A 144,179-nucleotide genomic window follows, 5' to 3' on the forward strand; every position below is an offset into this window, starting at 1 on the left:
TGTCCTTCTCTGTGCTGGCTGGAGGAACTGACCTCTCCTCCCATAGCTCTATCATGTTCATGCTGGAATGAACTGGCTGAAAACTTCTCGGCTGGGTGGGCCATGCCTATTGCTTGCCTCACTGCTATGTCATCCTCTTGAGAGTCATTTAGTCTTTGTCTTTTTTCTCTCCCCGATTGATGGATGAATTCAGGGGAGTCCTCTCTAATCCCTTTTCCTGGTTAAGTCCTCCTTTTGTGGGGTTTGGAGGACTAAGGTATCAAAAGTAGTTTCTCTCCCTAGGAGGCACTATTGTCTGAGCCTGTTGCTCAGTGAGCTTGGAGCATTAATCACTTTTTCTTGCTGCAAGGGCTGCTGTTCACTATATTGTACCTCTTCTTGTTGCTGCCCTTGTTCCTGCTGCTCCATTTCTTCTTGCTGCTGCACCAATGTCTCTACTTGCTCTTCTGTTAATGGAGGTGGCTGCTCCACCTGCTTCCCTTTATCTTTGCTTGCTGTTTGTGATGTTTTCCTGGCAGCTTGCTGCTGTGTTGTTGATGTTGTAGTAGTTGCTCCAGGCCGCTTTTTTGTATGAGAGGGGAACCTGTCCACAAGTTTCTAAGTCAGCTTCCTTTTGAATGTTTCTAGCTTTCTCTTTCTAGAAGCTCTTCAAACAGTTATTTCTTCTTCTAAGGTACCCTCTTCCCCAGCTTAATGCATTGGCATACTGTTCAATCTCAGGTTGTCTCTTGTGTGCATAACTACCCAATTTATTTTTATCCTCCTGAGGGAGACAAAATGATTGGGATCATAGGGTATCCATTCAAAACTATTTTGCAGTCAGAGGCCTTCCAGGATAGTGTTTGCCTCTTTCCATCCCTCCTCTTTTCTATTGTATAGGAAAGGGACCCAGCTGGCTCCTCACCTTTAGCTGGACTTCTTGTTCTTGCTCTGAAAATGGAGGTAGTCCTGAGATCCCAAACTGTCTAAAATATTCCAAGGCAAAAAGCCTCATGGGACATACCTTGGCAACCTAAAAGGGGTCAACTCACAGCCATATATTATGATGACTGTGTGGTTCTGGTAGAGGTACCAGTTACCAATGCTGTAGGAATTTATTCAAATGGAGAATTCTTCTCATATCATCAGTTAGTCTAGGAGGAGGAGTACCATGCAATACTGTCATGACTGGATAAATGAATAAGTCAATAAACTCAGTGTATGTGTAAGGTGATACAGAGGTACGATGAAAAACAGAGGTCCAGAACACAACTGACCTTGGATTTCCCTGGGCATTGAGTTGCTTCAAAGAAAAGAGAATGTGGCTGGCTGATAAAACAAGAAGAGGTGGTATATGTATGAGGTTACCTGAATAGTCTTTCCCTCTTCAAGTTCATAAACTGCTCATGGATTTATCTGCAATGTATTAGCATAATCATAATGCACAGCTGGGGGCTTACCAGGAGAGAATAGACAGCATTGCTACTATGGTTTCATCCACATCCTCCATCCCCCTGAATCCTAGGACAAACTGATCAAATCCACTAACATCCTGCCCAATTCATTTAAATATTGATACCCAATAGGAAGAGTTCTGACAGATTCAAGCCTGGTCTTACAAACAGCTGATTGATTTTAATGAGTTGGTCACTTGACAGCTTGCTCCCTTCTTTATCATCAAATTCTGAATATGGAGTGGGGTCAATTGCTTAGCAGTATGGAAGTGCAGCATTTTCATTTATACTCTCTGGGGTGATGTGGAACAAAACTAAGCCTGAGGGCTAATGACAGCTCTTTGGTTTGGGTCATAGCATTCCTGGCAGCTGTGTATCAACTCTGGCATAGAATTTACCTGGGGGAGGTTGTAGATTGGCAGGTTTGAGTCCCAAATCCCAAGATGTCTGCTCCACTCAGGTGCTGGGCCTTCAACTCATTCATCATCTGGATATTGTATTTGGAGCCCATAGGGAACCAGTCCAGCATTTGATAATCCATATCTCCCAGGGCTTTCCACTCCAATTCTGGTGAGGGGCATTGAGGGGCTTGATGTTGAGAGCAATGGGAGTGTCTCCATGATCTTCTTCGAAGTTCAACAATTGCAGGTGGTTGGTTTAATGGAAGCAACACAGAATAGAAGTGATTTTCTGTAAAAACAGTTTGTATCTCAGGTACCAGAGGAGGAATTTACACAACACAGTTGAAATACTGTTTGTTTTGGGAGCAGGGCTTCTCTATGGTCTCACTGTGTCCTCTTTTATCGGGAGAATTGAGTTTGACAAGAAATTTGCCGGGAATACACAGTGAATGATGCTTTTGAGCGAAATTACAGGTATTATGGCTGGCTGGTGTTTTTAGACTTCACAGTTGCAAATGTGGATGTGCAGAGGGAAATGGCCGGTGAAAATATAGTTTGTAAGGTGTCCTTAGCCTTCTGAGCAACTTAAATTTCAACAACAGTCGTATGGAGGGCAGAACAACGGTAAATACCTGTTAATTGACGAACAGAGGTTGCGCAGGCGTGCACGGTTGCTGCTGAGGAGGTCACTCGGGTTAACTCAGCAGGTTGGCGGAAATTCGAACGTAAACGGTCATGCAGAGAGCACAGTGGCGACAGGAGTGAAAAGTGAGAAAAACACGGCTTTTTTGGGTTAATATGGACTTTTTTACCATTTTGGCGCTTTAGTGATGACGTCAGCATGACGTCATTGGCGGGTCAAGGTGAGGTGACGTCAGCTGACGTCATCGGGTGACGTGGCGATGCGTTGGCGGAAAAAGTTGGCGGTTAGGACCGTAGCGATTATGGTTAAGGCTAACCGCTACGGTCTCTCGGGGCGGCTTGGGTATGGCGCTGAAAGTGTCAGGCCCGGCTCCGAGAGTCCTTGCCGTTCGACGCGTGGCATGCCCGTGACGTGACGCAACGTCACCTTCTCGGGCGGTAAAGGACGGCTACAGGGGCAGCTCCGATATCGCTGTGGATCGTCGGATCTCAGAGGCTTGATCCGACGGTGGGCGGAGCGGCAACTTGCTTAGGTTATATGCGCGGCGGAAACTTTGGGTTTGTGGGTTTTTCATTGGTTTTTTGAATGTTTTCCATTTAACAAATAATGCGCTAACCTTTGGAAATGCGCCAGAGGCGGGTTTTGACATTGGTAATTTTTGCAAAGGATTTAAAGGCAAAAGAGGTTTTATAAGGGTTTATTCAATGCAAATGGTGGTTTGAAGAGCAAGTTGGCTTGTAGCAAGGGGGAATGGGATGTGATAGGTTCACCAAGGTGACCAGAGGTCACTTTGGTCCCTTTGGAGAACATATGGCTATAATGCCAAGGGGAGGGAGTATTTATAAGATTATGGGGCTTTATACACCATAGTGTTAGTATTATTAGGGGAGGGTAAGATAAGGGAACTATATAGTAGAATTAGAGGTTAATATGAATGAGGGAAGCAAATGAAGGGGATTTTACTGAGTTTATCTGAAATTGATTTAGTTTTGAGAGTAGATCAAAATGAAAAGATCTTAGACCAGAAATGTGGCTTCTGAATGAACTAGAACCATCATAAAACCATGATCTTTCTCCATAAATCTCAGCTAACAGAAAGGAGTGTTAGTAATGGAATGAAGGGGAGAGGGAGGTTAGTCATGCTCCTTGCTGCAATTCGATGGAATTAACCACTTTGTGAATTGATAGATTTTTGCCTTGGCAAAACACCTCTTGACATGGGTAAAATGGTGAAAATACCCTTTCTGCAACCACAACTACTTACCCAGCTATTTTCCTAGCATTTTTTGTTTCTCCTTGGAGGGTGCACTTGGACTTGCAAACCCTTACTTGCCTTTTCTTTTCTTTGGCTTTTCTTTTTTCTTTTCTATCTACTTCTAGCCTTATCTCTTCCAAGGTCCCAGATTAAACTGTTGGGAACCTTTACTTTTCTACCTAAACTACTTGTCTGCCAAGATTAAGCAGTTTGGACAGACTTCTTTCTCTATTCTATAACATCAAAATTGAAACATGGCATGATCCAGGTTAAACTGTTGAATCATCCATCCAAATTGGAATAAGGTCATCAATATTTGAAACACTTTACACACCTCTTGTTCTCTAGGAAATATGGGATCTTTGTAATACCAAAGCAGAGCATATTTGGACTTTCTCTTGCCAATCATGAAATATGAAACCTATTGGTATAGGTATCCAACACCAACAACCAGGGCTGGTTCAATCTCAACAACCGCCATTCCAGCAATCATATCAAGGACTTGGCAACAAGTCTTTGTAAGTAATGGGCAACCACATTTCCAAAGCGATTATCAACAACCATATTATAGTGGTTATGCCCATCAACCTTGTCAAAGTTGCCAACATCAAATACATTATGCTGGTATGCAAAGACCCATTGCTCAGGCGATTCCACCTTATCCTAGGTACGCTTCGCCTAACCTGAATCAACAGTTTCCCTTTGTAGAAACTCTAGAATTACCAGATCTAAACCGGCTCACGAATGATCCAATTGCTTATGCGCCTTGGTGGCCAGCGATTCCACATAAACTTCCGTCAGATATTCCTAAATTTAATGGAAATCCGGGTGAAGATCCGTAATCATGTGATGACCTTTCATCTGTGGTGTTCATCAAACACCCTAAACGATGATTTGATTAGGCTTCGCCTTTTTCAGAGGACGTTAACTGGTCTGGCAGCAAAATGGTATATCGAATTGCCTAGAGCTTCATTCGACAACTTCAGTACCCTAGCCACAACCTTTTTAACCCATTTTCAGTTACCGATAAGGTACGAAATGAGAACCGAACTTCTTACCAACTTCAAACAAACGACGACCACTCACATATCTAATCATATACATGAATGGCGATGTCGTCGTAGAATGGTGAAAACGTATGTTCTCGATCAGCTTTTAGCTGAATGGTTTATTAAGTCATTACTGCCTTCCATCACAGAAGATGTGGCAAAAGGGGAGTTTTCACAGAAGAGCAAGTTATCGGTCGTGCGCAATATTTGGACTTGATTTACACTTAGTCCAGCACGCTCTACGATAAAATACCTGACGCCCCTAGACCGGAATTCTCAGTTCCTCCTCCTCCTAAATCAAACAATGAATCTCATGCCATCGATGGCGTGATTGGCGCGACAGACACGAAATCGACAAAGGCTACATCTAAAAAGGCCTGTAAGATTTCTAGTCAAAATGCAAATGAGGAACTTCTTGCCTCGAAAGTAAATGTCGTGTTGACTGACAAGGGCAAACAACTGAAGCAACCAGGGGGCAAGAAGAAAAAGAAAGGGAGAAAAAGGAAGCAGGATGAGTCATCTCCTAAAAAGCCTTCTACAAACCCTTCTGGGCAAAGGAAACCCCCTGCGGGGTGTCATATATGCGATGAGGATCATCGGACGAGAGATTGTCCACATAAAGCTGAAGTTAAGAAACTCTTTAAGAGTTCAAAAACCTCAGCAGTATTGACTGATCCATTTCCAAGCCGGGGAACCAAACTGGTTGCTAATCAAAATGCTTCCCGATCCCAAGTGCTTATGTTGTCTATCTCAAAGCAGCAAAATGATGCTTTGGCAAGGAATAAAGATTACGGGAATCCACAGGTGTTGTTGGGAAAAGTATCCAATTCGGAATGCCCCTATCCCACTCTAAGAGGTGATAGTGCCTTAGCAACAAACAGGTAAACTTATTTGAGTATTCTTCTTTATGAGATGTAAGTGAGGAAGAAGGATCTAACTAACCTGTATCTTCCGCTAGTTTGTCGATCCAAATCACTCCTCTCTTCAGTAGCTCCCAGCTTCTTGCTCCTTCACCGGCCCAGCTTCATCGAATTCCTGCAAGATCACAAGAGAGAGAAACTACACAAAGATACAGATATACATTCATAAAAAGCTCAAGATCAGATTAAGCTAAACATGTAAGCATAACAAAACATCATTGGTATACAACATGTAGGAGAAACTCAAATAGTTTATTGATAAGATAATAAAGTCTGAGAGGAGATACAACCAAGTGAGTTCTGATCCAGCATCTACCTCCCAGCAAAGGAATCCCTTCCTCTCCTCCAACAAAGCATAAATCACCCAATGTGCTAATATCAATCTCAAACCAACAGCAATTCTCTGCAAAGTACAAAATTCCAGCCTCCTGAACCTCTGGGTGAGAGATCCATATATAGATGTGAGCAGAGAGGATGAGTCAGCTCATGTTTTGACTTGTGGCTTCCCTCTCTCAGTTCTTGCTTCCACTTGGAGGTTGAGAACCTCTTACTCATCACTAGTCGAATTCATTGAGGCAAGTGTCATTGAGGAAGATTCTGGAAGCTTCCATGGTCTTTCCACCTCGTTGAATGAACTTTCCATTTGTCATTTCCCGCTCAGCGCACCCTGGTAGTGCTTCTACCTGCGTTGCAGTGCACCTAGCCAGTGCAATCTCTGCATTTCAGCGCAGACAGCTAGTGGAGCCTCTGAATTGATCCTGAATTGACTGTTTTTGAGTGGTTTTTGGTGGAGAACTTCTGGGAGAAGCTGTCATTGGTTGACCTTGTTCCTCTAGGGGTAGGAACAACTCATTTAAGGACTTTGGATCCCTTGGATTATGGACATTTCATGCTTATAGCTGTAAGGCACAAAAATGTCTATAACAGTTGCCCCCTAAAGTATGAGGCCGTTTATCGGGTGAAATGCTTTATTAGGAGGATCCGAAGTTCTTCTAATGCTGGGAGGAGACCTGTAATAAGATACAATACAATACATTATTTTTCATACTGTTTTCATCATCTAGTTGAGGGGGGCATTCCCATGCTCAACTTTATAAATTCATTTTCATGTACATAGGACAGACAATTGTCTGATGATAGACTGATGATCCTGCTGAAATCATCATCCCTTGGTAGGATGATTGTCTGTGCTGCAATGCCGTACATGTCAATGTCTTTATTTTTGCTGAATATATATCGCAGCCCGGATGGATGAAACTAGATCCGGGGTCTTCAAACTCGTTCGATCTTCACTCTAAGTACAAGTCGATCCATGTGAGAAATGTTCTGAAGTCGAACATGGAAAGACATCGCTTGATTACCAGTCAATGAGGTAAACCGTTAACAAGCGCGAGAGGAATCACCGATAATGATAATGACCCTCAAGGTACTGCAGTACAATTCACATGGTGTGAATAAAGGACTTGGCGTCGAACACCACGCAAAATCTTTCGGTCGAAGGTCATTGATGTATACCTGTCACCGGAAGTGAGAAACTTGCCATTGAGGCATGCAAGCTTCAAAGTACTGAAGGGGTTGTTCCTAGATCAACTTCTTGGATAATGAGCTGATGTCGACAAGAAGCGATCCGTCAAAGGAGGGCCTTAATGTATCCCACATCAGTGACACAGAACGGAGCAAATGATTTTGATGGAGGTGAAAACGATCTGATGATATATGGTTCAGGGTGGCGGTCATGAAAGAATGAAGGATAATGTATGGTAGTGGATGGGACACGGTTGACTTCTCTGGATGACTTCTCTTGAACATATCGGCGACAATTGTGTGATGGATTGGTAGCATTTACCCCAAAGGTGGATGGTATTGGCGAGACCATGGTGATGTGACCGGTGAATGAAACAACCCAACCCGACTCAGGCACGGAGTGGAAGTGTCATGTTCAAGAGCGACTTGCTACCAATAAAGTTATTTGAGTTTCTTCCCAATTTTTCCCCAGTCATTGCTGACCAGTACCTCTTTATTTTTGTCAAGCTTGAGGAGGATAACATATGCTTGTTCTATAATTTTCCCTTCGAGCAAACCCATCGCTATGTTTTAACGAGCCTAGCGATAGTGAAACTCGTTCTCGTCTAAAGACAAGTTTGTCGCTATTTAATGTTTTTAACGAGTCTAACGACAAAGATAACTCAGTCCTTTTCATTTTTAGAGAGTCTAAAAAGGTACGTAAAGTCAACTCCGAAAGTCCTTTTTCGTCATCTAATCCCTTAAGTCCAAAAAGTATAAAACAATACAGAAGGGATGAGTTTTCGATAGTTTTAACGAGCCGAACAAAACAAGCGCTCGATCTTTTTGTGCAATAATCCCTCAGGTCCAAAAAGATTAAAATCTAGAGGAGGGATAGCACTTCCGGTCGCTTTAACGAGCTGGAAGGCCAAAACTCGGCAATCTTTTCATATTTTACGAGTCAGATGAAAAGAGCTTAAAGAAGACTCGTCTTTTGAGGAACGAGTGATAAAACGGGTTAGCAGTTGATTCCAGGTAAGAGTTGGAATTTTCCAATCACGGCAGTGTCACAAGGATGGCTAGTGAAATCACTCTTCGCAGCTGTTCCTCAAAATGGGTAAACAATCATATGGAGGTGAACGATCGGCCAATGAAAAGTGGAGGTGACGGTGCAAACACGACCAAGGCTTTAATGGCTGATAATGTTACATTCACGGTGGTTATTTACCAGAGGGTAGTTCATTTTTTTAACGAGCTTAAACGCGGAAAAACACTGCTCAATCTTATGTTTATTTTTTAACGAGCATGAACTATGTGCTAAAACTGCTCGATGATAAGTTTGCATGCCCCCAGCATAATAACGCAAATCGAGGTGCATGCCCCCCAAGCTTCATTGCATTCAACTTGATGGTTGGAATGAAGGTTTACCTTTGAGAAAGGGGATTTGTTTCATTTTTAATGAGGTTGACACAGTAAAAGAACCATCCTCAAGACTCCTTGTTTCATTTTTTAACGAGGTTGATACGAGATAAGAACCGTCCTCGGAGTCCAAATCCATTAGATATAGAAGGTTTCATATTCCACTGTGGCCACTTCCGCCAGATTACTCGGAGGCGGTAGGGCAAAAGTACCCATTAAGGCAGGGTCTTTTAGGAGACCTACTCCGATATTTTGGAGCGAACGATTGCTTCCATGGATCATTGGAATGCTTCCTGTAACTTGAGAACCATTAGGGAGGAAGTTTTGTTGATCGACGATTGTAATCCCTCCTTGGAAAGGGAATGCAATCTTTCTAAAATAGGTCGACACAACAGCTGCCATGGCATATATCCATGGTCTTCCTAGTAGGATGTTGTAATCAAGATTCCCATCGATGACTTCAACATCTATTTCTATTGTTTTTCCCCCTAGTTCAACCTTCAAGTTATTTAGGATACCATATGGGGTATATGACCTTCCGTCGAATGCTTTTAATGTCGTCAAAGATCGCGACAAGGTTGGAGATCCTAAAGTTTTCCAGCAACTCATCGACATAATACATGTAGATGCCCCCTCATCAATAATTGTTCAATGGACAGTTTTGTTGAGGGCTTTCACTTGAATAAGGAAAGCTAGTTGAGCTGGTAACTGAGGGTCATATCCTTTATGATCAAAGGCCACAAGATTGGAGTCCATTGGGTCAATCCCACCTATTGCTAATAATAAAGCTTGCTCTTGGGAGAGGCAATTTTGCGGTACCTCAAGTGTCGACATAGCGGACGGCGATTGGGCCAGGTCCTCTATTATATTATAATTCTGTGCTATTTTTGCATGAGGATTAAATGTCGACTTGCGCACTACTCCCTTTGGCGACTTTATCATTTGTTCAGGAATGATGGGTGGCACAACTTTGGTCAAAGTTGTTGTCGAACTACTAGGTTGTTCATTAGCCTTGTTATTCGACACCTGTGGATTCCCGTAATCTTTATTCCTTGTCAAAGCATCATTTTGCTGCTTTGAGATAGACAACATAAGCACTTGGGATCGGGAAGCATTTTGATTAGCAACCAGTTTGGTACCCAGGCTTGGAAACGGATCAGTCAATGCTGCTGAGGTTTTTGAACTCTTAAAGAGTTTCTTAACTTCAGCTATATGTGGACAATCTCTCGTCCAATGATCCTCATCGCATATATGACACCCTGCAGGGGGTTTCCTTTTTCTCCCTTTCTTTTTCTTCTTGCCCCCTGGTTGCTTCAGTTGTTTGCCCTTGTCGGTTGACACGGCATTTACTTCCGAGGCAAGAAGTTCCTCATTTGCATTTTGATCTGAAATCTTACGGGCTTTCTTGGATGTAGCCTTTGTCGATTTCGTGTCTGTCGCGCCAATCACACCATCAATGGCATGAGAGTCATTGTTTGATTTAGGAGGAGGAGGAACTAAGAATTCCGGTCTAGGGGCGTCAGGTATTTTATCGTAGAGCGTGCCGGACTGAGTGTAAATCAAGTCCAAATATTGCGCACGAGCGATAACTTGCTCTTCTGTGACGACTCCCCCTTTTGCCACATCTTCCGTGATGGAAGGTAGTAATGACTTGATAAACCATTCAGCTAAAAGCTGATCAGGAACATACGTTTTTACCATTCTACGACGACGTCGCCACTCATGTATATGATCAGATATGTGAGTGGCCGTCGTTTGTTTGAAGTTGGTAAGGAGTTCCGTTCCCGTTTCATACCTTATCGGTAATTGAAAATGGGTTAAAAAGGTTGTGGCTAGGGTACTGAAGTTGTCGAATGAAGCTCTAGGAAATTCGATATACCATTTTGCTGCCGGACCAGTTAACGTCCTCTGAAAAAGGCGAAGCCTAATCGAATCATCGTTTAGGGTGTTTGATGAACACCACAGATGAAAGGTCATCACATGATTCGACGGATCTTCACCCGGATTTCCATTAAATTTAGGAATATCTGACGGAAGTTTATGCGGAATCGCTGGCCACCAAGGGGCATAAGCAATTGGATCATTCGTCAGCCGGTTTAGATCTGGTAATTCTAGAGTTGCTACAAAGGGCAACTGTTGATTCAGGTTAGGCGAAGCATACCCAGGATAAGATGGAATCGCCTGAGCAGTGGGTCTTTGCATACCAGCATAATGTATTTGATGCTAGCAACTTTGACAAGGTTGATGGGCATAACCATTATAGTATGGTTGTTGATAACCGCTTTGGAAATGCAGTTGCCCATTACTTACAAAGACTTGTTTCTCAGGTCCTTGATATGATTGCTGGAATTGCGGTTGTTGAGATTGAACCAGCCCTGGTTATTGGACCATTTGTTGTTGTCCAATACTGGATGATTGACCAAGATGAGGAGTCATAGTACTTGTTTGAGCCTGAGTCGCTCCAGATAAGGAGGCACTAACCTGAGGTTGTGATTGAGTTGTCGAGACAAGAGGTTGTTGTATTGCAAACTGAGAAACTTGGGGTTGACATACAACAGGTAGCGCTTGTACTTGCGACGCAATCACCATACCAGGTATAGTGGGAATATTCGACACAGGGTGGACTGGTTGCATTGAATATGCAACCCTTGGTTGCTGAGGCAGTATTGGTACCCAACCGCTGGATGTAATTCCAGTTTGACCTGAACTTTGTTGTAAACTCCCATATGGTTGTTCTCCGGGAGGGAACAATGAAAAGGCATACTGCCCTCCATATGGTGGCAATCCAGTACTTAAAGGGCAGATTGGCCTTTGAAGACACATTGGATCAATTTGTTGAGTTTCAACATAAGAAATACCAGATGATAATCCGGATGAAGAAATAGGAACTAACCATGTCGTCGAAGCAATCCCTGATGGGACTCCAGCTTGTTGTTGATAACTTGCTGGGACAGATGGTATACCATCGAACATCGTTGGGGTAGCAGCAGGAGGCTCTGCCGCTGCTGTGTCGGATGACACAGTCCTGGATGTCGACGGTTGTTCAGACATATCTAGTCTATCCAAAAGATTTTCTAGCGATTCTACAAGAACTTACGATGAAAAGAGACTAACTTCGAGGGAATGGTGATGATTATTCCGTTTAAAATAAATTTTAACGACGCTTAGACACAACCTGCTTTTTCAATTTTAAAGAGTCGAGAAAAAGCAAAAGATGACTCTAGTCTCCTTCGATGTTTTAACGAGCCCGAAGTGACAAATGCTCGGATGGACTTTTTCCGTTATAGAGTCTGAAAAAGGCCAAAAGGAACTGCTCTGGAGTTCTAGGTAGAGGGTGTGCCAAACTTTTCGCAAAACCGCAGAATACTTTTTAAGGTACGGGTGGTCAATCTTCCCGAATGCTGTGTTCAGTGCATTGCGATCAGTAGGGCGGTCGACACGGCTTCCTAAGGATAAAGGTTTTATGCCTATAGGGGTCTCCCAATATATACTCGACAGTACGTGGGAGCACAATCCGTACTGGCGCTATCGTCCCTCAGGAGGAATCACCCAACCATCAGCGAGATCGACAGTCACCAGGTTTTACGACGCCGGAACACGTCTCTAGCCTAGACCTCTATGTTGTGCGTTAAGTTACAAAGCGTTGTTAAGTTCATTCAATTTATTTTAGGTTGATCTTTCTTAGAAGTTTGCCTTTTTGGATCACCACGAGATGTATGATACAATTCCTAAATGCAGTCTAAAGATGATAAGCAAGCTTTTATATCTTTTCAACAATGAAAATCCTAGCTACAAGGGGAAAAGGAAGATACAAACTTTTCTCAAAGAGCATAGAGCACACTGTAATGCACTTTTCCCTAAATCAAAGCATGCAAACTATCAAAATGCAAATGCACAAATGCATGTATTTGTTTTCACTTTCTTAATATTGATGCCTAAAAAGAAAGCTGTTGTACAAATTTGAATTCGATTTCAAGTGAAAACATAAACAAGTTCTTTTTTCAAAATCAAAAAGACGATTACGACACTTTATGATTTACTTGTTTCGACACTAGAAATGCATAAATTCAAACCAAACGACAAAAGTAAAAGCTCAATCAACTGTGAACAGCAAACAAACTCACTTTTAAGATCAAAACGACACTTATGACAGGTCTAGATCTAAGGGTGACAGTATGACTAGTTTACTTTTGTAATGGGAAACTGCAAATGATGTAACAAATACACAAAGAACAAATACAGTTTCTTTATACAACTGAGGCGGAATTGAGGCAAAGAAAAGGGGTTTCAGATAGGTACACTGACTGATAACAGGCTGCAAAAAACAGAGATAAAACTGAGCAAAAGGAAGCAGGGAACCACATCTGCACAAGGCAAAGACTGATCAGCGCACTCCCAACACAGAGGTTTTGACATTCAGCGCAGGTAGCCTTCACGGGACCTGCGTTGAAATGCAGAACCTCTTCACAGAGTCTGCGTTGAAGCAGAAACGAGAGTTGTTTCTGGGTTCTGGTTACGGTTTGCAGTTAAATCAACAGTTTTTGGCCGGATCAAAGCTATCAATTAGGTACAATTAGGAGGATGATTTAAAGGAGGACTAAGATCTATCACAAAGGGTTGTTAGAGCACTTGTGGATCAGTTTGTTCAGATCATAAAAACAGGCCCAGTGAGTGGACTAGAGTGGCAGATCTCTACTTTGCATTTGAAAATGGCAAATGCATTTCGATTCAGCACTCCTGAGTTTATGAGAAGAACAACAATAGAAACACAAATAAACTAACAAGATACTCTCCCCAGCGGAGTCGCCAATTTGTTGTTGGGAAAAGTATCCAATTCGGAATGCCCCTATCCCACTCTAAGAGGTGATAGTGCCTTAGCAACAAACAGGTAAACTTATTTGAGTATTCTTCTTTATGAGATGTAAGTGAGGAAGAAGGATCTAACTAACCTGTATCTTCCGCTAGTTTGTCGATCCAAATCACTCCTCTCTTCAGTAGCTCCCAGCTTCTTGCTCCTTCACCGGCCCAGCTTCACCGAATTCCTGCAAGATCACAAGAGAGAGAAACTACACAAAGATACAGATATACATTCATAAAAAGCTCAAGATCAGATTAAGCTAAACATGTAAGCATAACAAAACATCATTGGTATACAACATGTAGGAGAAACTCAAATAATTTATTGATAAGATAATAAAGTCTGAGAGGAGATACAACCAAGTGAGTTCCGATCCAGCATCTACCTCCCAGCAAAGGAATCCCTTCCTCTCCTCCAACAAAGCATAAATCACCCAATGTGCTAATATCAATCTCAAACCAACAACAATTCTCTGCAAAGTACAAAATTCCAGCCTCCTGAACCTCTGGGTGAGAGATCCATATATAGATGTGAGCAGAGAGGATGAGTCAGCTCATGTTTTGACTTGTGGCTTCCCTCTTTCAGTTCTTGCTTCCACTTGGAGGTTGAGAACCTCTTACTCATCACTAGTCGAATTCATTGAGGCAAGTGTCATTGAGGAAGATTCAGGAAGCTTCCATGGTCTTTCCACCTCGTTGAATGAACTTGCCATTTGTCATTTCCCGCTCAGCGCACCCTGGTAGTGCTTCTACCTGCGTTGCAGTGCACCTAGCCAGTGCAATCTCTGCATTTCAGCGCAGACAGCTAGTGGAGCCTCTGAATTGATCCTGAATTGACTGTTTCTGAGTGGTTTTTGGTGGAGAACTTCTGGGAGAAGCTGTCATTGGTTGACCTTGTTCCTCTCGGGGTAGGAACAAATCATTTAGGGACTTTGGATCCCTTGTATTATGGACATTTTATGCTTATAGCTGTAAGGCACAAAAATGTCTATAACAACAGGTTCGAATAACAAGGCTAATGAACAACCTAGTAGTTCGACAACAACTTTGACTAAAGTTGTGCCACCCATCATTCCTGAACAAATAATAAAGTCGCCAAAGGGAGTAGTGCACAAATCGACATTTAATCCTCGTGCAAAAATAGCACAGAATTATAATATAATAGAGGACCTGGCCCAATCGCCGTCCGCTATGTCGACACTTGAGGTACCACAAAATTGCCTCTCCCAAGAGAAAGCTTTATTATCAGCAATAGGTGGGATTGACCCAATGGATTCCAATCTTGTGGCCTTTAATCATAAAGGATATGACCCTCAGTTACCAGCTCAACTAGCTTTCCTTATTCAAGTGAAAGCCCTCAACAAAACTGTTCATCGAACAATTATTGATGAGGGGGCATCTACATGTATTATGTCGATGAGTTGCTGGAAAACTTTAGGATCTCCAACCTTGTCGCGGTCTGCGACGAAGAATTCGACGGAAGGACATATACCCCATATGGTATCCTAAATAACTTGAAAGTTGAACTAGGAGGGAAAACAATAGAAATAGATGTTGAAGTCATAGATGGGAATCTTGATTACAACATCCTACTAGGAAGACCATGGATATATGCCATGGCAGCTGTTGTGTCGACCTATTTCAGAAAGATTGCATTTCCCTTTCAAGGAGGGATTACAATCATCGATCAACAAAACTTCCTCCCAATGGTTCTCAAGTTACTGGAAGCATTCCAATGATCCATGGAAGCAATCATTCGCTGAAAAATATCGGAGTAGGTCTCCTAAAAGACCCTGCCTTAATGGGTACTTTTTCCCTACCGCCTCTGAGTAAACTGGCGGAAGTGGCCACAGTGGAATATGAAACCTTCTATATCTAATGGATTTGGACTTCGAGGATGTTTCTTATCTTGTGTCGACCTCGTTAAAAAATGAAACAAGGAGTCATGAGGATAGTTCTTTTACTATGTCAACCTCATTAAAAAATGAAACAAATCCCCTTTCCAAATCTCAAAGGTAAACCTTCATTCCAACCACCAAGTTGAATGCAATGAAGCTTGGGGGGCATGCACCTCGATTTGCGTTATTATTCTGGGGGCATGCAAACTTATCGAGCAGTTTTAGTGCATAATTCAAGCTCGTTAAAAAATAAACATAAGATATGAGCAAATGTTTCCACCTGCGTTTAAGCTCGTTAAAAAATGAACTATTCCCCGGTAAATAACCACCGTGAATGAAGCATTTCAGCCATTAAAGCCTTGGTCGTGTTTGCACCGTCACCTCCACTTTTCATTGGCCGATCATTCACATCCATTTGATTGTTTACCCATTTTGAGGAATAGCTGCGAAGAGTGATTTCACTAGCCATCCTTGTGACACTGCCGTGATTGGAAAATTCCAACCCTTACCTGGAATCAGCTGCTACCCATTTTATCACTCGTTCCTCAAAAGACGAGTCTTCTTTAAGCTCTTTTCAACTGACTCGTAAAATATGAAAAGATTGCCGAGTTTTGGCCTTCCAGCTCGTTAAAGCGACCGGAAGTGCTATCCCTACTCTAGATTTTAATCTTTTTGGACCTGAAGGATTATTGCACAAAAAGATCGAGCGCTTGTTTTGTTCGGCTCGTTAAAAGCTAATCGAAAATTCATCCCTTTTGTATTGTTTTATACTTTTTCGGACTTAAGGGATTAGATGACGAAAAAGGAATTTCGGAGTTACCTTTACGTACCTTTTTAGACTATCTAAAAATGAAAAGGACCGAGTTACCTTTGTCGTTAAACTCGTTAAAAATATTAATAGCGACAAATTTGTCTTTAGACGAGAACGAGTTTCACTATCTCTAGGCTCGTTAAAACATAGCGATGGGTTTGCCCGAAGGGAAAATTATAGAACAAGCATATGTTATCCTCCTCAAGCTTGACAAAAATAAAGAGGTACTGGTCAGCAATGACTGGGGAAAAATTGGGAAGAAACTCAAAGAATCTTTATTGGTAGCATGTCGCTCTTGAACATGACACTTCCACTTCGTGCCTAAGTCGGGTTGGGTTGTCTCATTCACCGGTCACATCACCATGGTCACGCCATACCATCCACATCTGGGGTAAATGCTACCAATCCATCACATAAGTGTCGCCGACATGTTCAAGAGAAGTCATCCATGTCTCATCCACTACCGTACATTATACTTCATTCTTTCATGACCGCCATCCTAAACCATATATCATCAGATCGTTTTCACCTCCATCAAAATCATTTGCTCCGTTCCATGTCATTGATGTGGGATTCATCAAGGCCCTCCTTTGACGGATCGCTTCTTGTCGACATCAGCTCATTATCCAAGAAGTTGATCTAGGAACACCCCATTCAGTACTTTGAAGCTTGCATGCCTCAATGGCAAGTTTCTCACTTCCGGCGACAGGTATACATCAATGACCTTCGACCGAAAGATTTTGTGTGGTGTTCGACGCCAAGTCCTTTATTCACACCACGTGAATTGTACTGCAGTACCTTGAGGGTCATCATCATTATCGGTGATTCCTCTCGCGCTTGTTAACAGTTTACATCATTGACTGGTAATCAAGCGATGTCTTTCCATGTTCGACTTCAAAACATTTCTCACATGGATTGACTTGTACTTCGAGTGAAGATCGGACGAGATTGAAGACCCCGGATCTAGTTTCATCCATCCGGGCTGCGATATATATTCAGGAGAATAAAGACATTGAAATGTACAGCGTTGCAGCACAGATAATCATCCTACCAAAAGGATGATGGCTCTATCAGAATCATCAGTCTACCATCAGACGATTGTCTGTCCTATGTACATGAAAATGAATTTATAAAGCTGAGCATGGGAATGCCCGCCTCAGCTAGATCATGAAAACAGTATGAAGATAATGTATTGTATTGTATCTTATTACAGGTCTCCTCCCAGCATTGAAAGAACTTCGGATCCTCCTAATAAATCATTTCACCCGATAAACAGCCTCATACTTTAGGGGGCAACTGTTATAGACATTTTTGTGCCTTACAGCTCTAAGCAGGAAATGTCCATAAACCAAGGGATCCTAAGTCCCTAAAAGTGTTTTTCCGGCCCCTAAAGGAACAAGGTCAACAAATTACAGCTTCTCCCAGAAGTTCTCCACCAGAAACTGCTCAGAATCAGTCAAATCAGGATCATTTCAGCTGCTCCAGTAGCTAGCTGCGTTGCATAGCACCCAATTACACTAGCTAGGTGTGTTGCAACGCACCTAAATGCACTACCAGGGTTCGCTGAGCGGGAAATGACAAATGGCAGTGTCATTCCGCAAGGTGGACAGACAATGGAAGCTTCCAGAATCTTCCCCAATGACACTTGCCTCACTGAGTTCGACCAAGGATGAGTAAGAGGCTCTCAGTCTCCAAGTGGAAGCAAGAGCTGACAGAGAGAAGCCACAAGTCAAATCATAAGCTGACTCATCCTCTTTGCATACATCTATATATGGATCCCTCATCCTAGAGATCCAGAGGCTGGAATTTTGTACATTGCAGAGAATTGTTGTTGGTTTTGAGATAGAGATCATAGTATTGGGTGATTTATGCTTTGTTGGAGGTGAAGAGGGGATTCCTTTGCTGGGGGGTTGATGCTGGATCAGGAATCATCGGTTGTAACTCCTTCTGGACCTTCTTGTTATATCAGTAAAACTATTTGATTTTCTCCTACATGCTTGTGTATCAATGATGTTTTGTTATATTTGCATGTTTAGCTTAAATCTGATCCTAAGATATTTATGAATGTAAATCCATGTTTTTGTGTATTTTTCTCCTTCTGTGATCTTGCAGGAACTTGGTGAAGCTGGGCAAGTAAGGGAGCAGGTAGGTGGAAGCTGTCAAAGAGGAGAGAGATTGGATCAAAGGACTAGCGCAAGACACAGGTTGATTCATCCTATTCCTCTTCGTTTATAATTCATAAAGAAGAATACAAAAGTAGTTTTCTCTGTTTGTTTCTAAGGTACTGTCACACCTTAGTGGGATAGGGTCGTTCTGAGCAGAAACTTTTCCTGTTAACAGATATGCATGATGATGTATAAAGCCATGAAGTTCATCTATAAGATCCAATTGCTTCATCAAGTTGTGCAAGAAAAATAGCAAAGACCCAAGCCAATTATAAGTGGAGGAATGACAAGCACCAAGTTACTATCATTTCCAAGTTGGTTATCAATCTTGGTTATATATCAACAATCAATGTTATAAAGGTGAAGGTAAAAATGTCAAACCAATTAGGTATGGTCCATTTATAGTTTTGGAAAATATTGGTGAGAATACTTTTAGTTAGATTTACCTCCACATATGAAAATGTATTTGGTGGTGAATCTTGAGATCTTGAAACTATATGAGCCTCCTATGATTATGGATCGATGTGAGAATGTTTAAGTTACTTGTATTGTTTATTTTTCTCTTGAGCATATCAGTGATTTGTGGGAAGACATTATTCCCAGAAAAAGGTGAGGATTTTGCAAAAAGGTTATGTGGAATATTTTCATGTGTGTCTAAAAGGAGTGCATCCAAGTAAATCAAAATTTATGGAAATTAGAAAAGTGAGGGATTGGTAACCTTGGTTACTTGCTAAAGAAAATAAAGCTTTTGGTTGTCCAAAATCTTCTACATGGGGAGGATTGATCTAGGACAATTCCCACAATTTATCCCATTTTATGGTATCATATGATGACAAAAATGTCTTCCTATCCAAGATATTAGTAATATATTTCCAGTCTAATTTGAATTGGCTCAAACAAATGCCATATGAAAAAGCTATAGTGATTGGAAGTTAAAAGAAAGGTAAGGGTGAGACAAAAAAAGGTATGACACATTGCACACCCAATGATGACACGTGGCAGGCTAAAGTTGACATGTCATAGTCCACGATGACATGGAAGGATGGTAGGATAACAAGTGGCATGGAAATAGCTTGTCACATAGTTTAACATAAGCTTCAATGTGGACCAACCAAAGGCTACCACATGGACTACTAAGAGGAAGCCTTGTGAACCACTCATAAGTAGCCATGTGGGCAAACAAAAGTGTGCAATGTTGGCCTTCTATAAATAATATAGACATTGTTGCTTACCACTATACGAGAACTTGAACTTGTGATGAATTATGAACAAAATTTCATTCAAAATGTATTTTTTAGTAGAGTTTTTGAGATAAATGCCATACAACCCTGTTTTTGTGGGAAGTTGATAGGAAGATTTTTCCAATGATACTACATGATCATCCTCAAAGGGTATTAAAAGCATTTTTATAGCATGTTGGAGATTAATGTTGAGATAATAATGAATTTGAAGTGTTTTGCATCATTTTAATGGATCAATTACTAATGAGAAGTGAAGTTGGGGATATAGCCCAAGAAGGGTGAACTTCACTACATACTTTCTCTTATTAATATTTATTATTTCTATTTATTATCAAAAAACATATTTTTAATTTGTCAATTAAACTTTATTAATAAATTTAAGAGAAGTTTTAGTTACCATACAAAAAATTCAAACTATAATTTCACATTAACCATCAAAATGAGCTCGTTACTTCTACTATATTTAAATTCATGTATAATGTATGGGCCTCATTGCTAGAAAATTATCTCAAGTATGAATCACTATAGGGGTCAATCTGCAAGCTTCTAGTTACTTTGAATAGATGACATTATTGGCATAGCCTAACAAATTGATAAATCTCTTGAAACAATTTAGGGCCTATTATAGACAATTTTTTCACATGGCTTCAATAGGTCTACAAACTTGATCAATCAATATCCATGAACACGTTGTCATCATCCCTACAAAAATCCCTAAGAATGGCTCTCCCAAATCCTCGAGTTTCTGTTTGAGTGATTTAAGGCCCAACACACGTTGGCACTCTATGGCCTTGGTTTAGGAGTAGGTTGCCTAGTTCCCTCATCAATAGCACGTTGTCTCTTGTTGGGGGTATGCTGATTTTAGAAATTTGGGAAAAGTAAAAAGAATCCCAAAGCTTAGGCTTCTAATAGTTCTTACAGCCATTTACCTTGGATAAGAACTCCAAATCCTATATGATCCTACCTTGGAGATTACATCTCTTTTCCCTTGAGCTTATCCTTCCCTAGAATTCCTAAACTACCACTCTCCTATAAATCTACAACCATCTACAACATGAGGGTTGGATTTTGACACTCATCATACCCTCATGTTGCTCCTTTGAACTTAAGAGACCTACCATATTCATGAATTAGGGTGACACTGAGGTGTGCATAGTGACAAGGAAGGACAAGTCAACTTGGGGAGATCTCTACAAGATCAACTATTATTCTTGGTTGTAATCTCTCTCCTTTTAATGTTAATACAAATAATATACAATTTTCCTATATGTGTTATGTTATGTTTACATTCATATATTCCAATGCTCTCCTTGTCCATTGAATAGAGTAATTGAATAATCCTACCTAAATGTTGTAGATCTTCAACTTATGTTGATTATATCTGCAAGTTCTAATTATAGCATTGAGAGCTACTATTGGAGCATGCAAGCTTAGAAGAAATAAGATCTTGTGAAGGATTTGAAGTAAGCCTCTTTCCATTCTACAATTTCTCTAAAGAGAACTTTATATTCTTTGCTTTCAATTGTTCTAGATGAGTTCACTAGGGCTAGGGAAGATACTTGTGTGTGCAATAATAGGGCCAATAATATATTTTCCTAAGGATCTTATGTGTAGTGGTTTGGGTAACATGATGTCAATATTAAATTTCCTTATCGAAATTAATAATGATTTGTAGGATTGATCCAACTAACTACTATTTTGGACTAGACAATATTTTGTGGCTTTCAACCTTAATGTTCTTCTTTGGTGGTTGAGTAAATGGATAGTGCATTTTAGGTTTCCCATGTAGTAAAAGATTTCACCATACCAATAACATTTTCTAAACTATGGAACACAACATTAATACCCAAATATTATTCACTTTCTTTATCTAACAACTTGGAAAGCCCTTGAACATTCATTAGTTTAGTTGGTCTAATCTCTGGGTCTTAATCTTTAATTAAGGATACCCATTTAGAGAGGATTCCTAAGAAATTTCTCTAAGTTAAGGTATCTTTTATAATTAGATGGGGTACATAACAAATGAATCTTGAATAATCAAGATAAGTCCAAAAATTCTTTAAAGATTGAACTAAAGCATAACCCTTTTTCTCCATGGTCTTATAGTTCAACTCAGAATATCTCAAAGCTTCAATTATAAATTGTTAATTTTGAGATAACATGTTCTTTCCATAGGACACTTGCTTCAATGATTCATATTAGCCCATTTATCAAACCATTTTTTCCATTAGCAATCATATGAGTCACAATAACTAAAGATCAATGCGGAAGATAAGCCAAGGAAAGAGAACAAAAACTATGTTTCAAGCTAGGGAATAACCCCAAGATGGGGAAAACCCTTGATCAATTCTTCTTATTATTAATATCAAATGTTCACTAGAGTGAGAGAGTACATTGACTTGCCAAATTGATGTTAAATGAATGGCTCAAAAATATAATTCTAAAACATACTAATTTTCCATCTCAAAGCTCAAGTCAAACTGATGCAAGTTATGCTTACAAGTCACTACATTTTTTACTTGATAGCTTCCCTTCAGTGTACCTAGGAATGATCAAATTGAATCCATAAAATACTTTGGAAAATTTATGACTTATCTCCTAAGTCACCACTCTTCCAAATAGGCATCTCACTTCCTGCCCAAGATAAGGCCTCATAATAACTTCAAGACTAGAGCTCGATCTTTTTATGCAAAGTGAGGGATAGTCTGCAGCTCCTTGTAGGCTGCTCCAAGCAAGGGATTTCCAGCACCACAATAGGACAGAGCCTACACCCCAACCCCAACCTGAGGAAGAACCCTCTTCAATCAAGCACAAGAAGCCCTTAAACAGGCCCTTAAACAGGGTTTCTCCTGCTAGGCCTTACAACTGGTGCTTGCAGCCCTGAATCACCCTTAAATGGAATCTACACAGTGTTCTAACCCTTGCACTAGAATATCCTTTGGTGGGGCTAAGATGAGATGATATTTCTCTCTTTTATGATTTAAATGATGATGGAGGACACACACACACACATATGTATATAGCAGTTTGTCCTTATGGAGGTGAAGCAGACCTTGACATTTGGAGGTGAAGCTCATAGCTCAATAAGTACTACCCACACCCTCTAAGAGCTCAATGTTCAATCTTAACCAAGGATCTCTTTACATAAGTAAGAGTGCCAAGCTGCTTTCTGAAAGTCAAGACTAGATCATAAAGATGCTATTGATTATTGATGATTGGATTGTGAAATGAAATCCTCATAGCTCCCATCACTATACAGATTTCAAACATATTGATTTACAACATAGATATTAGGAGCACTTGGGTATAGTATGCTTCTAGCATATCTTGATGAAGGAAATATTTAACTCATCTTACTCCCTCTTACTCAGGGAAACCAAAAGCCTAAACTTGTATTTGGAGGGTGCACTGTGTTCATTAGACAACCTCCTCATCATGAAATCTGTTCACTCAAACATGTACCATATAAAATGATATTTGAAATTCTTCTTCTTTAATATACAACTAATCTTCTTTAATATACAACGAAGGTGTGCACAAATGGCTTACTAAAGAGCTAACTCAAATGGATTCATAGTAAGACACACAAAGCTTCCAGACTTCAGTCTTTCATGAAATAAGATGAATTATAGCATCTTCAATACTTTTACAAGATGTCTGCATCAACCACTTCTCCATTATATCAGACGTTAAGGTGAAGGAAGAAATCAACTCCCTCTTAATCATAGCTCCCTCTGAATATTTTAAAAGAAAACCTACCTATCAAGTCGTCCGCGACCAGTTAATTATGACCTTTAACATGGACAACATTCTTGAAAATGGGCAAGAGGAGTGACCATTGCAAATTTATGCAAGAAGAGGAGATGACACATAGCTTTTCCCAGTTTTCTGAAATGCAGGAAAGTTTTCATCAAATACTGCTAAATTTCAATCACATAGAGAAAACACATGATTACTGTTATTCAAGAAATGCCTTGCCTTGAGACTAAAAACTGGAGATTTCTTGGTCCGTTTTCAACTGAGTTCACAACTGGGCTTTTGCAGACATTGCTTCACAAATCTCTTTTGATCTGAAAGCTGAAGCTCTAATTTAAAGAAATATAACTTCACACGGTTACCATTGTAATATCAATGTTGTCGCTATTGTGATGTCTATGCTGTCAATTCTGTCACAGGGGCAATGTTAACACAATCATCTGAGAAACATGTCACTGTCATCAAGGAGTGGAGGTCACGGCATCATATATGTATAAAACACTTACAGAGTTTGGGGTATTTTCTGCTGTCATTACAACTTAGTATTTTCATGATAAATGCTACAGTAGTACGACATCAATGCCAAGTCTGTAGATTAAAATATTTTCAAACAGAAATACTTGCTTAAAGCACCATGCCGAGAAGTATCCACTAGGCCGAGGTCTATATGTGTTGTTGCTCCTTTTCTTTTAGGTTTCGATCTTAGAATATAGTCCAAGATGACAGATCCGTGGTATATAGTTAGAACAACGTGGAGAAGTGAGGCTTGAGAGCCAGCTCTATACGATGCTTCAATTCTTCAATTTGTTGCCAAACATGTCATTCAACAAACAGCAAACGTATGTCATTTTGTCACCGTAGGTCTCAATGCAATGACAATGTTCCATGGGCTTCTATATGGCTGATTCTTATTGCACTGAGCCGAGTATCTGACCTTGATTGTATGACAGCTGCTCATGATAGCGGTGAGGGCTACTAAGATTCGATGCCTTGAATCCTTGCGGCCTTTATTCCAGACTTTTATACCTCTCTTTAAATGGAGTGCAAGATCACAATTAAAACTCTCTTTGAGGCCGAGGAGCACAGAAGATCTTCTGAAAAAAATGCCTTAATGAGGGCCAGATTGGTGTCCAGAAATACGGTCTTCTCTTGGAATTTGCAAACAGGCTTACTATATTAAAAACTTCGCTCGTTTCCACAGAGCTGTAAGAAAATAGTCCAACGAACCCCCCCCCCCCAAAAAAAAAAAAGTGTCAGACATGAAAACCCTACTTGAATCAGAAAGAGAGGTCAACAAAATGAACTTGTAATTTCCCAAAGTTGGGGTCATCCTGGTGTAAAAGCCTTCTAAAAGTTGCCGTCATCCTCGTGTAAAAGCTGTTTAAACTAATCTTGCTTGGGCTTGTTTCTCTTGAGTTTTGATATCAGGTTAATTTTGAGATAATATCTTTCGTTTTAATCATACATAACATTTTATTTATTAAATTATTTGTTTCCATTAACAATCATATGAGTCATAAAAATTGAAGAAAAACATGAATGATCAATATAGAAGACAAACCAAGAAAAGAGAACACAAAATATGGATCAAGCTAGAGAAAAATTCCAAAATGGAAAAACCCTTGATCAATTCTTCTTATTATCAATATCAAATGTTTAGCAAAGAGAGTACATTGGCTTGCCAAATTGATGTTAAATGAATGGCCCAAAAATGTAATTTTGAAACACACTAATTTTCGCTCTCAAAGCTGAAGTCAAACTATTGTAGGTTAGGGGTTCTTACAATTCATTACATTTTTTACTGGACACCTCTAAAATGTCTTCATACATTTATTTGGACCTAGGGATGGTCAAATTAAGTCCAAGAATACTTGGGCAAATCTATGGCTTATTTCCCAAATCAGCCCTCTTCCAAATAAGCATCTGGCTTCCTACCTAAGATGAGGCTTCACAATGCCTCTCCCTAATTGAGTAAGATACCTTGGAGGTGATGGCATAACCAAAGGGACTACAGGAGCAGAGATGGTTGTACACTACTTGGGAGATGGTTGTACACTACTTGGGCGTAGGTCAAGAGGCCTCATGAGCTTCTCTGTTGGAGGACACTCGTTTGGTACCTTGGTTGGTTGATGGTACTAGATAAATTTGTTCTATCCCAAGATCAACAAATCACTTTCAATATTGAAAAGTGGAAAAATGGATGTCATGTGTAGTTGTATCCAATAAATCACTGCAAGGTGAAAGGACCCACATCAATTATGGGGCATATGTAGGGATTGACATTAAAGGGGAAAGGTTCCATGCATGCCAAGAGTGTTTGTGGGAAGCTATGAAGGGGAGTTCATGTCTAATGAGAACTAAAATTTGTACAAGTAGTAAAATTCCAATGAAGGGGAGGTGTACTAGGGAGGTCTATATGTCCCAAGACAATTACATAACATAGTTAAGGGGAAATCCTATAGATACAATGGAGTAAAATAATCAAAATTTTTGCTAGTATTTTCCAATTTGTAGCTTATTTTTTTAATCATCCACTTACATAGGATTTTTGACATCCTAAATGATGTTTTTAGGTACCAAAAACTACACAACATTGCATAGGTAGTTTCTACAATTCAAATAAAAGAGTTGAGAGAGAGCTTTATAATGACATATTACAATCACAAAACTAGTTAAAATAAATTTATGGCTCAAACAATATGAAGGGAAAATAAGGTATGCAATCAATTTCAAAGGGTGTAAATCAACAACTAGATCTAAGATTGGGGCATTGAATTAGTTAATATAAAGACATGGGTCCACACAACCCAACCATGGAACTAGATTTGAAGATCTGAATAAATATTTGTTCAAAAAAATAGAAATGGTATACTAAGGGGAATCTAATTTACATAACTAGGTAATCAATTGAAAGCTATCAAGAAAACTAATGTGCCTATAAGACTATAATTTTGGATTGAGGTAGGAATTTTATAAAAATTTAGAAAGAAAACTACAAATGGTTTAGATCCAAAAATTAACATGAGGACCATGAGCACAAGAGGTGTTGAGTCCTACAACTACAAAGAAGAGATTAGATCCATGAATATTAACATGGTTAATGTTAGAACAAAGTCAAATAAACATGTACTAGGTAAAATAGAGAATAAATTAACCTCAAAATGGAATTGTTTAACTACAAATCTAATAATGATAGACTATAAAAAACAAAAACAAAAAAAATAATACTCATTTATATCAATCCAAAATAAATCATAGATTAGAATAGAAGAGCCAAGGGCCAGGTTCTAATAATCGCTATGGAGGAAAAGCATTAACCCTACATTACTCCGAAAAATATATTGGATTGGGCCACACATTAGCAGAAATCTCAGTATTTGGTGAATTTGGCCACATGGGCTGAAAGCTGAATTTGGCCAAATGGGGAAATGAATGCTTCCCTTCCTCATATCCTCTCTCACCTGTTACTGGAAGGATGGTTGATTTACTCACCTAAATTGCAATAGCATGCCATAACATTGCTTCCACCCACTTTAGCATTAACCTTCCATGCCAAATTCATCAAATACTAATATTCCTGCATTTGGATCACCATATCCAAGCATTTCTTAACTTGATAAAATAGAGAGCATTGTGTGACGAATCCAACATCTATTTGAGAGTAGTGTATCTTAGATGCTTCTCCTCCATATCGATCATTAGAATCAGCAACTGGCCTTTGGCTCTTGCATTCACATCCAGTATTGTTTTTAAAAGGTTTTCATGATTTTCTAGATGTAAATCAAAGGATTCAATGTTTTTATTTGATCCACATAACCTCAGCATATATTCAGAAATCTTAATTCATAATGTTCATAAAATAAATAAAAAGCTACTTAATCCATCTTAACTCTCTATTTCCCAAACCTTAGAGGGATCAAATCTCTTTCATCTTAAGATATTTCCATGTCAAGAGATTTGATCCTCTACCAGGTTGAAATATCTAGAGTTAACATGGATCTATGTTAGTTTAATTCCCCCATTTAAATAGGCTATATTCCAGAAGATTACCATGGGTAATACCATGGTTTATCATAACCTTCCACCTCAAAAACCATGTGTAACTTGACCAGGTCAACTTTACCTTAACTCCTCAACAAACAATTAATTAAAAAATTAAATGTAAAGTACAATTTTTATTTTAATATATGGCATGATAGACATGACAAGACATTACAACATGTGGATAATGGTTAAAAAAATATTATAATTTGATAAATAATATTTGGTGAACATTAGGTTAATTTAAATACTTACGACATAAACTTAGTAACATATAATTTTCTAGAATTTTCCTTTGTGCTCATAAAATTAATAATAATAAAAACTAATTATATTAAAATAATAAAGTGGTCAAAACATTCTTTTAATATTCTATAAAAAGAATAAAAAAATAACCATCATCAAAATTAAGAATTGTTAAAACACATAATGAAAAAATGACCAATGGCAAATTATTATTTTTATGTAATTTGACCAACTCAAAATGTTTATACTATAATACACTACACTCCATTACAACATGTCTAGGCTAGCTTCTTGCACCAATAATAAATAGTCAAAACCACTTTTCAAATATTCTAAAAACTCAACTAAAAAAATATGATAATATTATGTGGAAAGGAGAGTCATGTACATGCTTAGGAGATTAACTAATCACCACACAATTGTCTAGACCAAGTGATTTTTCAATAACCTTTTTTCTAGATAAACTTAATAACAAAAAAATAAAAGGTTTAGACATAATGTATATTAAAATAATAAATTAGCCAAAACATTTTAAAAATCTTCTAAATGCTAGGATTAAAAGGTATTATAATTTGAGAAATAATTATTGGTGAACATGAAGGCTAATGTAGATATTTGAGAGATAAAGTAAACACCATATAATTGTGGAGGTGTCAATGTGATGAAATTTCTAATAAATTAATAAAAAAATGTCATGTAGACAATTTTTTAATATATCTTTTTTATTATTTTACTTTTATCAAAATTACCATAATAAATGTCACAATATCAAAATAATAGTGTATACATTTTTTATTTAAATTAGTTTATGAGTATAATATTTAATGAAACTTAAATTTAAATAGTAATTTTGAAATTGAAAATGAAATTAAATTTAAATTTAAATTTCCTAAATTTAAACTAAAAAGTAAATTCCAAATTTAAATTAGTTAACCTTACCGAAGCCATGCCAGAGGAAACGCATCAATCAGCAAAAAACTAGATTTGAAGTGCCGAGAAGAGAAACTAGTTCTTCACTCAAGTTTCTCATAACTAACAAATTAACAAGTTTTGCATCATTGTATCTAAGGAGACTAAAAGAACTAAACCCAACTGAAGAGCCTAATATTTTAGTGTACCTGAAGAAAAAAACCATTGAAAAACACAAACTTAAGAACAAAGTCCCAATGAATCTCAGACACGTGGTAGCTGAGTGGTAGTCTTAGGTAGACACATGGCATGTTGAATGGCAGCAAGGTGGTAGACCACGTGGCAAACACACAGCATCGAAGTGGAGGCTAGGGATGTCTTGCGAGTGGCGTAGTCTCCATGTCCCTCGTCTACAGCTCTCGTTACTCTTCCTCGATGACATAGATGACCCAATTCATCTATGGAGTCATTTCCACTTCCTTCCCTGGGTGTCTTGTTGGCAGCTCTGTGCTTCGCTCCCCTATACCCTGAAGACTCTACTGTGCCAGTTCTGTTTTGGCTTTGGGTTGGCTACTTCACGCAGTGGTACGTCCTCCCCGAGCAATGCCTAAGAGCCCCATTGCTTCAGTTCGGCCATCACCCATTGCTCTATGTTCTCGAGTTGCCATGAGTGAGCCACCAACCTAAGAGTCCTGTGCCTCCGAATTTTACTTCTCCTCATGAAAGCTAATGGTAATGGTGACAATGATGAGGGGCTAGTTGCAAAAGGTAAATTGAGCATTGTGGGAATGTGGCTGAGGAGCTGCTACAACGCTACTAAGAGAAGTGCCTAAAGTGGAGGGAGGCGTAACAGAGGCCCCCTGAACTTCTGCCACTATAAGTATTGGGTTAGTGGCCACTGTTATGCTCAATGAGGAAGGAGGTGGTCTCCGAAGTAGAAGAGTGCCTAGAGAGACTAAGGCTCCCTGGACTCCCACCTCTATGGCTACGCATCCTATGGAGCACCATGCTTTCTGCAATTGGAGGCGAGTTTTGGTCCAAATTAGGTGCAACTAACACACAATTCTGCAAAGGGATGAGCTACCAAGGCCGAGGGGATGAGAATTTGCAAATTCAAGCTATGGTTGAAATGGATGCCCGAGCCAAAATTGATGCAGCAATAAATTACAACATCTGAGTGGTTGTAGGGGAGCTACCTGCTGCCACTGCATGAGGACAGAGGCATTGTAGGGCGCTAGGTTGTAGAGGAGGAATGGAAGGAGTAGAAGTGTTATTTTCCAAGAGCCCATTGTTACTTTGAGCCAAGGTTGAAGTGGGTTATCAGAGTGGTGGCACTGTTCATTAGCGACACATTTATGGCGATGGTTAATGCCATATTTTGATCTTTGTGCCCCTGTTGGAGGCCATGTGCTCTCTCGACATGCGACCCGAGTTGGTAGCCACCTCATCGCCCGCTATTTCCACCTGCATCCGGTAAAAAAAAATTATTAGTTATGCATCATTAAAAAATAATTTACTAACCCAAGATTTAATAAAATTTAAATTATCAAAGTAAAATTTTAATTTTAATTTTAATTAAAGTAAATTACCCATTAATTTTATATTAAATTACCCAAATAAATGCACTTTTATCAAAAGATTTGTAAATATACATTCTATATTTAAATTAATTTATTTACACAAGATTTAATAATTTTAAATAAAAAAATAAATTTAAAATTTAAATTAGTTACATGTAATTAAAAACAAAGTCAACCTATGATTTACCTTTCATTAAAAATATTCTTGATATTATAATTTTTATAGAATAAGATATTAATTTTATTTTTAATATTTAATGTAGTTATGAGTCACTTGGGCACCATTCATATAGGTGCCTAGTCACACCTCTATCTATTTTGAATTTTAAAGGATTTGCATCTCTCATCAAAATTTTACCTTTTTGATCTCCTAAACCAAAAACAAGGTTTTAGAGTTGGGGTGAGGTTCTGTGATGGAGATCCACCTTAGTACTTGCCTCTGCAAGTAATTCTAGCATACTACTCTTCCTCTTCCTTCCATATTTTTTGAATTGAGTGAGCTTGTTCTTCACTAAGGTGAGTCTTGTTTTAAGCACCAAGTTTTGTCAATATAAATGATTTACATGCCTTAGTATTTGCCTATGCAAGTAATACTAGCTTACGACTCTTCCTCTTCCTTCCATCCTTTTTGACTTGACTGAGCTTGCTCTTCACTAAGTTGAGTCTTGTTTTGAGCACCAAGTTTTGTACATATAAATGATTTACATGCCTATGCAGAGGCAATTTCCACTTCACATTATACTTAGCTTTGTCAATTATGGTAAAACACCCTCTACTTCTCTAAACAAGGCCCACTTGTCCCTATGATCTTTCTCTCCAAGTTGATCCACTTGATATTGTATCCCTTCAAGTTGTTCCAATAGCTTCTCAAATTCCTTCTTTTCATAAAAAACCACACACTAAAGTATCTCCTTTCTCGATATATGTATCTCCTTTCCCCGCATATGTATCTTAGGAGATGACCTAGTCCTACCTTTTCTAGAATGCGCAACTCACTCCTTCATCTCGTTGACATCAATAACAATTTTACCTTTGGCATTGGCATTGGCAACATGTGCCAATCTTTCCTTTGGTGGATATTCTCTTCTCAATTGGATAGTCTCTTGAGACACTTTATGCATGAGCTCCCTATTCTCGTGTTGCAAGTAAGTTATTGTCACATGGGCCTTGTCGAAATGATCTTGTAACTCCCCAATTGTCTAGTCCTTCTCATCAATTTCCACTTCTCTTTGTGTGCTCTCTCACTCCATGAATTGAATTGGTGATGATGGAGGAGCTACATGTAATATCTTAGTTGTGTCTCTAGTTCTTAGCACCCTTACCACCCTTTCTACCTCACAGGATGTCACGTACTCTACCTTAGGGGAAAACTATAGCTTCTTAGCAATTTTCTTAAGAACCAATTATCTTCTTAGCACTTTTCTTATGAACCATTTTAAGTGTGTCTTTGGCAACATGCGCCAATTTTTCCTTTGGTGACTCTTCTCTTCTCGGCTCAATAGTCTCTTGAGACACTTTATGCCTAAACTCCCTATTCTCCTCATGAAAGTAAGATATTGTCACATGGTCCTTGTCTAACTAATCTTGTAACTGCCCAATTTTTTGGTCCTTCTCATTAATTTCCACTTCTCTTTGTGTGCTCTTTGATTCCATGACTTGAATGGGTGATGATGGAGGGGATACATGTAATCTCTTGGTTACAACTCTAGTTCTTGGCATCATTACCACCCTTTCTACCTCACACAATGTCAACTTATTTACGTGAGTGGAAAATTGTAGCTTCTTAGCACTTTTCTTGCCAAGCAATTTTATCTTAGTGAGAGGTTTCTTGATTGAGCTTGTTGCTACATGTGAAGCTTCTTTAATCATAACTCATGGAGTGTCTTTCTTAGTTCTTTGACTCTTGGAAGATTGGGCTGCCCATCATCAAGAAACCAAGAATTCCTGCCAACACTTCTCTTTCTTCTCAAGCTCCTTCATTGCGAGTAATTTATTTAATGAGAAATGGATCAAACTTGCCTCAACTTGAGTTCCTTTAGTTTTAACTTTGTCATCCATTTTACATAAACTCCCAAATAGATAAGAGGGAAGATTTAAAGGTTTCTTGCAGTTAAAATGCATTAGGAACCTAATGTGATAGTGATACACCTTGTTGAATCACCCCTCACATGTGAAGTACATTTGGATGACCTCCAATAGTTTTCCATGATGATCCTATAAATATCTCCTTGGAAGAGATGAACCATACCCTTTCCCATGTTTTGGATGAAGAAGTCTTTGAAAGAAGCCAAATCAAAATCCATCCTTTTGAAACATTGCTCTCCGCTCAAAGATATCTCAATAGCCTCACCTATTGGTTGAGTTGAGACATGAAAAGTCTTACTTCCCACTTTTGCTTGTACACCATCAAAATCCCTAGCAAACTCCTTTGTCAATTATGAATGATATCCCTAAATTCTCTCATAGAATCGCATGCACCTTGCATGTTCAAAAGCCAACTTAATGGTTGGATCTGCATTAATGTCTAAGATGTTTTTTTGTTCAAAACACTGGCTCGCCCTTTGCTTTTTTTGTCTTCTCGTGTTGTCATGGTTTCACTTTTACAACAATGGATAGTTTGAGTTTACAAACAAATCTTGTGAAATAATAGAGGCGTTGTGGCTTCTAAATCTTATGACAATATCTTTAAAACACAATCCAATAATTTTAGAAAGAATCACAACCCGAGACTTCCTGACGAAAACCCTATAGGACCATGAATTTCATAGATGTTGGCAAAACAACAAACTAGGGATAGTCGCATAGGACAAACTTGAAGCATACTGCTAGAACATTCAACCTAATTCTTTTTTTAGCATAAATATTTTAAGGGAAAAGGCTTTGTTAGAGTCGTTAAACTAAGTTAAATGTTTCCATGTAGAGGATCTGAGAGTGAAAATATAAATTAGCAATGAGAAAGAAGGAAAATGTCTCACTATGTGGATTCGTAGCAAGTTGGGATGAAAACAAAACGCTAAGAAAGAAAAAATGCACCGAAATTCAAAATAGTAGCAACAACAATTTTGTTATTTTTGCAAGCTCTAAACGGTTTGCACTCGCCTTTAAATGAAATCTGAGATTTCTACCATGATTGAAAGACAAAAAGGAAACCAAATTTTCAACTCTGAGAGGATTTGGATCGTCGAGCTACGAGAGATTGAACCTTGTGTGGATTTGCAGCACCCCTCCTGATCCTAATGGAAAATGGCATCAACCCATGGTATTCATCCACCCATGGAATTTTCCCATGGTATTGTAAGTGGCATCCACCCATGGTATTGTAAGTGACATCCACCCATGGTATTCATTCACCCATGGCATTGTGACATCCACCCATGGTATTCATTCACCCATGGAATTGACCTATGGTATTGTAACTAAAGAATACTATAAGTAACAAGTCACATTTTGTAAAAGGACAGATCGTCCGCCACAATGTAGTCCTTACAGTTATTATCTGTTTTAATAAAAAAACTCTCCGTGGTTTTGTTTATTGGGCATTCTACTCTTTTTCTTCTTGCAATTCCAACTTTTCAGATCTTGGGGGCCTCCCCTCCCAAGATCTATTTCAATCTTTTAGATCTTGAGGGCCTTCCCCCAAGATCTAGATCAATGGTATCAAAGCAGGTTACAATTCCATGGGAATGAGAATTTCATGAATATTTTAGTTTCAAATTTTTGCAGCAATATTCAACCAAATTTAGGGACGTGCTCCAACCTCCACAGAGCACTTTCTTGGGCCAAACACGAAGAATTTTTTGTTTTCATTTTTTTGCAAGAATTTTTTTTGGATGGTGAGTTTTCAAATCAGATATGAAATATTTGGTTCAATATTTACAAAAACAAATAATAGATCTCGATTCCTTGCGAAAAAATACCAAAAAAAAAAAATCAGTCGAATCAACTACGTTTTAGAATTTTTTTTTTACAACAACTAGCAGATGGTGACTATGCTATCATTTTTTGAAGCTTTTGTGCAAAATTTCAGAAAAAGGATTGTAGATCTAAGCTACTCTTGAAAAATCACCCAATTTAAAAAAAAATGGGTCAAATCAGAGTTCGAATGTGGGATATATCGCTGATTTAAAATCAACTATTTTATTTCAGAACTTTTGTGATGGTAGAAAAATTGCAGTGTGAATCTAAGATTCTAGAGTGTCTAGATAAGGATTTGCAGCACATGGGAAGATTCAAAATGGTCATTCTATTTCCAAAAATAGGTTAAAAATAAATATTATGAGTTATATTAGCCGATTTATGTCCATTTTAATTCTGGAGTAGCATTCGGAGTGGGCTCCCTTTGGAGATGTGCCCTCCCACATTGCTTTAGTAGGCACCTGCTTCACATTCATCAGTTTCAGCATAGCAGCATTCAGATTGGGTTCTTTGGAGAAGTGCCCTCCCACCCCTGGCTATGTAGGCACCTGCTACTTCATCAACAACCAACATCACAATTTTGGGTCAACCGCACAAAATCCTTGTCATCGAAGTCCATTTGTTGGGTCACACATTATTAGTATCACAGTTGGTCATAACCATTACAAGGTATCTCTATCCTCGGATCTTTGTTTGTCATGGTTATGGGTCATCCACAAACTCACACTTCATCGAAGTCCATTTTCTAGGCCGCACATTGTTAGTATCACAGTTGCTCACATGCATTACAAGGTATCTCTATCCTCAGATCTTCGTTTTTCATGGTTATGGGTCATCCAAAAACCCACACTTCATTGAAGTCAATTTACTAGGCTGCACACCGTCAGTATCACAGTTGGTCACAAGCATTACAGGTATCTCTATCCTCGGATCTTTGTTCATCATGGTTATGGGTTAACCACATAAAACCCTTTTCTTCAGTGGCTCTTCATAATCAATAAAGGCTTCATAGGAGGGAACTTCACGCAATGGGAACCATTGCTTCTTAAGGAGGGAGGAATGATCCAAATGGAAAATGGCATCAACCCCACATGGGCTTCACTAGGGGAGCAATACCATACCACGTGGGTTCATATTGGGGATATATATTGAAGAAAAAATGACATAATATATTTGGGGATATATAGGGGGTAAAGGGTTTTGAAATTGGTAGGTATAAAAAGCGGAGCTCAAAGTTAATGAAAAAATAGAAAGGGGTATAAAAAACGTTATTGAAAAAATGGATACATACAATATCTAGTGGAAGTAGGGGGTTTTTAAATTGGGAAGGTGTATTGGGTTCATATTGGTATGGGGTTAAATAATGTGATTTTTAGGGATATTTTCCAATATGTAGTCAAATTAAGGGTAATGCTTAATATGCCATGAATGCACATGATAGGTCAGAGGTTGATTGAATGAAGCCCTTGTGATCAACGCATGGTATTCATCCACCTTTGGAAGTTTCCCTTGGTATTGTAAGTGGCATCCACCCATGGTATTGTAAGTGACATCCACCCATGGTATTCTTTCACCCATGGTATTGTAACATCCACCCTTGGTATTCATTGACCCATGGTATTGTGACATCCACTCATGGTATTCATTCACCCATGGAATTCACCGTGGTATTATAACTGAAAAATATTATAAGTAACAAGTCACATTTCGTAAAAGGACAGATTGTCCGCCATAATGTAGTCCTTACGATTATTATTTGTTTTAATAAAAAAATTATTTGTGGTTTTGTTTATTGGGCATTCTACTCTTTTTCTTCTAGCAATTCTGATTTTTCATATATTGGGGGCCTCTCCCCCAAGATCTATTTCAATCTTTTAGATCTTGAGGCCCTTCCCCCCAAGATTCGAATCACCTCCCTCCCTTTCATAGTGAAATAACGAGACCTATTGAGATTTATGATGCTGATAAGGAAGAGATAAGCGGTAAGAGACAATAATACATGTCCAAATGGTCACTCTGAATGGCTTGGAGCAGGGGTGATCATGCAAATTATGATTTAGGGAGAAGCGTCATGAATGCGCAACATTTTTCCACGATTCACAACACATTGGGAATTTAAAACTTTGTCTTCTCATTGTTGTCCTTTGTTGAAGTCACATGGTGTCTTTTTGAAATGATATCAAAACCGATGTAAGGATGCCTCCAAAAATTTGCTCACAATCATTGCATGAGTGCTTTGATGAAGAATTTATTAGAAAACTAAGGTGGCCTAATAATTCTTACTTTAATATGGGACTAAACCACTCACACTAACTAAAGACTTGTCGCATTATTTTTTTTACCTTTTTACAGGTAAAAAAGGACCTTCCATGATTTCCCTTTGTAAGGAGGAACATAATTCTAGACATTTCCCTCTTAATCAAAATGACAAGAATTAGAAAATATCGAATTCTAGACCTAGACCTTTTAAACAATAATAATGAGCTCATTCATGACTAAGATTCACAATTTTGACTTTAGGTACATTGCAAGTCTAAGAAGACTCATATTCCTAGAATTAGGACTCTAACATAGGCTCCAATGCGGATGGCATCCTCCATGTGATCTGCTAAGAAAACCTTAGACTAGTAACCTTATCCATTGGGAATTTTATTGACTCTTAACCAATTAATTCATACTGACTTGACTCACTATGACTTTATTACATATGGTAGCAGCTCATAAGAAACTCAAGACTTTCACTTCAGGTTTCAATTTCCGATGGCAACCACCCACACCTGCAGTATTGAAAATAAATATGGTATGTACAATGATGTGTTTAAATCAGTTGGAATCATGTGAAATAATGTTTGATTAAATTTCCATTAAGAAGCCCACCAACAAGCAACTCTCTTGTCATATCTTTCAGCATCTAGGCATTGTTTCCATGAAAAATGGAAATTTTATAGGGTCCCTTCCATAAATTTTTAAATTTTCCATGCTTTCCCTTTTCTTCATTCCTCGAATCCATCTCAACACAAGGCATCAATCTTGAAATCATCAGAATTTATCCTTTTATCATGAATATTCTTAATCTTGTCCCAAATCAACTCAATGTTATTGTAGACTTCCTCTCTAGTTTGTTGCAATTATACCGTTTTATTAGTCCTTCTCTCCATATCATTCAGTTCCACCTCTGCTTGCTACAATAATTCCATTACTCGAATTCCTAGGGAAGTAAGAAAAACAACATCAACCCCATAAACACATTGGAAAGGTGACATGCCAATTGATTTCTTGGTACTTACCATGTCTGCCCATAATGCATTGATAAATTTCTTATGTAGAGTCTTCTTGTTCTACTGCAACAATTTCTTTATGATGTTGACTAAGCTCTTGTTTGAGGACTCTTCTAGACCATTTCCTTGCAGTTAATAGGCAGTAGAATGACAAAGAACTATGTTATATTTATGGTAGAAACCAATCATTCTTTTAGACTTAAATGCAACAACATTATGAGTAATAATCTTATGAGGACAGCCAAACCTCAAGAGGATGTTACTTTACAAGAATTGAATAATCACTAAATATGTGGCCTCCCTGGTTGGAATTGCTTCAATACACTTAGTAAAATAATTCATAGATGTCAATATCTGTTTTTTTTGAGTTGATGAAACCGTATGAATCTCCCTGATGAAGTATAATCCCCACAACTGAAAGGACAACTCCAATGAAATAGGATTTAGTGGCAAAGGTAAAATTTTCTTCTTTCCTTCAAATATTTGACACTCGTGATAGCTAGAGACGCTTTTGTGCACATCCGTGAACAAGGTAGGCCAGTAGAAACCAAACCCCAAGATTTTATTTGTTGTGGTCTTCGAGAATAGATGCCCTCCACAGTCACCTTTATGAACCTCCTCCATTATCCTATTTGCATCATCCTCTAACAAACAATTCAGTAATATTCCTCTTGCATTTTTCCAATTTAAAGAATGATCTATAATGCAAAACTTAAAGACTTTCAACTTAATAAACCTCTCCTTTGTATTTTTCAAACCATGTGGAGCTTGCAAGTGCTACAAAACATAAATGATATGTGAATACAAGGGGGGAAGAAATGAACCATTTTGATACATGTTGGACCACTTCTTCATCATTGTCTTGAGCAACAATGAAATTGATGTCCAGTGCATGAAAATTTGACTCATCCATCATTTTAGCCAATCCATGACCATTTATAAGTTTAGTTGGCTTAATTTCATTATCATACTCCAAAATAACTGTTATCCACTTACCTACCCTTCCTTCCGGGTTAGCTTGAGTGAAAATTTCTTTCACTACTATATTGGGAACAAAATAAATTACAGGAGAATGCAATATATAAACCGTGAGATCCTTCAAATCCTTTACTAGTGCAAGGGCTTTCTTATCCATTATGTTATAATTCAAAGAAACATCCCTTAGTCCCCTACTCAAAGTTTATATAAACTACTCAAAACATTCCTTGTTTTGCTACATCAATATTGCTGCAATAATATGCTTCGAGGCAAAGGAGAATATAATGAAACCTTTCATATAGTCATGACTAGCCAAAACATGAGCATGAGTTAAGGTTGACTTTACCTCATTGAAATACTTTTTTTCTTCAACAATTCACTTAATCTCACTATATTTCATCAGCATATTCGTGATTACACTTAGAATTTCATCAAGATTTGGAATGAACCGCCTCAGAAAATTAATCATGCCAATAAAACATTAGACTTCCCTTTTATTCCTTGGGGTATCAATCTTCTAGATTTCTTCAATTCTTCTTGGTTCAATTCTAATGCCATCTTTGGAGATTATGTGCCCAAGTAGTCTACCTTCTTCCTTTCTGAACAGGGACTTCTTCAGATTCAAAGAGATACCATACTTTATTCATTTCTTGGAAACAATCTTCAAATGCTACAAATGATCTTCAACAAACATAGAATATACAGTAATGTCATTAAGATAAACGACAATAAGCCTGTCTTTCTCATCAGCAAAAGCAATTTCCATCGCCCTCTCAAAAGTTGCTCCAACATTCACTAATCCAAAAAGCATATTCACATACATAAATGTCCCACATGGTGTGCTGAAGGATGTTTTAAGCTAATCTTCTGGATGCACCATAATTTGATTATACCCAGAGAATCCCTCAGATAATGAAATTCTGCTAGAACCAACTACCGACTGCAATATGTGATCCATATTTGGCAAGGTGTAATTCTATTTGAGGGCGACATGATTAATGTTCTGAAAATCCACACATAATCTTAACTATCCGGTCTTCTTCCTCACTCGATCTAAGTTTGACAACCAATTTGAAAACCTCAAAGGGACAATAATCTTTGGATCAAAAGGTTTTCTTACCTCTTTCTCAATTAAGGAAAGAAAAACGGGGTTAGCACTTCTTATCTCTTTCTTAAATGGTTTTTGTCATTCCTTGATAGGAATGGTGTGTTGGATGATGTTGTATCATAGGACTTCAAGTCTTCATATCCCCATGCAAAGACATCAGAATACTCCCTCATTAGATCTATGTATTTATGCTTATCTTCTGGATTCAAATACTTAGAATGTCTTACAATTTTTGGTTTGTCCTCGGTCCCTATATTACAGTCCCCCACTTCAGCCTCAGTAGGAAGTATTTTGGGCTTATGAGCTACATCATTGAAACCAAATAATCTGTCCAAAGAAACTAAGCCCCTCAGGATCACATTATCTTTCAATTGCAAAATTTCAATGTTTTCCTCATGCTTTTGAAGAGTCTTCCTAATATGATTTATGTCACTTCCCTCTTTACCAACTTTAACAAAACTATTTCCATCATCAATATGCATATTTGAAAATTCTACCTTTAATTGTACAAAATGTCTAGTTATTTGTCATTATCAAAGACTTGCCAATATCTGATGTTGTTTGGTACACTTCTCCTACCTTCCATGCCTTCAAAATTTTGCCTTTATATGCATCCGTCTTCATCAATTCAACTAATAGGACAAAAATTTTAATCTTTTATATTTCATTCTCAAGACTAAAAGATGATGAAGTCCTCTATACCTCCTTAACAACTGCATCTTTCTTTTCAAGAATCTCTTTGGGAGGATCAACCTTTGTCTGCCTAGTTGAAGGTGCATCAGCCCAAACCTTTTTTCAAGAACTTATTGGGACTTTCCTATTCCTTAAATTATATTCCTTGCATTCTGATAACCCTTTTTGTAGTCATATTTCTACATTCATGTCATTCTTTTGTGCTTGTAATAACAACTCTTGTTCCTCCTTTGTCAAGAAATTATTATCCACTTCTCCCTCACCAAAGAGATTAATTTGATCTTATTATTATTATTGTGTTTCGTCTTGTTCTTCTTCTGCATAATTATGTTGAAAAGGAGGTCTGATTTGTTGCTAGTCTGCTCAATTTCTTTGATCCCTCTACTTTATTTGAATTTTTTGTCTTCTAAAATTTGTATTTCTGATTTGAGGAACTCCTCAAGGCTCTCTTGGAGCTGCCATTTCTGACAAAGTTATTTTCTCCATCTTATCCATAGTTTTCACCAAACTATCTAATATAATGTGTAATGATGTTGAAGTTTCCTCCTTGATATTTACCATCTTCTCTGGCTTTAACTTAGCTTTCTTGGCTAGTAAGTTTGCTTCTACATTGACTGCAATCTTCTGCATGTCCTCCAAGGTAGTTGGGCTTCTTTCTCTTACATGGTAGTCCATGTTAGCATTGAGTCCATCTGGAAAACAAAGCAAGGCCAAACCGAGTGGAGGCTTTATTTCTGCAAGGATAGAGTTGTAAACATTATTAAATATGTTTAAATAATCTTGGACTCACTCTCTTGAAGCTCTCTTCAATCTTTCATATTCTACAAAAAATTGAAGAGGGTTCTTTTTTACCTCCAAACGAGAAATGAAATGTTGATGAAATTATTAAATATTTGCAATACTTCCTACTCCTAAACCTCTATAACATTTTCTAACTTCCCCTGCTAGGCTTTGAGGAAAAAGGCCTAAATTTCACATCATCCTCATCTACTTCTCCAAGGTCTATAAAATCATTCATTTTGTCTATGTTTTGTTGTGTTGTAACTGTCCTAGTGCCATCAAATTGAGGTATACATTGTCCATAATTTTTTGGCATGGAATTCAATGGTGCTTGCAAAACCAATGGTGCATAATGAGTTGCCATGATTATGGTGTGAGAGTTGGATGTACTCATTATTGTGCTTGACGATGAGGGTGTAAGAGGTTTGGAAACTCTGACCTGTGAATTTGTTGTAAAGGGAGGAGTATAAACACCAGAGGTAATAGGAGAAGAATAATAGGAAGGTATTAAACTAACAATAACTAAGGGACCAGAAGATGTAGTAGTAGTCTTCTCAAATGTGAATGATTTTTCTACACCTTTGTGCAAGTGATGAACTAAGTCATTAAGTTTATGGAACTACTATAAAATATCTCTGTGAGACTTTGAAATACCAAGTTTTTGTGCAGGGATAAGTGGTATTAATGTAGATTCATCAATGGCTATGTTAGAAACAAGGGTTTCATATTTAGATCTAAAAAGGCTATGCTCAAATTGAAAATAAAACTCAATATCCTAAGATGTTATAATGCATTTTGGAAGGGTAAGAGATCTAGGTAAAGGACTATTACTTGCTTGAACTTATTCAAACTTCTTCCTTCTGACAAGCTTCTGAGTATCACTCACAACTTCAGGGGGACTAGGATCTAGATGTGATCTTGTACGAACATTTTTAGAAGACATATTTCCAAGGAAACTTACAACAACTAGGTTTAAACACAATATTTAACTAAAAATTTTATCCTAATGCTTCCTAACTCACTGTCACCCAAAGGAAATAGTTTTGAAATTTTCAAATCAGAGTTTTACGAGAGAATGTTTAGCGTTCGAGTCCCCAGAAATAATGCCAAAATGTTAGTACTCTATGATTTCCTTAGGGTGATAAAGGAATCCCAAAGGTAACCACAAACCACTTCTAGGTAAAAGTCTAGCCCTTTTGACCTCAAGAGGGATCTCTCACTTAGGTCACTCAACAAATAGGATATTAGGCTAGGTAATAGGCTCAACAAAGTTTGTTTTTTAAAGGTTTTTTTATGAGAAAGGTGGTAGATCCATTGGGCATGGAGTCATAACAAATCTAAGTTTATCGAGTGAGATGATAAAAAAGAGAGGGTTCCTTCATAGGGGAAATGTAGGAAGCTTTTGTGGTGGGTTTAGATTAAATTGTTGAAGGAGGTGAGTGTAGAAAAATGTGAAAAACTAACACATTAGAGCATCAAATCATGGATGATTTCTAAAGTGGTGTTTTAGCTGAAAACATTAATAACTTAGAAATAATTTAAGATGAATTATGAATTGATCATTTGGTCTTCCAAGCAATAAGATGTAGATAAAATATATTTATACACATGAATAAAATTGCAAGACTAAAAGAGCACAAAACCACCAAATTTCTGACTCATGAATCCCTGCAATTTTCTCCTCTACATTTCATTCATTCACTTGAAAAAGTCTTCAAACATACGGTGCACAAAGTCTTATCCTCTAATACCAAACAAAAACCTCCTTACAACGTTTTTTCATATCTCTATACATGATCAAAGGTTTGATATCATATCCTACATGGTCAAACTCATTGACCAAAACAAGCTTTTAGCTAAATAAATTCAAAAACTAGCTCATATACTGAAAAATATGAATAGCTTTCCTAATAACCAATACAAGCCTAAAATATCATTAAGTTGAAATAGTATCCAATAACCATTAAATACACCCCCTAATATAATTTTCTCACTTATTTACATAACTTGAACCGCTACAAGAGACCAAAAATTCTAAATTTCAACTTAGAAGAGTTAACTGTCCTAATTCATAGTGTACTAGGAAAACTCACAGAGCATTGATGTGGCTTTCATGCTTTGTATGGTTGTGGCCCCTATCTATCAAAAAGAAGTGAATAGGTATGTTCCAAATATCCCTCTGATGGTTCTGGTCCTCTTCAAACACACTCAAAATTCCTATAGACACCCTTTTGACCTGTTCTCCATTTTCGCAATGTGCTCATCTATTTTTGTAGTGCCTTCAAAAATGAAACACATGGTGGTGTTCCCTTAATATTAAATGTTTGTAACACCAAAATGAGTGTGGTAATATTCATATAACTTCAGTATGATATAAAAAACATTCAACTTCATTGTCCCACACTTAAAATAATTTGTATATGGAAAGCACAAAGAGCCCTTCGATGCAGGCTTGCAACTCTCATCAAAATTTTACCATTTTGATCTCCTAAGCTGAAAACAAGGTTTCAAAACTAGGTTGAAGTTCCCTGGTGGAGATCCACCTTAGTACTATCCTTTGCAAGTAATTCCAACTTACATCTCTTCCTCTTCCCTACATCCTATTTGAATTTAGTGAGCATTTGTTTCACCAACCTGAGCTTCTTTTGAGCACTAAGTCTTGTGCATATAAATTATTTACTTTCCTATGCAAAGGTAGGTTCCACTTTAGTTTATACTTAGCTTTATCAAGTACTAGTAAAGCATCCTCTACCTCTCTAAACAAGGCCCACTTGTCCCTATGATCTTGTATCCATTCAAGCTTTTCCAATAGCTTCTCAAATTCCTTTTGTAAATCAAAAACCCAAGGCTGAACTATCTCCTTTCCATGCACATGTATCTTAGCAGTTTACCTAGTCTTAGGTCTTCTATAATGATCAACTTACTACTTCATCTCATCAACATCACAACCATTTTACCTATGCATTTGGAAACATGTGCCGATGTTTCCTTTGGTGGTTCTTCTCTTCTAGGTTGGATTGTCCCTTGAGACACTTTATGCCTAAGCTCCCTATTCTCCTACTGCAAGTAATCTATTTTCGCATGGGCCTTGTCCAACTAATCTTGTAACTCCCTAATTTTTTGGTTCTTCTCATCAATTTCCACTTTCCTTTGTGCACTTTCTGATTCCATGACTTGAATTGGTGATGATGAAGGAGATATAGGTAATATCTTGGCTGCAACTCTAGTTGTTAGCACCCTTACCACCCATTCTACCTTAGGTGACATCACCTTCTTTACCTCAAGGGAAAAATTTAGCTTCTCGACACTTTTCTTACTAACCAATTTTCTTTTAGTGAGAGGTTTCTTGACTAAGCTTGTAGTTGCAGGTGAAGGTTCTTTAATCACAACTAAGGGAGTGTGTTTCTTATTTCTTTAACTCTTGGAAGATTGGGTTGCCCATCCTAAAGAAACTAAGAATTCCTACCATCAATACTCTTTCTTCTCAAGAGCATTCAACTTCACTTCCTTTACTTTGAACCTTGTCATCCATTTTACATAAACTCCCAAACAGATAAGAGGGAAGAATTAAAGGTTTATTCTGAGTAAAATGCATTAGGAGCCTAATGTGATAGTGATACACCCTGTTGAATCTCTGCTCACATGTGAATTATATTTGGATGACCTCCAACAGTTTGTCATAATGATCCTATAAATAACTCCTTGGAATAGATTAACCATACCCTTTCCGATGTTTTTGCTTGAGGAGGTATTTGAAATTATCCAAATCAAAATCCATCCCTTTGAACCATTCCTCTCCACTCAAAGGTATCTCAATAGTCTTAGCTATTGATTGAGCTGAGACATGAAAAGCCACACTTCCCACTTTTGCTTTTACACCATCAAAACCCCTAGCAAATTCCTTTGTCAATTGCAAATGATATCCCTGAATTATCTCATAGAATCTCATGCATCCTGCTTGCTACAAAGCCATCCTAATTGTTGTAATTTCATTAACGGTTGTGATGTCATGTGGTTCAAAATGCACAATGGCTCCCCCTTTGTGTCTTTTGTCTTCTGGTGTTGTCATGGTTTCACTTTTGCAGCAATGGATAGTTTGAGCCCATGAACAAATTCCTTGGGAAATAATGGAGGCTTTATGGATTTTAAATCTGATGACAATACCTTTGAAAAAAAGTCCAACAATTTTAGTCATAATCACAACCCCAAGACTTCCTCAGGAAAACCATATAGGACCCAGAATTTCGTAGTTGTTGGAAGAAGAGAAAACTAACAAGAGTCGTAGCGTACAAAGAAGAAACATAATACTAGAACATTCAACCTCAAAACACCTTTGAGCATAAATATTTTAAAGGAAAAATATTTGTTAAAGTCTTTAAACTTAGGTAACTATTTTCATGGGGGTGTCATTGACAATATAGGAACTTTCACGATGGTGGAAATGAGGATTTATGCAGGAGTCATTTACGGGTTTGTGCAGGCCGACCTCTTGAGCAAAATCAATGCACCAAGCTTGGGCTCCCATGGTATATCCAGCAAATCTGCCATCTGCTTTGGGAAATCGGTTGGGTTATTACTGGAAAATTCCTCTCATGAACTAGTGCTAATGATCCTTGCCCCTATACATAATCTCAGTAGATATGGGAAACTCCTTTACCCTCCAAAATGCATGCCTTTGTCCAGATCTGACAAAGATTAAAAAATTCCACCCTCATTGTAAGAAGATTTACCCATGCGCAGGACAGATATAGAGATACACTTAATTTTTGGATCATACTCTAGATCAGATCCCATAATTTTAACGGATACGCCCTCATTGCAAGTAGATATTCCCATGCACAGGACAGATCTGGTGTTACAAGTACCTTTTAGCATCTTCTCCGGATCGGATCCCATTAGCACTGCCCTCATCAGAATTACAATATGGCACAGATCTAGTGTAGAAGGAAAGGGATTCATTGGAGCACAACCTACACCAACCTTCTTAGATCTCAATGGGCTCCCTACGAGAATTGTGAATCTCATCTAAATCCCACCAATCTGTGAGATCTAGTTCAGAAAATGTTGTGAAATTTTTAAATGACGCCCTTTTTGCTTTGGACGATGAGGAACCCCCAGTGCCTACCCTATAGGCAGAAGACAAGAAGGGGGCAATGTATCCTCACAAACCCAGGAAGCACGGTTATGTCGACCCAGTACAAATGCTTCAAGAAAAGGATTGGGAATCACATCGCCGAGATCTATCAAATCCAATACAACTTATAGCAGATCGACCCTTGTCAAGGACATATCCACCCACCACAGATCCAGATCTGATACAAATTTTCATTGGAACTCTGCAAGGAAGGATTTTCTACAAGAATATCTGGAAGGGGAGGTGGATACAAGAATTAAAGCATGAAATCCAAGTGCATATAGGCATATTAGTAAGTATGCAAAGCTTGATATATGCAGGACAAATTATGCAGGATAATTACACATTACAGGACTATGGAATTGTCTCATATTCAACCATCATCCTCAATCTGAGACTACGAGGTGGATGCTCTGGAACTAGCTCAAAGGGCAGATGCTCCTTCAATGATGTGGTCGAAGGGAAGGAAGAAGCCAACACCAAACTAGCACCAACTCCAAAACTACATAGAACCTACATCATGGAGAAAAAATCCCAAATACCAGCCTTGACAGTCTCTCTGCCTGAGGTAAATGAGCTTTATGTAGATTTCTATACTAAAGTTGTCATATGTAGATTCAATGGTTTTTGGCCTAAATCAAATTCTTTACACCAATGGATTTTCTCCACATGGAAAATGAATTGTGATATTCATCTATGTTCCAAGGTGTTTTTTATTTTCAAATTTGACACACTCAAGGATAAGGAATATGCCCTCAATGAGGGACCATCATTCTGGGCCAATGCATGACTTTTCATGACCCATTGGTTCCCAGGTTTTGATTCCAGCACTATGGTGGTTTCTAAAATTCCTATTTGGGTCACGATACACAATCTACCACTACATTTCTCGAATGACCACAAGGTATTAGAAGGAATGGGGAATACGCTAGGAAAATTTCTCAATATTAATGTAGATAGAGTCTCAAGAGGCCTATTTACATTTGCCATAATATGTATTGAAGTAGATATTATTCAAGGATTACCTGATAGCATTATTCTGATCCATAATAATATACAATGGACTTTACTACTAGATTACGAAAATATGACATTTCACTACTGTGGCTGTCAAAAAACAGGTCACCTTCACAGTGCATGCCCATAAGCTAAAAAGACCCCAAAAGAAGAAAAAAACAATCTCAAAAACCAAAATGTTGGAAATGCATCGAGCCTCGAGTAGAAACAATAGAAGAAGATGAGACAATAGAAAAAACTGCAGACAATAACATGGAGATTGTATAGATCAATCCACAAAAGGACAAAATTGAGCACAACTATGCATTAACACAGCAGCTCAGCAACCCTTCGTAGAAATACGAGCATCACATAATAGGGAAAGAAGTTAGTGGAAACAAACAAATCCATGGATCAAATGGATTAGATTCTAACAAAGAATATCTAACTAATACCAATAAGAATCAAATGTCTATTGTAACTTCCACTCCTAACACTAGTGGTTGGCAAAAAATGGAAAAGAAGAAATGTAGGAAAGAATATATTAGTCTCTAATGGATTCTGATAAATTAGGACCTGCTATTACTAGATATGCTCACTAGCATCTATAATATGTAATTTTTCTCTTTTTGAATGAAATTATGATTTTTCCATGCGAAAAAAAAAAAAATTGATTTTCATGCGGAGGCTCTCACAGTGGAAAGAAAAATTAAAAATGAGAAAGAAGGAAAGTGTCTTGTAGTGTGGATTTGCAGCAAGTTGGGATGAAAGTGCAGTGCTGAGAAAGAAAAAACACAACAAAATTCACGAAAGCAACGACAATATTTTTATTATTTTTGCAAGCTATAGATGGTTTGTGCTGACCTTTAAATGTTATCTAAGAGTTATACCATGACTTAAAGACAAAAAGGAAATTGAAATTTCACCTGTGAGAGGATTTGGATTGTTGATCTACGAGAAATTAAACCTTGTGTGGATTTTCAGTGCCAATACCTCCTTTCTGCAGCGAAATAACATGACCTCTTGAACTTTCTGATGCCGATAAGGAAAATTTGAGTGCTAAGAGATAATAATGTGGGTTCAAATGATCACTTTGAATGGCTTGTAGTGAGGGTGATCATGCAAATTATGATTTAGGGAGACGTCATGAAATCACAACATTTTTCCTCGATTCACAATGCATTGGGAATTTAAAACATTTTCCTATGATCGTTATCCTTTGCTAAGCTCACATGTTGTCCTTTTGAAATGACATCCAAACAGATGTAAGGATGCCTCCAAAACTTTGGTCACGATCATTGCATGATTCCTTTGATCAAGACACTATTTCCAAACTAAGGTGGCATACTAATTCTGACTTTAATATGGGACTAAACCACTCACACTAAGTAAAGACTCATGACAAGATTTTTTGTACCTTTTTACAAGTGAACAATTACCTTTCATGATTTCCCTTTGTAAGGAGAAATATAATTTTAGACATTGACCTCTTAATCAAAATGAAAAACCTTACAAAATACCTAATTCTAGACCTAGACATTTTAAAAAATAATAATCACTTGATTCATCACTAAGATTCACAATTTTGACATTACATACATTGCAAGACTAACAAGACTCAAATTCCTAGACATGATCATTGCATGATTCCTCTGATCAAGACACTATTTCCAAACTAAGGTGGCATACTAATTCTGACTTTAATATGGGACTAAACCACTCACACTAACTAAAGACTCATGACATGATTTTTTGTACCTTTTTACAAGTGAACAAATACCTTTCATGATTTCCCTTTGGAAGGAGAAACATAATTTTAAACATTGGCCTCTTAATCAAAATGAAAATCCTTACAAAATACCTAATTCTAGACCTAGAGATTTAAAAAAATAATAATCACTTGATTCATCACTAAGAATCACAATTTTGACATTACATACATTGCAAGACTTACAAGACTCAAATTCCTAGACATAGGACACTAAGAACTTAAACATTATGACATGGAAATTTAATGTTAACCTTTTAAAATCAAATTTCATCTAATCTATAATGACACATCAAGCCTCAATTAGTTGTTAGGTAGAAACACATAGAAAATAATTTAGGGAAAATAAATTTAGATAATCTTTGGTAATTACACAAAATAAAACATGGGAGATAACCTTGAGTGTTTACATGTCTATATATACTACAACTCCTTATTCATTGTATCCAATCTATGTAAATGGAAATTATTTGTGAAAAGAAATACACGGGTATTATATAATTTACCTTCTAAAGCAGCCTATGATGTTGATGGTTTAACTTTAGTCAAACTAGTGCATTCTACCCTTGCTAGGAGGTTTGAATGGGGTGGGGTAGCAAAGTGACATATTTATTTTTCTTTTCTTCATTTTTCCCTTTACCTTCTTAGCCTTTACTTGCCTTGATTTTATTTGAGACATTCTTTTTTTCCTTTTTCTTGGTGACCTTTTGTTGGAAGGTCTTCATTAAGTCAAGCCTTAGCTACTCAAATGTTTATTTTTATGGATAACATGGAATTATAGGAGCATTTAATGAAGAATGTTAAGGATGGAGGGTATATTGAATATGCTACAAACTTTGAATTCCTAGTTGTGCCTAGTGTCCTATGATAAGAAATTCTTATCAAAATTAAACATGTTCATACATGGTTTGATATAGTAACAAGATACTATTTTTACTTAACTATATTCAATAAACTACCCAATATATGATGCCAAGTACACTTCACAAGAAAGTTGAAACTTAAGATTTGCTTATGAATAATGGAAACCACATAATGAAGTCATACTAAATGCAGTGTGAGTTATCATTTATCATCATCTAGCATAATGGATAATATTCACAGGATTAGGTAGTCAACATCATCTAGAATAATTGTTCTTCCTAGGATTAGGTAATAAGAATGATCTACCTCTATATCCATGAATATTTACCAAATTAGGAATGAAATTAATGGCATAGAAAAGTAGTTACTAGAAAATTGATATCACACACAACTTTGTGTGCCTCTACGGTATTTTCCTAAAGAGAAACATATCTCTCCAACTCAAGGGTGGGCACTCACTTACTAAATTTTATGTCATCTACATTGGATCATTATATTATTTTTCATCCATCTTGATGCATTCTCAGTGGAAAAAGTGTAGGAATGAGCCCATGGGACCATTTTTACAGGCAAGACCTAGTTTGGTGAAAGGGAGTCTTAAACTTTTCGGGAGCATTTTGAGGCATCAAATGACATTTTTTGAGGGTAAAATATTGTCACTTTATTGTACAATGTTGTCATATTTTTCTACACACAAATATCTCTCCAATGGTACAATAAACGGGTCAATCAGAGTAAGTATGAAAAATTTATGCCACTCAGAAGTTGACCTTACTGTTTTCACACCTATAGTTCGGCAGGATGTCACATCAACCCCCATTATGCATGGAAAAGGGGCTAGGCATGCAGTTTTGATTGTTAAAAGTTGATGTAGTCAAACTTAACCACTAGTAGGCTATCGGGCTAATGTTATAATGAGGCCACTAGGAGTAAGAGGAATTCTATTTTTTCGATAACATTTTTTTCCATAGCTAAGAAAAGCTAGCCAAGAGAGATAGGAAGTAGAACACAAAGAGAGTATATATGCACTATAGCAACCCATGGGCCATAGACATTACTTCTTTGTAGTTGCAACCATATTTCCAGATAGAGAAAGAGAGTGAAGCAACCTCACCTTCTAGTTGGGTTTTCTCTCAAAATCGTTTCCGAGAGAATATCGTGTGTCTTGTGTGTGTGAGAGAGATTATTGTGTTGTTATCTAATTTTATGCATAATTTCCCTTCACACGCATGCACTAATTACAGTTAAACATACAGATCTAGAAGTTTTAATAAAACTGTAATAGTGTAAAAAATCAAAATTCTAATATATTATTATCAGATCTATTGTGATGAACCATCTAGTGGAATATCCATGACAATCTATGGATAATTTGGTATCAAAGAAGGTTTGTTTGGGTACTTTTTGGAAATTGCGGGGATGTAGATTAGCAGGGCCAAAAATCGTAAAACCCTAATCATGGGCGATGAATCTGTAAATGAAACTTATGATCCTACAGAGGTGAGGTTTATGTGGATGGCACAACAAATAAAAAATATCAACCACAATGCAAGCCTCCTCATCGTAGCCTTGAATATAAAGTTGGGGATATTTGGAGAAGATGGGAGTTCGAATGCAAAGGAAAAATATGAATGGGGATCAGAAGATCGAGAAGAAACAAAGAAGCATTTGAAGAAAGAATCCATAAAATATGAATTCAGTTTGAGTGCCATGAATCATTCCCTATTTAAAATGGAAGAAAAAATTGATATCAAGCCATACCATGGTGAGCTCGAAGCTCTCAAGATGAACCATTCATTGTAGCAATTAGAAGTTTATTTTAGTGTCCATCAGATTGAGGAAGGACAAAAAATCTCATTTATGCAGCTTAAATTAGAGGGCCATGTACTGACTTTGTGGGAGAGCCACATGGAAACCCTCAGGTTAGAGGGAGAACCTCTAGTGATTAAGTGGGAAGATTTCAAAACCCTCATTAAGTCACCTTTTTATCCCATTAGGTACGTGGAGGAACATTGGATCTCGTGGTATTACTTTAGGAAAAATTCGGGCCTAAGCATGTAGGAGTACACAATGGAATTCATAAAGATGGATATAATGTTGGTTATCTCTCCAAAGAACCCAAATATATTCCTCAATTATTTTTGGGGTCTGCCCCACCATCCATGTGAGAAAGTGATGTTGTTTAATCCCAAATTGGTGGATACAGCTTGCGTAAAGGCACAGTACCTGGAGAACTGTTGGCACAAAAATTTTATCAGGGAAGAGACCTTGAGTTTAGGCAGAAGGGGCCAACAAGGCTTCACTATAGTCTAGGATAGCAGTGACATTTTCACCTTACCCAAGCGGTAAGGAGTCTCACGCGAGGTGTTCCGTGATTGAAGATAGGAAGGGTTGGAGGGGTATCAAGGAATATCTAAACATCAACCATCAATATATTAAAGACATCATTCAACACAACATTATAATATTACAATCACTATATTCATCAAGAAAACAACCATTAATTCAAATTTTGAGGACGTCCATAAATTAGAACAATACACTTGGTTGTAATATAACATCCAAAATATCTCATTCATTCATTAACATTAACATAAGGAAGGTTCAATACAAAATACATAAGGAACAAAGCCTGTTATAGACATTTTTGTGCCTTACAGCTCTAAGCATGAAATGTCCATAATCAAAGGGATCCAAAGTCCCTAAAAGTGTTTTTCCTGCCCCTAAAGGAACAAGGTCAACCAATGACAGCTTCTCCCAGAAGTTCTCCACCAGAAACTGCTCAAAACTAGTCAAATCAGGATCAATTCAGAAGCTCCACTAGCTTTCTGCATTGCAAAGCACCCAAATACACTGGCTAGGTGTGTTGCAACGCACTTGAATGCACTACCCAGGTGCGTTGACCGGGAAATGACAAGTGGCAGAGTCATTCAACGAGGTGGAGAGACAATTGAAGCTTCCAGAATATTCTCCAATGACACTTGCCTCACTGAATTCGACTAGTGATGAGTAAGAGGCTCTCAGTCTCCAAGTGGAAGCAAGAACTGACAGAGAGAAGCCACAAGTCAAAACATAAGCTGACTCATCCTCTATGCTTACATCTATATATGGATCCCTCATCCCAGAGATCCAGGAGGCTGGAATTTTGTACTTTGCAGAGAATTGATGTTGGTTTGAGATTGAGATTAGTACATTGGGTGATTTATGCTTTGTTGGAGGTGAGGAAGGGATTCCTTTGCTGGGAGGTAGATTCTGGATCGGGACTCACTTGGTTGTATCTCCTCTTGGACTTTCTTATCATATCAATAAAACTATTTGAGTTTCTTCTACATGCTTGTATATCAGTGATGTTTTGTTATATTTGCATGTTTAGCTTAATCTGATCCTGAGCTTTTTATGAATGTAAATCTATATCTTCGTGTAGTTTCTCTCTTCTATGATCTTGCAGGAATTTAGTGAAGCTGGGCCAGTAAGGGAGCAGGTAGCAGGAAGCGAACAAAGGGAAGAGCGATTGGATCAACAAACTAGCGAAAGACACAGGTTAGTTACATCCTTCCTCTTCATTTACATTTCATAAAGAAGAATACTCAAGTAGTTTTCCTTGTTTGTTGCTAAGGCACTGTCACACCTTAGAGTGGGATAGGGGCGTTCTGAATAGATACTTTTCCCAACAACAGAATGGTGACTCAGCTGGGGATCGTATCTAGTTAGTTTATTTGTGTTTCTATTGTTTTTCTTCTCATAAACTTAGGAGTGGCGAATCGAACTGCATTTGCCATTTACAAATGCAAAGTAGAGATCTGCTACTCTAGTCCATTCACTGGGCCTGTTTATGATCTGAACAGCTGATCCACAAATGCTCTAACTGCCCTTTGTGATAGCTCTTAGTCCTCCTTTAAATCATCCTTCTAATTGTAAGCGCAGGCTCTATGAAGAGGTTCTGCATTTCAACGCAGGTTCCGAGAGGGCTACCTGTGCTGCAATTCAGTTTCTCTGTGCAACATGTGCGCTGATCAGCCTTTGCCCTGTGCAGATGTGGTTCTTTGCTTCATTTTGTTCAGTTTTATCTTTGATTTTTGCAGCCTGTTATCAGTGTGTGTACCTATCTGAAAACCCCTTTTCTTTGCCTTTATTCCACCTCAGTTGTATAAAAGGAACTGTATTTGTTTTTGTGTATTTGTTACATCATTTGCAGTTTCCCATTACAAAAGTAAACTAGTCATATTGTCGCCCTTAGATCTAGACCTGTCGTAAGTGTCGTTTTGATCTTAGGAGTAAATTTGTTTGTTGTTGACAGTTGATTGTGCTTTTACTTTTGTCTTTTGGTTTGAATTTGTGAATTTATAGTGTCGAAACAAGTGTTTACTTCAAAATCATAAAGTGTCGTAATCGTCTTTTTGATTTCAAAAGGAAACTTGTTTGTGTTTTCACTTGAAATCGAATTCAAATTTGTACAATAGCTTTCTTTTTAGGCATCAATATTAAGAAAGTGAAAACAAATACATGCACATGTGCATTTGCATATTGATAGTTTGTATGGTTTGATTTAGGAAAAGTGCATTTACAGTGTGCTCTATGCTCTTTGAGAAAAGATTGTGTCTTTCTTTTCCCCTTGTAGCTAGGATTTTCATTGTTGAAAAGAGATAAATGCTTGCTTATCATCTTTAGATTGCATTTAGGAATTTCATCTACATCTCGTGGTGATCCAAAAGGCAAACTTCTAAGAAAGATCAACCTAAAATAAATTGAATGAACTTAACAACGCTTTGTAACTTAATGCACAACATAGAGGTCTAGGCTAGAGACGTGTTCCAGCGTCGTAAAACCTGGTGACTGTCGGCCTCACTGATGGTTGGGTGATTCCTCCTAAGAGACGATAAGTGCCAGTACGGATTGTTCTCCCATGTACCGTCGAGTATATATTGGGAGACCCCTATAGGCATAAAACCTTTATCCATAGGAAGTCGTGTCGACCGCCCTACTGATCGCAATGCACTGAACACAACATTCGGGAAGATTGACCGCCCGTACCCTAAAAAGTATTCTGCGGTTTTGCGATTGGTTTGGCACACCCTCTACCTAGAACTACAGAGCAGTCCCTTTCATTCCTTTTCAGACTCCTTAACGGAAAAGGTCCATCTGATCACTTGTCACTTCAGGCTCATTAAAAATCGAAGGAGACTAGAGTCATCTTTTGCTTTTTCTCGACTCTTTAAAATTGAAAAAGCAAGTTGTGTCCAAGCGTCGTTAAAATTTATTTTAAATGGAATATTCATACCCTTTTTCCTGCGTTGATATTTAGGTTGAGAAAATGGAGCCTACCAACCAAGGAATTCCCTTTGGTGGAAATCCTAGTCCCTTCTCCTCTTGGGGAGATGTTGGTGCGCCCCATATGGCCACATTGTCGCTTCCAAGACTGACAATTGGCTTGTGGGTCTGGCTCTTCTCAACCAATGTCATTCAGAACACCACTATTCCTGAACAATCGAATCAATAGTTAGGCCAGTCCAAAGTTACCCACCAACCTTCTACCTCCTCTAATTCTTCCTCTCCTCCTTCCTCTTCGCTTGATGGGGCTGGCAAAGCCAAAAGTCAAGTTCCTAAGGAGAAGAAGGAAAAGAAGAAGAAAGAGAAGAAGAAGAAGGAGCCTAAAGCGACTGGGGGAAAACGAGTGTCGTATAACGAAAATCCACACACTGCATTGACTAGGCCTAAATCGCCATGTGTCATTTGCAAGGGAGACAACTTTCACAGAGATTGACCCTGCATCCCTTGGATACTAAGGGACTGGTCTCCCCGTTTGCACAATCCGGTGGCGTCAACCTCTGATAGCCATGTTGAAAGCACACCGTCAACTAGCGAAAGTGAATTCCCAGGACAAAAAGGGAGAACTAGATCTCCCTGTAAACTGTGCGAAGGAAATCACGCCATCCACCGTTGTCCCTTCTTAGACGAAGCTAAAAGAGTTTTGGATGATCGTCCGGTTTCACCGTTACGACTTCCTCCTGGATATAAAAAACTCTTGCCGAGTCCTTCGTTAGTTGAAAATCTAGCTGGCCCGCTCAAGTGGTCAGCTGAAGTGCTGGTCATTGAAGATGAACCAGCTGAATCCATACCCGACGAAAGTCAAAAGGTCGAGGCGGCAGTTGACCCGGTCTTGCCTTCAGAGGTTTTATCTTTGAATGATACAGTCACTGAGGAGAATGAGGATGACACCGTCCAAATTCTCTTCATCAACACAGACTCCGACGAACACGGGGGCAACCTACCCATTCCTTTATCGCAGGAAGGAAGTTCGTCAGAGCCGTACCCGGCCGTCTACTCGGTCCCACCTCCAAGCAACCTAGTTGTCTCCTTCGACTGGAATCAACTAGGCAGACCCCGTTTACCAGCAAGCATACCATTCAGAATTATCATCCAAATATATAGAATGGTCATGGCTGGTACCATCATAGATGAGGGGGCTTCTGTGAGTATCCTTTCCTCTACTGCTTGGAAAGCGCTTGGTTCGCCATTGCTTTTGCCTGAGATGATAAATCTGACAAGCTTTGATAAAGGAACCAGTCGACCTTTAGGGATCCTCCCCAATGTGCCCATAACATTGAAAGGGAAGACCGTTCAAATGAACGTGATGGTCGTTCAAGGACCCTTGGATTATAACCTACTCCTTGGACGAGACTATATTTATTGCATGGGAGCCATCGTCTCCTCACTCTTTAGAGTAATGTGTTTTCCGCATGAAGGAAGAGTGGTCAAGCTCATGGACCAGCTTTCATTTCCCGGATCACGCATCGCAAATAGTCATATACCATCCCTAAATGGTCTCTTCATGCAAGAAATGTCTCAACCCACGGTCCGTCCTCCCGATGAGCGCGAGTAATTCGGAGGGATATGACTGGAACCCAGGGGGCATGCGTCCTGGTCTGCTTTGGCAGGAAAACTTCAGGTATAGAGTAGGTTTCCGCAGGAGAATATGACTAGTCTGTACCCCGTCCGTGATTGGAAGAGGGGTTATTCTAGAACAAGATTCTTTTGTCAATGTTATGTGAATCGGCAGGCGTCGTCATTCACCTTTGTTTATCTCGGTAGACATCGCCAAAGAAGTGTTTTGTTTGCTGCGCAAATGAGACAATCTTTGGTAACCTGAAAGAGGTAGGCCTTTCCTGGTAGAACAAATGTTTTATCTGCAAATTGAGGGGTAACCTTGAAATCATACTTTATATCTGGGGGCATGCAAACCTTTTGGAGTGCAAGCAAGGGGCGGCTATTTATTTTTTAAATTTTTAGGACCTCTAACCCTTTAAACTCGTAGGATTAGTCGTTTCCGAACTTGCATAACGAAAGGATGCGGGGCATAGCTTTGTAAGGCGCAAGCTCCATAAAAAATGGCATCTTATATGAGACATTTTTATCATATGACTGGATTATCGAGTAGTTTTAGCACATAGTTCATTCTCGTTAAAAAATAAACATAAGATCGAGCAGTTTTAGCACATAGTTCATGCTCGTTAAAAAATAAACATAAGATCGAGCAAGTGTTTCAATCCGCGTTTAAGCTCGTTAAAAAATGAACTATCCTCCGGTAAATAACCACCGTGAATATAACATTATCAGCCATTAAAGCCTTGGTCGTGTTTGCACCGTCACCTCCACTTTTCCATTGGCCGATCATTCACCTCCATTTGATTGTTTACCCATTTTGAGGAAAAGCTGCGAAGAGTGATTTCACTAGCCATCCTTGTGACACTACCGTGATTGGAAAATTCCAACCCTTACCTGGAATCAGTTGCTACCCGTTTTATCACTCGTTCCTCAAAAGACGAGTCTTCTTTAAGCTCTTTTCATCTGACTCGTAAAATATGAAAAGATTACCGAGTTTTGGCCTTCCAGCTCGTTAAAGCGACCGGAAGTACTATCCCTCCTCTAGATTTTAATCTTTTTGGACCTGAGGGATTATTGCACAAAAAGATCAAGTGCTTGTTTTGTTCGGCTCGTTAAAACTATCGAAAATTCATCCCTTCTGTATTGTTTTATACTTTTTCGGACTTAAGGGATTAGATGACGAAAAATGAATTCCGGAGTTAACTTGACGTATCTTTTCAGACTCTAAAAATGAAAAGGACCGAGTTATCTTTGTCGTTAGACTCGTTAAAAAGATTAATAGCGACAAACTTTTCTTTAGACGAGAACGAGTTTCACTATCGCTAGGCTCTTTAAAACATAGCGATGGGTTTTCCCAAAGGGAAAATTATAGAACAAGCATATGTTATCCTCCTCAAGCTTGACAAAAATAAAGAGGTACTGGTCACAATGACTAGGGAAAAATTGGGAAGAAACTCAAAGAACCTTTATTGGTAGCAAGTCGCTCTTGAACATGACACTTCCACTCCGTGCCTGAGTCGGGTTGGGTTGTTTCATTCACCGGTCACATCACCATGGTCTCGCCATACCATCCACCTTTGGGGTAAATGCCACCAATCCATCACATAAGTGTCGCCGACATGTTCAAGAGAAGTCATCCAGAGAAGTCACCTGTGTCCCATCCACTACCATACATTATACTTCATTCTTTCATGACCACCACCCTGAACCATATATCATCAGATCGTTTTCACCTCCATCAAAATCATTTGCTCGTTCCGTGTCATTGATGTGGGATTCATTAAGGCCCTCCTTTGACGGATCGCTTCTTGTCGACATCAGCTCATTATCCAAGAAGTTGATCTAGGAACACCCCCTTCAGTACTTTGAAGCTTGCATGCCTCAATGGCAAGTTTCTCACTTCTAGCGACAGGTATACATCAATGACCTTCGACCGAAAGATTTTGCGTGGTGTTCGACGCCAAGTCCTTTATTCACACCACGTGAATTGTACTGCAGTACCTTGAGGGTCATTATCATTATCGGTGATTCCTCTCGCGCTTGTTAGCAGTTTACATCATTGACTGGTAATCAAGCGATGTCTTTCCATGTTCGACTCCAAAACATTTCTCACATGGATCGACTTGTACTTAGAGTGAAGATCGGATGAGATTGAAGACCCTGGATCTAGTTTCATCCATCCGGGCTACGAAATATATTCAGGAAAAATAAAGACATTGACATGTCTAGCATTGCAGAACAGATAATCATCCTACCAAAAGGATGATGATTTCATCAGAATCATCGGTCTACCATCAGACGATTGTCTGTCCTATGTACATAAAAATGAATTTATAAAGTTGAGCATGGGAATGCCCGCCTCAGCTAGATCATGAAAACAATATGAAAAATAATTTATTGTATTGTATCTTATTACAGGTCTCCTCCCAGCATTGAAAGAACTTCGGATCCTCCTAATAAAGCATTTCACCCGATAAACGGCCTCATACTTTAGGGGGCAACTGTTATAGAAATTTTGTGCCTTACAACTCTAAGCATGAAATATCCATAATCCAAGGGATCCAAAGTCCCTAAAAGTGTTGTTCCTGCCCCTAAAGGAACAAGGTCAACCAATGACAGCTTCTCCTAGAAGTTCTCCACCAGAAACTGCTCAAAACTAGTCAAATCAGGATCAATTCAGAAGCTCCACTAGCTGCCTGCGTTGCAAAGCACCCAAATACACTGGCTAGGTGCATTGCAACACACTTTAATGCACTACCCAGGTGCGTTGAGCGGGAAATGACAAGTGGCAGATTCATTCAACGAGGTGGAGAGACAATGGAAGCTTCTAGAATCTTCTCCAATGACACTTGCCTCACTGAATTCAACCAGTGATGAGTAAGAGGATCTCAGTCTCCAAGTGGAAGCAAGAACTGATAGAGAGAATCCACAAGTCAAAACATAAGCTGACTCATCCTCTCTTCTTACATCTATATATGGATCCCTCATCCCAGAGATCCAGGAGGCTGGAATTTTGTACTTTGCAGAGAATTGTTGTTGGTTTGAGATTGAGATTAGTACATTGGGTGATTTATGCTTTGTTGGAGGTGAGGAAGGGATTCCTTTGCTGGGAGGTAGATGCTAGATCAGGACTCACTTGGTTGTATCTCCTCTTGGACTTTCTTATCATATCAATAAAACTATTTGAGTTTCTTCTTCATGCTTTTATATCAGTGATGTTTTGTTATATTTGCATGTTTAGCTTAATCTGATCCTCAGCTTTTTATGAATGTAAATCTATATCTTCGTGTAGTTTCTCTCTTCTGTGATCTTGCAGGAATTTAGTGAAGCTGGGCCAGTAAGGGAGCAGGTAGCGGGAAGCGAAAAAAGGGAAGAGCGATTGGATCAACAAACTAGCGAAAGACACAGGTTAGTTACATCCTTCCTCTTCATTTACATTTCATAAAGAAGAATACTCAAGTAGTTTTCCTTGTTTGTTGCTAAGGCACTGTCACACCTTAGAGTGGGATAGGGGCGTTCTGAATAGATACTTTTCCCAACAACAAAGCCTTTCATGAAATACATGGAATGACATAAACACGGGATGCTTCAGACATTTGGTCGAGTCTAGCTCTAGCCATTCAATGACTATTCAGGTCCTCAGGACCCTGTTCTTCTAAATGCCTGATTTTTGATGGATACCAACCCCTTTCCCTTGTTGTCTTCTTCTTTTATCTTTCCTTATGTCGTCCCCATTTCCAATTCTATTCGATTTCCCTTTTCCTCACCTAATTTCCTCCCTCTATCTTGTCCGCTCGATTGTTCTTGTTTTCTCTTTCCACTTTGCTACAACTTCCTGTTTGTTGTATGTGTGTGCCTCCATCCCCGACTGTCATCTCTGCAACTCAACCATTGCACCTACCAAGTGTTGTCCACCTTGGTTCATGAAAAGCTTCAAAATTCAAAAACAAGGCCCCAATAGGCCCCAACCATAGTTCTTTGACTCATCCCTGAGTCAATCTATCTCAAGTGTTGTGGGTCTGGTATTTGGTCCTACTGATGTTTCTGTTGTTCCCGCTTAATGTTGTTGTGGTCCTTCCTTCTATGGGGCTACTACTTTGACTTCTTTTTCTACATGTTGGCCTTCTTTTTCGTTCGAAGGTTGGTCTTCTTCTCAAAACGAAGGCCCCAATTTAGGGACAGATGTGGTCGTTTCTTACCAAAAGTGTGTTTAATCATGGAACACTACTTGCCATGCAGTCATGATGGAGTCATCTTGTTCAATGAAATCGTCTACCATGGTGGAGGTTGGATGATCTAACCTATTGCTATTTAGTGTTCTCCATTGTGCTTCAATGTTGTTGCAGACCTCCCATAAAGAAATAACATGGTCGTGCACCAGTGGTTGGAGGTCACGGATCTTATTTTTGGTCTTCAGGGATTCTTCCTTTATCTTATGGACTCAGGCCTTGATGGAGTTGATCTCTTCATCAATTTCTTGCAGTCAAACTAAGTCCATGTAGGTTTTTCTTTTTGTGATGTTTTCTTATAACTTCTCATGAAGAGGGTAGGCTAGTTGATTCTTTTGAGCGAGGCTTCCTAAACAATCATTTACCCAGTCCACTAGGGCATATCCTTTGGCGAGGTATTCAGTAAGGGACTCCTTTTTTGTGGTAGCGATGGTGAAATTTTGGTCAATTTCTTTGGTGTAGCTCACAGTCAGATCAGGCAGTGCTGATTTAACCATTTCTAAGTTCATCTTCACCTCGATGTTTATGTCCAGCAAGCTCGAGCACGCTGCCAGAATGTGGGTGGCAGCATTCAACTAGTGTGCAGGATGAAAAATCTTTAGGAGCTTCAATAACAAGGTTAGAAACTCTTGGCCAGAGAGCCTGAAGCTTATCTGTGACTTGGTATACTTGTGACTAGAGGTCTTGGTTTACCTGTCTGAGCTAATCTCTTGCCTCTGTGAGTGCCTTCAATTATTGTTTCTACTGCTCATGTTCTTGGACAAGGTCATCCTGTATTCTCTCCGATCATTATGCAGCCTATTGGATAAATCAAAACAATTGCAAGGATGACCAGTGTTGGAGAGTCTGTGTCTACATGGTGTTTGGAACTAGGAAGTTGCTTTGAAGGGGTAGCCCACTCACTATGGATTTTCTGGACTGGGCTTGGGGTGAGGTGGTTGGTTGCGAAATTGTGGCGAACAAAGGAGTGGGTGGAATACTAACAGGGTCTGGGACTACACGAAAATTTATATTAAAAGTGGACTAGTAGGGTTTATTTCTCGTAGAGTACGGTGTGGAGGTGATTGAATCCTTGTTTGGAAGTGGGCCCAACCTAAGGCGTAGGGTTATCAGTGAGGAGGTTTGAGTGCCATTACCCTAGTGTGTCCTAGTGTACCACCCTATTGAGTTGACTTCCATTTTCTTTGTTGCCTCTCAGGTACCAAGAGAGATGGTTTCAGATAGGGTTGCGGAGGTGGAGGTGATGGATCTCGCGACCCAGGTGAAACTGTAGACATGGATTGGGTATTTTATTCAATTATACGTAAGGCAGACACTGATTGAGTTGCCTCGCCAGTGAGGTCAACAATTTGAACTGCAAGGGTTGTCTTAGGTTTCTTAGTAGGGGGCCTTTTAGCTCCTCTTCTTTGTTTTGGCTTAGGTATTGTTGATTTAGGTTGTGCATGAGCACTGATGTGAGGTATTTATATATAGAGCGTGTTGGTGACAATCAGATTAAACAATGTGAACCCTTGAAAAGTGATGAATTGAGTTCTCTTACGTGAGGAGGCCTCGAAACATGTAATTGTCTACCTAAGAAAAGAAATTTATTTTTGCACTTGGGAAAACATGGGTCATAGCTCATCCTCAAAAAATCTCTTTTGGTTTCTCCCTATTGCCTATCCAAATTCCTATTGGAGTTGCATGCCTAAAAATAGGTACTTGTATCATCCCTCCGTAATATCACACGCAACCCCTGGCCATGCCACAACTTTAGTGTGGAATGTTGCATCAGCTAAAGAAAACTTTTGTAGCCTCATTTGAATGTCTCCGAATGGACAAATTATCGTCTTGTATAAGTATATCCATGGGTGATCCAGAACCAGACATCCTTCAAAAATTCATCCAACAATGCTCTGGGGATCCACTCTACGTCATTGATTGTGGCAACAATCATTGAATACCAGTAGATGCTTCATTGACCTTCTTACTACTCAGCTCTCCTAAGGTCCTTGATGAATCGTACCTTAGTGCCACCCATTCATTGATTGTGGCAACAATCATTGAATACCAGTAGATGCTTCATTGACCTTCTTACTGCTCAGCTCTCCTAAGGTCCTTGATGAATCGTACCTTAGTGCCACCCATTGATATTCTCAGATTTTTTGTAAGCTCCCTGCCTCTGAGTGGACGTCACATCCACATTTCCAATGTCATGAGAAAATATGTGAAGATAGATTTGGTGCTTCTCCTATATAGGTCTTTTCAATCCTTAAAGAGCTCGTTGAGTAGGAAGGTGGACTAGTTGAGCAAAATTCCCTCGCAAAATTTTTCTGCAACTGAAATGGTGTACAGAGTACATTAATTTTTGGAAAAGTGTCTCATTGTCTTCCCTGCTATGATGTAATAGGAGAATTTAATATCTTCCTTATTTATCAGGTCAATCTTGGCACCATTACCTCCACACTTGGTTTTATACTTTTCATAGTAGTGGTTGTCACCTTCTTTCTTCGCCCATTTCATTCCTGCTTGGAATACAGAAGAAATTGCATTCACTATCGCTGAGAGTCCTGGTAAGCACTGGATGTCATCTACATTCATTGGTTATTCCTTATCTAGCCACAGCTACCCACCATTCATCTTTCTTGCAAGGAGATTAGTACACTTCATTGCAGCCAATTGCATCCCAAAAAATGGTAAAATTTTGAGGTTGATAATTATTGAGTGCTGAAGGCCCTTGAATGTAGATTTAACTCTTGTGACCTTGGTACCATCCCCCTTGGGGAACCTCCTCTATCTAGACTTCTCGTTTTAAGGATGGGAATTGGAAACAGTGGGAAATATCATTATCCACTATCGTCACCTTATCATACTTTCCATACAGAGTTTCGAGAACTACAATTCATTCATACAATTTATCTTTAGGGACTGATACGATGGCCTTTGTAATTTTTTTACACCTCTAATAGATTATGGTTAGTAGAGGTCTATAGCTACTATGCTTCTACTTTTACTGATGCTGAGATTGAAATTCGAACTCTTCTACCACTTGTGTTTGAAATAGTGGAACTTCCTATGTAGCCATGCTGATTAAGTAGACCACCTTTGACACACCGTTTCTGGATAGAATCGCTAACTAATTACTATGACAACTCTCCCTTTGCAAACTCAATCATGTTACTCTATCGTTGGCTGACCTAGACCTGACTTACATGATGTAGCACGGGAAAGGACAAAGTGGAGTGTATGGGTAATAAAGTTTCCATAATGGCAGATCCTTATTAGTTATTTTCTTCCATAATGAGAAAAGATCATACAAAAATTTATCTGCCAAGTGTATTATTGCCTATTTATTTCGAAAAAGACTTGGAGCATGACGGATAAGAATTTTAAAGTGTGTGACCACCTACCCTAACCACTAGTGGGTTATGGTGTCATGCCATTGATGCTACTGCTCAATTGACATGCATGATTTATTTGCTTGAAAAGAAATGAAAATGTGACTGACTATGTAACTAACTAAGCATTATTGGACCTAGACCTACTTCTAGGCCTACTTCCAATAGTCTTTCAATTTGATGATATTACTCTAGACTACTAGTAACAATATTCCATCTAGTTGTGGTAGATTCACCACACCAGTCTCTTTAATCTCCACAACTATAAATGGACCCAACCAATGCATCCGCAACTTACCCAAGAACTTCTCAAATTTTCTGTCATATAGTAGAACATGATCTCCAACTATGACAACCTTTTTTCTAATGTGCTTGTCATGCCAAGCCTTCTGCCTCGGTTGCTTGACTCATTGGTGGAATTCAATTGAAAACCTTGATTCATCTAACTCCATTAGCTCCACCAACCTCTTTTGTAGGGGCTCATCTTTTATAATTCTAGTATCCTGAGAAATGAAGATGCTTGGTATAGTGAATGTCATTAGTACTACCACTTCTTTCCTGTACACCAAGTGGAATGGTGTTTTTTTGTGTGACTGCTTTACCATCATCTTGTATGCCCACACGTGACACTCGCTCATCCTAGTCATCTTGATTTGTTGAAACAATCATTGTTAGGCCCTTCTCAAGCATCTTGTTGAAAGCCTCGACTATACTATTAGATTGAGGATGGCAAGGGCTGATCTTATGATGTTGGACCAATAAATTATGCAGGAGAAATGCAATTGTTTCATTTATGAAGTGAGTCCCTTAATCGCTAGTTAGGCTCTTCGGACACCCGAACCTGAATATTTTGTTTTTGAGGATGAACCTTGCAGTTGTATCGGTTTTACATTCCTTTACTAGCTCTACCTCTGCCCACTGAGTGACGTACTCAGTAGCTGTGATAATGTATCTTGCATGAGAATGGCATGCTCGCAGTGTTACCAGACTTATGAAGTCTACTGACTATTTTTCAAAAATATGTATTGTGTGTACTAGATGTAAAGGTAATTCATTATGATGCGATGGCTTACCGACCCTCTAAAAAACATCACATCTCTTTTCATATTCCTTAGCATCCTCGGGGAGGTCGGACCACCACAACCCTACTTGTAGGACTTTCCTTGCAATAGCCTTTCCACTGAAACGCCCCCACGCAACCTCATCATGGGATTCCCACAACCCCTCGTGCCTTTTGTGCTAAAGGAGACAACGTCGTATTAGTTGATCAATTCCTAGCTTATATAGATGCCTGAAAATCAGCTGATAGTCTATTGCTCATACTACTACATGCCTTTTTTGTGTTGTTTTGTATCTGTGCGAAACAAATCAGCATCTGGTAGTTGGTCATCGAGTGACCCTTCATTCTCCCTTAGCTCTAATGTTGAAAGGTGGTTTGGCCCCACAATTAATCTTCCTAGTTTGATAAAAACTTCAAATGTGAACTCGTGGAATAACAACAACCATCTATAGATTCTTCCTTCCAGGACTAGCTTACTAACCATATATTTCAAATCTGAATGGTCCATAAAGAACTTGAATGGAGCTCCCAGTAGATAGTGCCTGAACTCTTGTAGTGATTATACCATGTCTAATTCTTCTCTTTTCGTTGTGGTATATTTCCATTTTGCAGTTGATAGCTTCCGATTGGCAAAGTAGATTTCATGATCTAAGTTCCCCTCTCCTGGTTGTGTCATTATTGCCCCTAGTGCAATTCCTGATGTGTCAATGTGTACATGGAACTGTTTATTCCAACATGGATATACCAAAATGGGAGCACTTTGTTGGACATTGGAGAAACCAATGCTCCCCATGTGTTTCATGACCTAGACTAACTGACTCTCGTGGATCCTTATCTCTGGCGATGAAATCATTGAACAACACCTATAGGTTTTGGTCCAATGACAATCATGATTCCCAACAAGTGAAATTAAAGTGTAGGTCACAAGTTCAATACAGACCTGACTCGCGTTGGGGGGGATGTTTTTCGACATAGGATAAACCAATTCACCCCGTGTGTTTCATGACATGGTCTAACCGCCTCTCGTAAATCCTTATATTTGGGGATGTGATCACTGACTAACATATGTGGGTTTTGGTCTAACAACAATCATGATTCCCAACATGCTCACCAAATTTTCATTTACCATGTTTAGCGCTAATTGGGAGGCCACCATCCACTTGAATGCTTTCACCTTCTTTAGAAGGCTCTCGATGGGAGCAGTAATGGATGTGTAGTTGCGGATGAATCATTGATAATGTCCTATGTTGCCTAGTGCTGATCGCAACTACTTCACATTGGTTGGTGGGTTCATATTTACGATTGTCACAACCTTTTTGGGGTCCATGCAAACACCATCCTTGCAAACGATATGGCCTAGAAATGTCTCGAATGGGACTGCAAAGGTGCTTTTCATCAGGTTTAAAGAGATTTGCAGCTGTCTACATCAATCAAAGATCATTCGAAGTAGGCTGATATGATTCTTCAACAAATTGTAAATTCTCTAATCGTCCATGTATACTTCTAGAAATCGATGGATTTAGTCCATGAAGGCAACTATGAAACTCTAGGAGAAAACAACAGATGCATTCTTCAGATCAAATGGCATGACATGATATGCGTAAGACCCCATTTTGTTGTGAACATTATTCTCTTCTTATCTTCTTCTACTCTGCAGACTTAATGGTATCCTAAAAATCCATTGGTGAAGGAGTATGATTCATTCCATGCAACGTTACCCAAGACCTCATCACTAAAAGGCGTTAGGAATGGGTCAATTACACATGAATTATTTAGGATCCTGTAGTTTACACAAACCTTGATTTCTATGGCATCCTTCTTATTTTGTATTGCAATGGGGTTGATCCATTTAGCCTGGTCTACTGGGAATATGAGCCCTTCTTCTAACATCTAATCAATCTCCTTCTAAACCTTCTCTTTTACCCTTGGGTTGAGCTTGTAGCTTCAGCACAATCTTGATTTCCCCATTGTCCCCTTTTAATCCTTTCAACTCAATGACTAAAGATGGGAATAGGTCTTCATACTCTCGCAACAAATCAAAAATTTATTTAGTTGTTTCTTCATCCCAATAATCCCAATATACGCCATCTTAGTTTTATATTCTGAGCCAATGTTTTGTAGTATACCTATGGGGGATATTATGGGGTACCTCCCTCTATAATGTTTCCTCTCTTCACCCAAGAAAGTACTCTAATTCCATTTGTATTAGATCTGACCTGCAAATATATGAAAATAGAAAATATGACCAGAAATAACAAGATCAAAATGTAGAAATTATTCTCTTTATTAATCAAAACCATTGAGGTAGGGTAACACATACAGTCACTCCTTAAGGAAGGAGAACACTCCACAACCATATTCTTTCCAATACAATAATCCTTGACATCCTCAATGGGGAGTCTCTAGCATTTACATAGGCTCCATATGTACAATACCATGGGTCATTATCATAGGTCTCTCAACACCATACATACATTACCATGGGCTTATCACATTATTCCTCACTACATGTGGTCCCTTACATGATGCGGATAACCACTTTATTTATCAACAATGGCTCATCACATTATTACATTATTCGCTTGGGTACCTCACTCTATACCCCATGATATCCCCATAGGTCCATAAATTAGAACAATACACTTGACCATAATATAACATCCAAACTGTCTCATTCATTCATTAACATCAACATAAGGAATTTTCAATACAAAATACATAAGGCAGAAAGTATTTCATCAAATACATGGAATGACATAAAGACGGGATGATTCAGACCTCTCGCCAAGTCTAGCTTTGGCCCTTCCCCGACTGTTCAGGTCCTCGCTACATAAAGATGTGATACCTTAGACCTCTGCTCGATACGAACCCATTTCCCTTGTTATCTTCTACTTTTATCTTTCCTTCTTTCATCCCCCCTACCATTTTTCTTTGGCTTCCCCTTGCCCTCAGCTTCTTTCTGCCCTCCCTCTTGTCCACTCAGTTGATCTTGTTTTCTTTCGCCACCTTTCCACAACTCCTATTTGCTATATGTCCTTACCTCCATCCCTAGCTATCATCTCCGTAACTCAACTGTTGCTCCTGCCACCTGTTCTCCTCCTTGGTTCTCATAAAACTTCAAAATTCAAAATGAAGAACCCAACAAGAACATACTTCTAAAAAGAGAATTGTTATGCAGAATTTATGGTTGTGAACAAAATTATTTTCCCTGGACCTAGTGCACTGGTATATAACAATAAAAATCAAAGAACATAGAGAAATTGAATAATGGAAATTCATATTACGTGGAATCCTTCACAAGATTTTCATTCCTCATGGCTTGTGAGCTCTAATCATAGCTCCAAATTCTATAATTATGACTTGCACATACAACCAAAACAAGCCAAGGATCAACAACATCTAAGTAGCATAATTGAATTACTATATTCAATGAATCAATGAGGAATTGAAATACATGAATGTAAATGTAACGTAACACATATAGTAAAACAATATAATCGTTATATTAATAGAAATAAGAGAGAGTTTACAACCGAGGGTAGTATCTAATCTTGTAGAGATCTCCCCAAGTTGACTTATCCTTCCTCGTCACAAATCACACCTTAATGTCACCCTGATGCATGAAGTTGATGACTCTATTAGATTCAAGGTAGCAGTATGACATCATGGTCAGTCTCCAAAAGCTAGACTTGATGCTATGGATAGAAGAAATTTATAGGAGAGGCATGGTAGTTTAGGATTTACCATAATGATCTTGAGATGCACTTATGATGGGAGGATGAACACAAGGGAAAAGAGGTGAAGTCTCCAAGGTAGGATTAGATAGGAATCGATCTTCTTATCCAACGTAAATGGTTAAAACAACCCATGGAAAATTTTGGAAGAGGAATCTTCAGGATTATTTTTAATTTTGCTGAACTTCTAGAATCATTGTACGCACATTGAGCAACTTGTTCCTTATCAATGCTGGTGCATAGAGTAGCAACCTTCTGCCAAACATAGGTCTCTAAAGGGGAACAATGTGTTGGGCCTTAAAAGCACTAATTTGAAGCAGTTAGACCCATAAATCCAGTTGTTTGGAAAGGTCATTCTTAAGGATTTGTGCAAGGATTATGAAAACGTGTTCATGGATGATGATTGATCTGGTTTTTAGGCATATTGATCAGATGCGACAAAATGGCCTATAATTTTTTTTTTCCCTAAAGAGAAAAGTGAGAAATAATGTCTTATAACTAAAGTGCTTTACCTTACGAAAAGTTTTGATAAAGAAAAACTGGTCAATATCATCATCTGTTATAATACATTTTCATCATGATATATTTGCTGAGGGAGGCATACCCATGATCAACACATAAGCTAACATTACAGGTACAATGATCAAGAAGTCATGTCCAATGATGATAAAGTGTGGGTCCATGATTGGATGCATGTCTGTATGATCTTAGCCATCATTCTTTGTAATTTTCATTAATCCCAAAAGTGCATCTAAGAAGGATGGAACTAGATCGAGGGTCTTCTATCTCATTCACTCGATCGTCCAACATACAAGTCTAACCATGTTAATAAAGGATCTAGAGTTGAACATGGAAGGCACCATCTAATTATCGTCCAATGATGGAAGTCATTAACATATGTGAGAGAATCCACCAATGATATTAATGGCTCTCAAGGTATAAAAGTAAAATATGTATTGTGTGAATGAATGATTTGAAGTCAAACATGAGACAAAATCTGTTGGTTAAAGGCCAATACTACAAAGTTGTCACTAAGAGCAAGGAAACTTGCCATTGATGTATAAAAGCTCCAAGGTATCGAAGGAATATTTTCTATGTCAAATTCCTAGATAATGGATTGATTTCGACAAGAAGTGAAGCATCAGAGGAGGGCCTTAATGTGTCCCCCATCAATGACACTAAATGAGTATCAATATTTGAGACAAAATGATGTTGATGTGGAACTGGTTTAGGAACATAAAACATGGAAGGGAGGCTTAAGGGTATCATAGAAAATAGAAATTTAATGACTTCTCTTGAACATATTGGTGACATCGAACGGATTTTCCAACATTGAACCAAAATTGGAAGCGGTGGCTTTAATATGGTGTTGATGAACCAAGAAGACAAGCAGATTTCCCAACCAAATAGCCATGGAGATGAAGTGGAAGAGTGTCATGTTCAAGAGTGACTCACTATCATTAATAGATAGAGTACCATGTTTTCCCTGTTGTGAAGATAAATCCCCTCTATGAACAGAGGCAATATCTCTAGCCCAATGAGTAAGCCTAGAAGAAAACCAAACAAACTAAAGCAAACTTTCCTAGCTTATGTCTAAAAATAAAGAGAGAAGGAGAAATCTACCCCGCTCTGATGCTAATCACTCAATCCTTTAGTGATGGCTTCGATCTCCTAGCTTCCAGCCTCACTCCTTTCTAGTTCTTTATGACTGAGTACCTACAAGAGAGATCAAAAGACGATACAAGATACAAGAGCATACATGGCATATATCAAACTATTTTAATGAATACAACCACCCTCCAAAATTTTGCCTTAGCTTCGTTTTGGAGCCTCCCGACCAGCCTTTCACAGCAGCATGTCTTGCTTCATCAAGTACACAAGCTTCAATGATTTTCTTCTAGAAAGGTAGCCTGTCTACCAAAGATTGTTGCATCCCCCTCATAAGTTGTTTCTCCAGACTTGGCTTAGCTGTAAGTTGACCAGATTCATAAAGAAATTGCGCAATCCTGTCTAGCAGCCTGTTGGGCTCTAGAATTTCTCAAATCTACCAATCAAGCTTCATCCAAAAAATTGTGCAAATTCTCCTAGTAGGACTTCTCAACCCATAATTTGTGCAATTCTTGGTAATAATCAGCTGCTCTGCCCAGATATTACACAAATCTTCTGGGTAGCTAGCCCAAATCCCTTCCAGAAATGTGCATTTCTTCCCAGTAGTTTAGCAACCTCTTACATGTGCAGTTGGGTTGACTAGTTCGACCTAGGACCAAAGAAACTCGACTTGCATGCATAGCTTTCTTTTATCCAGAATAGCAAAAGGCAACATGCGAACCACATCCCTTGATTTAGAGAGCTACTTTTAGCAGTTGGAGGTTAGATGCAAAGATCGTTTTAGAATCTTTCCTCCAAGTGTTGCTTTTTCTTAGATTTGTGGTGTGCACATCATGAGAAAAAAATTGTTTATTTGATGCATCATAGCTCATTGTTTCACATTGATCTTGGAGCTTTGACATCCCACAACACATCTAGGAGTCTTTGACACTTCTGACTCAACTATTCACAGGTAACTGGTCTCAACTTGTCTTTTGCAACATTTCTGTCTCTTTTTGTGTTTTCACTTCTGTGAGTGTTGTTTGCTTGATTTCTTTGAATGCTTGTTGTCGTTTACATTCATACTATCTTCTACTAGCACCGTTTTAGTTTTGGTTAGCATCTCACTCTTGTCGTATGCGTGAAACTATTATGCACGAATGGTCGTTGATTCAGCGACTCGCTTCACACACATGTATGTTGTTCCATTTTCTAAATATTTCATTCATTGTTTGCATCCAATATCACTTGATTTTTCTTACACTCAGTATCACCATGCATCCACTTTCATATTTTCTTCTAGTTGCCTGTCAGCAGGTCTAGGTAGCTTTGGCCCAGACTCTGCTTCACCATAAAAACATTATGCAATTCTGAGAGGGAACACTCTCCCTTCCCCTCATGAAATGTGCATTTCTACCCAGGAGCTCTCCTCAAGGCTTGCTTTTGTGAAAATATGAGGAACAATGACTGTTGGCCCAGAAAATTGCGGAATGCAGTCACTGACACTCCAGCTATTTCCAGCTGAAATTGTGCATTGCACAATTCCAGTAGTTAATATCCATCTTGGATTATGCATTATGAAATTATAGCAGCCATTCATGCCTCCCAGATAGCCCAGACTACCGTTTGTGCAAGTCTGGTAGCCAGTCTCCCAGCCTCCTAGAAGAAACTGTGCAATCATTTCCAGTCATTTCCCAGGTGTGTGTTATGTCCTTCCCCGAATTTGGTTTGGTTTTTGTTGAGAGATTTCTTGCCATGCATGTCACTTTGTCTCCAAATCTAGTAGGTGTTCGTACTCCTCTTAGCAGTTCAGGATCAATGGCCTCCAAGAGAGTAGGATCAAAGGACACTGATAAAAGTACAACTATAGCAACAGTTGAGTGAGTGAGTGTCCGCAAGTTTACCGATCTATGAAGATACCAAGCTGATTCTAGACAAGGACATCAAGCTAAAATGGGAAGATGTCAATAATGCATTTATAGCCACATTTGGGGAAGACCTCAAAGACTTCTAGGTGTATGTGAACATTCACAAGCATGTCTTATAACGGACTGCATGCAGATACCCCACGTTCCCATGTGTAGACATGATACACTGGGTTGGCTCACACACTGATCCCGAGAGAATGACTTTGAGCAGTGTTAGCGGGATGAAGATTGCAACCTTCAGCACATAGGATTATGATGAGATGTATTAGATGTCAGAGATCGTGACCATTATGGAGACTCCCTTTAGCTTACCCAGCAATAATTCCAACCCCAAAGACATTTTGAAGAACTGGGTAAAGGAGCTAGCTAGGTTCAGAATGACACCCAACCAGGTCTACAACATGAATATACTGCGGAAGGCATATCAATACTTGGTCATATTCCCATGTCAACTATATGGCCAAGAAAGCACAAAAACCTTCCCATAAAGTTGGGTGATCGCGATAGACCAATTGGCCAGAGAGGGAAAACCATGTAACTGGTCTAGCATGTTCACTCATTAGTGTAAGGAATAGATAACAAGGGCTCGCCAGCTACCCAGAGGTATGCAAGAATAAATATACATGTCTGTCTACATCTTGAAGGCAATTTGTGCCTGATAGGAGTTCCCACACTTGAAGTTGGCATGGTCACGAGAGGAGACTAATGTAACACTTATTGTAAGATGTTTTCTGAATGTAGCTTCAGAGAAGTTATCAGATGATTGTCTGATCATTTTTTCACCCCAGTTTACAAGATGATATTCGAGCAGGATCCACCCTCATGTCAATGGAAGTAATGGAGGCACTGATAGACATAGTTGATTAGTATGCATCACCGTCTAGCACCTTCATACAGATATACATCATGGAGAAGCCTTCGCATGTTCTACAAAAGTTTGCCTTGGACATACTTGTCATGCAGGAAGTAGCATATCACATCTCGGCAAAATTGATAGCTATGCTCCACCAGAAGAAGAAGGCACCTTGGCCCACTCTTCTGCTGTGGATTGGTTTATACGAGACGTATAGTTTCAAGCATGAGGATATCGAGGTAGAGGAGATGAAGAAGTACCCATTCAACCTCTGAAGTTACAATCTGTATGACTTGCATTATCTTGTGAAAGATCAATGCGTGAGAGTACAGTTCAACTGGATCCATGGGGCATGTCATTGGGTGGAGGAGGACCCATGGAGATATTGTTACAACTCCTCTAGACTCAATGAATAGGTTGGCTTCACTGTGGAATGGTTAGCGAAGCAATGTGAAGTAACATCCTGGAGAGCACCAAAAGTAGCAACAATAGCAGAGCAAAACATACCAGTGCGTGACAAGGGCAAGAGGAAGATTGTCAAGCGCATGGAGGAAGAGATAAGATGCAAGTTCTGAGTAGATCCACTTATGGAGAAATTAGCTATGGCTATAGAGGCGAAGAGGAAACAACACGTAAAGGCATAAAGAGAAATAGAGAATGGAGGAAACGAAGAAGGATTTGCAGGAGTTGAAGGAGCAACTCTAAAAGGAACATGAACTACGCAAACAGGAGAGGGAAGTGCAACAACAACAGGTATAGTAGGGGGTGCAACATGTGCAGAAAAATGAAACAGTTTTTGTACATGTATTGGACTCATCAGAATAGATGGCATCATGCGAACAGGGTGAACCATCACAGGAGTAGGAATTTTCTCAAGAGATAGAGCAAGCACTTGAACATATGGATATGGATATGGAGTAGTAGGACTTAGAGGAAGACATTGACCTCATGCCTCGCCGCCAAGGGGTCAAACCGCTAGCCTCACCACATCCAAAAGATAAGAAAGCCCCAAGAGACCAAGGAGACACTAAGATCCTTGGAGATCAACCAGAAGGAGAGATGCACAACATCTCATTCGATGAGTCTCAACATAGAGTTGTGCAATCTCACAGAGTGTCAACTCTAGAAGACCACACAGCTCCTACAAAGTATGATGAACGAGTGATCATGTCTGATGTGCGTAAACATCTAACAGCCTTGGCTGATGCTACCAGAGGATATGTCAAAGCCACTAGCTCAAGTGTTCACTTTCTGATAGTTGAGAATGAGTGATGGCTAAGGAACTACAGATAGCCAAGCAAGGAGAAGAGTTGGTTCCAAAATTCGCTCGAGCAAAACTGAAGAAGGAAATATTAGATGAAGTATTGTCCCTTGACATAGTCATACGAGCGTTGTATTCCAAGTTTGGTACCGTGCATAAGGCGGTAGTCCATCTCAACGGATTGCAACAACGATGTGCTAGAAGATCATGTGTCTTGTCGAATGTGCATGCTACTGTTGATTACATGCAAACATGGACGATTAGATACAAGGGAGCCCCACTTCACTTGCCTAAGATGATTAAGCCCAGAGCAGTCGAGCTGAAGGCACATATCCAGAGTCAATATCAAAACTATGAAGATCTCTCGAAACTCATCACTAGTCTACAGGCTTCTCATGCAGATGTATTCAGTAGTATGGATGTTGTGGTGTGCGCAAATGTGACCCCATCTATTGGGACCGTCACCCCGGCGAAGACCAAGGAACAGGTTCTACTAGAGCTTGACTTGTATTTTGACGAGTTGATGTGCATTGCCACCAATCCAAACTTACCAATTAGTGCAGACACCATGCACAAGCATGTTGCTGGTCCAGCCACATTGAAGACAATGATGCGCATGCTTTCAGAAGAGTTGGACAGAGGAGCCCGAGTAGTGTACCTATATGCTATGGAGGCAAGAGTTAGGTTCCAAGAAGATGTCACCTTGGAGTATAGGGACACCATCACGGACTACCGATCTTGGCATCAATATGCTACTCTTGATCATCGCGAGGATGTTGAAGAGTTGGACTTCCCATGGTTGTCCGAGCCATAGTGATGTCTTGCATAGCTTTCTCAAGCCACTTTTGTCTCACATGGGTACATGTGAATTGTAATGTAACGTCTTGTCAAGTGTAACTTCAAGCGTTGATAGTTGGATGTAACAGTCATAGAGTAGATGAAGAGTCATGAGGGTAAATGAACTGTCACAAAGGGGAATGTCAAGGGTCACCCCACCCTTTGCTATAAATCATCCCTCATAAATCATTGTAAAGGCTTTTGGTCAGCCAAACATCTGATAGGACTATCTTAGAGAGAGCTTGGATAGTATTGAAGTGAACCTTGGCTTCTCCACTGTGCAGAGCTAGTACATCTCTTTGGAGGAGTAGGCGGTTATGGCTGTAACATTCCGCTATCGAAACTAGTGGTTGAACATGGATGTATTGTATGATTGGAACTTACACATCTTAATATAAAAAGAGCAAACAAGTTTCATGAATATGTTGTATAGTATTTCAGTTATCTGTCTATTCTAAATGATACATGTATATGTTTGCTTATGCATGCATGTATAGATATTTCTATGTACATATGTATGAACCTTTCTGAAATGTGATGTTCATTTAACCATCACTTTGGATTGCTAGCTAACTTGCCTTCAATGTTGTGATGCTTCTCTGCTCATGTGTTCCCTTCTTAACTCCGTTCTATAATAAGTTTCTAAGGGGCGTACTCATCTCAACCCCCATGTGTTAGAACCTCTCATGCACCTTCCTTGGCTCACTGCATATGTCACACCCTTGATACTAACAAAGTTATCTTACTTACCTCTGTGTGAAATCATAGTTAAGGCATTACTATAGAACCCACTATTGGGAATCCTACACCAAATGGTTTGAGGTCTAATTGGGACTTCTTACCGGGGAGATCCCCTGACATGTTGGTGGGTCCAACACTGTCAACATTTCTGGTGCTAGAAGGAGGGCTAAATGACAAGCTGTGTCCTCTCATCCTCTTTTGAACCTTTACATATCTATCATGGAGTCCTGCACTGTCCTCTCTCCAAGATGTTTTTTGCATGCCAAATTTGTTACCATCACGAGGGAGATTTTCTATCTCTTGTCCACTTACACGTATGATGGTGAAGCCAAAGTGGTCTGGCCTTAGTTCTTGCATGACTTTATTTCCATGCTTCATGAGGAAGATGGATATTCTAACGAACAGGCCAATTTGTTGCTTGCATACACACTTCATGAATCTCCACATCGGTGGTTGTGCAACATATCGGCTGATAGCATGCACTCACTTCAATACTTATGTGATCTCATTGAAGACACTTTCTATCATTTCGATCACGACCATCTTGACCAAAAATTGCTACAACAATGGAAGTCTTTGCATGAATCGCCTATGGATTTTTGGAAGTGCTTCCGTGATTTGTAGTTTTAAGCTCCGAAGAGCCAAATGAAATTTTTCTATCTTTGGGGCCGATTCAAGTACTTCCTTAAGAAATCTTCTCATCCCAACAATAATTTTGAAATAAAGCCTTGCTCAGTATTCTTCAGTGATGGAGTTGCTCAATCACAAATGGATTCAATCACTTTCACGAGTGATTATCCCTCGCCCCCTCATCAAATAGCTCCACCACTACAGAGTGATGTAGCAGATCATGATCACACACTTGTTCAGTTGTCACACCCTTCCAACATCACTTCACTTAATTTTCATGCAGATTTGGTTGTGAGTCCATCGAGTTATCATATGCATTTTGTTCCACAACCTGCATCTTCGTACACGGTTGTTCCTCTGGATGATACTGCCTTGTGTTCTTCCATTCCAAACTCTACACCTGTTGTGAATGAGGAACAAGCCACTGGTGGAGTTAGTGTTGCACAACCAACAAGCATTGTCATTCATGAAGAGTATGTTTGGGATCTTGGCCATCAACACTCAATGAAGGATGACTCCCTTCAGTTCGAGCCTCCTCCATTCTTTCTAGACATCTTTGGTGAACCTTCCATCCATGATTTCACATGTGTATCCTCATCTACAGATGCACCCATTGTTGATCACTCGCACGACACACCAGATGTTAATCCATCATCTGACAACGAAGAGGATAAGTTATTCATTGAAAGTCCACTTGATCATTCATCTGCCTTTTTCAGAAACACAGAGGATGAATTTGTCCTCTTTTCATCTACCCCTCTATTTGATTCATTAGATCATGAGGATGCCGACGAAATCATTGATTTTTCTGATCATGGCTGTCGTGATCCATTTACTTCCATATTCGATCACGATCATGATTCTATCATAGTTTATTTTTCAAAGCCAACAGTTTATGATGATCTATCTAATGATGAAATTGAAACACCTAAGATTGTTAAGGAACTTCAACTCGATCTGATGGTTATGTCAGGCCCTCACTCTCTTGAGGTTGGTTTCACTTCCAATCAGGACATTGTTTAATCACTCGAGGCTCCTTAGCACTCATCTGTATGCATTGAAGATCAATCTCACACATAGATCATGCTTCCTCCACTCGAACTGAATGATCCCATCGCTCATGCATTAGAGGAATCTTACATTGCAAGCACACGTTCATGACACAATTTTTCTTTGTTTCTTTCGTCTTCTTGTATGTCGCAGTCACGAGGATGAGTATGCTTCAAAGCTACATGGAGTGTCGCACAACACCATGATAAGTCCACGGACTACTTGTCATGTACTTACATTCACTTATGTCCTGTGGGCACATTGAAACATGAGGTTTGTTTGTCTTCATTGTTATATATTTCTTTCTTGTTCGTTCAACAACTGGGCTTCTCACGGACCAAGCCTTCACCAACATGGGCCAACCAATGTGCTGATGTCTGCATTCGAAATATCACTTCATGTGATCATGCCCATGCACCATTAGTTGAGGAGTAGGAGTAGTGTTTTCTTTTAGTTTTTTTTCTTGCATTTGTGTTTTCTTACTTGCTTTGCTTGTTTACTTGTTTTCTATCTTGTTTGCTTACTTTTCTTTCACATTTGATTATTCTTCTGCTTTACTTTGTTGTTTGTTAGCTTGTTTTGTTCGTAGGTTAGTTTCGCATGAAACCATGTTTGACTCTAGAAACAAGTTGGGTAAGGCCTTGTGCAACTATCACTACTTGGTTATCTCTCATCCTGCCTCTATATGAATAACTTGTTACTTTTAGTCCATGATACATCGATGGAAAATATGTGTTGTTTGAAGTGAACCTTGGTGAAAACATAATGCTTGCATGCTAACTAGTGTCACCTACTCTAGTTGGTTTTTTTTGGGGTAACCCTTGTCAGCTCAATCAAGTAGAGTAAGGTGAAGGTGAAAACTTTAACAAGCATGCCAGAGGTATATAATAAATTGCTTCTCTGAAGGAACAAACTCTTCTACTATCAATGAGTCAGGATCCCTCTTCTGCCTCTGAAATGAATAAGTTCTATGCACAGTTATGAAAAAATAAAAAATTAAAAGTGACAATTTCAAAAAATGAGAAATGAATAAGGCGAAAGAAGAGAAAAGCTTCCTCCGCAGAGAGGTGATGCAAGTAACTCTGTCAAGGTATTGACCATGCTCACTGGTAGCAGAGCAATGCTTTTTTTCGTGCATGACTCCATTCGGGTACTGTCCAAGCCCGTTGACACCGGAGCAACACCAGAGATGAAACTAAGACTTTGACGACTATACTGCTTGTGCACCAATATACCCCTCAAGCCCAATCGAAATAGTTATGTTGCCTTGGATTAGAATGTATGTCAATCGACTAAGAGCTTGGCAGATGCTACATCTTATATTCAATCTAGTTTGAAATCAAGAAGAACTAAGAACTCAATAATACTTCTTGAGATGTTAGACTTACTTTTCAGGAACAAGGTCGATTTAGAGAGCTGGAGTTCTACCAATGTATCACCAAGTGTTGTAGTGGCAACAACCACCCTCCAAAAGTTTGTCTTAGCTTCATTTTGGAGCCTCCCTACCAACCTCTCATAGCAACATGTCTTGCTTCGTCAAGTACACAAGCTTCAAGATTTTCTTGTAGAAAAACAACCTGTCTACTAAAAGTTATTGCATCCCCCTCACAGGTTGTTTCTCCATACATGGTTCAGCTGCAGTTGGAGAAAATCCCTCAAGAAATTATGCAATTCTAGAGGGAAACTAGCCTTCCCTTTATAAATTACATAATTCTTTCTGGCAGCCTGCTGGTCTCCAGAATTGTGCAAATCTTCGAGTCAAGCTTCATCAATAAAATTGTGCAAATCCTCCTAGCAGGACTGCTCAACATAGAATTTGTGCAATGCAAGGTAGAAGTGATCTGCTCTACGTAGAAATTGCACAAATCTTCTGAGCAACCAACCCAACTATCTTTCATAAGTGCACATTTATTCCCAGTAGTTCAACAGCCTCGTGCATGTGCAGTTGGGTTGACTAGTTCCACTCGAGACCAAAGATACTTGACTTTCATGCATAGGTTTCTTTTACTCAGAATAGCAAAAGGAAACATGCAAAGGGCATCACTTGATTCAGGGAGCTATTTTTAGTAGCTGCAGGTTACATGCAAAGGTCATTTTAGAATCTTTCCTCCAAGTGTTGCTTTTTCCTAGATTTGTTGCATACGCGTCATGAGCCCAAACTTATTTATTCGATGCATCAGAGGTCATTATTTTACATCAATGTTGGATCTCTGACATCCCACAACACATCCATGACTCTTTGACATATCCGGCTTAGCTATTCATGGCTAAGTGGTCTCAACTTGTCTTTTGCAGCATTTCTGTCTCTTTTTGTGTTTTCGCTTGTGTGAGTTTTGTATGCTTGATTTGTTTGAATGCTTGTTGTTGTTTACATGCATAATATCTTGTATTAGCACCATTTTAGTTTTCGTTAGCATCTCATTTTTGTCGCATGCATGAAATTGTTTTGCATGAATAGTCGCTGATTTAGCGACTTGCTTTAGACACATGCATGTTATTCCATTTTTTGAATATTTCATTGACTATTTTCATCCATGATCCCTTTCTTTTGCTTACACATAGTTTCACCATGCATCCACTTTCATATTTTCTTTCAAATTCCTCTCAACGGGGTTGGGCAGCCTTGGCCCGGACTCTACCTCATCAAGACAGAATTGCACAATCCTGAGAGGGGAGGATCTTCCTTCCCCTCAGGAAATGTTCATTTCTTCCCAGCAGCTCTCCTCTAGGATTTCTTTATACAAATCCAAGAGACAATGACTGCTTGCCTAGAAAATTGTGAAATGCAGCCACTGGGCCTGCGGCCATTACCAACTGAAATTACACATTGCGTAATTCCAGCAGTCAGCAACCATCCTGGATTGTTCATTGCGCAATTCTAGTAGCCTGTCATGCCTCTCAGATAGCCCAAATTTCCTTTTGTGCAATTCTAGCATCCATTCTCCTAGCCTCCCAGAAGAAATTGCGCAATCCTTTCCAGTCATTCCCAATGTATGTGTTATTTCGTTCCCCAAATTTCATTTGGTTTTCACTGACAAATTTCTTGCCATGCATGTCATTTTGTCTCCATATCTAGCAGGTGTTCTTCTGCCCCTTAGTAGTTCAGGATAAATGGCCTCCAAGCGAGTACGATCAAAGTACACTGATGGAAGTGCAACTGGTGTAGCAGTTGAGTGAGTGTCCACAAGTTTACTGATTTATGAAGATACCAAGTTGATTTTAGACAAGGACATCAAGTTGAAATTGCAAGAGGTAAATGATGCATTTGCAGGCACATTTGGTGAAGACCTCGAAGACTGCCAGGTGTACGTGAACATTCACAAGTCTGGCTTGTACCAGATTACATGCAGATACCCTGCGTTCCCATGCTCAGACATGATACACTGGGTCATCTCACACACTGATACCGAGATGATGAATTTGAGTAGTGTCAGCAAGAAGAAGAATGCAACCTTAAGGGCACATGATTATGATGAGATGAGTTATATGTTGGAGACTATGACCATCATGGAGATTCCCTTCAGCTTACCCAACAACAATTCCAACTCTAGAGACATTTTGAAGAACTAGGTAAAGGATCCGGCTAGATTCATGATGACACCCAACCAGGTGTACAAGACGAAGATACTGTGGAAGGTATGTAAATACTTGGTCATATCCGCATGTTGACTGTATGGATAAGAAAACATGGAAAACTTCCCATAGAGTTGGGTGATCATGCTAGACCAACAGGCCAGAGAGGGAAAAACATGTAACTGGTCTAGCATGTTGGCTCATGAGCTGAAGGGATAGGTAACAAGGGCTCGACAAACACCCAAAGGTATGCAAGTAGAAATCTACATGTTCGCCTATATCTTGGATGCAATCTATGCCCAACAGGAGTTCTCGAGCTTGAAATGGGCATGGTGACTAGCAAAGACTGCTGCGACCACTTATTATAAGATGTTGTCCGAATGAAACTCCAGAGGAGTTATCATGGGGTTGTTCGATCATTTTGTCACCCTGGTTTACAAGATGATATTTGAATAGGATCCACCCTTCATGTCAATCGCAATAATGGAGGCACTGATAGACATAGATGATCAGTATGCCTCATCATCCAGCACCTTCATATCGATGTACAACATGGAGAAGCCTCTACATGTTCTACCAAAGTTTTCCTTGGACATACTCATCATGTAGGAAGTAGCATATCACATCTCAGCAGGGCTGACAACTAGGCTGCACCAGAAGAAGAAGGCACATTGACCCATTCTTCCATTGTGCATTAGGTTATATAAGATCCAAAGTTTCAATCATGCAGATGTCAAAATAGAGCAGATAAAGAAGTACCAATTCAACCTCTGAAGTTACAATCCATATGACCCACAATGTCTTGTGAAATATCACCGCGCAAGAGTACAGTTCAACTGGATCTACGGGACATGTGATTAGGTGGAGGAGGACCAATGGAGATATTTTTACAACTCCTACAGACTCAATGAATAGCTCACCTTTGCTATGGAATGGTTAGCGAAGCAACATGAAGTAGCATCCCGGATAACACCAGAAGCAACAACAGTAGAGGAGAACATACGAGTGCGTGACAAGGGCAAGACGAAGAATTTCGAGCGCATGGAAGAAGAGAAAAGCTAAAAATTTCGAGCATATCCACTTTTGGAGAAAGCAGCTATGGCTATAGAGGCAAAGAGGCAAAAATGTGACAAGAGTAATGTGTAAAGGCAAAAAGAGAAACAGAGAATTGAGGAAACAAAGAAGGAGTTGTAGGCGTTGAAGAAGCAACTCCGAAAGGAACAGGAATTGCACAAACAATAGCGCGAAGCACAAAAACAAAAGGTACAAAATGGGGTGCAACATGTGTAGATGGATGAAACAAAACCCGTACATGTAGTGGACTCATCAGAATAGATGGCATCACGTGAGCAGGATGAACCATCGTAGGAGGAGGAATTTGCTCAGGACATAGAGAAAGTGCTTGAACAGATGCATACGGATATGGAGCAGCAGGACTTAGAGAAATACATCGACCTCATGCCTCACCACAAAGGGGTTAACCCACCAGCTTCATCACATCTAGAATATGGGTAAGTCCCAAGAGACCAAGGAGACATTGAGATCCTTCGAGATGAGTCAGAAGGAGGGATGCACAACATCTCATTCGACGAGTCTCAACATAGAGTTGTGCAATCTCATAAAGTGTCAACTCCGGAATATCATACATCTCCCATGCAATATGATGAACAAGTGATTGTATCTTATGTGTGAAAAAATTCAATAGTCTTGGCCGATGCTACCAGAGCATATGCCAAAGCCACTAGCTCAAGTGTTCACTTTCTGATAGCTCAGAATGAGCGAATGGCTAAGGAATTAAAAATGGCGAAGCAAGGAGGAGATTTGGTTGTAGTGTCCACCTGAGTAGAACTAGAGAAGGCAATACTAAATGAAGTATTGTCCCTTGACACAGTCATGCGGGTGTTGTATTTCAAGTTTGGTACCATGCATAAGGCAGTCGTCCACCTCAATGGATGGAAACAATGATGTGCTAGAAGAGCATGTATCTTGTTGAATGTGCATCCTAGCACTGATTACATGCAAACATGGAAAATTAGATACAATGGATCCCTACTTTACTTACATAAGAAGATTAATCCTAGAGTGGTCGAGTTGAAGGCACGTATCCGGAGTCAGATTTAGAACTATGAAGATCTCCCATAGCTCATGACTAGTCTATAGGCTTCCCATGCACATGTATTCATGAGTACAGATGTTGTGGTGTGCACACATGTGATCCCATCTATTGGGACTCTCACCTTGATGAAGACCAAGGCATAGGTTTGACAAGAGCTTGAATCATACTTTGACGAGTTGATATGCATTGCCACCAGTGCATACTTGACAATCAGTGCAGAGACCATGCACAAGTATGTTTATGGTCTAGCTGCATTGAAGACAATGATGCGTATGCTTTCAGACGAGCTGGACAAAGGAGCCTGAGCAATGTACCTAGATGCTATGGAGGCAAGGGTCAAGTTCTAGAAAGGTGTCACCTCAGAGTACACGAACACCATCACTGACTACCATTCTTGGCATCAGTACGCTACTGTTGATCATCACGAGGATGTTGAAGAGTTGGAATTCCAATGGTTGTCCAAGTCATGCTGATGTCTTGCATGGCTTGCTGGAGCCACTTTTGTCTCACATGGGTACATGTGCATTGTAATGTAACATCTTGTGAAGTGTAAGTTCAAGTGTCGATAGTTGGATGTAACAGTCATAGAGTAGATGAAGAGTCATGAGGGCAAATGAACTGTCACAAAGGGGAATGTCATGTGTCACCCCACCCTTTGCTATAAATAGTCCCTTATAACTCATTGTAAAGACTTTTGGTCAACCAAGCTTCCGATACGACTTTCTTAGAGAGAGCTTGGACAATATTGTAATGAACCTTGGCTTATCCACTGCGCAGATCTAGTACATATCTTTGGAGGAGTAGGCAGTTGTGGTTGTAACGTTCCACTGTCGGAACTAGTGGTTGGACATTGATGTATTGTATGACTGGAACTTAGAATTCTTAATATAACAAGAGTGAGCACGTTTCATGCATATATTGTATTGCATTTTAGCTATCTGTTTACTCTAAATTATATATGTATATGTTTTCTTATGCATGCATGTATAGCTATTTCTGTGTATGTATGTATTTTTGAAATGTGTTGTTGCTTTAACCATCATTTTGGATTGCTATCTAACTCTTCCATGTTGTGATCCATATTTGTTAGTTTGTTCCCTTCTTAACTCCACGCTATCACTGGTTTCCAAGGGGCGCACTCATCTCAACCCCCATGCACTAGAATCTCTCATGCATCTTCCTTGTCTCACTGCATATGTCACATCCTTGCTACCAACAGAGTTATCTTACTTGCCTCTATGTGAAATCACGGTCAGGGAAATACCTTATAATCCACTATTGGGACTCCTACACCAAACAGTCTAAGGTCTAATTGGGACTTCTTACCAGGGAGATCCCCTAACATTTTAGCGGGGCTAGCACCGTCAACACAAACTTAAACTACTTAATAGATCAAGGAGTATTGAGCTAAATGCATAAACATGTACACATTTATGGAAATTGAACATTAGATGTATATATTAATAAAATAAAAAGGGAGTCATACAACCAATGCCTTGATCTTGGATATCTCCTTTTGGTGGATGTCTAAGTCCAAGACAAGACTCTTGAAGCACTCCATCTTCAAGTTAGATGGGAAACATTTAGGCATAATCTCAGCATAGGAATGCATGAAATCATTGACCAACCATTTGAGGATGGAAGGGATTTTATTTGTAGGGAGGGAGAGGGAGTTAGCTGTCCATAAGAGAGGGAGGAAGGTCCACATTTCAAGGGGAAAGCCCTTAAAGGTAGGATGAAGAGCTCTAAATGGGAGAGCTCGACCATATCTACAACCAACAACATCTAACTATTATTTCTCAAAGTTTATAACATACGAGGCTTCTCCTCCATTTTTAGAAAACTTTCCCTAAGAGGTTCAGTGTGACTTTCCATATCAAAACCTGTGCTGGCAGCGCTAGGTCAAAGAATTCCAGCCTGCAATAAGCACAAGTAGGTAGTGGAGCAAATCACGTTGGTCCTGAAATTTAGGGTTTTAGTCAACCTTCTCCAGAATTAACTCGGTATTTTTTCTTCCATTCTTCAGGGATGTTTCAGTATGTGTTCCATGATGAATACAATTCAAAGTTGTCAACATTTTGGCACTTCGAGATGTGGAACAGGAAGTGAATAGGAGGTGTGACAAAATATTGTGTAACAGATGCCCCCTAAGGTAAGAAGGAAGAATAGGGAATGATGGGTGAAATGCTTTACAATTCAAAGAAAAGACAAAAAAACACTGTCAGAAGACCTACATATCAAGCATAATACAATGTACATATCTTACATCTCTGATACAAATATGCCTAACTATAAATATCTAAATATGCATTTAACAATACATGAATCCACAACATGGGCACATCTATCCGACTAGTAAGGATAATGTGTATGGACCCATGGCATGGACGCAGGCATCCGCCTAGAAAAGATCATATGTATGGATCCACAACATGGACACAACCATCCTTATGAAAATGATCATGTATACAATCATGAATACTCAATAAATCCTCGTAACCTGAATTTTATCAAATGAGATCTAGGGTCTTGCACTTTGCCTCAACCAAATCAATGTACAAATTCTAGCATGTCAATAGATTTGTTGAAGTTGAATATGATAGAAAACCACTCGATTATTGGTGAATTAAGTAGATCATTAACATGCACGAGAGAAACCACCAATAATCATAATATCTCTCAAGGTACAATCAGCACAATTCACGAGTGTGAATAATGAACTTGAAGTCAAACACCCAAAGTATCATTCGATCGAAGGCCAGTGATGTAAACCTATCAGCGAATGCAAAGAATTTTACATTCAGGCATGAAAGCTCTAAGGTACTTGAAGGGAGTTTCTAGATCATCTTCCTAGATAATGATCTGAAGTCGACACGAAGCGATCTGTCAAAGGAGGGCCATAATGTACCCCACATCATCGACATGAAACAAAGGATATGGTAGAGTAGGTAAGTTTGATTCAATACTATGGCATAAAGGTCAAATAGTATATAAGCGATAAAAACTATAGATAGGACTTCTCTTGAACATATTGGTGACACGACTCAATAGTTTCACAACACTTGACTCAACATGGGATCAAAGGTCATGATGACAAAGTAGTATAATCATATGAGAGGAAAAAATGATTTCCCATACCCAGGAAGGCAAGTGGTGAAGTGAGGATATCCCAAACTTGACACAAGCAATAGATAAGTGTCATGTTCAAAAGTGACATTTTTCCTTTACAGAAAATACAAGAGATGTTTTCTTTCATTCCCCCCACCCACTATTTCTAGTGAGTACCCCATTATTTTTTATTGCAAGCTTGAAGAGGATAAAATATGCTTGCCATATAAGTTCATCTTTCGGATGAATCCATCCTAGTAAATTTAAGATCCCTAGAAGGAGAAACTCGATATCCTACGTCGTTTAAGTTTTACAAGTCTGACAAAGGTGAAACTCGGCATCTTTTTCATGTTTAGAGAGTTTGAAAAAGAGGTGAAAAAGAAAACTCCAAAGGTCCATTTTCGTAAATCATCTTTTGAACCCGAAAAGGTAGAAAAAAAATATGTAAAAGAACCTCTTAGCCATGTTCATCTAAGGTATTCCTTTTTCATACAATAGTCTATCTCAATCCAGAAAAGGGTTAAACTTATACAAAATTGATGTATTTTCATTTAATTTTACGAGTTCGAAAGTACAAGTTCTCGGTAATATTTTCATATTTCGAGAGTGAGAAAAGAGATGAAAGATGACTCCACCTAGAAGAATGAGTGGTATAAAAGGATAGAAACTAGTTCTAGTCATGATTGAACTTCTTAAAACATGTAAAGTTAAATAGGATGGCTAATAATACCACTCATTGTAGATGTTCATCAAGCAAATGTGAAACAACCAAGTGAAAGCATATGATCAGCCAAAGAGATGGTGACAATGGAATGAAAAATCTAAGGCTCATCTAGTAAAACAGGCTGATAAAGATGGAAATCACGAGATGTAAAGTGGGAATTGTTTCATTTTTATACAAGCTTGAAACATGAGAAACTATGCTTGAGGATACTTGAAGATGGTTTCATTTTTTCACAAGCTTGAAATGGAAACAAAATAGGCTTGGGTTTGGTTTCATTTTTACACAATCTTGAAACAAAGATAAACTATGCTTGAGATAATTTTGCATGCCCCTATAATAATGCTTCAATTCGAGGTACATGCCCCCCAAGCTCCATTTCATTCACCTAAGTAGACTACTCATTACTAACAGGTGGATGGAATGAAGTTTTTCTTACTATATTAAGTGAAAGACTCGACTCGGATTTTATGAGATCTATTCAAATACTCGAATTGTAAGGGGATTTGTTTCATTTTTTAATGAGCTTGACATGGGAAAAGAACTCTGCTCATGGGAACTTATTTCAATTTTAATGAGGTTGACATAGTAAAAGAACTATCCTCATGGCCCTTGTTTCATTTTTTAATGAGATTGACACAAGAAAAGGAAATATGTTCCAAAAAATTTGATCATAGACCAAAAGTGGCCATGGCTTCCAATAGGTTCTCATTATATACGAGAACAACACTCTCGAAGGAATACATGTCCAGGAATCCAATTGAAAAATCAGGCTCCAATGCCCCCAATAGATGGCATACTACATCACCTACTAGATCATCAATAGATGTGGGCATGGAATAGGTAGCCACGCAATTAATCTTTGGCGGAGGGAATAATATTTGGTGGAGGGGATACCACTTGCACATAAGAATCATTTAGGGATGATGGTTGATGAGGAGTTGATTAAATGCCAATGAATTTAAGTTGATCAATGATCACGATGCTTCCTTCATGTGGGAAATACATAACTTGAAAGAGGGAAGAGACAAGAGCTCCCATGATACAAATGTAGTCACGACCAAGGAGCAGATTAAAATCCAATGAGCCTTGGACAGCCATCACTTCTATATAGACGGTCTTTCCTTCCAAACTAATAGGCAAGTTAGGAAGGATCCCTAATGGTTGAGTGGCTTCTTTGTTAAAAGCTAACAAATTTTGAGTGATGGTGACAAGCTGCAGATAACCTAAAGTTTTCCAAGCAATTAAGGATAGAATACTAATAGATGCACCCTCCTCTATGACTTTGCTCAGTGTGACCATTTTATAAGCATGTACTGTAATCTGGAAAGGCACATAAGATAGAAGGAGATATCCTGTAGGTCAACCCCAATCAAAATGAGTGACTAAAATACTTGGAGGGGGTGTCATAGGAACGTGAGAGTTGTCCTCTTGCTCTATGGTAAAAGGAGAAATTATCTCATGCACCTTAGGAACATGAGGATTTCCCTCCTATTCATAAAAATTAAAGAAACTAGAAGAACCAGAGTAGTATGAGGTTCACTCTCTACTAGAAAGGTACAGTTAACTGAAGCTCGATCTAGGTATACTGTTTTCTCAAGCAATGGTTGGTCAAGAATGGATTTATGAGACTCACCTTTAGAGAGAGATGGGTTGACCAAATATTACTTTTGATCAATCATTGGATCAAATAGTGAAGGATCAAGGGAAATATTTCAATAACTAGCTGGAACACGAGGTTGGGAAGGTGTAAGTTTTTCCAACTCTTTTGAAGCTTCATATAGAAGAGGACAAAGGTGAATGGGTTGATTACCTTTACACAACTTATAGGTAAATTTGAATTTTTCCTTTCGCCAATAGACCCTATTATCACTAATTGAAGGTTTATCACAAACATGAACTCCAGAGGCTGATGACAAAGGTGCATGTGAACCTATGGACCACACTTATAAGACCTTGGGAATACCAGGACAATTTCTAACAAAGTAGTTACTCTTACATAGAATGCAAGGGAATTTCTCTTTCCAGGGTTGATTGTGTTGTCATTCTGCATTTTTGATGTTGAGGGAGTAAACACATAGGAAAACATCAAAACCAGTTTGGAAGCTAGGACCTAGCCCTGCCAGCTTTAGAGAGGGATCTCTCCGTAAAATTTAGCTATGTTTGATGTAAATTTTAGGCTATTTATTACTGCACTGAATGTTTTTTATTGGATTTCCTGGTTGATAAAATTGTTATAATTCCATTGCGCTATGGAGTTTAAAGATTAACTGAATCTGCATCAAATTTTGATGGAGTTTCACAGGGGAAGATAGGTTGCACTAGTTGCATCTTTCATAATTTTAAATGGATTATGAAACAAAAGAAATGTAAGATTCAGTAGAAACTAAGGAGAAATGAGGATTCCTTAATTTGACTTCAACAAAAAACATATAAATTACTAATAGCTGCAATAGGTTTTTCTTGATAACATATCCTATTCATCACAATTTCTATTATGTAATTAAGCTTTTCAGAAATGACATAGAAAGAAGACAATGATTAAACACATGAATAGAAGAGAAACATCACTAATTCGTACACCACATGAATGCTGTGAAGAATTTCCTTTTATTATTGATGCTTCCAGAAACTTAGGAAATTAGAATTCACATAGGAAATTATATTCAACAATAAACTCATAATACTTCAAACTATGAAGTATTTATAGAATAATTACAAAAAAATTACAAAATCAATGTCTCAATTGACACTGTATTATTAGCATTATAAAACCATAAAATCAATCTTCTGCAGAATCTAATGCAAGGTTTTGATGAGCCTCATTATTTGGTAATTATATGAGCCTTAATTCACCGCCTAGATTAGTCAAACACTCTATTCTCATAACTTATTGCATACTTTTGATTATATTTTGTTTATGAGATGAGTTAGAGTTGGATATTTTTCTTTGTGCTTTAATGTGCATTTAATGTAGGACTAAAGGATAAAAGCAAGAAATTTTGGCAACGACCATGGTAAAAACTCGAATGGGACAAGGGATATGTATTATAGGAGGTAAAGCTTCCTCATTTACTTCCCCTCCATTCAAATATTCCTCCATCAGCTCAGAGTGCAAACAACCAAATCATGAAGACTAGAAGGCAGCCAAGAAAGTGAAAGACAAAGCACCAGTTTATCTCGAGTTTGGGAGCTGAGCCTCTCTAATTTTAATGAATTCATTGGAGACTTCATATGTATAAGTATAGAGGCCTAGGACCTCAGTAGGATTCATATTTTTTATTGTAAAACTCTACTCTATTTCCGAGCTGCAAGACTTGTGATAGTTTTGGATGTAATCCATTGTTTTGGTAATAAATAATGAGTTTTTTTTTGAGCCAACACTGAGTTAATTGAGATCGCTCAAGCTCTTGGGTTAGGGCCCAACCCTAGCATCCAAGGGTCCTCTTTGTTGTACATGTATGCTAGTTTAGATTCATAGTTTACTTGTTCATTTGCTTAGTAGATGCATTTCCATTACAACAGTATAGATTAGATTGGTTGTGTGATTGTTTGCTTCCATTTGTGCCTTCTTTCAAGTAGCAGGTTAGAAAGGAGAAAAAGGATCACCATAAGGTTGTCAGTAGGTGTCTTGGCCTCATTTCCACCCTTTGGTAACATGACTCGATGAAGGGACCCTTCAACAACCCCAAAAACACAGATTTCTAGTTCTTATATGAGCTTTGGAGTTTGTCGTCTTTGATTCAGTATTTGGTTCATGTTGCAAGGTAAATTTCATTGTCATATTTTTCCATCTCCATTTCTGCAATAATATCTCGCTCATGCTTTCATTCCCTTCAACAACTTTCTTCATGCATAATATAGGAAATTGATTCATTCTTTTCAAGTTTATGAAAATGTATCTTGTTGCATAGTTCTTGGAAGACACACATGTTTTAAGAAAAGCAGGTACTTCAGGAGGAGACCCAGACTTCATCACTAGTAGCCACCTTCCACTTCATCAACCTTACTCATATCTTGTTCCACCATCACCCTCAATATCTTTTTTATCACTTTTCATTGAAATTCCCCTAGTTACATTGAGTGAATCTAGCATCTTGTATCTTGGGTATTGACTCTTGAGTGCTCCTAAACCTTACAACACCCCATTCCACCCATCATACACCTTTCACAAGCTTCCCAACACATTCGACACCTCACAATTAGCTCTCGGTTGTATCTTGTAGGTTTCCAGTAATTCCTATACGATCATCCTGTAGGTTTCCAGTACATCCTGTAGGTTTTCTTGAAACAGCCTGTTTTGAGGCCAAATTGATGGGAAACCTCTAGGAAGTCACACAAAACCTCCTAGGACCCTCCCACACCATCGAACTACTCCATAAACCTTCTAGCCATCCTCCATCACCTTTCATTCACCAATCACATCCATAAGAAAAATTAATTTGCATACTTTATTTTTCCTTAAAAAACGTAAAAGTGAAAATATATTTAGTTTAGTTTTTTGCTTACACACTAGTATTGTTTGATGCCTTTTACTTCTGCAACTTAGATAGTAGCATTTTTTTGGTGTTCATTTAGCAATTCTGCTTAGCATAGCTATTTAAATGGTTAATTAAGTTATCGTGTGATTTAGCATTACATGTTGTTTTCTTCATTACTGCAGTAGAGTAGCTCTCGTAGAATACATTTTCTCTTCTTCCATCAAAGAATCAAGCTTCTTCTAACTCTATAGAAGTCTAGCTTGGAACCCCTGGGGTCTCTCGCCAGATGGACAATGATCGGCAAGACCTTCACTTTTACTTGTGCATATAGCATTGTCACCTCCAAGTTTGTACGAACCCTGAGTTGATAAGTAATGCTGGTAGCCCAGGAGTTGCAGCATCCTTGCTACAATACTGGTGCTCATCACTTTTTGGTGTTGTTGCCAGGGAAGTGTCTGAGTAGAATGTGATTACTAATAACTTTTCTTCTATTTCTGGTCTTCAATATTTTGTTAGTTTATTTTTTCAAAAGTAATCTAGTTGCTTCCTTTATTTTATTTTTCATTATCTTCTTTCCTTTCTAGTCTACAAGTAGGATTTCAATTCAGTGAGTAGATTTTTCATTCTGCCAGTGATTTTCATTGAATCAACAATTCAATTTCTGTAAACTACTTTCCAGTTTAAAAAAATTTACAAAACCAACAGGGGCAACTTAGGGAATAGGGGAAACTTAGGGAATTTTTTTCCAAATACCCCCACCGCATCCAACAACCAACCTTCTCTCTTCTTCGGTTGCTGTGAACTAGAGGAACCTTGAGGTGAGAAACCTTACATATTTGAAGAACCTACAAGGGGAGAAGAATAAGAGGAACCCAATCCTACTGAACCAATGGCTGAAAACTGAAATGACAGAGGGAATAGAGAGAGAGTTGAGGGTGTCTTCCCCATTAGGAAAACCAACAGGGACACTAAGACGAAAAATATAAGCCCCTCTACACTACCTCATTTCCATGGCCTAACCACAGAGGACCTAGACATCTTCCCATTTGAGTTTTTTTTTATATGCCGAACCTATGACTATACAGGTGATGAGAAAAAGTTAAAACTATTTCCATCTACCCTCAAGGATGAAACATTATGCTAGTTCATGGGCTTACCTAGAGATAGCATGACAACTTAGGCTCAGATGCAGCAGGCATTTAACAGCAAATATCGGGACTAATGTAGGCCAAAGGATACTAAAGAAGAAATTTTCAAGATGACAATAGGCCAGGATGAATCGTTAGAAGACTATGAAGAAATATTCCAGCTCAGTTACAAAAGGGCTAGGTGCACACTTGACCCTGAGTCACTAAAGTTGGTCCTGCTCAGGGGAGTAAGAGAAGACCTTCTGGATACCTTACACTTATTAGCATGAGGAGATATCTACCAATTTCCCTATGACAATATCAAGACAATCTTTATAAACCATTCTAGGGCAGCCAGGAAAAAGGGTAGGGGTAGTCAACCTATGGCCAGTACATCATCTTCCAACTCATCCATCAAGGGTGAAATTGGAAATATGCTGGAAGATTTCAAAGGTGAGATGTTGCAAACCATTTCCTTGCAAATGGACGCCATGAAAATTAAAAGGAAGCAAGAGGAAGTAGAGAGAGCCTTGGCGATATTTTTTCCTAGAATCACTAGGAGGCATCCTAGGAACAAATCTCCATTGAACTGCATTGGAATTTCTCGGTCTGTGAAGAAAACCACTCCATAGGCAAGTGCCCTGATTTACCCGGACTCAAAGCTCTATATCAAGGAGCTAAAGGGATCATTGAGTAGCTTTGCTACATTAACCAAGGGATACCCCTTGGGCCTATACCATACTAGAACGGCATGCAAGGATCATACCATGCATATTACAACCCCAACCAAACCATAGGTATACCTTCTTGGGTGTCCCCTGCTCATCCTTCTTGGTCTACACACCCTCCTTGGTCTTATGCATCTTAGTATCATTCCTAACCCACCAACCAGTCATTTCAACCTTACCCATTGCCACAACCTTAGTGGAATACACCACTCCAAGAGTGGAGGCCCCAATACAACAATGCTCTAGCTCTATTTCCTTCACCACCTACACAACCACAACTCCTACACTCTGCTCCACATAAGAAACGCCAGATGCGTGCCCAACAAATCCGAACCTGAACAATAGGCGGGCTCAACAAGTATACAGTGGAGAGACATCACATCCATCTTATGTTGTGGAAATCCAGGAGATTAACATGTGATCTGGGAGAGTTCTCCCAGATAACCAACCTTCCCCTCTACCTAGGGAGGTTGAGGAAGAAAGAGAGGAAAGAAACCTTAAAGTAAATCCACCCTTTCCTAAGAGATTAGCCCAACCACTATAGCCTACCCCAGAAGAAACTGAACTCCTAGGAGAATTGAAAAATCTATGTGTAAAGATCCCCCTTCTCCAGGCAATAAAATATGTTCCCATTTATAATAAGTCTGTTAAGGAGAAATGCTTCAAGCATTTAGGGAGGTGAAAAAGGGATGCCCCTACCACTAACGTCATTGGGTAGTTGTCCGAATTAATGCTGGGGCAGGTAATATGTCCAAAATATTTGGACCCTGGAAGCCCTGTAGTAGATGTGCACATCAATGGCACCATTGTCCCCCACACTCTGATCAATCTTGGGGCTGCCACTAATGTGATTACCAAGGACACCATGCTCAAGTTCAACCTCCAAGGGTCATTGAGAATACCACAACAGTTATGCAACTTGCAGATTGTTCCACAGTAACCCCTGAGGTAATTGTGGAGGAACTCTTGGGAGTACCCTGCAGATTTTTTAGTTCTCCAACCTAAGGCTAACCTTACTAGTTATCCTATCATCCTTGGGAGGCCATGGTTGGCCACAGTTGATGCTTACATTAGTTTTAGAGCTGGGAATATGACCATCAAGAATAGGCATATGTCCAAGCAGTTTGTCCTATACCCTACTTCTCAACCATCTCTAGAACATGATTTACCTTTATGGTTGGAGGAGGAGAAAGAAGATGAGGTTTATTCTGCCCAACTTTATGCTTTGGAAGTAACCATGGGAGGAGGAAAACAAGATGAGGATCACTTGATTGAACACCTTCTCCAAAGTCCAGCTCCTGGTTCATTACCATTAGAAGGGGAAGTAAGGGAAACCTAGAACAATCATCCAATTGACTTATGCTTGGCCGATTCCAAACCACTTTGTGTCGAAACCATAGAATTCGGCCCAGATAAAACCTTGAAAATTAATCCATCTCTTTCTACTCTCAAAGAGGAGAAGCTATGTAGCATATTAAAGAGAAACCTAGAAGCTTTCACTTGGAGTTACAAGGAAATTAAGGGAGTACACCCCTCAATGTGTACTCACCACATATACATGAAAGAAGGTTGCAAGTTGGTCCAACAACCACAAAGGAGGATGAATCTAGCTCTTAAAAGTATAGTCAAAGAAGAACTGCAAACACTGCTAGATGCAGGATTCATTTACCCTATCTCTGAAAATGAGTTGGTCTCCCCTTTAGTGCTAGTTCCCAAGAAAAATTGTAAGTGGAGGATTTAAGTCGATTATAGGGAGTTGAACAAAGCCACAAAGAAGGATCATTTTCCTCTACCCTTCATTGACCAAGTGCTAGATGCCCTGGCAGGGAAAACGTTTTTTCTTTCCTAGGTGGATTCAGTGGGTACAAACAAATCCAAATTTGCCCAGAAGACTAGGATAATACCAAATTCACCTATCCTTGGGGTACTTTTACCTATAGGGTCCTTCCTTTTGGCCTATGCAATGGTCGTGCCACTTTCTATAGAGCAGTCGTGAGTATTTTCGCTAAATTAGTACATGATGCGACGGAAATTTATATGGATGATTTTACACCTTATGGCTATGATTTTCAAGAAGCCCTGATTAACCTAGGTAAAGTAATACACAAATGGATTGAAATGAACCTGTCTCTAGCCTTGAAAAATGTGAATTCTTAATGACTAAAGGGATCGTGATAGGTCATTCAATATCTCAGCAAGGACTGCAGGTGTACCCGATCAAAATAGCCATCATCTAAAGGGTCCCACCTCCTCAAAAGTAGAGAGATGTTAGAAGTTTCTTAGGGATAGTTGGATACTATCGAAAGTTCATAAAGGACTTCAAAAAATTTGCCTCTACTTTATTTGGGTTGTTTGCCAAAGATTCTAAGTTTATATGGTCAAAAAGTTGTCATGAGGTCTTAGACATTCTAAAGGGTAAGCTAACCACTGCACCAATTCTTCGAGGCCCAAACTGGGCCCTTCTCTTTCATATTCATGTTGATGCCTTAGACAAAGCCATAGGAGCAGCCCTAGGTTAGGTAGAGGAAACACTGCCTTATGCCATCTTGTTGGCTTGTGTGGGCCTAACCCATGTTCGAAGATGATTTAGCCAAACAAATCCCGGTACTACTGGCCCTTTCGGAAACAATCCGTAGAGCTCGGACTAAGGTGTCACCTGAGGTAGTATGGGAGGGTGATAGAACCAGGTTTTCACACCCTGGGGATGTCTGATGTGTTCAAGTACTCTGCAGTTTGACCCTGCGCACACATTGCTATGCACTTATTAGTACCTCACAGCCTGTGATGTTGTCTTCACGTAGTCCTACATGGGTGCTGAACAGTGTTATTACCAAAGTCGTTACCAGTAGCCTGATATTAGTTGATTAACTTAGGTTATTGTTATGCTTTCAATTATACTTAACAATATTCACAATTCATACAGGTGCACGCAATAAATAAACAATAGAATTGCAAATGAGATGAAACATGTAATAACTCAGTGCAGATGCACAGAATTGGTAACAAAACCTTTCTTTATTAATATTTTCTCGAGTTACAAACTCGACTCTACCTTGCGCACCCAGCTACAGGGTTCCATGCACTCAGCTGCGGACTCTACTGGGCCTCTACGCACTCAACTAGAGAGCATCTTCCTACTACTATGACCCAAGATACACTTAGACACTTGCTTTGTACTTATATCTCATACTTCGCTCTAAATTCCTAACTTCTCACACTCTTTTACACTTAGAGCATCGCTCTATTTATACAATCCCATGGTCTGTGGACCATGGGTAGGCTAACATTACATTCAAACTTAGGGTAGACAACCCTATGACTCTAACATACATTTTGTGCCCGCAATTCGTGGAGATTTACAATAATATCACTCAAAATTTGGGTTTTGAGCCCCAAAACATGTTGTGGGGGATTCCATGCCCAACAAGGCCTCAACACAAACGTTGTGACTCACCATTGAGTCACTCTGTTGGCACGATGATCTTGGCATGGAGTCCCTCCAATTGTTCTCATAGAGTGTTGATGTCTACAGCGCACTAAGCTGCTGCTTGTTGAACCTACTACATCATCTGTTGTAACACCTCTGTGGCCGGTGCACTTTCCTACATCTGAACGTGCATCCCGTGAATGTGTGTGAGCTTCCCTTCAATATTTGTCTTGATGGTGAAGGCCTCATCAATCTATAGTTGAACACATGCTTTGAGAACTGCTTTGTTATGGTACGCCACATCCACCTGCTCCTTTAATACCTTGGCTTGATGCATCCTTGCAAGCCGCTGGTGAGCTCCAGTATTGTAGCAATAATGCTACAACTCCTGGGGCTTCCTGTCTCTTAATTTTATCAACCCGGTAGTTCGTACAAACTTGGAAGCGGCGGTGCTATATGCACAAGTACTAGCTCTTGTCGCAGCTGTCACTTGGTCAGCTGGCACAAGTCCGCTAGGGCTCAAGCCAACTTCTATAGGCTCTCAGAAGAAGCTTGCTAATTGATGGACGAAAGCTATTCTCAAAGGAAAGCTACTTTACTTGACAAAAATGAACTGAAAGCAAATCAAAGCATGTAAACCTAGGAAACCCTAATTTGACTAGTCTAACCTCTACAATGCAAAGAATGTGAATAAAACTTCTACCAATGCTGTCATTACCTCTAATAAGTGAAAATGCATGGATCTAAGCTACTTGCATCATAAAAGACATGTTTTTGTATTTTTCCTTTAAGTGTATGGAATGATTGTGATTTTGTGCTAACTAGGGTTTGGTTGTGCAGATGGGATGGAGAAGGAAGGAAAGCATGGGAAAGGTTGGGGAGGTTAGGAGAGGTCCCTAGGGATCCTTCGCATCCATCCACAGTGGTTCCTCACGTTCAGAAGCTCAGCAACCGAGTGAGTGGCCTCCTACAGGATGTCTGCAGGGGATCCTACAGGATACTCAGAGGTTTCTACAGGATGTCTACAAACTGCTACAGGATGACCTACCGTGGGTGTTTGAAGTGATGGAGGAGTGATGGAATGATAGTGGGAGATGTGTAAGGTAGGAATAAGGCTGGTGATGGCTCAGAAGTGGAGGAATAGGATGGGAAATGAGTGTAGGGAGTAGGTTGGAAGATAAAGGGCTATGTCAACGAAAGGGCTAGGGAATGAAGTTACGTGAGGAGTGAAAGACTTTGGGAGATAACAGAGCGAAGCAGAGGTCAAGGATGTGTTTGCATGCGTGATCAAGATGGATGAGAAGGTAATGGAATGAGAGAGAGCAGTGTAAATGAAACAAATGCTGATGAATGTCACCAAACCGAAAATGCATTAACCTAGACTACCTGTGCTATGAATTCAATGAACAACAATCCAAAACGTGAAGAGAAATGTGCATGAAGCTGTGATGAAGGTGTGTGGTGCAGGTGTGAATTACATGGAAGCATCTAACATAACGTGACTGTGTTGCAGCAATCATAAAGCAAAGAAATGCGTATTTTTGGTGGTTAGTTATGGACTGCACCCCAATCCCCAAGAGAGATGGCAGTGAGCCTTAACAACCTTTTTGCTGGAGCTCCAATAGATTATATCTATCCTCTTCTATCCTAAGCAACTGGAAACAAATTCACCATAAGCAAATCCTATCTAAACTCATGAAAAAGACTAAATTAACAACCTGTAATTCAAATTGCATGTGAAAGTAAAACTCAAAGTGCTGAAACGAAATGCAAACAACATTACAACACCGAGGAGATCTATTTCTCTCTTAGAAACTCAGCATTAGATCAAAATCTGTTGCCTTTATTCATAATCAAAAGTCTGATATCATGCCAAAACTGGCTTACAAAAAAACTAATTGGCTAACCAAAATGACTAACTAGCTAATCCCAAGAATGACTAACTACTAGCTACAAAATGACTACTAACTAGCTAACCAAAATGAGGCCCCAAGCCTTCTTATTTATACAATTTGAGGACCCAACAGTCCTCCTAAAAGTTAGGGACTTGGCTGCCCAAGACTTGTAGTTAACAGCAGTCCAACTTGACTTGCTTGGCTGCCCTTGAGCTGATTGATTCGGTGGCCATTGAACTCCGAGCTGATGGTGGAGAATTCGAGGTAAGGGCCCATAAATGAGGGGGACACCTTCCTACAAATCCTCTAGCTTGTTCTCCCACGAATTTGGCTGCCAAGTGCACATTAAGACCTTCCATTTTGTCTCCAAGTTGACCAACAAGGCTACACAAAGCACCCATTAGACTTGTTGGCATAATGACTAACCAAATTCACTCTATTAACATAAAAATAATCAAAAAACATGCAATAAACAAATGAGAATGGTGGACTAAGCCAAATGAGGAGGTTGAATGAGCCCAAATAATTGTGCATTTTTGGGGCTCATCATCACCCCCCTACTGAAAGTGTTGCTCATCCTCTGAGCAACCAAATCTCTCCCCTTGTCTTTGATGGCCCTGGTGACGTCCTTGGCTAGCATCTCAGCCGATTTCTCCTTTCGCTTCCCTCTTTTCAAACTTTCCTGTAGAAACTGTTTTGTCTTCCTGTAGAAACAGACTCTGTCTTCCTGTAGAAACAGACCTGTAGCTGAGTTTTGGCTTCCTGTAGAAATCGTTTCAACTGTTTTGGTCTGCTTGGTTGGGGGTTCCTTCTCCTTGACCTGTGCTGTGGTTGCCTTGGGTGTGCCCCTACTTGTTTGGCCTTTTTCAGTCTCCTCTGCTCGTGCTTGAAACCGCTTCTCCCTTGGCATTTGTGTTATTTTACCACCCCTGCTTTGGCCTCAACAACTTGTCCTTTTCCCTCATTCCTCTGCCTGTTCCTTCTGTGGTGGTCTTTTTGTGTTTGTTACATCATCATTGAGACCCTCACTGTTGCTTCTTTATCATATCCATGAAGTCTACCTGAAGGTTAGATCTCCATGTGTGTCTAAATTGTGATTGCAACTGTGGAATTCAAATACCCATTGAGAGATATCAATTTGCAGTTCATACTGAGGTATGCAAGCCAATATAAACTGTATGTTGAGCTCCTTGATCATAGGACAGATCCTACAACTGCATCTCTTTGATCTCCATCAAGTGGAGTCCAGCATTGCAAATTCGAACAATTTTACTGAGTATGCAAGCACTGTTAAGTGCACCAAATCCAGATGACCCTCTTTTCTGAAAATATTTGCAAAACACTGGAAGACAAATGAAATTGAGGCTGTGGAAACATCAAAAGAATGGATAAGGCTATATGCAAGTGGGGCTTGACATTCTACATCGATTCATTCAATAATGCTATTCTAATGTGGTATTTGTGCGAATGAACGGGCCTTGTATGAGTGGTTCTTTTCTTTTTCTTTTTTCTTGCAGCCACTGTTCCTATTTTCACCTTGTAAAACTTGCTGGCGAAACTGTCATTGAACTGAAATGTATCTTTTTCACCTATATCCCTGCCCATAGGTTCTTTACGCAGTACATTTTCCCTTTACACAGGCAAGAGATTGCAAGCACCTTTTCAGATCTGCAGCTAGGATATTTGTTGCCTGTTCAAACAGCATTAGAATACACATCTCATAAGTGGAAACATTAAGTTCACATACAGCCCAGATTTCTGTGGGCAGGTTACAACATGCACCTAGCTGTGTTGGCCATGAACTTGTTGTGAGAACTTGCACGGCCAAAGTAGGCTCTTCGCTGATTTCATTGGATCCTTCCGACGGTTATCATCAACAAACAAATAAATATATTTTATCAAGAAGGTGTTTGCACAAAGCCAACTGAATCTTTCAGCGTTTTCCTTCTGCAGAGTTGTTCTCTGCCTTTCCTGTAGATGACATCCTGTAGAAATGCCTGTAGAGCGTGATTCGGCCTTTGAATGATCTTTGCATGCGGGAGAATTGTTAACAAGCCCAAAAACTTGATGAAGGACGTGAGTTTAACCTTTGCAAGTGTAAACACACAACAGTTAGCAAGTGTACCTGACCAACAATTACGTGAGTCTTCAGCCGAGCGTTCCTTTATTCACTGCGTGATTTGTGGTGATGTGGAAAAACGTGTGCTGGCACATATGAACTGATGTGCTATCATGAACCCTTCTATTTGTTAATTAATTGATGCCCTGTGCACTGAAGTTCAACAAATATACCACTAACTGTGTTTTTCAAATTTTCCATGAACGACCATACACGTATGCTGCGTGATTTTTCCTTGCTAAGTGCAATTGGACGTGGCTCCCTTCTTGGCTGAATCCACTCATCTCATTCATTCATGCATTGCTTTAGATTAGATCTACGCAAATAGAGGAACAAGGTTAAGTCACGTACCTCGAAGTTGAATGGCTGTCGTGAGCTGTTGTGGGCTGACATTGCTGCATGCATTTGATTTTATGGTTGCATGATGGCTTGGTTGCTGATTCATGGCTGGTTTTCTTGTGCAGGTGTCCTCTGGCCAGATGCATGCAACAAGAGTTCATTTCCACGTTCAGATCTGCATCCTGAAACTGCTGCCATTGAATTTTCACAGGACCAGAACTTCTTTTTGCCATTTCTCCCAAACGGCAAACCGGATTGAGCTGAAACTCGGTGGGCATGTTCCTACCATCATGATGCATCTCCCATAGCAAATTCGTGATCAATGGATGCACGGATTTCGAAAAAATTTGAAAATGGCTGAATATTTCAGAGCTCGATTTCTCGGAAACCGTGCATTGGAATTGGCTGAAACTACTTGGGTAGCCTACTATCACCCACGTGCATCTCCCCATGAAACAGGTTTTGAAACGGATGCACGGTTATGGAGAAAATGCAAAAATGGCTGATGGTGATGGAGGCTGATTTCTTGGAAACCGTCCATCGGAATTGCATGAAACTGCTCAGGCATGTTTTCATCACCCTTGTACAATTCCCCATGAAACGGTTTGTCAAATGGATGCATGGTTTTCAAGTTATGGCAAAAATGAATTCTGCTTTATGGATTTTTGCTTCAAGGTACTTTGCATGTGCTTGCATGGTATGAAAAAATGAATTTTGGCTGTGATGCAGGTATGGAGATGATGGAGGAGGAGTTGGAAGATTGCATGAGGGCTTCTGAACCCTTGAGGAAGCTACCATGCTTGCCAAACCACTTTTTGAAATGCATGCCTAGTTTCCCACAATTTCTACAGTAAGTTCTTGTAGAAGCACAATGAGAAGCAAATGAGGTGGACAAATGATGGAGAAAGGCAAGGGATGGACACACAAGTGCTTGCAGGCCTAACCAATAGACTCCCACCATCAGATTCACTTTTGAAATTGGATTTGGCTCGTCCAAAGGTTCTACAGGATATTTCCTGTAGAAATACAGAGCTTCCTGTAGAAGGCACAAGAACAATTACTTTGACCTTGATTTGAGTGCTCCTCCTGTCATAAAACGTCCTTCTTTAACCTGCAATGTCATTGCTGCAGCATGAAATGGAGATTAGCTTTATTTTTCTTTTTCTTTTTCTCTTTTTTTGAAAAACAAATAGGGCGCCTCATGGAGGTTTTCACCCTAATTGCCTGCCTTGGGCGCCTCCAAGGGAGGTTTTCACCCAAAGATCTTATTCTCTTTTCTCTTTTTTCCAACCCATTGACCGCCTCATGGAGGTTTTCAATCAATGAGCCAATCTAAGGTGCCTCCGAGGAGGTTTTCACCTTAGATTTCTATTTTCCTTTTTTCATTTTTTCTCTTTTTTTTTTTCTCTTTTTTTTTTTCTTTTTTTTTTCTACCCTATCCTACTTGAAAAACAAATTCATTCTCAAGTATAAGAATACTTCCAATGGAGCCATGTGCACATCGAGATTAGAGACAAGATGATGTGAAGGCTCGGGATGCATGCTTTGACAACTATCCAACTTTCAGAGACAAAATGATCTGACTTTGAAAGTACAAAACATAGCTGAGGAGGAGAGTACTGCTACAACTTAGTGACCTTCTGAAACCATATCTCAATATAGCTTTGATATCCTTGGTTCTTTTGCTGATCTGGATCATTCTTCATGTCACCTTCTATCATGACCTTCTGATCTTCCTCTTTTTGTCGATCTTTCTCTTGAATACATGGAAGATCTGATGGTAACGATGAAGGAACTCTCTCGATCTCTGATTCTGATCTCTTCTCTTCATTAAGTGCAGCCCATGGTTCTTTGATCTCCTCTTCGGAATCTTCTTTTGCTTTTGGTCCTTCAATGTTGTCAATAGATTCTCTCTTTTGCAACACTCTTCCCGAGCTTTGGTGAACATCATTGAGCTCAAAAGGAGTCATTTGCACATGTTGTGCCTCAGCTTTGCAATTGGGTTGAGCTGTTCCATTGCAGGGTTTTGGAAATGGAGGTACGGGTAGCTGAGTGGGGGTGTGAAATTGAGATGGAGATGGATGGCATTGTGGTTGGGTAGGCATTTGGGGTTGCCTTGGTGGAGGAGGAGGCGATGGTTGTGGATGAGTAGGTGGTGGATGAAAATGAGCGGGATGAGAGTTGTACTGGGGCCTCCACTCCTGATAAGGTGCATTCCACTGAGGCTGCGGCTGAGCATAAGAGTGAAATGAATGAGCAGCTGGTTGGGCATAATATGGATCTGTGAAGGAGCAAGGAGAATATGACCAAGGAGGAGGTGTAGACTAGGAAGGATGAGCAGGGGGACCCCAAGAAGGCATGAAAGTGGCTTGATAAGGGTCATAATAGGTCTCGGGTATCCCTTGCATCTCCTGCTGGTAAGATCTAGGTCCATGTGGCCTCCTTTGGTTCATATAATAGAGTGATTCAGTGGCTCCCTTGGCTCTTTGATATGCAGCTTTGATTCTGGGCAAGGAAGGGCACTGATCTGTAGGATGGTATTCTTCACATACAAAACACACTTCTATGGAGTGCGTTGGACATTCGTTCCTAGGATGCTTTTTAAGGCACCTAGGACAAAAAATGACCAAAGCCCTCTTGGCTTCTTCTTGCTTCTTTTGGATCCGCAAGGTATCCAGTTGCATGGCAAGAAACTGCCTCATATCACTCTTGAAATCTTCGATCTGATTTGCAAATTCATCTTTGGACAAGGGACTGCTCCCAGCATTTCTGCTTGTAGCCATTGGCTTCAGAAGAATGTTTCTTCTTCTTCTCCCCTAGAGGTTCTTCAGATATGTCTTGATGTCCACCCAGGGGTTCTTTCATCACAGCCATCGAAGAAGAACGTTGGCTGTGTGAAGCAGTGGGGGTGTTGTGCAATCATTTTTCTAACTTATCTCTACTCCTACAAAGCATTAAATTAAAATTGTTGGTTGATTTTTGCTTTTTTCTACTTCTACTTGCAAAACTGAAATAAATGGAACTACAACTAACTATCTTGCGAAAATGAAAATGCGGAATTGAAATGAAAGCAGGAAAGGACTAATCTATTTTGCTCAAATCAAATTGCAAGAATGAAATGCTAGGCTACGCTTGCGGAATTGAAATGCTACCCTACGCTTGCAGAAATGAAATTGCGGAATTGAAATGCTAATCTACGCTTGCAGAAATGAAATTGCGGAATTGAAATGCTAATCTATGAAAGCAAGAAATGCTAATCTACTTTTGCATAAATGAAATTGCATAATGGAAATGAAATAAACTACTTAGTAGAAGGTTGTAGTAGAAAATAAAAGAATAGCAACAATCACCAATACTCTGCCGCTTCCCCGGCAACGGCGCCAAAAAGATGGTGAGCTCCAGTATTGTAGCAATAATGCTACAACTCCTGGGGCTTCCTGTCTCTTAATTTTATCAACCCGGTAGTTCGTACAAACTTGGAAGCGGCGGTGCTATATGCACAAGTACTAGCTCTTGTTGCAGCTGTCACTTGGTCAGCTGGCACAAGTCCGCTAGGGCTCAAGCCAACTTCTATAGGCTCTCAGAAGAAGCTTGCTAATTGATGGACGAAAGCTATTCTCAAAGGAAAGCTACTTTACATGACAAAGATGAACTGAAAGCAAATCAAAGCATGTGAACCTAGGAAACCCTAATTTGACTAGTCTAACCTCTACAATGCAAAGAATGTGAATAAAACTTCTACCAATGCTGTCATTACCTCTAATAAGTGAAAATGCATGGATCTAAGCTACTTGCATCATAAAAGACATGTTTTTGTATTTTTCCTTTAAGTGTATGGAATGATTGTGATTTTGTGCTAACTAGGGTTTGGTTGTGCAGATGGGATGGAGAAGGAAGGAAAGCATGGGAAAGGTTGGGGAGGTTAGGAGAGGTCCCTAGGGATCCTTAGCATCCATCCACAGAGGTTCCTCATGTTCAAAAGCTCAGCAACCAAGTGAGTGGCCTCCTACAGGATGTCTGCAGGGGATCCTACAGGATACTCAGAGGTTTCTACATGATGTCTACAAACTGCTACAGGATGACCTACCGTGGGTGTTTGAAGTGATGGAGGAGTGATGGAATGATAGGGGGAGATGTGTAAGGTAGGAATAAGGATGGTGATGGCTCAGAAGTGGAGGAATAGGATGGGAAATGAGTGTAGGGAGTAGGTTGGAAGATAAAGGGCTATGTCAACGAAAGGGCTAGGGAATGAAGTTACGTGAGGAGTGAAAGACTTTGGGAGATAACAGAGCGGAGCAGAGGTCAAGGATGTGTTTGCATGCGTGATCAAGATGGAGGAGAAGGTAATGGAACGAGAGAGAGCAGTGTAAATGAAACAAATGCTGATGAATGTCACCAAACCGAAAATGCATTAACCTAGACTACCTGTGCTATGAATTCAATGAACAACAATCCAAAACATGAAGAGAAATGTGCATGAAGCTATGATGAAGGTGTGTGGTGCAGGTGTGAATTACATGGAAGCATCTAACATAACGTGACTATGTTGCAGCAATCATAAAGCAAAGAAATGCGTATTTTTGGTGGTTAGTTATGGACTGCACCCCAATCCCCAAGAGAGATGGTAGTGAGCCTTAACAACCTTTTTGCTGGAGCTCCAATAGATTATATCTATCCTCTTCTATCCTAAGCAACTGGAAACAAATTCACCATAAGCAAATCCTATCTAAACTCATGAAAAAGACTAAATTAACAACCTGTAATTCAAATTGCATGTGAAAGTAAAACTCAAAGTGTTGAAACGAAATGCAAACAACATTACAACACCAAGGAGATCTATTGCTCTCTTAGAAACTCAAAATTAGATCAAAATCCGCTGCCTTTATTCATAATCAAAAGTCTGATATCATGCCAAAACTGGCTTACAAAAAAACTAATTGGCTAACCAAAATGACTATCTAGCTAATCCCAAGAATGACTAACTACTAGCTACAAAATGACTACTAACTAGCTAACCAAAATGAGGCCCCAAGCCTTCTTATTTATACAATTTGAGGACCCAACAGTCCTCCTAAAAGTTAGGGACTTGGCTGCCCAAGACTTGTAGTTAACAGCAGTCCAACTTGACTTGTTTGGCTGCCCTTGAGCTGATTGATTCGGTGGCCCTTGAACTCCGAGCTGATGGTGGAGAATTCGAGGTAAGGGCCCATAAATGAGGGGGACACCTTCCTACAAATCCTCTAGCTTGTTCTCCCACGAATTTGGCTGCCAAGTGCACATTAAGACCTTCCATTTTGTCTCCAAGTTGACCAACAAGGCTACACAAAGCACCCATTAGACTTTTTGGCATAATGACTAACCAAATTCACTCTATTAACATAAAAATAATAAAAAAACATGCAATAAACAAATGAGAATGGTGGACTAAGCCAAATGAGGAGGTTGAATGAGCCCAAATAATTGTGCATTTTTGGGGCTCATCAGCCACTGAGTGAGGACTACTGTCTATGTAGTCCCTCTAATGCTCTCATATTACTGCTAGAGTTCTCACGCCTATATCTCTAGGCGCTGGATGTTGGGATTCTCCTGCAATGTTGTGAGGACCCCAAGTGCTTGTTCCAACATGTCAGTATAGTCACGCACTGCTCCTCTAATTTCTTCCAACCCTGTTGTAATAGTGCTAGTGTGGTGTTCTCTAATCTCCGGGGGAGTGGAAGGTTGTGAATTCAACTGTAGCTCAACGATTTGAAGGTTCAGCTCCAGCTGAACCTTTTTCGTCTCTTCTCTAGCCTCACAGACTCCAGTTGCCAAACTATGGATCTGCACTTCTATTGGTAGATCTACTACTATGGCCAGTTCTGAGACACGTCGGCAAGCGTCATCTACCATATTCACCAACTGTTGATTCTACGACACAAATTCATCACACTGTAAGCTGAGCTGTTCTATGTTTATTTTCTTCTCACTAAGAATCTAGATCGCGCTGCACTCCCTGGCCCGTAGCTCGGTCATTATCCCATCCTGTAACTGATACAACATTTCCCAGGGAAGGGCAACCATATTAAGGCCAAGGCCTTTCATCATGCTAACCAAAAACCGATCCATTGCGTTTGACGACACTAGCGCTCCCTCTGGAAACACTACTGTGTTTTCCATCCTTCTGCACAACATCTGCGCTACTGCTGAAGTGCCTGCTGCGTTGTGGGTTGACAGGGTACCTTCTTGAGGGGGTCACACCTGTAACTCTTGAAACTGTATTCTGAGGGCCCCCAACATAGTTTGGAGCTCCTGCATAAAATCTTTAAGCCCTTCACTGGTGACATCATAGACCATTTCATCAATGTCATCGACATCAACTTCAGTTAAGGTGATCGATTCAATGGCCAACTTTGAGGTGTTGACCTTCTTCCTTGCGCCCGATCTCTCTGTGATGTGTTCGCCTCCTATACCAGTAGGTTCTCATCTCTCATGATTGACAGTGGAAGTGCCAAAAATGTTCACCTTCCATGCTGCTAAGGTTCCATTTTTGTGAAAGAAGCAGACAATTTAAAAAATGTAAAGAGGGTATGCCTTCAAAGAAAAATCAAAGGGCAAGAAAATGAATTGGTCAAAGAAAAAATAAAAGAAATGAACCCCAAACAAAGACCAGGAAAGTGGCTAGTCCAAATTGCCACTACTTTTTGATGGGTGGTCCAACAGCTCAAGCTGGACCTCACCATGTTTTAAATTTCATGTTGTAGACTAGAGAGGAATTACCTGTTCAAACAGTTCAAGCTTGACAGATGACTAGGTGGATAGAGAAAGAAAGGGGCCCAACTGCTTAATCTGGGCCCTAGGAAGTCATAAGGGCAGACTTAGATAGGAGGGCAGCAGAAAGAAAAAGAGAATTATCAGGGTTTGCAAGGCTAAGTGCACCCATACAAAGTGAAGAAAAAATGTTATGCATAATAGGCAGGGTAGGCAGTTGAAGGTTGCAGAAAGCAAGATCCAAGCATATCACTTGGAATAAATCACAAGATGTCATCATCAGGAGAAAGGCAAGAGCAGTGGCCTATTTGGCATACTACTAAAACCATCACTAACTCCCTCCTCCCCTTCAAAAGGTTTCTTACTAACCTCCCCATGGGCACTGCAGGATCTGCCTGATCAGTCCCCCTTACACTCTTCATTTGTACAAACTTCATGACAGAAGTGACTTCTCTCTTTGAAAAGAAGCCACATTTCTTGTGTAAAAATTCTTTTCATTTTTATCTACTCCCTAACTAAGTTTGATTCCTGAAAAGCTTAGTAACTATCACTTCCCATTCTCATTCCCCTCCAAGTACTAACTACTAACTCTATCTACACTAAATCCCCAATGTTCCCCTTTCCCTATTACTATAACACCATGGTGTATAAACCCCTAACATGTATAAATATCCCCGCTTCAGCATTATAGCTGAATAGCAGGTCTAAGGGAGACATTAATCCACCAGGGACTATTGTCAACCCTGCTTTGGGAATTACTCTAACCCCTGGTTAGTCTAATAGCCCACCCTTAGCCCTCATCTATACCCTTTGTTTCGAAAAAATTCATAAACTACCCATGCAAACCTTTTCCCCCACTCAAACCTAAGCCTAACCCTTTGTTGACCCTCCGAAAGATTAATTCATACCCTATCAAAACCCACAGAAAATCACTTAACCAAAGTTCCGACCCCAAATATTAAACTGAATATTTTAATCCGCCGCCGGGTCCCCCCCCCCAACATGCACGATAGGTCGGCGCGCCCGCGATCCGTCCATCTCCCGCCCCCCTTCATCCAACGATGGGCGGGCATTTTCAAATCTCGACATGCCTCCCTTTAACGTCCGGGGAGATGGCGGTATTGGTACCCGTACATGGGACGCGTGGCAGCCAGCGGGGTTGTTCGGAGCCCCCATCCCCGATACCACCTCCGCCCAAAAGCGGTGCGTGGAGACTGCTTACCGCTCTCCCCAATACCGCCACCTCCGCTGTCACGTCGGCCCCCACGTCATCGTGATGTCATGCCACTCCGCTCGCCCTCGCACCTCGTGGCCCTCCAGGTCACCTTGCCACCCCGCACATCCCGCCACTGTGTCCCGCCACGCTGGCCTCTAGCTCAGTGCCCACGTCACCCTCCGTACCCCGGGTCCGCCATGACGTCATGCTGATGTCATAGGCAGAAAAGTGCCAATGTCCCTTTTTGTCCAAATTTGTCGTTAAAACGCGCGTTTTCGGCCGTTTTAGGTCATTTTCAAGCGAAAAAGACAGAGCCATTGTAAGCCTGTTCACTGCAAAATTGCCTCCGAACCGCCAAATTCAAAGTTACAGCCGCCACAACTTATCAATTCAGCTACATTGTGCACCCGCTGTTCAGCCCGAAGGTTTTCCGCACTGTTCATCCAGGTATTCACTGCAATTCTCTTGTTTTTGCCCCTGTGCATGCCGTTTCTCTGCAAATTCTCCATTAAGCCACTGGTAATTCCCAAATTAAAGAAGGTCTCTTAGTCAAAACTGGACTAAACAACCTGCATTGCCCTCTTCTCCAAAAATTTGATATTAAAACGATAATTCACGGTCTAAAAGTTACAAATTCATCCTCGAGCTGCCCGGCATTGTTCCCTTTTGCCGAGTGCATGCCCAAAGCTGCATCTCACCAATTTGAATCCTGCACACTCTCTGCAATTCATCCTCATCAAATCACAATCCCTGTGAATTTACCCAAGCAAAGCAGAGACAGTCCTGCATAGCCTGCCTATTCCATTTGAAGAAAATTTCTAGCATTATCTACATTGAGTCTGTCATTTGAGCTTTGAGGAACCTTGCAAGCTATTACACTTACCTTGTTTAATTCAGGCTACTTAATGGCTGCTCCTGCACCCATAGCTTTCAGTGTTGCCCCCATAAATCCACCAAATAAAGAGCTGGAATCCCTGCCTCTTGCTGACAGGGATTATCTCATCCAAGACGTTGTAGGTGATAGAGACCATTTGCAGACCTTCAGGGAATTGAGAGATGACTATTTAAATTGTAAGGATACATATGGAATATGGGAGTCAAATCTGCCATACTACTTTCTCCCATCTGTCAACATTTTTCCAGAGATCATTCGCCTTTGTGCTGAGAATTATGATGCCATTCACAGAGCTGTCAAGTCTCCATCTGGGAGCATCCTCTTTCACATCAATGCTGAGTCCATCAACCAGATGCTCAACTTCAAACAAACTCAGCAGCTGTTCCCTTTCTCCATGAACTATCTGCTGGATACAGGTGCCAAGATGACCACTGAGGACAGGCAAAAGATCACCCAGGCATTTATGAGGCCTGACCGCCAGCCCACAGGGCCACCTCCCTACTTATATGTCCACTTTACTGATATAGGCAAACTTCTGCTGGACATGATTTCATATGTGCTGGGCTATAAGACCAGTGAATTTGTTGATGAGACAGTGCTCGTATTACTATCTGCTTATAACCCATGCCAACCTCCTGCCTATAAATATAATTTTGCTAATTTCATAGCCAACAAGATACATGAGCAGCTTTTCAAAGTAGACAGGGAGGGCATCTTCAAGTATTCATCTTATATCTACCACCTGTTCATGTATTACCAGTCCGAGGCTTTTCCATGCCACATTAAAAAGCTGGATTCTAAAGGAGAAAGAAGATCTGTTATCTTCTGGACATCTGTCTACCACCAAGTGCAAAATTCACCATATACATATTGTGAATTCATTGATCAATTTGTTTACTCAGTCTCTTGTTTTTTGATGAGGTCCCCTCCTCCCAGAATGTCATTTGAAATACAGAAAGTCCTGCAGATCTCCAAGAATTATAAAATAGGTGATTGGTACCTATACCAGGATCATACGGTCATCAGAATCTATGGCTGTGAGCTCTGTCCATACAGGCTCCCAAAATATGTGCCCATGAGACTGTTTGCCTTGGAGTATTATAGGCAGCTAATTCACTCTGACCTCACTCACTTTCACAACTCCAAAAAGAAAGCCCATCTCAAGTTCAAGCACCACCTGGGCCCCTTCATCATGAATAAAAAAGAGGGATGGAAAGATGCTGAGCTAATCCTTAAAGACAAGTACATGCTCTCAAAAAGCTTCCGGTGGGTCCCCTATGACCCTGAAGGCTTTATCACTGCTAGAAGAGTAAGGTACAGGCTGCTAGGCTATGAGCATTGCAACTATCCACACATTGAACAGTATGCCAATCAGCAAGAATGGATGTAGGACACTTTAATTGAAAAATTAACTAAAGAAGAGATAATGCAAAAGAATGTCAAGGATTTGGAAAAACCTCTTGACTTGGATTCTATGCAGCAGGTGATCTTCAAGCCACCACATCCAATAGGAGAAGGGACCTCGGCCACAACAACTGCACCAACCACACAGGCACCTTCTACAGCAGCACCAGGTACAGATAAAGGGAAAGGAATAATGGGTGCTGAAGAAGAAACAATGAAAGAACAGCCGGCCTCCTCAATTGGGCAGCAACAAGAGCAGACCCCTCCACCGCAAACTGAGCCACCTACAGCACCTATTTTGCAGACCCCAGCACATGAGGAGTGGGGTATGAAAAGAGACAGAGAAGAGTCCACTCCTGCTAGTGGATCCTCCCAGCAACCCGAGGCCAAGAGGCAAAGGGTTGATTCCCTAGAGATAGAAGAAATCAGTGAAGAAGTCCTAGACAGTTCAAGGAAATATGGGGAAGGCAGCCAACAAACAGGTACAAGCTCCTTTTAGCAGGAGCAGGGATTACAACTTGTCCTGGAGGTATCCTCCTCCTCTCAGCAGAGCAAGAAGCCCAAAAGCACCAAGGCTTCTTTCAAGCAAATAAAGGCATAAAATGACTTGCTGAGAGTTGAAGTGTATAAAAAGTTTCTGAAGGAAACACCAGCCAAACAAGAAAGGCTGATGTCTGTATATGACATTCAAGAGGAGAAAATGCTCCTCAGCCACTTCAAACCTAAGGTGCCGCAGCCCAAATCAGCTGCTGATTATGTGAGAACAAGGGTGGAAATCATGGCAAAGGACATTCACCCCATGGACCAAATAGAACTCCACAAGCAGACTGGAGAAATGGTCTATGCCACCTTGGTGGACAAGGCATCCATGGCCCATGAATTAAAAGAATCACTGAAAAATACCAACATTCAGTTGGATTTTGAGAGAATGTCCTCCATGGCCAAAGACAACAGAATTAAATCACTTGAGGACATCATTATAGACCTGGGACATGATCCCAAGGACCCAAAGGGCGTGAGGGCCCTCATGAAGAAAAAGGAAGATGACCTCAATGCATTAAAGAAAAGGTTAAAGCTACTGCCTACCGAGCACCCTCAAACATCAAAACTATAGAAGGAAAAGGAGGCCGATGAGCAGCTGTATCTTATAATGCAGCTCAACCAGAAGGTCCTTGATTTGGAGAAGGAGCTTGAAGGGGCACTACAAGATAAGCAGGGAGAATCCACATCCCAAGCTCCTCCAAGTACTTCAACCACGGCAACAACTACAGAGGCAGCAGTGGCCCCTGTATCAACTACAGCCACAACAGAAGCAGCAGCAACAACAACAGCTCCAGACTCCAGTACAAGCATGGAAGAATTGACTAGGGCTATTAAAGAAATGGAGCTCCAGGCCAGTGAGATAAAGCAGGCCAAGGAAAATTTGGCAGATATAGAGACCAAGTATGATAAATCAAAGATGATTGTGGCAGAGCAAGGAAGAGAAATAAAGGTCGTCAAAGAAAAGATAAAGTCCTTGGAGAAAGAGATTAATCTAGAAAGTGCCATGGCTGAAATAAAAAGAATTCTGTGGGCCAGAATTGACCAATCCATCACTAAACAATGGAAGTCAATTAAAATTGTGCATGAACAAATGGATTTAATTGGACAAGCACAGATAGAGATTCAGAAGGCCAGAACAGTGCTGGGAAACAGGCCTGAGCAGGCCAATAGAATGATAGATTTTTTGAACAGACAAACAAAGGAGGAACTGGCAGCCATCAACATTATTAACAGAACAGAGGCTGTCCTTACAGCTAAAAAGGTACTGACTCTCAGGAACTATGTACAAACTATGGAGAGGAAATGCTATGAGATACATGCTGAGGTGGACGAGTACAAACTCAAAATGGGAGCACTGCAAGCAAAGGGACTACCCAGCCTACTAAACAGCACAGGAAGACTGCTCCCCCGTGAGCAATATGCAAACAGGATTTCAACCTTCGTTGAAAATCAAATTACTGCATCTGGCAGTACTTTTGAGGAAACAGGGCCTCCAACAGGGCAGGGCCTTCTGCACAAACTTGAAAATATGTTTTTTATTGAAAATGAAATCCACCACCTTTTTGAGGTTCCTCCAAATTTTTATAGATATACAGAGGCAGATGAAACTTTGGTGAAGATGTGAAGACACCAAATGCCCAAGGAGGATTGGTGGCAGGAAATGCTTCAAATTTTGCCACAATAGCCTCAGTTGCTCGGTCCCAGTCAGCTACAGCTCAGCGAAAGGCAAAAAGCATAATAAAGACAGCATTTAAGACAGCCGAAAGGTGACTCAGCAAAAGACAGCGGCAGCAAGCAAAAGAGATAAATATGAAATTTTTTGGACAGCATATCCTCAGCCGACTCCAACAGCCACAAAGTCAACATTTTCTGACCATTTTGGACAGCTAAGGCACTGAAGAGTTACTACAACATTTACTCCCTCAGCTACAATGCTCCAGGAGTTGGCATGACATTAATGAATCATTTACTCTTCAGCTAGATATTTTCTTATGTAAATTATGTATATATACCTCCCCTGGCAACATATAAGGGGTTGGTGATTTTCATTCTGAGGCAAATGTATTGTATATTTTCAGACTATCTAATGCAAAAGGCTAGAAAAGCTCAGTGATTTCCTGAATGTTTGATGTCTTGGTGATGTTATGCGTGTTGTTGCCGAATTCCTGTGCTGTCTGATGGAACAATAAGTTTTTCTCAATCTATGTTTTGTCTTCTCATGTTTATTAAATCATATACATGTTTCATTAAACTAGCAATAGAGAAAAGGAATAGTACAGGAAATGTTTGGTTACACCCCGTACTCAATCTCTATTGCTGAAAATGTTTTCTTCAGAATTGATCATGGACATGAATTCTTATTTGCTCATGTTTTCATTAATTCTATAAATATGAATGTTATGTAGAAATTCTTCACTGCTTCTAAATAATATTCTCACAGTTTCTTCATACCAGTTTGTTGAAAGATTCTTAAGTGCCTTTCATAGCCTGGTTACATCACACTTAATCATAGTTCCAAAGCATTGTTTCTCAGACATTTATCTGGCTCTGCAGCATCACCACTGTATCAACACAACATATCAAACAAATACATCACCATTGCTTCCATGCCCAATGGCCTAGAACACCCTGGTAAGCACATATATATCTTGACTGAAATCATCATCCAGCAAATTCCAAAAAAACAAACCCTTGAGCATCATAACTAGCCTAAAATATTATACAAACAAAGTTAAATCATAAAGAGAGAGCCCTCTGTGGTCATAGGTAGGCTAGAACCTGTGACCCAAAGATTGTTTAGTGGTTACCTCGGCCGTATTCCCTTGGGAGTCAAAGGGAACAACCTGAGTGATAACATAATTGGCGACTCCACTGGGGACAGAGCGTATTTTTCAATTGCTGTCTATTTTTAGACAGTGGTTCCAAAAGCTTGAGCAGTCCCTTAAAATAGTTCTAAAAAATATCCTCAAAAATACCAAAAACAAGTTCAGAAGCTGGCTCCTAAGAAGAGATCTAGGCACACCAGGTCAAATCCTGACCCAAATCCCCCACCTGTTTTCGAGAATCCAAATTTGATCCATAAAACTCATAGGAACCAGAAGGAACCTGAACAATCCCCTGAAACTAGCCTTGAGGTAGGTCAACAAAGTTTTATCCCAACCCCTATTAAGCCATCTGTTCACCTCCATACAACTCATTCCTCCCCCTCTTCATCATCCACTTCACAAAACATATTGTCTACAACCAACACACAAACTGTTGTTGCTATCCCAGTTGTTCCCCTTCTACCAGTTGTCCCACTTATCCCACCAAATATGGCTAATCGTTATGCACCCCTTCAGTTGCCTGGCAATCCTGGGGCCATGCCTCAGGATTACCAAGGCAAAATTAGTTATTTTGATGAAACCAGTACGTACACTGCCTTACAGCAGACTAAGAAAATGCAAGACTACTTTGAGAACTATGAGATAGATGATGATGATGTAAGGATGAAAATCTTTGTCCAAAGTCTAACAGGTGAAGTAAGAACCTAGTTCAAGGCACTGGCTGCACATTCTATAGCTGATTCAGGTGCCCTTTATCAGTCCTTCCTCAACATATGGGAAAAGAAAAAGGACCCTCTACACATTCTATCTGAATATGATACCATAAAAAGAGGCCCACAAGAAACTGTCTTGGACTATTGCACTAGATTCAACACTATTTACAATGCCATTCCTCAAAACCTTAGACCCCCACCTGATTTAGTGTTGATTAAATTCCCTGATGGATTTGATGCTGACATGGCATATCAACTAAGAGAAAGAGCCCCTGCTACTCTAGCAGACATGCAAAACATAGCTGTGAGTGTAGAGGCAAATCTGATTGCCAAAAGAAACCGGGCAAGAATTGAAAGGAGAACCACTTTCAAAGAAGAACCCTCATCATTTGAACAAAAGCTAGATGCAATCATTAAGGGGATGGATAGACTTGGAGATAGGGTGGAAACCATAGAAAGAAAATCATCATGGGAAGGTGAAACAAGCAATATTAGAAACCCAAACTTCAGAAAGAATCAAAATACTAATGTTGGAAGGACTGATCCTGACCAGCATGTCAGACCCCCTTTTCAAGAGAATTATGTTGAGGCTTCAATATCTAGTGAACCTAGTGAAGACCCTCACATCAATCTAATGGGTTTGGATGGTGAAAATCAAGTCTTTTTAACACAAGAAGACCAAGAGGTTTACAATGACAGTCAATTCCAAACTGAGTCAGGAGAATCATTTGATTTCAAAGAAGGTTATGATGCAGCTGTGTATGAGGTACACAAACAGTACAAACTAAGGAGTAGAACAATAGATGTACCTACACCCATCAAACCAAAGGATAATAAACAACCAAAAAAGATCAATGAAAATACTACTCTCCCCAAATCAGTTGACAGCTCAAACTCACCTTCCGCAGAAGTAACTGTGGAAGACATTTCAAAGCAATAGTCTTCTCAAAATCAACCAGGTTTGCCCCATCAATCAAAGACAAAGGCAGATGCTCCCCTAGGAAACAAACATGGACCCCACTATGAGCAGAATACACCTGATAACTCAGCCGAAAAGGAAAAATCTGTTGCACTAAATGCCAAAAGTCAAATGGAAAAACCTTTCAACTTGGAAACAGAAATAAGCAAGCTAAAGATATCAGTTCCTCTTTCGGAATTAGCCAAACATGACATATATAGACAGCAGATCAACAAATCACTCCAAGTATCAGACAATAAAGATGTTGTAAATGTCTTAGATGACCAACGAGAGTTGCTGTTCGGACCTGAGGTTAATCGAAAAACAAAGAATGGAGGGGTGCCACCCTTTTATGTCAATCTAAACATTCATGACAAGGTCCTGCATAATGCAATGTTCGACTCTGGGGCCTCACTCAACTTAATGCCCAAATCTATGATGGAAAAATTGGACTTAGACATCACAAGACCTTACAAGGATCTATTCTCATTTGATTCAAGCCAAGTCAGGTGTTTAGGCCTGATTAAATACTTATGTGTCTCCCTAGTTCAATACCCAACCAAAACTATCTTGATGGATGTAGTGGTAGCTGACATACCCCCTAAGTATGGCATGCTCTTGTCCAAATCTTGGGGGGCCAAACTTCAACGATCTCTGCAATTAGATATGTCCTATGCCACTATCTCAGTCTTTGGGCAGCCAAAGAGATTATACCGGGAAACTCTAGTGAAATATGTGGTAAGCAGTCAAGATAAGCCCAAAAACTTTCCAATCTATTCGATACACTCAGACATGGATTCATTTATTCTCTACAATGTAGGAATTTATAGGGTAAGTTCCTCAGAAAGAACACCAAAAGGACACCGCTCACAACCAGATCTCAAATCAATACACCAGTATTTTTGACGTGGTTAAAACCCTCAAAGAGGGAAACAGTCCACGGCCTGAGCCAACGTGGCCACTTCAGGCAATTTATTAATCAAAGAATGAAAATTTACATAAGCTTTCTCTCATAGACGGATTACCCGAACAACGACCCTCCATGCGCTTTAAATAGAACTCATGGACCAATCGGGTGTCAAGCCACGGATCAAGTGTCGGTAATACCGAGGAGAGAGTGAACCGTCGGATCACTACATATCGTGACCGTCGGATTGTAAGTTACAAAATGTACAATGGTAAAGAAACACACTTTACCTAACTCTATACCTAACTCTATACTAGACCAAGTTGAACTTAACTATTTCCTATGTGTCGGAATATCCTAACATCCCCCCTTAAGAAAAACTTGGGATAGGATTGAAGGATTTACAAATATGACACAATAGGAGAAGGAAGGAGGCACTAGAGCCTATCCCCCCTTAGTGACAACTTCCTGAACTCCAAGCATATATCGAAGTTTAGTGAACTTCGCCTCTGTGAGAGCCTTTGTGAAGATGTCTGCAACCTGATCATCTGTTGAACAATATTGCACTTCAAGAACATGGTCATGAATGAGATTTCTGATGAAGTGCATGTGTAGTTCAATGTGTTTGCTGCGCTGATGCTGGACTGGATCTTTGCATAGCTGAATGGCACTTTGATTATCACACCAAAGTGTGGTTGGATGCTGCTGCTCAAAGCCAAACTCTGATAGGATCTGACGAAGCCACAAGGCTTCCTTACTAGCTTCCACGGCACCACGATACTCTGCTTCTGCTGATGAAAGAGAAATGGCAGCCTGTTTCTTACAAGCCCATGTAATAGGTCCTGAACCAAGAGTGAAGACATAACCGGCAGTAGACTTCCGATCATCAGGGTCACCAGCCCAATCAGAATCAGTGAAACCAACTAATAGAGGAGCTGCTTTGGCACTGTAATGAATCCGAAACTGTACTGTACCTCGAACATAACGAAGTATTCTTTTAGCTGCTTTCCAATGACTTTCACGGGGGTTTTGCATAAAATGGGCAACAAGGCCAACAACAAAGGAAAGGTCAGGACGAGTATGGGTTAAATACAAGAGTTTTCCTACAAGTTGATGGTATAAGGTAGCATCAACTTCAGGAGAAGTACAAGAGACTAAAAGTTTGACTCCAGACTGAAAGGGAGAAGGGGCTGGCTTACAGTCTTCCATGTGAAAATGACGAAGAATATCACAAGCATACTTGGACTGGGAAAGGGAAATACCCTCCTTGGATTGCAAGACTTGAAGACCGAGAAAATAGTGTAAGTGTCCTAAGTCTGTCATTTCAAATTTCTTTTTAAGGCTGGACTTCACATGGTTTATAAGGTTGGGATCACTACCAGTAAGAATAAGATCATCAACATAAAGAACAAGGATGATAAGAGAGTTGCCCACTTTCTTGGTGTAGACAGTATTGTCAGAATAACACCTAGAGAAGCCAGATTCTAAAAGAAAGCTATCCATTTTGGCATACCAAGGCCGAGGAGCTTGCTTGAGACCATAAAGGGATTTCTTAAGTCGACATACAAGGCTGGAGTCTATTTGGATGAAGCCAATGGGTTGTTCCATATAGATTTCTTCATGCAAGTCCCCATGCAAGAAGGCAGATTTAACATCCATCTGATGGACTTCCCATTTTAAAGAGGCAGCAAGGGAAAGAACACGGCGGATAGAGTTCATTTTGGCAACAGGAGAGAAGGTTTCAGTGTATGTTATAGCTCCAAATCTCCCTCTTATGGTTTGTGATGCTGCACTCATGGCCTAGGGCAACCCCTCCTTCCAGACCTGGTCCAAAAATTTAAAAAACAGTGTTTTATTCCCTATACGCGACATTGCCCTGAGTTAAACGCGTGTACACGCGGGTCTGTTATACCCAACCCGCGTGTATCTATTAAAACACTTAAGAAATAATAAATTCCTCTTTTTCGGGCGGAGATCGCGGGTTTTACCTGCTGGATCACCTGTTATTGCCCGTGGCCCAACTATTCCCAACTAACTCCTAACTAAAAAACTACTTTGGAGAGGGTATAAAAAGACATCAAAGGGAAGGCCAAGGGGAGAGAGAAGAGAGCAAGATCATTATGCTGAGATTTTTCCCTTAGACCAGGTCTGAAGTCCTTGGTGCTTTCTGCACTTCCCCCATTTTGCATAGGAAACCCTTGTTTCCATGTGTCTTGGTGATCATTCATCCTTGATATCATCATTTGAGTAGGACTTGGAAGGAGCTCTTGTTGGAGGCTTGAGGCTGGAACGAATCCGGGAGGAAGCTTTGCTTGGAGCCTGCTGAAGGTGTTCAGGTGATATCTTTCTGATATATGTACTTTATTTGCCTTTATTTATAAAGAAACACGTCTTTGTTCCCGAAGCAATCTTTCTTTATGCTTATGAGATTCTTGTCTTGAATTCTTATGCAAGTGGTTACTTAAAGATTTTTTATAACTAACTTTATAGCATAAAGATGGTTTATACATAAGTATCTATACATGTACTATTGTGTTCTTTGATTTGTTTGTCTTGTAGGTCGAAGAAAGAAGAAGGGAACTCCAAGAAGGGTTTGGACCCTTAAGGTCTTCTCGAACGTAGGACCTTAGGTACGTGCCCTAAACATTAGAATTTGCTTAAAAGTAAAAATGATGGCTGTGTGTGTGTGTTTCTTTGAATAAGCAATTTTCAGTCTGGTAGAGTCTTAGCCCAAAGGACCCTAGGGGTACTTTCCCTTCAACCAGTGTAGTCAATGCCTTCAACATGTGAAAAGCCCTTAGCAACAAGACGAGCTTTATGTTTATCTACTTTCCCATCTGGTTCATACTTGGTTCTGTAAACCCATTTACATCTAACAAGTTTGCGTCCCTTTGGTAGAGGAACAAGATCCCATGTATCATTTGCAAACAATGAATGAAATTCTTCATTCATAGTTGCTTCCCAATGTGGATGGCCTGAAGCTTCTGCAAAAGTGTCAGGATCATGATTTACTGGAGCTTGAGCCAGTAAAGAAGAGGCTCTCTCAAACTGAGAACGTGTACATCGCTGATCTGTAGGATCACCGGCAAGATCACCTGCTGCATCCCGAGTAGCACGGACCCATCTTGGAAGTTGAGGATCCTGAGAAGGTGGGGGAGGATTGTAATCCTCACTTTCATCATCTGAAGAAGAAATGTTTTCAAAAGGAGAAGAGATAGGAAGAGGTGGCACATCCGCCAGACTAGGCTCGCAGGGCGATTTATTTTCATCAAATTTTACATCTCTTCTAATGATAACATTTTTGGACTTAAATGGAATAAGTCTATAACCTTTTACATCTTCAGAATATCCAACAAAAGTACATTTCTCACTCTTAGTTTCTAAAGATTTATGCTTTTCATCTAGAATATGGGCCCATGCTTCACTTCCAAAAACACGAAAGTGACTTACATCTGGTTTAATGGAACTCCAAGCTTCTTCTGGAGTGATATTCTTTAGAACCTTAGTAGGAGTGCGATTGATTATATAATTTGCACAATTAATTGCTTCGGCCCAAAAACTAAGACTGATTCCTTTAGATTGCAGCATACAATTAGCCATTTCCTTTAAGGTGCGATTTTTCCTTTCAGCTACACCATTTTGTTGTGGAGTTTATGGAACAGTATGTTGCATTTGAATTCCATTTTCGGTGCAAAAGTTGATGAATGTGTTTTTAACATATTCTCCACCATTATCAGTTCTTAGCTTAAGAATTTGATGTCCAAATTGTTTTTCAACAAAGGCTTTGAAGGCCAAAAATGTGTTAAATACTTCTCTCTTGAGTTTTAAGAAGTATACCCAAGTGCGTCTGGAGAAATCATCAATGAAAGTTAAGAAATACTTGCAGCCAGAGAATGAAGCAATAGGAAGTGGACCACATAAATCACTGTGCATAAGCTATAAAGGGGCTGAGGCGTGCCAAGAGGCACGTTTTTCAAAACTGTCCCGATGATGTTTTCCGAGTACACATCCGGAAAAAACACCATCTCTGCAAGATACCATAGGAAGACCTGTCACCATATTTTCTTTACATAGATGCTGAAGGGAGCGATAGTTTAAGTGACCAAATTGCTCATGCCAAAGTTTGCTCACTTCATCGTTATGAGCAACAAATACTGAGGGAAGATTTAATGACCCAAAGTTGTGAAACTTATACAACCTTGTGGAATCATCAGCAATACCAGTAGCTAGAATCTGTTTAGGATCTCTTAGATCCTTGATTACAACATCATGAGGTGAAAATTCAACAATTTTACCTTCGCCTGAATGAGTTATCTGATATACTGATAGAAGGTTGCAGGATAAGGTTGGAACACATAATACATCATTAAACTGACCATTGTCTAGATGAACAGTTCAAGTCCCTACAACATTAAGAGATCTATCATCACCAACATATATATTTTTGGTGTTACAATCATTTAAAGAAGAAAACATGGCTTTGTTTTTGGCCATGTGATAAGAGGCTCCAGAATCAATGAGCCACTTATGAGAATGAGAAGAAGAAAATAAATTTAATGCATAACCAGACTGAGATGATTGACAACGACATGCAGAAAGTGCCATTCCTGAAGATGAAGTTGAAGTTGAAGTTGAAGAATGCTCCACATGGATGTTATGTTTCTTCATTGCGGCTTCCAAGGCTTCCATCTTCTTAAAGCATTTAGATTCTAAGTGGCCATCTCGATTACAAAAGTTACAATGTCTATCAGTCTTCTTCCATTTGTTTTTATTGGTCCTATCATTTTGTTGAAATGATCTTTCATTTTGAGGCTGAGTTTGCTTAGGACCCTTGTTTGGTTTAGGACCATTCTTTTTAGGATATGACTTCTTAGGATTCTTTGAATTTGGTTGATGCTGGGCGGCTAACGCTTTCTTGGAAGAGTTTCCAAGATTAAGAAGACCAAGGTGTAATAGTTTTTCTTGTTCTCTTATTAAAGAATCACAAAAAGAGTCAAAGGAAGGGGCCTTGTAGTCTTTTCCTTGACAAATGAAAGCTTCCCTTGTAGAATGGAAGGTGGAAACAAATACAGAGTAGGCTGGTCCCAACTTAGTAAGGATGGAATAAATAAGGTTACTATCTTCTTTCTTAACCTTAACACCTTCCAAGAGATATCTAAGGGTCTTGAATTTGGACAAGAAATCTTCAATGCAAGAAAAATTATTAGGATCCAATGTAAGCAACTCATTTTCAAGTTGATGGGCTCTAATTTCATTTTTAATCCCAAAAACTTTAGTGATTTGTTCCAATGCTTCATGAGGGGTATCAAGTTCTGCAATATGGAATCTAAGATCAGGAGAAATAGACATCCCTATCAAACCACGTGCTTGATATTGTCTATTTTCCCATTTTGCAACCTTGTCTTCATCTTTTGGTTTCTTCTCTTGGCCTGTGGCTATTCTGTAGAGACCTTTACTTCTAAGTAAATCTTCCATGTAGGCTATCCATTGGAAGTAGTTAGTGCTGTCAAGAATGACTTGGCATGGACTTTCCATTTTTTAAAAAAACTGATGCTGAATATGCTTAAAGTAAGTGTTCCAATGGATAGATCTCGAAAAATTAGGCTGTTTTAAAAAAAACGGCTCTGAAAAAGGCTTCCGGATGAAGAAGTTATGGATTTTTAAAAAAAAATTGTTGAAGTTGCCGGCAAAGTGCGCGAATGTGCGGGAATGAAAAAAAATGCCCCCAGAAAATGGAGATTTGAACCCAAGACCTCTACTCTCTTAAAATAGCTTTGAACCAATTGAGCTATACAAAAAATTTGAGAGAGGGAGAGAGAGAGAGGGGGGGGCCTTGGGTTGCGTGCTTGCCTTGAGAAAGCTCTTTTTTCCTACAAAACAAAAACACAAAACCCAACACGAATATGCAAAGAAAAACGAACCTTACGGCTCAAAGTTAGCTTTAGCCGGAAACTAAATATTTTTCTCAATGTTTCTGATTTTCCAAGATCACACTAAGGTGCAGGGAAAAGAGCATACGCATGAGAAAAAAAAACTTCCTTTCTGTTTCTGATTTGCCCAGATCGCACAGAGTCGCAGTGTAAAGAGTATACGCAGAAATGAAAGGTATAGATCCAGTAATAAAAAAAAGCTAAATAAACAGAAACCGAAATAACCAGAGAGAAAACAACAGTAAACTGCAGATAAACACTGTATACCTCCAGATCTTAAAAATGACGCAGATAGGGTTACCGGAAACCTTTTCGCGTGAAACGAAAGGGGTTCCTCACTGGAACAGATGCTCCGAACACAACAGAGCAGTCCTCTCGGCCCGAAAGTAGTCAGAAACAGTAGATCTAGGAAACGACACCCGCATGCAGTTCTACCGGCTTCAGATTTGGATCACCAACGGACGCGGCCCTCAAATAGCTCTGATACCATGTAGGAATTTACAGGGTAAGTTCCTCAGAAAGAACACCAAAAGGACACCGCTCACAACCAGATCTCAAATCAATACACCAGTATTTTTGACGTGGTTAAAACCCTCAAAGAGGGAAACAGTCCACGGCCTGAGCCAACGTGGCCACTTCAGGCAATTTATTAATCAAAGAATGAAAATTTACATAAGCTTTCTCTCATAGACGGATTACCCGAATAATGACCCTCCATGCACTTTAAATAGAACTCATGGACCAATCGGGTGTCAAGCCATGGATCAAGTGTCGGTAATACCGAGGAGAGAGTGAACCGTCAGATCACTACATATCGTGACCGTCGGATTTTAAGTTACAAAATGTACAACGGTAAAGAAACACACTTTACCTAACTCTATACCTAACTCTATACTAGACCAAGTTGAACTTAACTATTTCCTATGTGTCAGAATATCCTAACATACAATGCCGATATTTGTCACAAAGCTCATTCCGACCTATTAATGACAGTACAGACCGAGGAGTCAGATGAACAATGTACTTTCAAATACCAAGGGACTGTGGAAATAGCAGACAAGAAGGCAAAGGAACAGGATACACCAAGTGACTTACAAGAAACCAACCTACCCATCATCCAACTTCCTAGTAGCCCCAACCCAAACCTTGATCATGAAACTTTATGGTATCTAGAATTTGATGGATCTGTAAACAAGCTAGGAGCTGGGGCAGGAGTATGGATCCACAATATGCACAATGACCAAGCTGAGGGCCATGCATATAGACTAAACTTCCGATGCACAAACAACATGGCTGAATATGAAGCCCTCCTGCTAGGTCTGAAACTCATAAAAAATCTAGGTGCAACCAAAATCTCAATCTTGGGAGATTCAGATCTAGTCATACAACAGATGAAGGGAAATTTCACCACAAATGATCTGAGGTTGAGAGCATACAAGGGGGAAGCTATTCAAATACTGGAGAGTTTCTCACAATCACAGTTGACTAAAATTTCCAGAGAGCTTAATCTACATGCTCACAGCTTGGCAACCTTTGCCAGCACTTGTAAATTGCCTTTCAAAACCAATCATATATTTACTGCTGAAATCAAACACAGACCTTCAGTTCCGGATAACATCAAGAATTGGCAAGTCTTTGAGAGTAACAAACAGATAAAAAACTTTCTCACTTTAAAGGAAGAATTTTCTGGCATGAACATTGACACTAGCACTAGAGAAGATCAACCACAGATCTGCATAATTACACAGGAAATATCAGCTGAAACAACTGATCTAGTCTTACATCCTACCACCTTTGACAAGGAAACTATACAGGAGCTGAAACAATCAGATCAAGAAGAAATGGTTGAGGCAGAAGATGAGGTAATTGACCTAAAGGACAATTTTCTGCCCATAGGACTTACCCCTTTGGAGGATCTGTTCGATTCAAATGATATCTCTAGAAAACCGAAAATGCAACCACTGAATGCTGAAATAGAAGATTGTAATATTGGGACCCTTGAAAATCCCAAAATGGTCAAATTATCCAAAGCATTACCACCTGAGCAGAAACTGAAATACATTGAGTTATTCAAAGAGTTTCAAGATGTCTTTTCCTGGAGTTATGAGGACCTCAAATCCTATGATACATCAATTATCCAACACACTATCCCTCTAAAAGAAAATAAAAATCCTTTCAAACAGAAGCTCAGGAGAGTCAATCCAGTCCTTCTCCCCCTTATTGAAAAGGAGGTCAAACATATGTATGAAGTTGGGATCATTGCCCCAATCAGATTCTCAGAGTGGATTTCAAACCTAGTACCTACTAGGAAAAAGACAGGGGAAATCCGACTGTGTGTTGACGTTAGGAATCTGAACAAAGTATCCCTCAAAGACCATTATCCCTTACCTAAAATGGACCACATTCTGCAAAGGGTAGTGGGAGCTGCTAGGATCTCTTTACTAGATGGTTTCTCAGGATTCAATTAAATTCTAGTACACATGGATGATCAAGACAAAACTACCTTTACAACACCTTGGGGAACATTCAAATATGTCCAAATGCTGTTTGGACTCAAAAATGCAGGGGCCACATTCCAAAGAGCAATGGATATTGCCTTTGCTAAGGAAATTCATGACTTCCTAGTAGTCTATCTTGATGATCTAACCACCTTTTCAAAATCAGATCAAGAACACTTAGAACACTTGAGGCAAGTTTTCACCATTTGCAGGAAGTATGGCATATCACTGAACCCAAAGAAGTTACTATTTGGGTCGGAAGAAGGTAAACTCCTGGGGCATATAATCTCAAAAGATGGAATTAGGATTGACCCAGATAAAATTCAAGCTATCCTACAAGTACCACATCCAAGAAACATCAAAGAATTACAAAACTTTCTAGGAAAGATCAAGTTCTTGAGGAGATTCATTCCCAATTTGGCTGAACTCATTAGACTGCTAAACAATATGCTGAAAAAGGATTCCAAGGTCAAATGGACTATGGAAGCTAAACAAGCCTTTGAGGATATCCAAAGAGCATTGACAAACACACCAGTCCTAACAAGCCCTAGATTTGATCAAGATTTTATCATATTCTCTTTTGCTTCTGAGCATACAATTGCTGTTGTTTTTCTACAAAAAGATGACCAAGGCTGTGAAAGGCCCATTGCATTTTTTAGTAGAGCCCTTAGGGATGCTCCCTTGAAATATCAGATCATGGAAAAACAAGCCTATGCCTTGGTAAAAGCCATCAAGGAATTCAGAATCTACGTTCTTTACTCTCATATAATTGCCTATGTTCCTAATGCAGTGATCAAAGATATTCTAACCCAAGAAGGAATTGAAGGCAAGAGGGGCAAATGGATCGCCAATATCTTAGAATATGACATTGAGATTAAACCTACCAAACTGATAAAAGGACAAGGCCTAGCCAAACTAATGACTGAAACCAATTTTCAAGCCCTTGACATTAATGAACTGGACAACGAACAGGAGATGGCGACTCCATGGTATGCTGATATATGTTTTGTATTATTAAACCTGCAAGCTCCTCCAGGGTTGTCCAGAACCAAGAAAAGATTCTTGAAAATGAAAGCATCAAAGTTTTGTATTATTGACAATGTTTTATTTTGGAGAGATCATGAAGGAATCTTACTCAATTGCTTAACAATAGATGAAACTAACAATGTACTCAAAGAACTTCATGCAGGTGACTGTGGAGGACACTTATACTGGAAATCTACAGCTGATAAAATCATAAGGGCTGGATTTTATTGGCCCTCCTTGTTTGCTGATGTAAAGAAATTTGTAATGTCTTGCCACAAGTGCCAATTTTTTTAGGGCAAGAGGAAGCTACTGCCCTTACCACTCAAACCAATTTCAACTGAGAGACCATTCCAGCAATGGGGTTTAGACTTCATTGGTGAAATTCACCCTTCATCCTCTGGCCAGCATAGGTGGATTCTCACTGCCACAGATTATTTTACCAAATGGATAGAGGCCATCCCTTGCAGGCAGGCCAATGATTCCATTATCATACAATTCCTAAAAACCAACATCTTGTCCAGGTTTGGCTATCCAGACAAAATCATCACAGACAATGTTGCAGCTTTCAAGTCCAAGAAAATGATCAATTTTTGTCACAAGTATCACATGACCCTAGGTCATTCCACTGCCTATTATCCTCAAGGTAATGGCCTAGCTGAATCTTCCAATAAAAGTCTCATCAACATCATCAAAAACGTTTTGGAAGAAAACAAAAAGAATTGGCATAAGAAGCTGGTAAATGCACTGTGGGCAGATAGATTGACCACCAAGAGATCAATTCGCATGAGTCCATATGAACTGGTTTATGGGCTGGAAGCAAAGTTTCCTACATCTCTTGCAATTCCAGTGATCAAGTTGCTACAAGAAATACAAGCTGAGCCCAATGAAATTCAGAGAAGGATTAATCAAACAATTCATTTACAGCAAACAAGAGAAGAAGTCTATCGAAGGACCCAAGTTCTACAAGAAAAAATCAAAAGAATATTTGACAAAAGAACCAAAGCTGAAGATTTCTGTATAGGAAATAAAGTGTTAATATGGGATTCCAGAAGAGAGGACAAAGGCAAACATGGTAAGTTTGATTTTTTATGGAAGGGACCCTATGTCATATATGCTATACAAGGAAACAATACCTATTTTCTAAGAAGTTTGGATGGCTCAAACACTGAGGAAGGCCCAGTAAATGGGAGAATTCTTAAGCATTATTTTGACTCCCTTAATTAAACACTGAACAGTCATGTATTGTACATAAATATTTGTATTTCAGTATTTTCAGTTACAGCAGATGAATAAAGCAGTGAGTGCATCATATTTTGAGAAGACCAGGATATTACACTATGTTCTTTTTTGGAAAATGAGTGACCCTGGCATTTAGAAAGCAAGGAAAACACATGGTAGTTATCAAATCATGAAGAGAAAGTTTGAGAAACAGGTAAAAAACAAATCTGCAAATTCACAGCAAATCAGCTTACTGGGTGCTGCCTGCAACTATTTAGGATCATGACCATTGGGCTCCAACAACAGAGAAATTCAGCCAGCAGCAAGGGAGCAGAAACTCAGGCAATCTGACCTGTTGTTCTTGGCTTTTCACCTGGTAAAGCCATCCCCAAGTGGAGCCACTGTTAGCCTCCTATACCAATAGGTTCTCGTCTCTCATGATTGACAGTGGAAGTGCCAAAAATGTTCACCTTCCATGCTGCTAAGGTTCCATTTTTGTGAAAGAAGCAGACAATTTAAAAAATGTAAAGAGGGTATGCCTTAAAAGAAAAATCAAAGGGCAAGAAAATGAATTGGTCAAAGAAAAAATAAAAGAAATGAACCCCAAACAAAGACCAGGAAAGTGGCTAGTCCAAATTGCCACTACTTTTTGATGGGTGGTCCAACAGCTCAAGCTGGACCTCACCATGTTTTAAATTTCATGTTGTAGACTAGAGAGGAATTACCTGTTCAAACAGTTCAAGCTTGACAGATGACTAGGTGGATAGAGAAAGAAAGGGGCCCAACTACTTAATCTGGGCCCTAGGAAGTCATAAGGGCAGACTTAGATAGGAGGGCAGTAGAAAGAAAAAGAGAATTATCAGGGTTTGCAAGGCTAAGTGCACCCATACAAAGTAAAGAAAAAATGTTAGGCATAATAGGCAGGGTAGGCAGTTGAAGGTTGCAGAAAGCAATATCCAAGCATATCACTTGGAATAAATCACAATATGTCACCATCAGGAGAAAGGCAAGAGCAGTGGCCTATTTGGCATACTACTAAAACCATCACTAACTCCCTCCTCCCCTTCAAAAGGTTTCTTACTAACCTCCCCATGGGCACTGCAGGATCTGCCTGATTAGTCCCCTTTACACTCTTCATTTGTACAGACTTCATGACAGAAGTGACTTCTCTCTTTGAAAAGAAGCCACATTTCTTGTGTAAAAATTCTTTTCATTTTGATCTACTCCCTAACTAAGTTTGATTCCTGAAAAGCTTAGTAATTATCACTTCCCATTCTCATTCCCCTCCAAGTACTAACTACTAACTCTATCTACACTAAATCCCCTATGTTCCCCTTTCCCTATTACTATAACACCATGGTGTATAAACCCCTAACATGTATAAATATCCCCCCTTCAGCATTATAGCTGAATAGTAGGTCTAAGGGAGACATTAGTCCACCAGGGACTATGGTCAACCCTGCTTTGGGAATTACTCTAACCCCTGGTGAGACTAATAGCCTACCCTTAACCCTCATCTATACCCTTTGTTTCGAAAAAATTCATAAACTACCCATGCAAACCCTTTCCCCCACTCAAACCTAAGCCTAACCCTTTGTTGACCCCCCAAAAGATTAATTCATACCCTATCAAAACCCACAGAAAATCACTTAACCAAAGTTCCAACCCCAAATATTAAACTGAATATTTTAATCCGCCGGCAGGTCCCCCCCAACATGCACGACAGGTCGGGGCGCTCGCCAGCCGTCCATCTCCCGCCCCCCTTCATCCAACGATGGGCGGGCATTTTAAAATCTCGACATGCCTCCCTTTAACGTCCGGGGAGATGGCGGTATTGGTACCCGTACATGGGACGCGTGGCAGCCAGCGGGGTTGTTCGGAGCCCCCCTCCCCGATACCGCCTCCGCCCAAAAGCGGTGCCGCGAGACCGCTTACCACTCTCCTCAATACCGCCACCTCTGCTGTCACGTCAGCCCCCACGTCATCGTGACGTCATGCCACTCCGCCCGCCCTCGTGCCTCGTGGCCCTCCAGGTCACCTTGCCACCCCGCACCACCCGCCACCGTGTCCCACCACACTGGGCTCCAGCTCAGTGCCCACATCACCCTCCGAACCCCGGGCCCGCCATGACATCATGCTGACGTCATCGACGAAAAAGCGCCAATGTCCCTTTTTGTCCAAATTTGTCGTTAAAACGCGCGTTTTCGGCCGTTTTATGTCATTTTCAAGCGAAAAAGAGAGAGCCGTTGTAAGCCTGTTCACTGCGAAATTGACTCCGAACCGCCAAATTCAAAGTTGCAGCCGCCACAACTTATCAATTCAGCTACATTGTGCACCCGCTGTTCAGCCCGAAGGTTTTCCGCACTGTTCATCCAAGTATTCACCGCAATTCTCTTGTTTTTTCCCTGTGCATGTCGTTTCTCTGCAAATTCTCCATTAAGCCACTGGTAATTCCCAAATTAAAGAAGGTCTCTTAGTCAAAACTGGACTAAACAACCTGCATTGCCCTCTGCTCCAAAAATTTGATATTAAAACGATAATTCACAGTCTAAAAGTTACAAATTCATCCTCGAGCTGCCCGACATTGTTCCCTTTTTCCGAGTGCATGCCCAAAGCTGCATCTCACCAATTTGAATCCTACACACTCTCTGCAATTCATCCTCATCAAATCACAATCCCTGTGAATTTACCCAAGCAAAGCAGAGACAGTCCTGCATAGCCTGCCTATTCCATTTGAAGAAAATTTCTAGCATTATCTACATTGAGTCCGTCATTTGAGCTTTGAGGAACCTTGCAAGCTATTACACTTACCTTGTTTAATTCAGGCTACTTAATGGCTGCTCCTGCACCCACAGCTCTCAGTGTTGCCCCCATAAATCCACCAAATAAAGAGCTAGAATCCCTGCCTCTTGCTGATAGGGATTATCTCATCCAAGACTTTGTAGGTGATAGAGACCATTTGCAGACCTTCAGGGAATTGAGAGATGACTATTTAAATGGTAAGGATACATATGGAATATGGGAGTCAAATCTGCCATACTACTTTCTCCCATCTTTCAACATTTTTCCGGAGATCATTCGCCTTTGTGCTGAGAATTATGATGCCAGTCACAGAGCTGTCAAGTCTCCATCTGGGAGCATCCTCTTTCACATCAATGCTGAGTCCATCAACCAGATGCTCAACTTCAAACAAACTCAGCTGTTGTTCCCTTTCTCCACGAACTATCTGCTGGATACAGGTGCCAAGACGACCACTGAGGATAGGCAAAAGATCACCTAGGCATTTATGAGGCCTGACCACCAGCCCATAGGGCCACCTCCCTACTTATATGTCCACTTTATTGATATAGGCAAACTTCTGTTGGACATGATTTCATATGTGCTGGGCTATAAGACCAGTGAATTTGTTGATGAGACAGTGCTGGTATTACTATCTGCTTATAGCCCATGCCAACCTCCTGCCTACAAATATAATTTTGCTAAGTTCATAGCCAACAAGATACATGAGCAGCTTTTCAAAGTAGACAAGGAGGGCATCTTCAAGTATTCATCTTATATCTACCACCTGTTCATGTATTACCAGTCTGAGGCTTTTACATGCCACATTAAAAAGCTGGATTCTAAAGGAGAAAGAAGATCTGTTATCTTCTGGACATCTATCTACCACCAAGTGCAAAATTCACCATATACATATTGTGAATTCATTGATCAATTTGTTTACCCAGTCTCTTGTTTGTTGATGAGGTCCCCTCCTCCCAGAATGTCATTTGAAATACAGAAAGTCCTGCAGCTCTCCAAGAATTATAAAATAGGTGATTGGTACCTATACCAGGATCATATAGTCATCAAAATCTATGACTATGAGCTCTGTCCATACAGGCTCCCAAAATATGTGCCCATGAGACTGTTTGCCTTGGAGTATTATAGGCAGCTAATTCACTCTGACCTCACTCACTTTCATAGCTCCAAAAAGAAAGCCCATCTCAAGTTCAAGCACCACCTGGGCCCCTTCATCATGAATAAAAAAGAGGGATGGCAAGATGTTGAGCTAATCCTTAAAGACAAGTACATGCTCTCAAAGAGCTTTCGGTGGGTCCCCTATGACCCTGAAGGATTTATCACTGCTAGAAGAGTAAAGTACAGGCTGCTAGGCTATGAGCATTGCAAATATCCACACATTGAACATTATGCCAATCAGCAAGAATGGTTGTAGGACACTTTAATTGAAAAATTAACTGAAGAAGAGATAATGCAAAAGAATGTCAAGGATTTGGAAAAAACTCTTGACTTGGATTCTGTGCAGCAGGTGATCTTCAAGCCACCACATCCAATAGGAGAAGGGACCTCGGCCACAACAACTGCACCAACCACACAGGCACCTTCTACAGCAGCACCAGGTATAGATAAAGGGAAAGGAATAATGGGTGCTGAAGAAGAAACAGTGAGAGAACAACCGGCCTCCTCAATTGGGCAGCAACAAGAGCAGACCCCTCCACCGCAAACTGAGCCACCTACAACACCTATTTTGTAGACCCCAACACATGAGGAGAGGGGTATGAAAAGAGACAGAGAAGAGTCCACTCTTGCTAGTGGATCCTCCCAGCAACCCGAGGCCAAGAGGCAAAGGGTTGATTCCCTAGAGATAGAAGAAATCAGTGAAGAAGTCCTGGACAGTTCAAGGAAAGATGGGGAAGGCAGCCAGCAAACAGGTACAAGCTCCTTTCAGTAGGAGCAGGGATTACAACTTGGCCTGGAGGTATCCTCCTCCTCTCAGCAGAGCAAGAAGCCCAAAAGCGCCAAGGCTTATTTCAAGCAAATAAAGGCACAAAATGACTTGCTGAGAGTTGAAGTGTATAAACAGTTTCTGAAGGCAACACCAGCCAAACAAGAAAGGCTGATGTGTGTATATGACATTTAAGAGGAGAAAATGCTCCTCAACCACTTCAAACCTAAGGTGCCACAGCCGAAATCAGCTGCTGATTATGTGAGAACAAGGGTGGAAATCATGGCAAAGGACATTCACCCCATGGACCAAATAGAACTCCACAACCAGACTGGAGAAATGGTCTATGCCACCTTGGTGGACAAGGCATCCATGGCCCATGAATTAAAAGAATCACTGAAAAATACCAACATTCAGTTGGATTTTGAGAGAATGTCCTCCATGGCCAAAGACAACAAAATTAAATCACTTGAGGACATCATTATAGACCTGGTACATGATCCCAAGGACCCAAAGGGCGTGAGGGCCCTCATGAAGAAAAAGGAAGATGACCTCAATGCATTAAAGAAAAGGTTAAAGCTGTTGCATACCGAGCACCCTCAAACAGCAGAACTACAGAAGGAAAAGGAGGCTGATGAGCAGCTGGATCTTATAATGCAGCTCAACCAGAAGGTCCTTGATTTGGAGAAGGAGCTTGAAGGGGCACAACAAGATAAGAAGGGAGAATCCACATCCCAAGCTCCTCCAACTACTTCAACCACGGCAACAACTACAGAGGTAGCAGTGGCCCCTGTATCAACTACAACCACAACAGAAGCAGAAGCAACAACAACAGCTCCAGACTCCAGTACAAGCATGGAAGAATTGACTAGGGCTATTAAAGAAATGGAGCTCCAAGCCACTGAGATAAAGCAGGCCAAGGAAAAGTTGGCAGAGATTGAGACCAAGTATGATAAATCAAAGATGACTGTGGCAGAGCAAGGAAGAGAAATAAAGGCCCTCAAAGAAAAGATAAAGGCCTTGGAGAAAGAGCTTAATGTAGAAAGTGCCATGGCTGAAATAAAAAGAATTTTGTGGGCCAGAATTGACCAATCCATCACTAAACAATGGAAGTCAATTAAAACTGTGCATGAACAAATGGATTTAATTGGCCAAGCATAGATAGAGATTCAGAAGGCGAGAAGAGTGCTGGGAAACAGACCTGAGCAGGCCAATAGAATGATAGATTTTTTGAACAGACAAACAAAGGAGGAATTGGCAGCCATCAACATTATTAACAGAACAGAGGCTGTCCTTACAGCTAAAAATGTACTGACTCTCAGGAACTATGTACAAACTGTGGAGAGGAAATTCTATGAGATACAGGCTGAGGTGGACGAGTACAAACTCAAAATGGGAGCACTGCAAGCAAAGGGACTGCCCAGCCTACTAAACAGCACAGGAAGACTGCTCCCCCATGAGCAATATGCAAACAGGATGTCAACCTTTGTTGAAAATCAAATTACTGCATCTGGCAGTACTTCTGAGGAAGCAGGGCCTCCAATAGGGCAGGGCCTTCTGCACAAACTTGAAAATATGTTTTTTATAGAAAATGAAATCCACCACCTTTTTGAGGTTCCTCCAAATTTTTATAGATATACAGAGGCAGATGAAACTTTGGTGAAGATTCGAAGACACCAAATGCCCAAGGAGGATTGGTTGCAGGCAATGCTTCAAATTTTGCCACAATAGCCTCAGTTGCTCGGTCCCAGTCAGCTACAGCTCATCGAAAGGCAAAAGCATAATAAAGACAACATTTAAGACAGCCGAAAGGTGGCTCAGCAAAAGACAGCGGCAGCAAGCAAAAGAGATAAATACACAATTTTTTGGACAGCATATCCTCAGCCGACTCCAACAGCCACAAAGTCAACATTTTCTGACCATTTTGGACAGCTAAGGCACTGAAGAGTTACTACAGCATTTACTCCCTCAGCTACAACGCTCCAGGAGTTGGCATGACATTAATGAGTCATTTAATCTTCAGCTAGATATTTTCTTATGTAAATTATGTATATATACCTCCCCTGGCAACGTATAAGGGGTTGGTGATTTTCATTCTGAGGCAAATGTATTGTATATTTTCAGACTATCTAATGCAAAAGGGTTGAAAAGTTTAGTGATTTCCTAAATGTTTGATGTCTTGGTGATGTTATGCGTGCTGTTGCAGAATTCCTGTGTTGTCTAATGGAACAATAAGTTTTTCTCAATTTATGTTTTGTCTTCTCATGTTTATTAAATCATAGACATGTTTCATTAAAATAGCAATAGAGAGAAGGAATAGTACAGGAAATGTTTGGTTACACGCCGTACTCAATCTCTATTGCTGAAAATTTTTTCTTCAGAATTGATCATGGACATGAATTCTTATTTGCTCATGTTTTCATTAATTCTATAAATATGAATGTTATGTAGAAATTCTTCACTGCTTCTAAATAATATTCTCACAGTTTCTTCATACCAGTTTGTTGAAAGATTCTTAAGTGCCTTTCATAGCCTGGTTACATCACACTTAATCACAGTTCCAAAGCATTGTTTCTCAGACATTTATCTGGCTCTGCAGCATCACCACTGTATCAACACAGCATATCAAACAAATACAGCACCACTGACTCCATGCCCAATGGCCTAGAACACCCTGGTAAGCACATATATATCTTGACTGAAATCATCATCCAGCAAATTCCAAAAAAACAAACCCTTGAGCATCATAACTAGCCTAAAATATTATACAAACAAAGTCAAATCATAAAGAGAGAGCCCTCTCTGGTCATAGGTAGGCTAGAACCTGTGACCCAAAGATTGGTTAGTGGTTACCTCGGCCGTATTCGCTTGGGAGTCAAAGGGAACAACCTGAGTGATAACATGATGCATGGTTGCTTTAACTGTGTAGACGCACACCCTGGGTCCATAGTCCCTTCTGCTATTTCTGTTTCATATACCTCCTTCCCTAAGGACATTGCTTGGCCCTTGTCTGTTTGTGTTGTTGCTGCCTCTGCTACCTGCACTGCTGCTGCTACTTCTGCAACCTTCTTCTGCTCCATGGATTTTTGTGCTGCTTTGCGCACTTCCCTTAGCTCAGCTGATGATTTTTTGTTCTGCCTTTTCTTTGCTAATTAGATGACATGCAGCTTAGTATCGTCCTTTTTCTTCTAGGCTGTAGCTTTCTGTAGTTCTGCTAGGTCTAGAGTGTGCCATTCTGGAAGCCATGTCTCTAAGACAGTAAAAATCACGTCATTAGTGGCGACAAACAACAACTTCATCCACTACTTCATTGGATCCTTTTGTGCCCTGATATAGATGTTGTGCATATCATCTTTGAAGTCTGCAAAACTCTATAGACTATTGCGCACTCTTGGTGACAGGCGCAACCTCCTATTGATCCACCTTCAGATGCTCACCTCCATGAGTACCCAAAATTTTTTGATGTCGCGAATCCATTTCGTGTCCTTGGTGGCTCAGAGCGAAGCATACTTCACGACCTCTGGTAATTCTCTATTAATGTTCGGGAATTGACTGTCCTCCGGCAGTTCTACCGCTACTAGAAATATGGATAATATCAACCACGTCTAGTGGAAGGTCTTACCATGCTCTTGAGCTTCGTGACAATTTATCATAAATTCCTTGCAAAGGAATTCATCCTAGTTGAACTTGACCCCCTTTGCGCACTGCTCAGCCAGCGTGACCATCAACACCAATACCTCATCGATGCGACACTTGCTCATAGTTTTGTTGGCCAAGAGTTGGGACGCTATGCACACCCCTTTGTCCTTGATGTTGGAGATAATGTAGGCCCTCTTCTTCTTCTCCAACTTACATTTCGCCTTCATGGCTTCCGCGAGAGCCAAATCGCTACTTTTTCCTGCTATAGTCGCAGGGTCCTTTCCTTTACATGGGGGCCAAGAAATATGTTGAATGAGGTATCTCGTGATGGGAATAGGCTCGTCCAACCATAGATACCCATCATGCACCAGGAAAAGTAGTTGTCTGATGACGAAAATGGTGATGGGCGCATGGTGGAAATGTGCTATGCATAGCAAGTGCAGCAACCCGGGCTTTTCAACACCACGTAGCCATATCTGTGGCTCTAATGCGATCACCCCCCCCCCCCCCCCCGACGTTCTGCTTCATTAAGTTACCGGTCTCTAGGAGCGGGAACTTCTCGCTATCAGCGAGGTCTCATACTTCAAATTTCATGGTCAGTACGTGGCCTAGGTGCGTACCTTCAAATACAATGTCGTCAGGGAGGAGCGGGGTCTGGAGTGAGATTTTCATTTCATCCAAGCTCTTTGGCACTTTGGTTTTCCCTTTTTATGGAGGGACATATGCTCGCAGTTTTGCTATAGAGTGCAATGGTTGGATATCCTCCTCCACTTCTTCTTATTATTCCATTGTGACAATCAAGGTCTGTAAGTCTTCTTCTTGCTCATATGTTTCTATTGTGACTGCCTTCCCCTTCTCTTCCATGGATAGTTTTCTATGTCGTGGATTCCACGGGGACATGCATATTGGACCCATTGCTTGTTTATCCTTCTTGGGCCTCGATGTTCGCGATGATTTTGGGATTTCTGTGACAACCCTGGCACCTTCTAGAACATCCTCTACAATTTGGGTCTGTGCGGCCTCGTCGGTAGTTACCTCTACAATTCCCAGCCCATCCTTAGTGGTAGTCATAATCTCTAGGCTGTATTCTATCGCTCGTGAACTTAGGGGCTCAATTATCACTTGGATCTCAATGCTATGTGCTCTACTCTAGCGCTCAATTCTCAAATGACCAAGTGTTGTTTGGTGGCCAACCCTTTGAGTTTTATAGCACCTTTCAAATTTGAATTCGACCATGCCCCCAATTTCGAGCCATTAATGCTTTATTGGTGGCATATTTTCCCAAATATTGCCCATAACTTGTGTCTTAATTTCGTTCCACCTGTTGCATTTGGCGTCAAATCAAACATCCCATCATGAATAGTGACAGCCAACCCGCGCAGCAGTGTAGCCTTCCGTGCATAGTCATGAAACTTGTGACATTCTAATTCTATGCACATCTCCCATATCGCACAGCTCCCAGGTGAAATATTTTATAGTCGCATGCTCCCTTATAGTTACCTAGAGCACTAAGACTATTCTTCTTATGGTCAGTCAGGTGGTCGTACCACCCTTGCACTGCCCCATCTCATCCTCTATCATAGTTCACAAAGAATCCCCATCTTCCATTGTGGTGATTGGCATCACACACTTTACTACTTGCAATGCACTATCCTGGTCACTTCATTTGGTGATATGCAGTCCAAGCCATGGCAACAGACTAACCAGTTCATGATGATAGTCCTCCAAATTGTTAGTGCTCGTAGGCACCTTGCCTTACCATTCCTGGCTTTTTGACAAGAAATGCTTCTTTTATTTTGTCTTCCAACTTCTTGACCTTTGCATCCATCAAAGCGCTTTTGTTTCTTAGCCATACATGGTCTTTTTCGAGTTCGTGAAGTCTAAATTTTCCCTGTCGGATTTCTTTCTCAAGTCTTATGTGTTTAGCTTTGCATAGTTGTGTGATTTCTTCATTCCGGTTTACATGGACTATCATATCTACATGTGTTGTCGGCTTCACATGCTCCACAGGGACTACATCCTCTTCTTCATACATCAGCTTCGAAAATGCTTGTGCGGTCATAGTTTTTCACATGGTCCTATAAGCCCATACAACCACTGGTATGCACAAGTCCCAGTAAGTGTGTCTAACATGGTGGGCCTTGTTTAACACTTTGCACACCTTGTTAAAGGCTTCCCGTGTATGTTTTTTGGCATGCTAGCTTGTATCATGCTTCGCCATTCGTGCACTTGTCCTGCCTGCTTCTGATTTTTGTCCATGTTTCCTATCATGAGAGCAGTGTGCGTTTGTGCGAGATATGTACCATACGCCTGTACCGATTTGGAAAGGTGGGTGTGCATGCTATTTCGTCGACCCTTCCTGGCTTCCATCCTCATTTGAGGATTCCCAAATCATAAGCACATAATATTTCTACATTTGCACCAGTCTCTGAAACTCTGCTGGTGCGTACCCCACCACTTTGCAGGCATAGCGTGGAGTGCCCATTTCAGAGCATCAAACCACTGCTGTTCTAGCACTTCCCTTTCAAATTTATTCAGGAATTCATCCACCACTGTCAACCCATCATACATAGGCAGATCCCTCACCTATATTGTCACATAGCATATTGATCTTACCATCATGTTGCAATTGAGCGTGGTTACCTCGTGTAACTAGTTCTGCCATCGTTCTATTTCCTCATCCGAATTTGATGTGCAGGAGCTTTCGCGATACCACGAAATACGGCCATCTGCTGTAGGATTCACCCAATCTTGTTCATGAGCGATTATCTTGTAGATACAGTCTAGCTTGTCGTCACCTTCATCATCACGCATTGACTCTGTGTAGCGCAATCCTTCCACAGGGTATAAAGGTACCACTATGTGTAGTGACGTTTTCTCAAAAATCATTATGCGCTTCTTTAGATTTATCACTCTATTCATATCAGTGGCCCAATCTATTCCCAATAGCACAGGATAGGGATTGTTGTCATCGAAAATCTATATCACTTTGAAATCTATAAGCGTGCTTGCACCTTCGATGTCTATTGTTATCCCTTGCAATCTTCCCATCAGTAGGATATTTTGCTTGTTCGCCATTCATAATTGAATAAGGGACCATTGCAACGCGAACCTACCCATGCATTCCAATGTTTTCTTTGGTAGCACATTCACATCTGATCCTAGATCCAGATTTACTTGATCCATTTCATACTCCATGATTTGCACAGTCAATCGTATTTCCCTTCCTGTTTGCGATGTATTTTTCTCGAGCTTCTGGACTATGTGAGGTTCTCTTGACCTAGCACACCTAGTGATAAGTTCCTACAGTCCTTTCACAACTTTGTTATTGCACAACAGTTTCATACATATCTCCATAAAGGTAGTGATCATTGAAGGATCCATCTCTGGCTCTAGTTGATCCTTACTACTTGAAGTGGAGGCCTCTGTGAAGCTCTTCTTAGCTTCCATGAATGTCTCCTTTGCGCACCCCAAATCGAATTTAGGTTCCTTTGTAGGAGCCTTTCGAACCCATGCACGTTCTTCAAGCTGCTTACCTTTGTCATCTCCTATAAAGATACTACTTCAGAGCACTATGTTTACATTGGGGTCTTCTTCGTGTGGCTCAGACCTCATCATTTGCAAATTCTGAGTCGGGGGAGGCTAGAGTATCCCTTTATCGCACAGCCTCGCTATCAGTGTAGGGCAGTCCTCCATCTCATGATCAAACTAAGCGTAATATAAACATGATTCTCTCATCAGATTTGTAAAGTCGCGGGCATAATGCCTTGGCCCTCCACAACTGTAACAAATCAGTTATCCGTGACCCCTTCCTAGTCCCATTCCACCTCCACCTCATTCGTGCCCCTGAAATCCAGTGCGTGCCATTCTCGCTCTTGGGTTGAGGGCTTGCATTTCAGTCTGCACTCTGTAGGTAGGAGTTTGATCCATCATTAGCTCATAACTTTTGCAGGTGCGCTCATCATGGCCTACTGAGTTGTAGAAATTACAAAACAATTACTGAGACATCTACTTATACTTCTGTAATAGACGACAATTATACATAACATGTTTTCCTCCTATCTGACAAATCATACACCATAATGTAGGTGCCATGCTCGGTCCTTATTGAGCCTCTAGTCTTAATGGAATTAGCCATCCTATTGTTAGGTAGTTCGTGAAGACTGGACAATGGTCCTTGTCATGCCCCTGACCTTTGTATTTTCTGCACCATACCTCCTCGCGCGCTTCTGGGCAAGTTGTCCTATCTTGTTTCAAACTTTGCATTTCTAAACACAAATTTTGTAGTTGTGCATGGATTTGTTGGACTCCCAGGCCAAGATCTTGTATTGGGGTCTCCTGTAGTCTCATTGCAATCTCCAAAGCTTTGGCCTAGGTGGATAACTTCTGTTGTGACAACGCCATCCTTAAATGTGGCATTAGTGACACTACAAACCATGCGCGGTGTTGTCCATCTGTCAAGGTCATGTTGGCTTCATGAATCATACTTTTTAGTCTCAAATCCAGTTCCCATGGGGTCTTGCCTGGAAGCATGGTGATTTCCTTAAACCGAATAATCAATTGTGTCTCTGACTTTGGCCTGCTAAACTCCCTGTTTAGCACAACTTGGATATTTACGATCCCCATGTTTGGATGGTCATTAGAATTCTTAATGTACCATGTTAATGTGTGATCCTGCAATGTGTTTAACAGTGTTGCCTTCTTTATATTGTCAGCCACAACTCACTATGCTTCCCATATGGCCCTTACCATGAACCACAATTGGTCTGGATCTTCGTTCCCTACTCCTATGAATACCGACAATTTTATCGCGCTGGCCATACTGAAATGTGGTGGTGGCGGAGCTAGTATGGGCAGAGATGGAGGTGATGATGGTGAAACTTGTGGTGGTGTGGCTGGGGGTGGTAGGTGCAGAATTCGCTACCTTATCAAATTGATCACACTCCTTGGAGAAACTTTCACGAGGTCTTCCTCACTTTTCCGCCAAGGTGAAATCAAGGGGCTATTTTCTATTTCTGTGCTACCTTCATTTCTATAGATCCTCCCACTTCCTGCAGCCCCAAACATCAATTTATTCGAATAACCTGATTTTCACACAATAGAATTTTAATCCAAGTGTTCAAAGATTTAATGTATTTACCTCGTAGTATTTTGAGGAAGTGTCATTCCGCCTCGCTGTAGCTGACTTTCGTGTCTACCGTGAACTCGGTGATAAATCCTCCTATAATTCAATCAAGCCAATGGTCCACAACATTTGTGATCTTATCATCTGACGCTTCTAGTCTACACACTAATTGTAGAGTCCACATAATCGGTTTATCGAGCCTACACCTTCCTTGACTGTCTGCCAAATTTGCGATCCACTCATACAACTCAGAGGGGAAGGATGCAAAAAAATTTCATGGATTTCTATATATCAGTAGCATTAAAACCATTGTTCCTTTGATACTCATAGATTCCTTTTCTCCTACGTTGTGAACTCATGAATTTCTTAGTCCAACCACCCTTCAATTCCTTTCTTCGTCGGATTCTAGTTACACGACATTAGACACCCCTTATGCATATCTTGGTCCTAGCCACAAAACCATTCATTGGCTTGTTGGGGCCTAACTTGGGTTCATAGATGATTTATCCAAACAAATCCTGGTACTACTAGCCCTTTCTACAACAATCCACGAAGCACGGGCTGAGGTCTCACCTGAAGTAATATGGGAGGGTACTAGAACTAGGTTTCCGCACCCTGGGGATGTCTGATGGGTTCAAGTAGTCTGTAGTTTGGCCTTGCGCCCACGTCTCTATGCGCACTTATCAGTAACTCGTAGCCTATGATGTTGTCTTCATGCAGCCCTACTCGGGGGCTGAATAATGTTATTACCTAAGCCTTTACTAGTAGCCCAATATTAGTTGATTAACTTAGCTTATTGGTACACTTTCAGTTATACTTAATAATATTCACAATTCGTACAGGTGCACGTAGTAAATAAATAATATAATTGCAAATGAGATCAAACATGTAATAACTCAGTACAGATGCACAGAATTGGTAACAAAACCATACCTTACTAATATTTACTCCGGCTACAGACTAAACTCCGCCCTACGCACTCAGCTATAGGGGTCCACGCACTCGGTTGCAGACTCTACTAGACCTCTGTGCACTCAGTTGCAGAGCCTCCTCCTCCTACTACTACAACCCAAGATACACTTACGAACTTGTTCTGTACTTCTATCTCATACTTCGCTCTAACTTCCTAACTTCTCACTCTCTTTTACACTTAGAGCTTTGCTTTGTTTATATAATCCCACAGTCCATGGACCATGGGTAGGCTGACATTACATTCAAACTTAGGGTGGAAAACCCTATGACTCTAACATATATTTTGTGCCCGCAATTCACGGTGCTTTACAATAATATCACTCAAAACTTAGGCTTTGAGCCCCAAAACATGTTGTGGGGGGATTCCATGCCCAACACATCTATTTTATTAGTAAAAACTTATCAAAGGCTTAGCTAAATTATATAGTGACCGAAAAGGAACTACTGGCTATTGTGAATTTGTTAAAAAAAATCAGGAATTACATTACAAGCTATCAAACATTTGTGCATACTGAACATGATCAAATCAAATATTAAATGAACAAACCAGATGTGAATGCTTGAATTATAAGATGGTTGATTTTATTACAGTAGTTTGATCTAACCATTGTTGATAATTCTGGTAAGGAAAATGTTGTTGTAGACTTTTTATCTAGGGTAAATGTGCTTGCAGGTGAAGAAGGAATGGTGGGTGACCAATTACAATATGATCATTTGTTCGCTATTTTAGTTCTCTCTCCATGGTTTGCTGATATAACAAACTATTTGTTCTCAACACAATTCCCACCAAACTTGCCCTCCAAATAAAAGAGCAAGATAGTCAAGAAAAGCACCCCCTTAACTTGGATTGGGGGAAATATTTTCAAATTTGGCCTAGATCAAATCTTGAGAAGGTGTGTTAGGGAAGAGCAAGTCTTTGACATCCTTCTAACCTGTCATGATGGGCCTTGTGGAGATCATTTTGCAGCAAAGAGGACAGAATTCAAAGTGCTACAAGTAGGCTATTATTGGCCCACTCTTCATCAGGATGTGAAAAAGTACACTAGTTAGTGTGATTAGTGCTAGAGGATGGGAAGGCCTACACCAAGAGATGAAATTCCCCTGTAGCCTCAATTGACTTTCAAGCCATTTGACAAGTGGGGCATGGACTTCATTGGGACTATCAACCCTCCTTCAAAGAAAAATTTGTACATTATTGTGTGCAGTAAATATTTGACTATGTGGGCCGAAACCAAGGCAATTAAGGTAGCAACAGAAGGGAAGGTGGTTGAGTTCATAAGGGAGAATGTATTCTACAAATTTTGGTACCCTAGTCACATACCAAGGTAGCCGGTTTACCTCCAACATGATTGAAGAGCTACTCCACCATAAAAAAATCAAGCATAGGACCTCCTCT

This window comes from Pinus tabuliformis, chromosome 6, assembly GCF_031772625.1.
Source record: "Pinus tabuliformis cultivar Carrire ecotype Pingquan chromosome 6, CPIR1, whole genome shotgun sequence".
Lineage (NCBI taxonomy): Eukaryota > Viridiplantae > Streptophyta > Pinopsida > Pinales > Pinaceae > Pinus > Pinus tabuliformis.